Source organism: Scleropages formosus, chromosome 14, assembly GCF_900964775.1.
Source record: "Scleropages formosus chromosome 14, fSclFor1.1, whole genome shotgun sequence".
Taxonomy (NCBI): Eukaryota; Metazoa; Chordata; class Actinopteri; order Osteoglossiformes; family Osteoglossidae; genus Scleropages; species Scleropages formosus.
In genome coordinates, this window is record NC_041819.1 from 21475119 (window position 1) to 21601334 (window position 126216).

Below are 126216 nucleotides of genomic sequence, written 5' to 3' on the forward strand. Positions count from 1 at the left end.
GTTTTTGCTGCATGACCTGGAAATGTGTACAACATCTCAGCCGTGGAAAGCCTGCTAATCGCAAAGCTACCATCCAGCCTCATCTCCCTCACTCTCCAAAACACCATTTTAATCAGCCCTGCTGATGACATGATAATCAACATAATTTCCCACAACCGTGTTACCAAGTATAAGGTTTATAGTTTTGCTGATGAGTTTACTGCAAGTAGACTGTAAGCACTACATGTCTCCTCCACGCTAAACGTGCGTGTTGTTAAATATTTCAGCGACAGATGATAAAATGGTTAAAAAAAAAATCATACATTGAAAGGTTTAAGTTCTAGACAGGACGGCTGTTGATGATGATGTACTTACGCCAAACTACTTAAGTGAATGTACTAACTTTAGAATGCTTTCAGCCTGCTAATGCGCTTTAAGACGGTGGTTTGCCACTTAATATATGCTTAAAATATTTATTCATGAGGGAGCAGAATGCTTTTAAAGAATAATATTAGAACGTACTCAAAAGGAATAGTTTTGAAGAAAAAAAATGTGTACGAAATGCTCTGTATTTTTACGCCAAGTTTGTTAGAGGCGGACACTTCTGGAAGGTTCTGCGGCTAATCTGCCCGCCTATTGGCTGGATTTGAGTTCGTCAGAGGGAAGTGCAGAGCCAATGGGGGGGATGGCTCGCTGAAGTTTGTTCTTTGGCAAAATTTTTTGTCCATACTGGCTGAAAGTTAATAGGTTATGTGCCATTGCGTTAGTTTCTTCATATTTAGTTGCATTGACCTGAACATCAACGCACTACTGAAATGCCGACTTCACGCAAGCGTTACACTCGCGTTTGCATTTTAAAGGAACCGGTCTGGTTCCTTTCTAACAAGCCTCCTTTTGCAATTCATTGCGCGGAGGAAAAGAGGGAGGATCAAGTTTAGCGGAACAGACAAGGCCTGGCGTTGCCACAGTCACCTGAATTCAGGCAGGGTATAAATAGAAATGAAAGCACTTCCTCTCTCTTTGTCAACGTTTCCTTGGATCGCGCCCGCTCTACCCCAACACCCAGTGCCGGGACCCCACGGGACATCTCCTTGCCCCTTGTCTGATTCGACAGCACGGTACCTTTAACCCCCTAGAACCTCGGCAGAGGCAGCAGCCCGTTATATCTCTGCCACTTGCCGAAAGGTGTATTTGCTACACAAGGAAACATAAGTAAGTAAATAAATAAATAAATAAATTAAAGAAGGAAATCAGATTTCCTGGATCACAGCTTACACGCGGCGGTGGCATATGGTCGGCGAAATCAAATTTAACAGGCGGGTTTGACGCCGCGTCGCTTTTAATTGAGGGCTGCCACCTGATTTGTTTTGATCCGCCGCTGACAACAGTTCCGTTTTCTGACAGGCCGTCATGCCGGCTGTTCCTAATGTCGGTGCAATTTGATTAGGGGGGAAATTGTGGATAATGAGGACCACCCTGGGCTCTGCAGCCTGGCTGAATGGTGGAAGCAGCACCACGGTACCATGCGCCGCACGCCGCCGCTCTTGCACAACTCTTACATAACACACATCTGCTACCCTTCCCGTGTTTTGGGAGGTAAACCTGAAACATGACAAATTCCTTACTTTGCTGCCCATAGCTAAAATCAGAGAGTTAAGCTGCAGTTGGAAGGTTGCTGGTTGAAGAACAAGGAGAAACCCTGCTGTTGTACTTTTGAGATGAAATCCTTTGCTGCTCCAGTGAAACGTCTCTCAGTATGAAATAGGTAGGAAGGGATGAGGGTGGCTCGGTGGCACAGCGAGCAGCGTTGCTGTCTCACAGCGTCTGGGTGGTGTGAGAGGATGTAGGTTTGATCCCCACTCGGTCTGTGTGGAGTTTGCATGTTCGCCCCGTGTCTATGTGGGTTTCCTCCGGGTGCTCTGGTTTCCTCCCACATTCCAAAGACATGCTGTTCAGGTTTACCCATAGTGAGTGAGTGAGTGACAGAGAGAGTGTGTTCTACTGATGTATGGATGAGTGACCCAGTGTAAGCAGTGTATCTAGCAGTGTAAGTCATCATGGTGAATAAGGTGTGTGAGCTGATAATGCTACATAGAGTTCATTGGAAGTCTCTTTGAAGAAAAGCATTGGCTAAAAAAATAAAAATGTGAAAGCTGACAGTAGAGAAATAGACTCCATTCCATTGAGCTGTGGTGCAGGAGGAGATGTTTAAGGACACCATGGACAGACAGGAGAACAAAGAGATGGCACTGGGATCCAGTGAGGTTGAAATCTCATTGGAGGCACAAGTGATGGGAATAAGGTTACAGTCTGGATGTTTCATTAGTAGGTTGGATTCTCTCAAAGAAGATGATGATGCTTGGAAAGGATGAAGGGAAAAGAATATTATGAGACACCAGGTGGGTGGACTCAATCATGGTCACAATGGACACAATTCTTTTGACATTAAGTGCACAAGCTGAGGACAAAACCAGAAGATTCCAAATACATGGTTGCAAAGAATTGCCGTCAAGTCAACATCTCTTGACAATAACAATGAATAGGAAAGAGGTCCCTACTGCTTCATCATCAGTTTTATTTTAATCAAGGAAATCTGAAACAGCTTTGAGCAAAATGCTCTTTTGAGCTGTCTCTGCATTGCTGGCCCCAGCCTTGGTGGGGTTGAGGAGTGGACCAACTGAAAGGCTGTACAGCCCTATAGCAGGCCAGGGTACCCAACAACAAGAGAAGGTGGAAGTTCAGCATGACTTTGTTGGTTTCTTCTGATTTTATTTTCTTGCATAGTGCAGCGTCTAATCCACGGTCATCATATCGATCGATCACCTTCCCACACCATCAGATGTGTGTCTGATCTTTCTATTGGTGTGTTTCGCCTTTTCATGGTTTTTATTTTTGCTTCTTCCTCGCATGGAAATTACAGATTTTCTGCCCTGGGCAGGGTTACAATTCACGACCATTAAAAGTCGATTTTCTAAGAAGAACGATATGTTACGGTATAGAAGCCAACAATCTCCCCCCATTATGTGCTTTTCAGTTGTTATTTAGATGTGGCTCATGACAAAGCTGACACCGTAATGATCGTGTACATTCATGAATTTATTTACTTCCTGGAAACTGGACTAATATAACCGAGCTCTCCAAGTGCCATAACAGGAGAAAATTACCGTATTGATATGTCACTGCAGTACAATCAGTGTTATTTCTTGGTGCGCTAAACATTGCTGGGCATCTCTTACAAACAAATTAACCTGAAGGTGGCATATGGTACCCTGGGCAAAGTGGCAGTGAGGCGTCTCTCTGTAGGCGTGGGGTAATATCCTCCTGGTGGGTTTTTTCCATTTCGCCTGGGATCTTGTTAAAGGTTCTTAGACTGGCCTGGGAACCGGAGCCCCCAGTAACGACTGAGCTCTTCTCTCCTTTTAAATGTTAATTGCCTTCTCCCGTGCTATTTTATTGGGCCGCTCCATACCAACTCATCATAGGGTCCAGATGAAATGTTCCCATTTATTAAAAAAGGTGGAATTACATGCACAGTATTGTACTCATATATTCAGCATATATAACCCAGATATGCAAAATTACTGTATTATAATGTTTGCACTTGTTTGAAAGATGTTGCAGGTGGAATGGAAAAGTACAAGTATTTTCAATTTGGAAACCGTTTTTTTTTTTTTTTTTTTGTCTTTTAGAAATGTTGAAGGAGTCCATTTGTGTCCTCAATGACCTTATGCATAATTGAAGGTATAATCTCATTAGGCCGCTGTGAGGATGCCTGCTGTCAACGTAACTCTTCTTCCCACTACCGTGCTACGTGATATATGGGACCATATCAGCAGAGATCAGCATTTTTCACAGTGTGCTGAAATAAATAGGCTGTCCGGCAGTGGGCAGTGCATTTTATTGGAGTAAGTGCTGTGTGAAGTAGGGGCACTGGACGTGATGCTTCCACGTGACATCTTGCTTGACTATTCTGTGGCCTACAGTGATCCTGTGTCTCGTATAGTGCTTAGGAACACAGTAGCAGTTTCAGTTTTTGATTTTCCCAATCGCTTGTATGTTACATTCTGGTGTATTTGTATAGTATAGGTCACTCAGCTGGGTGGCTTGAGGGTACAGTGAGTAGTGCTGCTGTCTCACAGGGCCTGGGTGGTGCAAGAGGACATGGGTTCGATCCCCGCTCAGTCTGTGTGGAGTCTGCATGTTCGCCCCGTGTCTGTGTGGGTTTCCTCCAGGTGCTCTGGTTTCCTTCCACACTCAAAAGACATGCTGTTCAGGTTCACCCATAGTGAGTGAGTGACAGAGAGAGTGTGTTCTGCTGATGTATGGATGAGTGACCCATTGTAAGTAGCGTATCTAGCAGTGTAAGTCACCTTGGTGAATAAGGTGTGTGGGTTGATAACTACACAGAGTCCATTGGAAGTTGCTTTGGAGAAAAGCATCTGCTAAAGAAAATAAATGTAAATGATAGAGCATTGAGATTGGCACCCTGTATTCTAATCCCATGACTACGTCCCCTGTCTCTCCGGATGTCTTTTCATGTGGACAAACCCGTGACCGACTTCTCTACCATGTCCCCATCTGGGACCTTGGTGTCCGACTCTTTTCAGGGACAGGGCTTGAGGAAGCCAGTCAGCCTGTGCCCACAGCTGCACGCCACCCCCACCCTCGCAATCCCCCCTCATACCCTCTGGCTCCAAAACCCATAATGCCATCTGGCAGAAAGGTCGGAGCTGGGTGACCTGAAATCAGGACTTTGACTTGGACAGGAGAAAAACAACAACAGCAATGGTCGCAGCAAAAAAACTCAGATGTTATGTGTTTCCCTCCATCTCCAATGTCCCTCCCAGGATCTCTTGCAATCAACATGACGGCGGAGATGCTGTCTATGGATACGTATGGCTATGAGGTCAGCCCAAAAAATTGCTTTCCTTCTCTCTGCATTTTACCTGCTTAACGACAGGGCATGAGAACCCGGACCTGACTGATGTGGATATGAAAAGAAAATGTGATTGGAAGGATGCAATGTGTGTGGTAGAGGGGGTGAGGGGCTACGGATTCTGCCCGTGCCTTGACTATCTCTTTAAAAAACCCTCATATTTATTCAGACAGATAAAAGCCACTGACACGCTATTAGTCGTCCATCTCCTGTTGTGTTCGCCCTCTCCAGCTCACGGGCAACTCGCATCGTATCATCCCAGATAGACCCATTCATTCTCCAAGCGTGAGAATGATATCTTCTTCTCCAGTTTTCGCTCTGAAGGTCACGCTTTCACAGCTCGTGCCTCAACGTAATGTTGTCAACAGAGCCCCTGCTCTGGTTCTGGAGCAGCCCACACCCTGAATACCCTGAATACATTTATTCATTTCGCAAACACTTTTCTTCCAAATGAACCTCCAATGAACTCTATGTAGTGTTACCAGCCCACACACCTTATTCACCAAGGTGACTTGCACTGCTAGATACACTACTTACACTGGGTCACTCATCCATACATCAGCAGAACACACTCTTTCTCTTTGTCACTCACACACTATGGGTGAACCTGAACAGCATGTGTTTGGACTGTGGGAAGAAACCAGAGCACCCGGAGGAAACCCACACAGACACGGAGAGAACATTCAAACTCCACACAGACTGAGTGGAGATTGAACCCATATTCTCTCGCACCACCCAGATGCTGTGAGACAGCAGCGCTACTCACTGTGCCATCGCACTGCCCTATTAATAATAATAATAATAATAATAATAATAATTAATAGAAAATGTGGCACGGGAACAGAAAGGACACAAAGATGCCGCACATCATAATATTCTGTCATGCCATATTCCCCAGAGTTTCTCGGTTTGTTTATTGAGGAACTGTTATTTTAAAGTATGAAACATTCTTTCATGCATAATGTTGAATTTGGCGTGTGCGGGAATGCTTAATGAGCCTCATTTCATGAGTCGCTTCTTCGCTTATTATATGTCTTGACCCTAGCCATATAGCCTTTGTCCTGCTATTTCATAAGTAATTAACCTGGCTTATGTGTCAAAGCTGAAATTATCCAAGATGGAAAGGCTGCAGCATCTGACTTGATGCCAGTTTCCTTGGAAACCCAGAATTCTTAGCGGTGTGCATTGGCCAGACTTGACGTTCAAAAGACCATTAGTTCAAAGCAACTTAATTAGATTTGTAAATTCAGTCCTAACTGACCAGATGAAGAGTAACTAAGTGAATATATATTTCTCATGGAAAATATATCCCCCAAAGGAGCTCTATTACAATGAGTGAGGAACAATCGTCCTGGTGGGGTCAGGGGCTGGGAGCGGGGGGCGTCTGGTGGTAAGCTTTATCTGGAAGGGAACTGCGATGATGTTAAGACCCACTAAAAACACCCCAGCAAGAACTGAGGGCCAGCTTGCTCCGGCTGTCATGTTCATAATTCAAGAGGAGTGGCCTTTCGTTCATTTTGACATTTGTCTCTTTTTGAAATGTAGATTGCATCCATCCCGTGAATGACATCTTGTACATGTAAGGTCACAGGAATCCCCGCGTGTTTTATTATCGTATAACTGACGAGGCGTGCTTCGTTTGACGGGCTGGCGGCTTCCTATGTTCTTTGCAGTGCACTCCGGAATCTTCCAGAAGTTCCCGGCTATGATCAGGCTCCTGTAGTGTCCCATTTTATCGAGCACCTGAAAGCATTTAGTCACAGTAAAATAGTCCCCCCCCCCCAAGTAATCTCTTTTCACGCTTGCAGTTGGGTAAATTGGGTTACTGGAAGGAGGGAATTTAACTCCTTTTCCAACAAGAGAATCACACAACTTAAATTGCATAAAATATATCCAATTTGTCTGTTTTATAGCACATAAATATAGGCAATTACAAAATTGTGTTCTTATACTTTAGAGGTCAATGCGTCTCTCGCTTCAGTTATGATCCACATTTATTTAAATTGTACCTGTTGCTTATGCTGAAAGGCTTAGCTGCAGCAACTCTTCTGGAACGTTCCATCTTTCTGCTCATCCATCCATTTTCTCCCAAGACTCTGTTCTGCAAAATGCTTTACTATGCAATGTGCTAAGGCTTAGCAGGTAGATGTGGGACAGCGGACCTCTTCAGGTGAGGATCGCAGGAGCCGTGGCATTTGTTGGGGTTAAAGAACAGTACTTGCGTATTGTTGGGGTTGAAGGGCACTCCATGGCTGCTGTTGGGGTTAAAGGCCACTGCATACATGTTGTCCTGCTTAAAGGACATGGAACATCTGTCTTGAGGCCTTTCTCTTTCACCCGTGACCCTTGGATTAATTCAGATTCCAAGCCATTCGCTGCTTTCCTCACCCTTTCCTTGTTGCATGCTGTGATTCGGGGGTTGGGGGCAGGGTGCGAAAGGTATCTATAAGTTATGACGCGAGCTGCATTCCCTGACTCACATTGCCAGACCCTTGCGGTTCTCTGCATGTCACATGAGTATCTCCTGCCCTCCTCTGTTAGTTTCACTGGGGGATTGAACTGGTCATCCTTTCATGTTCTGGTACATCTCATCAAAACCTCAGCAGAGGAGGGATGTGCCAGGCAAGCCAACAAAGGTATGTATTACATTATCTATGAATAACCTGAGTGTTTCCTGCAGTCATTCATTGTAATGGATAATTCTGAATAATGGTGACCGCGCCCTGTCGTCCATTGAACACAGGGTGCCATGTTGGACCTTAGAGACGTCATATTACCGTGTACATTTGAGTGTTTTACATTGTCATGGAGAAGAGTCAGTTTCCATCTCTGTGATTTTTTTTATTCTCCAGCTGAATTCAGAACTCACCATTTATTTTTATTTTATACCCACTGGGCCAAAACATGCCGAATCAACAATTTCTTCAGCTTACATGTCAGTATGGATCATTGTTGTATAAACGCAGATTATTCCTAGGATTTGCAAATATGTCATGTCAACCCTGGCATTGAAGAGGTTCTCAGCCTGAAGCCATCACAGATTTCAGGGCTGAATCAATTGTTTTGTGAGCTTGATGTTCTTTGTACTGGATTATACTAATCTTGTCAGTCTTAAATCAACATTTTTCCCACAACAAGTATAAAATCGTAATTAACGCACACTGCTTTCTTGTGTTGTAGCTAGCCTGACATTTTTGCTTAAGATCCAGTGTGGATTTGAACCTGAAAGTTTCAGCAATAATAAAGACTAGAATATACAATTATCAATTTCCAGTTAGCTGATCATCTTGTCCAAGGCTACTTCCAACGTTTGTATTGTATTTGTATTTTAAGCTATTTACCTTTATTTGTCGATTCATGCAGCGGAGTCATTTACACCGGAGTATTTCAGTGTAAGTACCTTGATCAAGGGTGCTACAGCAGGAAGGGGATTTCAACCCAATACTTTTCAGCTGCAAAGCATCAGCTCTAATCGCTATGCTGCCTGAAAATGATAAATAGACAATTAAACATTTATCTGACACTTTTCTCCAAAGCAACTTACAATTATTTATCCATTTATACAAGGGGGTAATTTTTTTTTTACTGGAGCCATTTAGGGTAAGTACTTTGCTCAAGGGTAGTACAGCTGGAGGTGAGGCTCAGTCCTGCAACTTTGGGGTCCAAGCACCTCTAACTAGTACACTACCAACTGCCCCTAATTACCTGTAGGTATTCTTCCTTGAGCACTTTAGAGGTACTTAAGTACGAGTTGGTTTGAACCTGGGACCTTCAGATTGCAATGCTGGAGTTCCAGCCACTCTGTTACCCAATAACCCCCAATGAAATACAAAATGTAAGATAGGAACTACAGTGTTAAGTGCATTTAAGCTAGAGAGGGTTACAAGGTCCAAGCACTTATATACATGGTGAGAAGTACAAATAGCTTGAGGGACAATAACAGCTCCTCCTTTCTGACTTCGTATTTGCTTGCAAGTAAATGATGCTTGGTCACCATCTGTGGTTGATTCAAAGCTAGGTTTTGCTCAACTACAGTACTTGGTTGCTTTACCATTCTAATTATTTTAGCTGATCCAATTTTTGACATACAAATGAGATGTCAGATGAACGTTTGGAGTTCGTCTCCAGTTTGGAGTTGAGGTCTTCTGCTCTACTTCCTGTGAGATTCTGATTTTTAAGCCCTCTAATTGTAGCTCATTTAGCAAAAAATGTTTTTGGTAATGTATAGATCCTCATTAATTGAGGATTGCTCTGTCTGTGGATTAAATGCTGTGGCCCAAAAGGCAAGAGCCATGACATAATAATGAAAACAAAAAGCAATTAGTTCTGTACTGCTGTCACTTTCCTGAGGCAGGTACAAGTGCACAATGATGGGAAACAAGCGTGTCTATAAATTCCTTTTCATTGTTAAATCGAGCGCAAGGCCTCAGTGCGAAATCTTGGATTTTTTTTTTTTTTTTTTTTACATGGTGAAAATGACAGCTATATTAATTCAACAGTATGCTGAGCAGAACTGTTGAGTGAAGGAATGCAGATGAAACCCAGAGCTTACAGCATTTCCAGCTGAAACCAAGCGCAGTGGGCACAGTGACAGGATCTCACCATCAGGGACCATTTCCATAAACGCTGGGCTATCTACCACCCTGAATCAGCTGGTCCTAATGGTTGCAAGCATGCTTTGCGTCAGCCCTGCTGGGTTCAGTCGTTACTCATACTTTGGACCCCCATCTGAATACTATCGTGAGCATCTGGGGCATGACAGACCGTCTCTGGTCTGAGAAACATGGGCACTGGCCCTTGGCTGGGGTCCAGTGCAGTAATGTTCAGTATTCTGACCTCATTAGTATTCTTCCCTACTTGCCTTGGCTGTAAGCAGTTGAGCTGAAGGTTCGTGTGAAGCTGATAAGGCCAGAAAACACTCCCCGATTTTACTTCCCACCAATATTTCAGCGCCACAAAATTACATTATCTATATAATGGCAGAATGAAGACAATTATATGAATATTACAACAGCAGCCATAAATTAATGACTATGGAAAGTGTGTGTTTATTTGGGGGTTTGAAAAGATCACTTGAGTTGTTGCATTTTATGCGCATGCCGTTTGGTTCAAATGTGACCCCATCCTGCTTATTAGCATTGAGCGGGAACATCTGAGTGCAGCTGAAGACATTGTTCTCACTTTGCATGCTTCGCTTGAAATTCAATTGGCTCAGGAGAAGCAATTTGCCGTCCTTGTTGTGCTTATTAATTCTAACCCCTTTCATTGTCGTCGAAATGTAATCTTTCTGTTTGAAGGAAATGGCCCTTTTTTTTTTTTATTCTGAGTACAATGATCATTAGTTCAGAGCTGGTTGTTACAAATTCTATTTATTTGCCATTGGTCACTCAGATCATTCAACAGGAAGACCTGTTTGGAAGCTTATTTGATAAATCATTGAAACTCACAATTAGAGAATTTACCTTCCCCCTTAGTGGGTCCAAGTACTGAGTGTTGAGTGATATATCCGTTCTGGGACTGTGATAAAATTCATACTTATTGCAGTGGTATTTGATCAATTATTCCTTAGGTCTTTAACAAAATGTTTGATTATTTTCCCTACTCAATCTATCTTCTCACACACAGTGTAAAACCGCTTGTCTCGAAGCGAACCGGAGTCTAACCCAGCAACACAGGACGCAAGGCTGGAGGGGGAGGGGACACACCCAGAACGGGACGTCAGTCTGTCGCAAGGCACCCCAAGCAGGACTCAAACCCCAGACTCACCAGAGAGTAGGCCCCGGCCAAACCCGCTGTGCCACCATGCCCCCCACTGTACCTGTTTAGTCATCACTCAGATTTTGAGAGAATGAAAGCTGAGTAAGACATCTATTGAAAGTTTTGAGCCACTTACTCTGGTGTTTTATGGTTGCATTAAAATATATAAGATGAATTAATTCTAAAAGGGGCCATCTTTACATTGTTCATGGCCCAAGTATCTCCAGAGCCTTTCTTACCTAATGAGATGAAAAGCCCACAAATCTGTTTTGCCGTAAAGACCAGCAAAACCTGGAAGCCTGGATTTTAGTTGGCATCCCCTTCTGGGTGATGTGACCTTGGCAAACCTTCTCTCGGTCCGCGTCAGCTTCTTTTAGGCAAAAGGGACATCACTGGAGCACAGTCCGGCGCTTAAAGGTCAGCTCATGCCAAGGTTTCCGTTCAGAGAGCGAGGAGAAACAATCCAGCGCTTGTATAACCTGGTTGGTCGAGAGGAAATCTCACTACAGGATCGCAACTAGCTGGTGTTGATGCACCACTTGTGACAGAAAAATGAGAGCAGAAGTAATTTGGGGGATTACTGTGTAAGCACAGAATATGAGGTCAAGTTTGTTTGGGGTCTGATGATGTGGGCCGCTGTGTGACATTTAAAGACGCAACTAGAGAAACTTCTCAGCGCACAGCCTCCTCTGGACATGAGGTATATGGCTGTACTCCATTTCTCCCAGTGCTCTGTTCCTCTCTTCCACAGCACCGAAGGCTCTGTTCATGCCAGATTTTATCAGGAGAGTTTCCACGAAGCTTAAAAAACTTTTAAAGTTCACCGGTTTGTAAGTTTTCGTACAGTCTCATAACCCTGCAGTCGAAGAACAGATCTAGTCGTACCTGGAACTCATCCAGACTTGCTGAACTTCTGTGAGGCTACATTTAAAATCCAAGAACTCTCACACACTGCCTGTTCTGGGGAGAAAAAAAAAAAAAAAATGACTGAGCATTGAATATCGGTGTGGAAGTATATATCATGAAGTGGTATATCCTTGTCTGAAGGTCCTAGGATCAAATCCTACCTCCTGCTATAGTACGCTTGATTAAGGTGCTCTGAATTAATACAGAAAAAATTACCCTGATGTACAAACTGGTGAATCACTCTAAAAAGCTGAGTATGCAAACCAAACATCAAAACCTGCCTTGGGCAAAGGAGTCAATGAATGAATAGATTATTATTAAATAATAATCAGATGTACTGCTGTCTTGTCCAACTGTACATTGTACACGATTTTAAAACCTGTCCTTCTGTTATAGGTTCAGGCTCATCACCAACCTACATTAAACAAGCTATAATTCATCATGGCTGGATTGATAAATAATTTAATTCAAAATATTGTCTTTGGGCGCATATGCAAACGTAATGTGTAAATGGGTGGCTGCTAGCATAATAGTTAGAGCTACTGCCTTTGGATATAAGGACACAGATTCAAATAAAATCTTCAGCTGTTGTACCCTTGACCAAGGTGCTTAACCTAAACCGCTCCAGTAAATCACCCAGCTGCATAAATGGGTAAATTACAGGTACCTTAACACTATAAGGTGCTTTGGAAAAAAGCGTCAGCTAAATTAATAAATCTAATGTATAGAGAGCTGATTGGTGGAGCTTACTGTAGAATTGATAAAAACCAATTTAAACTAATTTTGTTAGTTTTTTAACCAAGTTTTTTGGTAAAATACTAAATAAAAACATTAGTAACAATTTTTTAAGCTTTTAAACTGTTATTGAGGTCATGTGTTGAAGTACTACATGCTGGGCTTGTAATGCACTGTTTTTTATTTTTATTAATCACTGTTTGAAATACCCAGCTGCTAGTTATGCTAGGGCAAAGGTTAAAGACACATCCACTGGTGATATTAAAAAGGAACGCGGACCCGGAAAAGACTAATCTAATCATCTTGTCATTTGAATGAGAACAGGCCTAGAAATTTGTGCATCACAGTGTTTATGGCTTTAACTGTTGTTTGTTTCTTTCATGATTCAACAGTTGTTTTAAGTGTCAAATCACTCACATCAGATCCTCCCTTTCAATCGTTTGTCTCCCGAGATCCATCAAGTTACATAAGGCCATCGGTGTCGTAACCCGGAGGGAGTTCAGTACTTCTTCGCCGCGCCAATACAGTTTTGAGACTCCATCTGTGTACGACGTGTGATAAACTTCAGTGCTGCTTGCCCTGCGGTGAAACAAGTGGGCGGAATACATTTCCCTTCCTTTTGAATGTCTTCATAAGTAACGTCTTTGCCGTAGGCTTGATGTGACAAGTTACTAGGAACCACATCAATCATGAAACAAAGGACAGCCATACACCTCCATGGACCAGCAAACCATGGACTAGCAGTAATAATAATAATAATAATAATAATAATAATAATAATGATGATAATGATGAGATTCCACACATGGTAATGAAAAAAAGACAAATCTTGACCGCTGTCTCTTTGTTAACAGGTTTGCAAATTGTAATTCTTGTTCTCCAACCAAAATTCTTCTTCAAACGTCAAGACAGGACAGGATCTGCTATGTCTCAGTGGAAGTTCATGCTGTGTCTACAAATCAGCCTGAGCAAGAGAGACTAGAACAGTACATTTTTTTAAATTACCATAGGAATGAGAAAATGAAGGTAGTATATTCTCAGCTCTAACGATGCAAGATATATGAATGTTAATTAGGTTCTGTCACTTATCTTGAACCACTGGGTAGTGTAGTGTTATAGCTGCTGCATTGCAATTAAAGCACCATGTTTGACTCGCACTCCAGTTGTACTCAAGGTATTTACCCTGAATTGATACATTAAAAATGCCCAGCTGTATAAATGGGTAAATCATGGTAAGCAGCTTAGTACACAGATCTAACATTGTATGTGTCCTTGGAGAAAAATGTCAGATAAATTGCGTTCAGCGAGACGACAATACTTGAACCTGGCTAGTCTGCATCTTCAAATCTGTACTTGAGAATCAAGGTTCCATTGCTGTGGAACAATGCAGAAGCACATCAGCGCTGTCATAAATGTGATATGACTCAGTCCTGCAGTCGTGTGTTCATTAGAAACGCTGCCAGGGACAGCCAGTGGTGACGGCTGAGCTGAGAATACAGACACGCGCTGGGTGAGTAATACCGAGAGGGGTCCGTCCAGTTGTTGGCTAATTTATCCGGGATGTTCCGTCAGACGTTTCAGTGATTTTAAAGATGGGAACAGTCCAGACATGAACTCCCACGCAGGAACAGAAGTGCAGTCTCTTAAATTGCATTGACCACTACCGAGTTCTCACTTGTGTCCATTCCGATCTTGGCCGTTGTTGACTTCCTATGGTCCCTCGTGACTCTTTTCATGTCGATTTGCGGAAGGCTGAGTCTTAATGTTAAGCAGGATAACATCACATTCGTATCATGTTTCTACTGGGTGGACCATTAATGTCAATTTGGGTGAGCGTTTGTGCAAATGTAAATGAATTCTTAGGACACCAAGACAGAGATGAATGTTTTAACAAATTCAGAGTCTAAGTAGACTTAAAACACAAGAGAATGCAGTGGCCAATATTTATCTGATAGCACTGTTGTACTATATGGACTGTAATGAAAGATCTGGAAGAGATCCTCAAATGTGCTGATGTGTCCACAAGAAAAGGGATTAGAATCGTTCAGTCAATTTTACTTCCAACAACATGGTACCGATGTAAACAGTGGGCAAAGCAGAAGCAGGACAGGAAAAACATGGAATATTTTTAATTGTGATGCCGGATGAGACTTTTAAGGACACCATGGGTGGCCAGAAAAACAAACGGATGTTGGATCAAATAAAACATAACTCTTACTGGGAACAAATTATGAGACTGAGGCTGCTGTACTTTGGATATGAGAAGGTTAGACGCTCTGGAAAAGAGACATCAACCAGCAACCTGTTGGATACACTCAATCACAGTGGACAAATGATGGACACATCCCTTTAAACACTAAGGACTCATGTAAATTACAGAACATTCTGGACGGACTCTATATATGTAGATTACATGTACAGGGAAATTTAGAGGAGATTTAAACTATTTGATGCGCCTCTAATTGCACTTAGATGATATGGAGAAGGGAAGTTATGAGGCATGAAGATTAATGAGAAAGTGCATTCCTGTACTAGCTATCAATAGGTATAATACGACATCCACAGCATGTTAATGTCTTATTTGTTACTAATACTGTATACAGCCCAGGATCTCTAGGTCTAAGCTAAGTGAAGTGAACAGCCACAAATATTTCACGAGCTTGAACCATAAAGATGTGAATACTGAAGTGATTATTGGACTAAAATTTTTCTTTTACATACAAAGGGAATAGTAGATGCAATTGGATGAGGCTCTTTCGTTGTCGTCCCTGTCATTACCTGGGCGGTCGAAGAACGATCGTCATTTTACCCACACATTTTACCAGGCATTAGTGCTAAGAAAATGTCCTCTGTTTGTGTATTAATTTTGATTAATTTTGATCTCAGATCACAGCTCGTGTCTTTCCATCAGCCGTCGCGTTCGCTTTCGCTCGATAGCTTCTCTACACCTTTATTTTTTTAGGTGGGGATGTGTCACAGATGGAGTATCTGTTGAATTCCTTCAACGTGTCCCAAGTGTTGTCGGGTTGAGTGTGACGGATTCGGTGGAACCTGTATGCGAGCAGTGCTGGGAATTACAGGAACACGGAACAGCTGCTGCGATCACCAGCCGGTGTGGCTGGTACCGTGTTCCACAAACCCTTCAGACAGCTGCACATAAATCACCTTTATTATTATTGCTGCATCGCTAAGCTTACGCTCCTACCCAAAGTGATTTACAGTTGTTCAGCGGGACATTTTAGTGGAGCGATTCAGGTTAAGTAAAGAAGCCGGGAGCTAGCACAGCTGTTGTTGAGGGCATTGTGGGGGAGCAGTTCCTCCACACATGTATGTATTAAACGTTGTCTTGCTTGAAAGAGTATATAGAAGTAAAAAGAGTATTAAGGGCTATTATGGGACAGAATATGTGTATTGTAACTGAGAACATGTCCAGAAATGTGTTGTTTTTTTTTTGTTTTTTTTTAACAACACATGCTTTACCTTCTTGGGTAAAATGGAAGCAGAGGCCAAGATGGCAAAGAGGGAATTCTGGGAGTTGGAGTCATTTAAGTACAGACGGGAAGAGTCCATTTGAACGTGGATGATAAAAACAAAAATGATGTTTTATTTTACCTGAATTAAGTTGAAAGGATGAAAAAAAAGCAGTTTGGTAACAAAACATTTTACAAGTATTTTTGTAAAATGTTATGTTATTGAAGTGTATCTTTTAAGCTGGTGTTTGTCAGTGTTAATTGGTCAATGGAATGGCTGTGGGCGGGGCTTGCTGTTTATCATTTCAGTTTAGAGAGAGAAGAAAAGTTGTTGTCACTGTTACCGCCACCAACCCGAGGTTGCTGGTTCAAAACCTGCCCTCTGCTGATATTGAACACCCATGCGCAAGATATGTACCCTGATTTACTCCAGTAAATGTTGTTGAGCTGGATAAATGGATCAGTTCAAATGAAGTTTGGATGAAAGTACCTGCTAAGCCAAAAGAAAAAGAAAAAGTTACATTTACCCAACACTTTTCTCCAAAGCAATTTGCAATTATTTACCCTTTTCTATAGGTAGGTGATTTTACTAATTTGTAGTCAGTTCCTTGTTCAAGGGTTCTACAGCAAAAGCTGGAATGTGAACCTACAACCTTTGTGTCTAAAGGTATGAGTTCTAACCACTACACTACCAGCTTCCATTGTGCAAACCTCCTTCTGGGACTCGAACAATCAACCTTCTGGTAAGTAGGCAGTGCTTTTATCACTGCCATCCAACTTAAATCCTCAAAGCCATTAAGACTCATGTTTGGCCAACGTCAAATGGAGTCCCGATGAGTCATGACCCTGCCATCCGCAGTAGTTTATTTAAGACAGTTAATATTTATTTCAGACTCCGCTGCTGCTTTTCGAACGGAGCAGTTTCATGTAGGTACGCAGTGAAAGTTTATTGCTGCCCATCAATCTGTGGCAACTTAAGAAAAGGTCCGGTTGCATAATGAGTTCCGCTGAATGGCATTTAAAGTTGCGGCGTGTGACGCATTTTATTAAAACACAACCACTTCTGCTGTTTTCTGCTTTGTGGAGCTTTGATTCATAACCGCTGCTGGCTGACTGCGAGCACTGCTTTCTGAAAATAGACGGCGGTGTAATAAATCCATCTTAAAGGCACAGTTTTCGTTCTGCCTCCCTGCATAGATGAACGCCACCCACGGCGCCCCTTTTCCGAGGGTCTGGATGCGGAGCCGAAGGGCCATCGCGTGGAATTGACGCTGGAGAGCCGTGTGATGCTCGGTGTTTAAAGGAAGCAGCTTTGCGATACCTCCCTGGACCTGGGTTCAAATCCTGTCACCCTGTTGATCTGCCCTGGAGCGTGCCAGTTAATTGTGCTGCCAAAATATTCAGACCTATTTAAATGGGATCGTTTGTTATATGCTGTGACTGGAGGTGTCCGAAAAGTAGCAGAACAGCCCATTCAAGCTAGGTGGGATCTGCAGTTGTGCGTTTGCCTTGAAATGAAAGGTTATTTTTAGGACAGTAGGGGGTACCTGGGAACGACAGCCCAACGTTAGGGGAAGTGTGGGTGCGAGAGAAGCCGCAAACGGTACCGCGATGGCTGAAACGCACACTGGGCTCATCTGATTACTGGCACCAGCTGTCAAACTGGTTCCCATTAATTCTCATTCATACTTTTTATTCCTTTCCATCCGGATGAAAGATTGCTCTCCGGTGAAGGCTAATTTTGAGGAAATCAGAAGCAGTTCCTGCAGGGGGGGCGTCCGCGCATTCCGCAGTAACAAACTTGTGCATCTAAAGGTGGCTTTAGGTTGAACCCATGCAGACGACACATGAAAATAAAAGTGAAAACTACACAGAAAGCATGTTTGTCACAGTTTTGACTTTTTTTTGTCTTCTGTCAAGAAATCAGGAGATACGATATGGACATTCACACCATTATGAGCATATGCATAGATTCCTGCAAAGAAAGAAACTAAATTTAGAAAGGAGACATTATCCTGTTATTACTTCTTAAAGGTTAGTCTTTAATACAGTGTCCACAGGGCAATATGGCACACTAACAGATACCCCTGTTGCCTCACACTCCTGGGCTGAAGGTTTGGACATGGGTTTTAATCCAGTCCAGACTCTGGAGTTTCCATATTAGCACTGTGTTCGTGTGGGCTTTCTTTTTTGCTGCTCTGGTTTCCTCTCACACTGCAAAGACATGTGTTTCAGATAGATTGATGACTCTGAATTGCCCCTAGTACGTGTGTGTGCGTGTGTGTGAGAGAGTGACTGACCTGTGATTCACTGGTGTCCCATCCAAGGTGTACCCTGCCTCACACCCCAGGGTTCCAGGAGAGGCTGTGGACCGCCAATGTCCTGTATAGGACAGGCTTTTACCGATGAAAGATAGATGGATGAATCTAATTCCAGTTTTTGTTAGATGTGCAACTGCTCACACAGAGCGAATCTGGACAACATTATAAGACAACATCAACCTGGCAGCGGAACGGCGGCGTCTGCAGCTCCCACTAAACTTCCAGTTTTATTGCACCTTAGTGCTCCGAGGTGTATGTGTTCTCAAGGAAAAAAGGAAAAGACAGGGGTGTGCTTTTATTAGAATCGGCATTTTTTTTTGAGATCGCAACATATTTCTTAAGGTGGGGGGGGGGAGACAATTTCTGTTTATGTGCAGAAACCTTGCAATGTGGTTGTGCAGTGGGGCAGCGCTCTGTTCCAGAGCTCAAATTGTGATTTTTATTGACGTGCGGAATGTCCCTCTGCGCGGGCCATTTTCCTCAATGATGATGAAAATGATGCATAGCCGCTGCAAGCGCCAGAATTATCCCTTGCCGTTCACAGTCCAGTGGCAGAGGTCCACACCGTCACATCATGATGATGGAACTGAAAATTTGGGCAAAGCGCGGTAAACGTTGAGAGAAATGATGGCGTCCGGCGGGCTGCGTTCTCTGCTCTCTGACTTGTGCTCACTCTTGGGCTGTGTTTGAGGCAGCTTTCTATTGCTGCTGTTCCCTTCCGGAAATGAGCAGCCGATTATAGTTGCATACAAAGTAATGATCTCCTAAATTTGCGTTACACCTATTGACCGGCTTCATTAACAGGTGCTTTCACAAGCTGTACACTTGTTTTTGGAATTTATATTATGGGTTATAAACCTCATCTACCTTGTGTGCGTGTGAGGTCTTGAGTCTTTTGATGTGAAGGATGATCCACCGTCCACTTTTTGAGGAAATGCAGAACTTGGTGCCACCTACTTAATGACACCGAGGGACATAACGCTGGAGAAAAATGGAAAAAATGATCAAAGTCCATGTGTTTAGCAGGCAGTGTAAATATAGCCCAAGATGAAGGAATGATCAGAATCTAAAGGGTAAGAACGAAGTGATCAGTTTACTGGGTTTTTACTACGTCGCATGATCAAGAGTAAAGTTGATTTGCATTGATCCGCATTCCATCAGACCACAAGTGTTCAGTCTCAAGAAAGAAGGAATATGTTCAGCAGCATAGCAGTCAAGATGTTGCACTTTGTACAGAAGTGTGTTGGTTCAATTTCCACGAGGTACCGGAATGTTGTGAAACCCTTATCCGGAACCGCTTAGATAAAATCCCACTGTATAAATAATAAAATATAGCCAAAAAAACTGGACTAAAAATTTACTGGTTCAAATCCCTGGAGGGGTCTTGTTGAAGTAGCCTAGAGCAAGGTAGTTAATGTGAATTCTTTACGAATACAAGTACTGCGGGTGGCACGGTGGCACAGCGAGTAGTGCTGCTGTCTCACAGCACCTGGGTGGTGTGAGAGGACATGAATTTGATCCCCTGCTCAGTCTGTGTGGAGTCTGCATGTTCTCCCCATGTTTGTGTGGGTTTCCTTCAGGTGCTCTGGTTCCCTCCCACACTCAAAAGACATGCTCTTCAGGTTGCCAATAGCGTGTGTGTGTGTGGGCCCATAACACTAGGTAGAGTTCACTGGAAGTTGCTTTGGAGAAAAGCACCTGCTAAATAAGTTAATGTAAATGTATTCTGATGGACAATCGAGTTTGTATACAGCTGAGGATACCGATGGGTGAAGATGATTAATTGTCAGAGTTACTTCATGATGGTTTGACCCTGACTTCTAGAGCTTTGCCATAACATCTTTACATGAAAAATTAACATCCATATTTCTTGTAATTAATTTGGGCAGTTCTTTCCTCTACGTTATCATATGTAAGGTTAATTGCATCTGGCAATCATTCATTTTACGTGCTCAAATGCCCGGCAAAGATGATGTTATAGAGCCTTATGGCGATCGGGTGAAAGACACTGCATTTACGGTAGAGAAAATTTGGGTCAAATTTGACAACGGTCCTTTTACTGTGATATTGACAGTCACTCATGATCAGTTTGTACATGGTGCTCTGTAAAAAAAAAAAAAAAAATAAAACAAAAACTATACATACATACAGGGGGTGCGGTGGCGCAGTGGGTTGGACCACAGTCCTGCTGTCCGGTGGGTCTGGGGTTCGAGTCCCGCTTGGGGTACCTTGCGATGGACTGGCGTCCCGTCCTGGGTGTGTCCCCTTCCCCCTCAGGCCTTACGCCCTGTGTTGCCGGGTAGGCTCCGGTTCCCCGTGACCCCGTACGGGACAAGCGGTTCTGAAAATGTGTGTGTGTGTGTGTATGTATACATACATACAATTTTGTTTAATCTCACGAGACCCAGCAACAAAAGGTTTTTCAATTCATTTCTAGGAAGTTATCCAAGCCCGACCCACCAACACGTGACTTCATTTAAAAACCTGGAATATCCTCTTTAAGGTGCACTTGGACCGAGCATTTCAGCATATACAGTTTGGAAGATATACTGAAAAAAAATTTGTCCTCCAGAGTGGACAAAAACGAATGCCTGGTTCTCAGGACATTAATATAATTAAATGAATCACTAAAGACAGTTTGAACAGTAGATGACTTATCTCCTGGGGCCACTTCCCCTGTTCTTTAATTAAAAATAAAAGCAGTGCTGACAGTCAAGACCGTTACAGTATTTTTACATTAATTACATTTCTCTCAAAATAAACATGGGCGATGGTGGAATTATCAATATAAAACATGATGATTCTCTAATTGGAATTGATCATTAGTTTTATACTGTTGCTCATCTTCACAGTTGATGTGATACAAAATTAGGGCAGAGTTGTTGGGGCAACCGAGTGAATTGATACAACCGCCTCCATCCGATCGCTTCATTACTGCGCCGCTGTTATCCGACCCTCACCCAGCGGGGTGCCCGTCATGTTCTTCTTGGGTTGCGGCACCGTGGCCTGGTGTCCGTGCCATCTACCTGCAACACTCTCTTAGCGCCCGATGCCCAAGCACTGGGACGGAGGAATCGATCAGCTGAGATCGATCTGCTCGGCGTGGCGATGCTCTCCGAAGGGGCCGCGGTACTCGGGCCGTGGAGCCTTTTGTCACGTTGCCTTGTCAGGACAGCGCCGACCCACAAAGCGCCCGCTCCGCTGCGAGGCTCACGCGGTGTGAAGTACCCAGTCCATGCGTCTCCCATCGCACCTTGCTGTTGGTGTCCTCTGCCCAGCACCACTAGTCATTGTTACAAAATGTTGGTGGTTTAATATTATTTCTAGAAGAAAAGGGTGCAACTTTTTCGTTGCTATGTCTGTGCACCTGCATTTTAACATATTTATGTGATTTGCTCGTGTTTTGTCATGTTGACCTCTTCTATGTTCTGCCTAAGAACAAAACTTTGAACCAATGTCCTGTAGATGGTTGCTTATCTAGTGCTTTTCTCCAAAGCAGTTTACAGTGATTTACCCTTTTATACACTTTTTAATTTTTACCTGAGGCTATTATAGCGGGGGGGCAGGGTGCGGTGGCGCAGTGTGTTTGGCCTGTGGTGGGTCTAGGATTCGAGTCCCGCTTGGGGTGCCTTGCAGCGGACTGGCACCCCGCCCTGGGTGTGTCCCCTCCCCCTCCAGCCCCGCACCCTGTGTTCCTGGGTTAGACTCTGGCTCACCGCGACCCCGCTTGGGACAACCAGTTTTGGTCAATGTGCGTGTGTATTATAGCAGGATGTGGGATTCGAACCTGCACCCTTCCGGTCCTAAGGGGACAGCGATATCAACTAAATTGGTGGCTGTCTCAAATTTTAATCACAGAACAGCCATTGTGGTGTGTGTGTGTGTGTGTGTGTGTGTGTGTGTGTGTGTGTGTGTAAGCATGTCTGTGTGTTTCTGCCTATGTATGGGCACTGTGAGTGTGTGTCAGTGTCAGTATTCTAAGTGTGTATCACTGTGTTTCTCCATGTACTCTGTGTGTGTGTGTGTGTGTGTGTGTGTGTGTGTGTGTGTGTGTGTGTGAGAGAGAGAGAGAGAGATGCCAGTGCTGAAATGATGAGTCGCCAAAGGTCTGCTTTGGCCCGGTGTTGATGTGAACACAGCTGGTAGCGGCACACACCCTTTTGTCCAGAGGAAACACAGGCTTTGTCAGAGCGAGCGAGCGAGTGAGAGAGCCAGAGAGATGGAGCTGCTGGAGAGACCAGGCAGAGGAGGGGGGGTGGGGGTGGGGACAGGTCTGCCCTCCCAGGCCTCTCTCGATGTCCCATCTGTCCTGTGCAGACAGCGCGTGCCCAGAATAACAAGCGCAAACGCGGCTCCTAATGAGTCGACCGCAGAGACGTCGGCCCCAAACAGGTGGGCGATCCGGCCGAGCGGGAGCCGGGGGGGGGGCCTCCGCTGCGTCGATGCATCGATACGGCCTCTTCAATCCACTTAATTACGCAGCCTTCCCTTACGTTGTAAGCAATAAACACGAGGCCGCCACTGGCGCAAAAGGGCAAATAACCCGAGGAAGTGACATTGCTCCTGGCTCGGCCCTATTAAACAATCCCTTAACGAGCAATTAATGGGGATTTGCCACCAAACTATTAATACAGTCTAATTCTTATCAGAAATACAGCTGAGCTTTCTGGCAATTTCTTTCCCCATCGTTTTTGGTCATTCCAGCCTCTCTCCTCGTGCCCCGGTGTTGTTATAGCTCTGTAATGGCCCTCCGGGAGAGGGGCAATAAGGGGGACGGGTAATTGGGCAGCGGCCGTGGTGACCTTCACACTGAGAGCGCTGTCGCTCCGGCTTACCGAGTCCGGCCGTCGCGCGAAAGCCCGGCGAAATCCTCCCTTCCTCGCACGCCGCTTTTTTCATTACTTACACGAAACGGCTCCTCGCGAGGAATCGTGCATGAGCGCTTTTGCCATAGAGAGATCTAGTCGTGACATTTAGATTTTGTTTTAGTTTTGCTTGGGAGGAAAGAAAGAAAGAAAGAAAGAAGGGGGGGAAAAAAAATCGCTCTGTTTTACACCGAAGGAGCCTTTCATGAAAAAGGACAACACAAATAAAGAAGAATAAATAAATTCTGACTCCAGGGAGACAGAAGGCGAAAGGTTCTCCCCACATCTTGCTTTATTCTTGCTTCTCCCTGCCGACTTGGGGTGGTATTAACCACCACACCTTATTGTTTCGCTAATCCCTAATACATCTACCAGCAGAGATTTACTCTGTTGATGCCCGAGAAGGCCGATAGGATCATATATTACTATTACAGAGTTACTTAATGTGACTGCTAATTTGTTCCAATTTACCGGGGTCTTTTTTTTTTTTTTTCTCGAGATGGAGAACCCACAGCTGCATAAATAAACAAATAAATAAATAAAGTTAATTTGCGCACAAATTTACAAGTTCACGAAGGACACATGCGATGCAACATATGCCCTCATTTATCATAAAAAACGTTCCGATACATTTGCGTAATACACACCGGAAGAAAACATAATGTAATAATTATACGACCCGCTTGTTCTTAAATTTAATTAGGTCCAATTCACTTTAAAGTTTATATTGCGTCCGCACTAATCTTGTTGCCCCAGAGCTTTTTAAAATGTTTGTAAAACCGCACAGGCTCACTGGTATTAAATTAGCGCTGTGTCGTGACATCGGTCGAATGCGCTGGTTCATATAGTCCCAGCTCAGAAATCATTATGGCTTTGCTGGGTCTGTCTTATAAACCGTACAGCTGTTGGAGTGAAATGGCATTAGTGGGTACCGTGGTGAGACGAAGCCGTTGCAAGCGCGTTGCTACGGATCACCGTCGCGCGTGTCCGCGGCCTCTTTTCCCACCAGTTCCTCACGTGCTCAGGTAAAGGGCTAAATGTCACGGCAGAGTGGCGGAGATTATGCACAGTAGGTGCTGCAGGCAAACCCCACCCCCTTCTGAACACAACAGGTCTCAAACTCATCTGCCATCAGCAGCTTCTCTTTCACTTTTTCCAAGGTTCACTTTGTCTCATCTTTCAGTGTTTTATACAGCTTGTTATTTTCATTTATTTACTTAGTGGACACTTTTCTCCAAAGCAACTTACACTGGATACTATGTAGTGTTATCAGCCCACACACCATATTCAAGGTGACTTACACTGCTAGATACACTACTTACACTGGGTCACTCATCCATACATCAGTGAAAAACACACACACACACACACACACACACACACACACACACACACACACACACACACACACACACACACACACACAATGGGGGAACCTGAATAGTGTGTCTTTGGAGTGTGGGAGGGAACCAGAGCACCCAGAGGAAACCCACACAAACATGGGGAGAACATGCAAACTCCACACAGACCAAGTGGGGATTGAACCCACATCCTCTTGCACCACCCAGGTGCTGTGAAACAGCAGCACTACTCACTGTGCCACCATGCCACTCACAGTCCTTATATTTGTAAAGAATTCATATTAACTACCTTGCTCTAAGCTACTTCAACAAGACCCCTCCAGGGATTTGAACTATTAAACTTTTAGTCCAGTTTTTTTTGCTATATTTTATTATTTTACCGAAGCAGTTCCAGATAAGGGTATCCCAACTCTTCAGTACCTCATGGGAATCAAACCAACACACTTCTGTATGAAGTGCAACATCTTAATTGCTATGCTGCTGAACATATTCCTTCTTTCCTCAGACTGAACACTTGTGCTCTGATGGAATGTGATGAAAGCAGAGGCCCAAATGGATTTTGGGTTAGATTTTTGGTCTGTGATGCAGGGCTCCATGTGCCAGTCACGTGGGGAGCGTGCCCCGCGTGCTCTTTGGCGGTTCCCCTCCGTGAGGCTCACCGAGAAATTGCTGGACCTCGAGTTTTTTGCTTCGCGAAGCAGACCGTGTCACAAGCGTGGCCTTCTGATCGAACCCGGCTCGCCTCCGTGCTTGCCCCCTGGCGAGGCACTCGTACAATCGGCGCAGAGCCATCTCCATATGTTCCTTGGGTAAACAACTAACCCTGGTAATAAATGTGTGTGTGAGATCAGTCAATGATCAGTGCTTTTAACGTTTATTTGGTTTAGTGCCACAAAGGCAGAATTTGCGCACCCCGGTGCTGAGCCGTGCATCTCAACTGGACCTGAACCGGCCGAGCCACCTAAGCAGGAGCTTGATGCGGAACGTTCGGCTCCGAAGGGCGACTTCAGCGTTTCTGCTCGATGGAAAATTCTAGAATGCATGAGAACCTAAGGGAGCAAAGCGGCGTCTTTTCATTCGGGAATGTTGCGTGAGGACGCCGGCGAAAAACGTCCACGCTGTAGCACAAATAAATTCAGCCGCTGTGGTCTCTGAGGGAAGTTCCTCGAGCTCCAGACGTCAGTTATCAGAAGAACAAAATGAAGCATTTTGCTCTGTGTGTGTCTCGCAAAATTTTTCCCGAGACCCGATTCCTTTGAGTCCCGAAAATGATTCATCGCAGCAATTAGAGCGCAGTGCGCATCACCTCCGCACCATGATATGAAAGCTCAGGTCGTCCTGACTGCTGTGCTGCAAAAAAAGACAGGTTATTGCTGGGGCCTTTTCTATAAATAGGGGACACTCCCTCCTTTGGACGGAACAGACTAGGACCTTCCAGGACCAAAGGTCAGAGGTCACGGTCACACTCATTCTGATTGTGTAAAGTCCCATAAACAGGCAGTCTGAGACTCTGGAGATCTGATTCTTATGCTTAAGGCTGGGCCAGCAGATGGCGCAGTGGTTAAAACTACAAGTGATTTTCGACTTACGACATGTGACTTCTGACCACCCGAATTTACGACAGCCGCCCCATCAACCTTATTAGGGTTATTTATATAGGGTTTTTATTTCTGAGTCCTGAGCTTTGGTCATTAACGTCTAACGACAACGCTCCATTTACTGTACGATGACATCAGCTGCCTTCGCTGCTGCAAGGCAACATTTTTCTTATTGTTTGGCTCTCACTAAGTGTTTGGGCTTTTTCTTTGCAAAACATTTTATCAGTGATTCCCTTTACTTTTACAGAGAAAGAAAACAGCTTTGGAAACAAAGGTGGGAATAATACTGCAGGTTGAAAGTATAATTATATAAACTATGTAATATATAAAGTAAACCAGTTGGTAGCTGAGGAAAGGAAAACAAAACACTCCCAACCAAAAGTCAAGGCAGAAAAATAAACCTCTGGGGGTTTGAACTAATTATTATTATTATTATTATTATTATTATTATGGGTGCAGCACTTTTTTCCATTTGCAGGCCACATGGAGACATTGCAAATACTTAAACTATGTTTGAAATCTCCACCCCAGGGTAGGTCCTGTACTCAGCTGACAAGTGTGAGGAAATAATTGCATTATGGTGCTTGATGGCAGTGTTAATGGTTAACAGATAACTAATAGACAAATGCTCTGGACAAAACAATTTTTTTTTTTGAGGTGTATTGCGATTCATGAACTGTGACTCGACAGTTGGGAATGGTCCGCAGTGAAATAGGAGAGAATGGGAGAGAACAGAGCTGCAATTTGTATTCCACGTCTTATCACCTCAACATCAGCGATTCATCCCGACATCGTACTCGAGAGCCCGTGTACAGCTGGGGAGCTTTTTGCTGTTTAATTCCTAATTAGGAAGAATACCAATTCATCGTCTTCTCTTCCGTTACCCCTGTCCTCCAGGAGCGCTCCCTCTATGCCGTTTGTCCCCTTTATGCAAATCTGACCTTTCACACTGACGGTCCCCGAAGTGTGTGGGACGGCTTCTTCCTTTGCTGCCGGTGTTATACCTGCCTCTCTGAGCCCAGTGTGGGATCGCATCCTTGCTTCCTGCTGAGGCGGAATTGCCATTCAGTAAAATGCTGGACTCCCAGGATGAGAAGGGCTTCCACAGTTTCCAAAACTGGTATCTACTGGGTTTTGGGACTAGACTAAATGTAAAAAGCTGCTCTCAAACACTGATGCATTTACTGCACTGAATGCAAATGAATTAACTTCTTTCTGCTGTTTTTAAATTATTTACACGTTATTATTTGTTGTGAGTTTGACCTAACTTGCTGATGGCAGTTGACAGCTGAGTACTTTACTCTAATAGCAAAGCTTTTTGAACTGTGTCTCCTAACAGAAGCCGTCGCACATATGAAACGCATTCTCAGGCTTCTCTTTACCTAATTGCGTTCAGCGGTGACACCGGAACCGCGCTTTTATACGGGGGAATCGACAGATCTCTGCTCAGCTTTGCCTAATAACCCTGAAGCAACAGGATTTCTGAGCGCAAATACAAATTCACTGTCATGTCAGTCCTAGAAATTGCCACCAAGATGGATCTACATAGTAACTGTCACTCTATCCAGGAGTATCGTAATGTTCACGTCCCATCGCCGAGGCGACGTTCACGTACTATTAAATTTTATATACTTGGGCATTACAAAATTGATATACTATAAAATAATGTTAAATGAGGTCAATTTCCCTGGGACAGCTGGTTGGGTAGTAGAGTGACTACCTCTGTTGTCAAAGGCTGCAGATTTGAATCTCACCTCCAGCTGTAGTACTGTTGAGCACTGTACTTATTTTAGATTGCTGCACTGAGATTACCCACCTGTATAAATGAGTAAATCAGTGTAAACAGCTGAACGCTGGCAGTTGCTTCTGGAGAAAACAGTAAGATAAATTTATGTTAAAAAAATTCATTCATTCATTCAGGGACAGCTGGTAGTGTAGTGATTAGAGCTGCTGTCTTAGGATCTAGAGGTTGCAGATTTGATCCCCACCTCCACCTGTAATACCCTTGAGCAAGGTACTTATCCTAAATTGCTGCAGTAAAACTACCCAGCTGTATAAATGGGTAAATATATCATTGTAAGTCACTTTGGAGAAAAGCATCAGCTAAATATAATGTAAATGAACAAATACAGTTCCAGGCAGGTATCATTTGGAGGTTAGAGGTCTACTGAATATTTTATACCCATTGTATGTCTATATGTGCAGGCCTGTCCATCTTGCTCTAAGCCAACTGGAATCGAGTATGACAACTTTTTACTGTGTCGTGTCTCAGTGAACGACTCTGTCGATCGACATGGAAACCAAATTTATCGACTGCAAAAAAATGTCACGTGGTCAGAAACCAAAAGTCTTGTCATAAACCCCAGTTGGTCTCTCTCCTGAACACACAGAGCGTTCTGAAGAAAAGTGCTAAACGGTATCAAATCGTCACACAGGTGGTGACGCATACGTAAAAATGCAAAAAATTTCACAATCAAAAAGATGTTCGAATTACAAAACAGTACAAGAAATAATCAATACTTAAAAAAAAAAAAAAAAAAAAGGGGGAGGATTTTACATGGAATTCACCCTTGGCTATAAAACCCGTTACAAATAGCAACAAATTCTTGAACAAAACGTAGAACTAAAATGGTTTGGTAATCGACAGCTATCACGCTGTAAAAATTTGCTCCCTGGGCTCACAAAGAAGGACAGCGGGTCTTGTTTTTTTTTTTTTTTTTCTTCTTCAAATAAAACCGACCTGGATGTGTCGGCTGCGGGAGTTTTGATTTTGCTTTTGTGGACCATCCTACTTGGGAAGTATCCGGGTTGCTTCATCACACTCTAAATTTAACTTGAGCCTTCTTCGTATGAATCGAAAACATGCAAATTTGGCCACACCCCCAAAAGAAAAGTAACAAAAGGAAAATCACACACACATTGCCTGAAACCGCTTGTCCCAAGAGGGCTTGCAGCGAACCGGAGCCTAACCCGGCAACACAGGGTGCAAGGCTGGAGGGGGAGGGGACACACCCTGGACGGGACGCCAGTCCATCGTAATGCACCCCAAGCAGAACTCGAACCCCGGACCCGACGAAACCCGCTGCACCACCGTGCCCCGCCAAATAGAAAATCATTCTCACTTTAATGTCTTTGCCAGCTGTTCAGATCAATAAGACTAAATCTTGGAGTGTTATTTTTTTTTTCCTCTGAATATCTTGCCCAATTATATTTATCGAGCTGGAATAATTTATGAATTTAGCAAGATCTTCTGTGACTCGGTTTAGAATTGCCGTGATAATTAGCAATTAACCTCAACACAAATAGCATTGTTTGATGGAATATGATATTTCCCTGTCTACAGAACAGCTGGTCTTTATTATGAAGGCAGCTCTTCCACCTGCAATAACCACAATATTTTTCGTGCTGACCACAAGAATGAGCACATTTTACACACTCAGGTTCGGTAAACGCTCTCATCTCATACACCATCTAGATATGGAAATAATGGACCCTTACAATTGTGGATACAGCGTTATCTTCATGCACTTTTCTAATCTTCCTGTTGGAATTCCGGTCGCCTGCTGTCGTCGCGATAAAAATGTCGGGGTGCTCTTTGCAAAACAAAGGAGCGCCACCGTTTTCGGCCTCGTGAAATGTAAGGTTACATTGCGCAGTCCAAGAAAAACAGCTGCCATTAGGAAGCGGCATTACCAGATGCTGCTGTTTTCTACATGAATAGGTGAAGAGATGAAATACTGCTTTTAATTTAGTCTAAATTTAATTTTAAAATGTTCATTTTATAGGGGAAGTCTTTAAAGGTTGCTGGAAAGCCAGACGGTGGCTTTTTAGTTACTGCTGCTACTGCAGAATGAGATTATTTGAATAAACACAAACATCTCAGTCTGTGGGAAGCCTCACAGACCAGATAAATATGTATTTCCATAAGAAAAATTTGTGGATTACTTTTTTTGGAGGGGCACTGTTCTCCCGTTTACGTTCCGTGGAATGATAGCGGTTCCTCGCCGGCTACGTCTCCTGTTGGTCCCTTTGTGCGTTTGCATGATGTGTGCTTAATGTTTATACCAAAGCAAAGGGAAGTCAGCGCGGAATAAAAATATAGACACCAATGTGACTTGACTGGCTGAAATAACACTTTGACGGATGAGCACGGCTACTGAAATGTCAGAGGAAGGAGGTGGCATGGTGATTAGTGGGCGGCCCTGGTGCCTCATAGCTTTTGGGCTGAGGGTTCGGACGAGGCTTCGGGTCTCCGTAGCCTGCGTGGAGTCGGCATGCCGTGCGTGTTCTCGTGCGGGCGTCCTCCTGGTGCTCTGGTTTCCCCCCACAGTCCAAAAATGCATTTCAGGTGAATTAGTAACTAAATGGCACTTATTGTGTGTGAGTGTGTCACGTTGCTCCACTGTGCTCGGGCACACACTCGTACACAATTTATTGCAGTGCATCTCCCGCTATAAGTCGCCATGGGCAGAGGTGTCAGCTAAAAACAAATTAATAAAAGTAATAAATTTGCCTTGCAGTCTGAATGTTCCTAGTTTCAATCCCCCTCCTGCTGCAGTACCCTTAATCAAGGCATTAACCGAGAATTGATATAGTAAGAATACCAGGCTGTATGCAAAAAATATTCAAAAATAAATATATTCAATAATTAAATACGCATGTATAGATAATCAGCTGTATAATAATCTACCAAAGGCATTAATTAAGTAACTTTTAATAATGTTGACTCATGATGGGGGGTACCAGTACTCTGCTCTCATAGGTAAACAGAGGCTGCTGATATGTAATGTTGACCGGAGAGAGGAAGGAGGCCTCTTGAAGTTGTCTTTGGACCTGAGGTTTTCTCGATGGTTGGAAGTCCCTAATCTGTCACATCCCGCGCACTGTGACGCAGCTAACTGTCAAAGACGGCTTTGAGTTGACGGGACGAGACAAGAGCCGTGAATTTTCTATGTTGATCACGTATGTTAACCGAAAAAAGTGTGGGTACATATCCTGAGGAGTCCCGGGTTACTGGAGCAGAGTGACATCTGTGTCTCTCGATGTTTAACAGGCTTTCATGGTATGAGTGGTGAGTCCAACCCTATCATTAGAGCAGGATGGAGTCTGCCGTTAAGAGATGCTCCAAAGCTGCATGTCCATCTTCGGGGGGGAGGCTGTGAAATCCTCGCTGTTCCTCATCATGCCGGCTTCCCGTTTCTGAAAAAAGAAAAACGTCCCGCTCGGTCGTGTCAAAAAAAAAAGAAAAAACGACTTAACTTCCTTGGTGGAGAGTCGAGGATTGAGCAAGCCTACTTTGCCGAGGCGCCGTTCCTTAATCGTCCTTAATGGTCTCCCTATTCCACTAATAAAGGAATAAATCAGTTTATTAGTGGAGCTACGCTGGGTTTTGGTGGCTCCCAAACCGCCCGGGTCATCCCGGTGGTCTCAGTTGTCAGGTGGCGATGGCAAAAAGTAACTTAAAATCAACATTAGAGAGAGAGACGTGTCAAAGGGTTTTCCACTTGGCTGGACGCGTCATATTGTTTGTGACCTTTTTTGCTTTCGGGGTCGTGCTTGGAGGGTGTGGAGAGCCAGGTTCATCTGCACCTGCGTCACTGGACCTGCCACGCTGTAGGACGGAGGACATGCTGCTTCATGCAGAGCCAGGCCACATGCACAGAACTTTTGTTTCATTTACTGTCTGTGCTGTTTTTAAAAATCCCATCTGAGCCATTCATGGAATATAATACACTGTACATATTTCAGTAAATGTATTACAATGACTGTTTCGGATCTTTGAATGCTGGGATGTATAATATACAGGGCCAGAGCGGTGGATGGAGGCTGAAAGGATCCAGGATGGAATACCTGCTCCATGTGTAGAATCTTTGATCAAGGTACTTACCGTGAATTGATGCATTAAATAAAATAAAAATAAATAAAATCAAAAATTACCCAGTTGCGTATAGCAAATGGGTAAATTATTATATTGTACTCGGATTTGGAGAAAACTGTGAAATAAATTAACACGAATTCACAAAAATAAATATATCGGTAACATTTTTCTTTAGATTTTAATATATAGCTATAGCTACCAACAGCAGTTTTGTGCGTTTGGACTCAACTCAACCTGCGTGTAACCTTTGGTCCAAACAGTTTAACGGATAGCGACCGGTTCTGGCGAATGTTCACATTTTGGGTCGAGGAGAAAGGGGGCGCTGTTGGGGGGACATGTGTTAGACTATATCTAATCCAGCTTCGCATCCCCCCCGGAGGACCGCGCCCCCAATGCGACGTGTCCCGCGCGATTCACCCCCTCCGAGGAACGGTCCTGCATTGCGATGCAGGCTTTGATGTCCCTCACATTTGCATAATTTTGTTTGGCAACGCAAGGAGAAGGCCATTAAGAGCAGGAAAGCACACTGTAAAAGAGAGGAATTGATACTTCGCTCCAGCGCCGCCCGACGTCTTCCCCGCCGCAAATCAGGGGGAGACGGCTCATTTAAATTCGCGCCGGAGTGCGGCAGCGCCGCTGTTAATTCCTCATAAGAAAGGGCCGTGGTGCCCCCGCCCTTAATCTTCGACAGATGCTACAGCCAGATCAATAGCCTCCCCCCCTTTTTATCCCTGAAAAGTAGATTGATCGCCCCTAGATGCCGGGCTCTCATTTCCACCTCCCTCGCTCCTCATTATTGTTCCAATTAGTCACTCACTGGGGACCTGGGACACGACGTTGGGGGGGCCAGGGCAGGTGACCCACGATGGATTACCGGCAATGGTCGGATTTTGGGTGTCGCGACCTTTGGCAACGGCGAATGGGAGGCGAGAGGGGCTGTCACAAGTGAAACGGGAGGTAGGAGTTTTTCGGGGTTGGGTGGCAAGGTGGGGAAGCGGTGTCTCCCTTCGCTGTGGCATGCCAGGTGGGGGGGGGGGTTCTAATCGCACAGTTTCTTTCTCATTAATTATTAAGCAGCCCCCCCCTCCCAAGTCACCTCTTCCAGCTCCTGCTCCAAAAGCTGCGTTCTCTTTGGTGGGTGTCAAGCTGAGAGAGAGGGTGGGTTTTTTTGACAGCTGTACAAGTGTTTATCAGCGCGGCTCCGTGTGCGGATCGAGTGTGGAGACAAGGATCGTGAGCGGCGGCGGCGGCAGTCACAGCGAGCGGCGAGCGGCAGCGGCAGCAGAACTCTTTCTCTCTCTCTTTCTCTCCCTCTCTCTCTCTCTGTATCTAGCTCTCCCTCTGTCCCCCCCTCTCTCTCTCTCTCTCTCTCACTCGCTCGCTCTCTCTCTCTTCTTTTCTCTTTCTGGAGTTGCTCTCTGCAAAGAGGACTGGGTGGAAAAAAAGAAAAGACAAGAAGAAGAAAAAAAGCGCCGGGTAAGAGAGAGGGCCGGCGGAAGCAGGGTTTGTGAGCTGTTAGAACCCGAGCGCAGACCTGGCTGCCCACATGCCGATCGAATTTGTTTGCAAAATCAAATTTGCAGAGGAGGATGAGAAACAGAAAGGCAAGCAGGAGGGTGACAAGGAGAGCCTGATCGAGGAGAGCTGCACTCCTCCGTCCAAGGACCTGGCCGGCTTTGCCAGCTCCTGCTCCCTGCACGGGATTAACCACATCTTCGTGTCCGGCCGCCTGGGCGTGCGCCAGACCCTCTGGGCGCTGGCCTTCCTCGCGTCCCTGGCCTTCTTCCTGTACCAGGCAGCCAAGTGCGCCATCTCTTACCTGGAGCACCCGCACGTGACGGCGCTGAGCGAGGAGGCCAGCCGCGAGATGGTCTTCCCCGCCGTCACCATCTGCAACATCAACCGTTTCCGCTTCTCGGCGCTCACCGACGCCGACATCTATCACCTGGCCAACCTCACGGGGTTGCCGCCCAAGAACAAGGATGGCCACAAGCCTACCGATCTGGAGTACCCTGCCCCCGACATGCAGGACATCTTCAACCGCACGGGACACCAGCTGGAGGAGATGCTCAAGAGCTGCAACTTCAGCGGGCAGAACTGCTCGGCCGACGACTTTGCCGTGGTGAGTTGAGCGGGCGCTCGGAAGCGGCTCTGCTGCTTCTCCACTCGGGCTCGCTCCTGACGCACCTGCGTGCCGCGCGACGGCTGAGCGATATGGCGGGAAGCGCAGCGCGGCTCTCGCTCCCTCGTGCAACCGCGAGTCAGGGCTGCAGCTCCGTTCTGTAGGACACAGAAGGGAATTGGCTGTACTTCCTGTTCAGGGCATAAAGAGATCTTATGGAGGAGCACATATCTAACTTTGGCACCGCTGCTACTTGCAGACATACTGCTGCTTCCGGAAACCCCGTGATTGACTCAGTGGTGTTCTGGAGGGAAATTACCTTTTGTTTACTGTGCTTTTTCCAGGAGGTATAGTGTGAGGTGATTTTGTCATGCGGCTGCAAATGGGGTCTGTAGTTCTACTCCTGCTGAGATTTGTTGTATATGAGGGAATATAATGGAACATATATACATATATAAGGTGGGGGGAGGGGGGGGTGAGCTATAGCTGTTAGGTCCTGTCACTGTGTTTGACAATGTAACTGAACGGAACCACGGCTCTACCCTCCGTGGGGTGCAGGCATGTAAGAGCGACATCCCAGCATTTAGTTTTTCCAACAGGAACCGTGGTTTTCTGACACCTCCCACACCAGCCACCACCACCCCCCCCCCCCCCCCCAAACACACAGACTTCCAGAGGTGGGGGGGGGGGGGTGAGATGCAGCCGCTTCCCCAGAAATAGCGCTCTCTCCCCGGCAGCCGGTGGCAGCCTCCCAGCCCCGATCCAGCCGCTCTTTATGATGAAATATTCAGAGACGCACATACATGATTATTGCATTAGCCAAATTGACCGAGAGGAATAAAACAATTTCCGTTACCCCCCGCCCAACCCCACATCCCGGCAAAGTCCGGGCTGCTTATTTATTTATTTACGGCACAGCCTGGATGGGAATGCAGGTTTTTTTTTTTTTTTTTTTTTTTCCTCTCGCCCTTTATAAGATAAATGAACGTTCAGCTTTGGGCAATGATGGAGCATCACTGTCAAGTCCCGGTTAATAACTTTTTGTTGTTCACAACTCTGGTGTGCAGTTCTTATTGCGGTGATTATCCGGTGTGTGACTTTCATTTGCCAAGAGCTGCAAAAGGATGAAAGTTAAAGGACTTGTCCTTGTGTCTCGAACCCGGGTTAAGCAGACTCTCTCGGCTTCCCTCTCTCCCTCCACGGTGTGCCTTTGATCCTCAGAGGAGTCGGAGACAGGGAATAGAGTCATAAAGTTGGCAATTAGCTTACACCAATATGGCCTTTTATTTTCCCGCGGCAACCTAGCGTGGAACTCCTCCAGGGGTGAGAAGAAGCAGAGTGGCGGGGGGTGAGGAAGGTGAGCTAAAGAGCAGATCACACAGTTCTTTGTTTTCAGGGAGCAGAGCGGTCGGCGTCTCGCTCCGCCGCTTCCTCCTGACAGTCGCGTCTCTGCAAACACGTGAGGACGGTTCTGCAGATCGCCGGAATTGATCGTACCGCGCCGGACGCTAAGCAAGCTGTCCCAGCATCCCGGGGATCAAGGGGGACTTCATCGGGGATTAAGTGACTCGGAAAGTTTCTGGAGTCCCTTCTCCGAATCTGCCCCCCTTCAAACCTCAAGGCCCCAACCCCTCCATCCCCCACATCCACGGGGCCCGTCAGTTAGATTTTCCACAGAAGGCGAACTCCCTCCACGCATGACGACTCATCGGGTCTTTACCCACAGGCAGCGGCGCAGGGGGAACCGCGAGACAAGCTGAGATCAGGGGAGGGAGGTGGTCGAAGTGAGGTGGGTGGGGGGGGGGCAGGAAGCAGAGGTTGCAGACGGGTGACTCAGCCCTACGTGACAGCGCAAGACGCCCCCCATCGACACGGATGGAGTGTGAACATGGTGTCTCTTAGGGAGCAGCGGACAGTGGGACTGCGTGCAGTATAATAAGAAATAATAATAATAATAATAATGCACCCACAACCTCTACGATAATTGGCAAGCAGCATGATTATTATTATTATTAACTATTGAAAATATCAGTAGAAATATATTATGATTATGAGCACATTACGAGTGTAGTGAATTTTGACAGTATAGTTATGATGGATCCAGAGTTTGAGTTCAGACTCAACTGCTGATTGAGTGAAATGTCTGTACTGTGCCGCTATCACACATTTTGTTTTATTTTTTGTAAGGATTTAGGGATTTTCTCAAAACTTTGACCGTATATCTAATTGTGCTGTGATTAGAGGAAATTCTTTTTTCTGATTAAGGATTGTTAAATCAAGAGACTGCGAATGTGAATGGATGAAAGTTTATTCATCTCAGAGGGAAAGTCCAATCAGTTGCAGCAGCATACAGTGTACAAAGTAGATACACATGTACATTTATTTTTTTTAGCAGACACTTTTCTCCAAAACAACTGCCAATGAACTCTACGTAGTGTTATGAGCCCACACACCTTATTAACCATGGTGACTTACACTACTAGATACGTTACTTACATGGGTCACTCATCCATACATGAGTGGAACACACACACACACACACACACAAAATGGGTGAACCTGAACAACATGTCTTTGGACTGTGAGAGGAAACCAGAGCACCCAGAGGAAACCCCCACAGACGCTGGGAGAACATGCAAACTTCGCACAGATTGAGCAGAGATCGAACCCATGCCCTCTCGCACCACCCAGGCATTGTGAGACAGCAACATTACTATGCTGTGCCGCCACATAGGTTCGGTGACACAGTGGATCAACAACAAGTGCGCGCGCACACACACACACACACACACACACACACACACACACACACACACACACACACACACACACACTTTCTGAACCGCTTGTCCCATACGGGGTTGTGGGAGCCTAACCTGGCAACACAGGGCAAAAGGCTGGAGGGGGCGGGGACACACCCAGGACAGGATGCCAGTCTGTTGCAAGGCACCCCAAGCAGGACTCAAACCGCAGACCCACTGGAGAGCAGGACCCGGTCCAACCCACTGCGCCACTGCACCCCCCCCCATAAGAAGTAGATGTGTGTGTGTGTGTGTGTGTGTGTGTGTATAAATTAGTAGGTAAGCAAGCAAGGTCACAGACAGGAGAGGTCAGGGTCACGTGAGGTCGCGGGAGGTGCACTACAGGTTGCAATGCGTTATAAATTATGACTTGTTAAAAGTATAGTACAGGCAGTGGTACTTTTTTTTTGCTTTTCCTTTGGAGTATTGACATTTGCTATTATTTCAGCGCATTCTGAGATGAATTATTTTTACACTGGAGATATTGCAATTAAAAAAAAAAGTTTTATCCCTGCGGCTTGAAACATTTATAACCTGATTAATGCTTTTTTAAGCCCTTTGTTATATAACCACTTTTATTGTGGCATCTCGTCGTGTCCTTCAGTTGGAAAGCTACATGTGTCTGCGAAGACAGCTTCCAGGGACGGCGGCGCTTGTCAACATGTGGTCACTTTGGTCAGCGGTCTAGTCCGGGGTCACACAAGGAGATCCGCGGCTTTGCCGAGCTCCCCGTCCAGCTCATGTCCATCCATGCGCAGCTGTCATCCTCCGTCCATTATTTTTATTTTCTCAGTGACACCATCCTGGAGCACTGTCTTATCTAGCTGCACTACTGTGAGGGAACACAGTTTCTGAACGTTATCTAAAAACACACACACACCCACATACACACACACACACACACGTTTGTATACTATTCTTTCTTAGATTTACATTTTCTAATTCAACTGACACTTTCCTCCCAAGCATCTTACAACGGCTTATCCATTTAAACAGCTGAGTCATTTTTACCGTATCGATTCAGGGTAAGTGTCTTGACCTACAACAGCAGGTGGATTCTTAAGCTGGATCCTTTGAGTGCAGATCTAACCACTACGCCACCTGCTGCCCCCCCCTTTTAAAACCGTTTCAGGGAGGAAAGAGTTTGTTGCGGCTGCCTTAATTCTGGACCAGATGTCTGTGTTTCGCCATGTTTTCCTACCAACTCATCGGTGTTTATGATGTTTGAAGGAGCTGCTGTGGAATGGGATCCTGTTGGGATGCGGGGTATTTTTAGTCCTATTTGCTCCACGCCACGCTGCATTTGCTGACGGTCCGTCAGACTTTTGCTCCCAGCAAGGACACATTCCTCTTGCACACAGTGGCAGGGCTTGCTGACTGGTAGGGAAACGCCGTAAATCCTCACTGAGCGCAGAAGGGCTCCGATCCCCCGCTCGTCTTGTCGGCACGCGGGGCCTCCGCTACACGGCAGACGTATTGCATAAGATAATTGAATTTTTAATGACAACACGGGACAGGGACGAGTCCATGGAAAGGGCTTTTCTTCTTCCGTGTCAATGGAACAATTCGGATGACGGGCAAAGGGATGCTGAGCGCGAGGCGGTCCGCGCTATCAGGTGTAGTCCATCGGAAGTGTCGCAGGGCTGCAGGTCGGCGGTAACAGACACTGAGGTCCACAGGTTGTGTCCTCTTTACTCTGGGGTAGTAAGACAACCGGAGGCTGGACCCTAGAGTTGCGTCCCGCACCGAGGACGGTGTTTAATGCTGAGGTTAGGGTTCAGCGCTGAGCCGAAGAAGGGGTTCCGTTGCTGAGCTGAGGACAGTGTCCAGAGGAGTGGTCATTTCCACTGCTAAATACAATGCTTTATGTTGGGGACAGTGTCCAGTGCTAAGGGCAGGGGTCAGAACAAGGAGTGTCCGGTGCAGAGGACAGTGTTCAGTGCAGAGGACAGTGTCCAGTGCTGGGCTGTTGTTCTCAGCCATACAGATTAAACACACCTTGGCAAATACACGGCTCACACTTACAAGCCCCGTCAGCTCGTCCATCTCCTTGACAGAGACAGTCTGCGGTGGGGGGCCGTGAAAGTGACCGCCCCCAAGAGCACCCCCCCACCCCACCCCACCCCCAAATGCTCTGTCAGTCAGCCGTGTGCCGCTGCCCCTGCGGACTCCGGCAGCCTGATGAACTTGTGAACCTCGGGCCCGTTTCCATTCCCGTTTCGCTGCTCCTGTTCCAGCGGCGCACGTGTCTGCGTGTGCCTCATTGCATGCGACTGCGGGCGTGTCTGTGTGCGCGTGCAGTTCCACCGTGTCGTGCCATTATTTTGCAGCCATCCCGCGGTGGCGGGAGCCAAGTGCCGAAATGTCAACGGCGTTTCAGAGCAGAGGGTGGGTCACTGGCGACATGCGAGCAACGGGTGTGTGTGGTCCACTCCTGTATTCTATCTCGCCTCTCCCCAAATGACCCCATCCCCCGCCCCACCGCCACCTCACCCACGCTGTAGCACTCCGGTGATGTGGCGATGCAAGTCCAATTAGTAGCACTGCGTGACTGAGACTGCAGCCCACCAGCGGAGGTCCGCTCAGACTGAGAACCCATCAGGCCACCACCGTGTGCCTGGGTTTTTTTAAGAGGCTCATTGGCAGAGATCACTTTGAACCACCGACCCTCTGTGAAGGAAACCAGGGCTGCGGAGAAGGAGCAGCTCTTAACTAATAACCTTACCTTAACCTCGAGGAGTCTCTTATTTAGAAAACAGTGCTCTCATTTAGACAAGGGGCGTGATCCGTGTGGGGGCCGGGGGTTGCAGGTCGGGCTTTCATGTTGGTTATTTTGGTTTCATGTTGCATGATAGGTTTCCTTGTTGAGTGTTGAGTTTTTCTGTTGGGTTTTCCAGTAGAGTGTTGTTTTTTTTCTTTTTTTTTTTTGGTTTTAATGTTTGGTTTAGGTTGTTTGTGTTGAGTCTGGAGTCGGATTTTCTTGTTGTGTGTCGAGTTTTTGTGTTTTGTATTGCGTTTCAATGTCGAGTGTTGACTTTTCGTGTTGGGCGATGGGTTTTTGTTTTTGGTGTTGCATTTTAAAGTTGGGCTTGGTGTATTCATGTTAGATGTTGGGTTTTTGTTTGATGATGTATGGATGAGTGACCCGTTGTAAATAGTGTATCTAGCAGTGTAAGTCACCTTGGTGAATAAGGTGTGTGGGCTGATAACACTACATAGAGGTCATTGGAAGCTGTTTTGAAGAGAAGTGTCTGCAAAATAAATAAATGTAAATGTTGGATTTGTTTTGGACTTTAAATTTCATTTTGGGTCTTGGGGTTGGATTTCTGGGTGTTGGTTGTTGGGTTTTTATTTTTGGGTGTTGGGTCTTCATGATAGGTTTATAAATCAAGTGTTTTTTGGGTTTTGTGTTAGTTGGATGTTTTCATGTAAGTCGTTCATGCTTCGTGTCTCGTGTTGAGTACTGTATATTGGGAATCTCAAGTAGATGTTGCTCTTTGGGCTTTACTCTCTCCCTTGTCTGGGTGGCTGGGCTCAGCAGGTTAGATTGATAATTACTCACAACATGTCTTTAGCTTGCTGCGCTGGGATCGATCAGCCCTTCAGTCAAATTGTTTCACAGCCCTTAAGCCTTGTGTGACTAATTATGTTATGTCTGTGTTTCGGTTGACGTCGGAGTCGAGGCTCAGGGTGCGTCAGCCCCGGTGCCATCAGCTTCCCCTTTGGGTAGCTGAAAGCCAGTGTCCCCAGGTACATCCACCTGAATGTGACTAATGCCTCCGCAGCCATTATTTCAGGTAATGATGTGTTCTTCAAAGTGAAGCACAGTGCAGATGCTTTTCTAAACATATAAACCCACAGTAATAATCAACACACTGAAAATGATTTTTTTTTTTTTTTTTGATAATAACTCCACTGGCAAATGCCATTATTACTTGTCTGGGGAAATGGTTAAAAGACATTTTCTTTTAGTCCTAGAGCTCCAGATATAAATAGTAAAAATTAAAATATATGAGACCTGCTTTTAAAGCACGTTAGATAGTGAATGTGGTATCTGTGTTTCCCCCTCTATGCCCCTCTGTTAATCATTTTCAAATGTAAAAAGGAAAAAAATCAATTTACCACAATTTGCATCAAAATGTCAGTCCCGTGGAGAAGGAAGGGATAATGAGGAGCGTAAATGTCACTGTGCCTTTTCACCCCAGCTGTCGGGGTGGGGGGCACCCCAGCTTCCTTTTGGCTGGACACGGGACTCGTGTTTGGAATGAGGCCGAGCGCCCCACCGCTCGTGTTGTGGGGGCTACCGCTGTGCATCTCTTTTTAGTTGTTCCTAATGTTTCATTTGCACACGGCCTGCAATTTTTAAATATTTCTTTGCATTTTGTGCAGCACAGTTTGATGTGAATCAACAGTCTGAAAAGCCCAGTTAAATTACCGAAAATTAAATTTTACTATGAGACTTACAGTGGACAGTACTCTGCTGTTCTTGGATTCAATCTCGTACACACACGTTTGGAAACATTATGAATTTAATATTTACATCTATTTCATGACAGATCTATAGATGGTTTTGGAGGACCTTCAGTTAATTTGTGGCTTTAACACAGTCAAGTTCATGCTCAGTTCATGCAGATCAGAGAGGTTGTGCGTGCGGGAATGACAGAACTGGTGAAGTGCCGCTAGAAGGTGTGCAGCCAAGATCTAAATGCTCTGCAGTCGGTTGCAGGAGACACGGCGGAAAAGGCATCCCTTCCAGCTGACCGAGGATCGACCTCGTTGAGTCTGAGACTAAATTTTTCACGAGTTTGTGGGCAGAGAAAAATATCGACAGGGATTCCACTGCAGGTTCGTCCAATGGTTTTGTATCTGTGTCCCGATGAAGCGACCAAAAGAGAACGTGTCCTCTATTAGACTGCACACAAAAGCCAAGAAGTGGCCCCTCTATCTCCTCTTTGAAACCAAAACGTCCCACAGAGAACAGCTGAGATAAATCCGTTCCAGTGCAGCTTCCATGGTGATAGAATTCAAGCAGTAGCCCATTGGTACTGCTATACCACAAATTTTGCAGTATTATAAGTACTGAATTTACAATATGGTGAATATTTCTTCATTTAGCAGAGGCCTTTGCTCAAAGTGACTTATAATGCTAGATGTTTAGTTTTACACTGTTTGCCCATTTATAGAGAAGGGTATTCTTCTAATATCGGTTCAGGGTAATTACCTTGGTCGAGGGAAGTAAAGGAGGAAGGGGGTTCGAACCCAGGAACCTTCAGGTTGCAAAGCAGGGACTCTACATCACCTGTTGCTTTATATTGTTACACGATATCTGAAATACTGTTCATGCTGGTATAGAAGTATTCTCACTCATCAGTGGCGTGTGTGTGTGTGTGTGTGTGTGTGTGTGTGTGTGTGTGTGTGTGTGTGTGTGTGTGTGTGTGTGTGTGTGTGTGGGAGTCACAGGACAGAAGTGACTCCCATTATTTACTGTGGATCTCATGCCAAAGGATGATGTGTGAGTGCAGCCAAATGACTGTTTAATTTTAGACGGAATGTATTGCTGCAATATTTCCAAAACTGTGGTGTAAGCCTTTGTTTATATTTGTCTGTCCTAGTGGATGTGTGTGCTGAAGCAAAGTGAAGGCGTGACTGAGCTGTCTGAGGACACTGAGACGTCTTCAATGTGCGTAAATGACATAATGAACACATTACATCTACACTGATTGCACCTTCGGAAAAAATAATGAACATATTCCTTTAAATTATGTGGGTTAAGGTATGCATGTATGTTTGGTGAATCACCCTGGTTCGTGTTTGAGCTGCTGCAGTGCGAGCTTGTGGTTTCGTTGGGCCTTCTGCCAGCTGGTTGCAGGTTCACATCCTTGGCAAGGAGCTGCTGTTGTAAATTTGAGCTGGAAACACTGTGTTACAAATAGACTAATGTCACTGTCAGCAGTTCAAATCACTCTGCATAAAGGCCTATCAATAACCAACTGGAGCAGTAGGTGGTGTAGTGGTTAGGACTATCACCTTTGAATCAAAGGTTATGGGTTTTAATCCCACTCCTGCTGCTGTATCCATGATCAAAGTACTTTTGCTGAATCGAGATGGTAAAAATTACCCAGTTATATAAATGTAACTTCATGTACAAACCTCATGTTTTAAGTTGCATTGGAGAAACATGTCAGTTAAATAAGGACAGCTGATAGCATAGTGGTTAGAACTGCTTCCTGTAGCTCTGAAGATTGTAGGTTCAAGTTCCACCTCTAGCTATAGTACCCACAAGCAAGGTACTTACCCTGAGCTGCTCCACTAATTACATAGCTGCATAAAGGGGTAAGTAATTGTAAATAGATTAACATTATATGTTGCTTTGGAGGAAAGTGTCAGGTAAATATATTTAATAATACTTATACAATGAGTGTGATACTTAATAGCTTTTGTATTATTGAACTGTAGCAGGCTGCCTGTTATGTGCTGTCTATTAAGCAATTATTCACTCTCAAGGTTCAGGCAATGTTGACGAACCACTCGACCTTTAGCTGCGAAGAAGTGTCATCTAAATCACAGCACAATGCTTGATTTTCCACCAGTCATTACACTCCGCGAGTGCGCCATCATTCAGTCACGAAGATAACTGCCTGACTGAATACATTACTGTACGATGGAGCAACAAAGAATGAGCAAACCATCTACATATTATATTCCCATTTCAGTGTAATGTCGGCTGGATTCACATCAACCGGGGATGCATTCGTATTATGTCATTTACAGGCTGTTTTTTCCCCCAGTTATGTCATATTAAAAATAAATGAAAGTATGTTGAATCTTGGGGAAATTACCTTTTGTTTGGGAGGTTTCTGATTGTCTAGAGCAATTCAATTAAATGAAGCAGCTGGGGCAACTTAGTGCAGACGATTTGTGGTGATACATGGTCTCCCCGTCCTGATTTTGTGAATGGCGCTGCAATAAACAAGAGGACCCGCTGCGCTCGTTACTCCAGTAACACTGATTTAGTGGAAATGGGCCCTTAATGTGTCATCTGCCGATGCCTAAGCGTAGGCCTGCTGTCTCCCCACGGCATAAAATACTGGCATAAAGACAGAGTTCTTAATGAGCTGGATTTCTGATGGAGGGGTGGCAGGTTTGAGTCACCGAAGGGTTCTTGTGGTTGTACTGTTGTATGGATCGCACATTGCTTTGATAAACATGCTGCTGTCAGTGTGGCTGTTTTTGCAATATATGACTTTTCTACTAAACATCTTAAGAAATTTTAACAGAACCCTCAAATATTACTTTATTGGCTGAGTAGATCAAAAGCTTATAATTAGACTTTGGTCCAGTGGTCTAACTTAGCCAGAAGTCAGTACGAAAAGGGTATTACACCATGTTCTTGGTGCCCTCTCATAGTCAAATAGACGATCATAGAGGCCTGTCAAAAAGCGGTGCTGTGGTGGAACGAGTCCATCAAACCACATCATAACCTGTCTACCTGTGTGAATGTAGCTCTAGGGCCCCTATCAATAATCTGTCACACAAGTGTGAACCTTCTCAGTTCAGGATATGCCTTTCAGAACAAGCATATTAAAAACAGATCTCGCCTACTGAGTAAAAAACGTGTCCAGAACTAATGGCAAGTTAATTGCCAGTGCTGTTCTCAATTACATGTAATTACAGGACTTTTGGTTTATGTTACCCTTAAAAATAACATCTTAAATTATTCCTCGATGTGAGTAGAGGTGCAACCAAAAATTGGGTATAAAAGAATTTAATATTTTAGCTGGAGCGGAAAAAGTACCTTGATTGGGAAAAGGAACTTGAACTTTGGTCCACTTGTAATGGATGTCCACCCGGATCTAGGGCACCAGAGCTGGAACGCAACACATCGAGGTGCCCGGTGCTCACCTGGCAGCACCACAGCAGTCTAACAGAGTGCTCAGAAAAGTCAAGACCATGGGCGGTCTTCTTCGGCTGGCCGGATGCCAGTGGTGTGGTCACAAGGGCACTATGGCCGTACAGGGGTCACAGACCTTGGCCTAAGAAATAGGCAAGATGAGATCAACGCATCATCAGATGCTGGATAAGAGCAAATGAGCACAACCACAGAGGTCGACAGATGAGCAAGAGAGGGACAACCGTTAGAAAAAATTCTGCTCTTTATCATTTGCCCACCACGCAGTGGAGAACCGTAACGTTTGTTTCCACGTACGCTATTGTTTTACATCTTGCTCCCGATAGCTGGCGCTTGTTCTTTCTATGCATTACATCCATTTTTTAGTTTAGTATCCATAGCATCCACACCATTAGGAAATCCAAAATATCATAAAAATGCATGAGATGCATTACCATTCAAGGTATCCTATACCATTCTCAACATCAGATTATTTACATAAACATATGGTAATAAAATCGCTCTATAGCTTACTGTATTAATTCTGGGGGGAACTTTGAATAGTAATATGTTAAAGCACAACACTGAAACCTTTCATCATATATAAACAAAGGCTGTGAAACGAATAACGAAAAAGAGTTTTAGATAACCAGAAGTTGGATTATTGGTCACTTTAAACTGGATCCGTATTCCGCTACATTTGACGCAACGGACAAGGGCAGCAAATCGCTGGATCACATCTGTTCATGCTTTAACTGTAAACTTAACAGGACTTGGTTCGGGTGATGCCCCCTGACTACTGGTGTCCATGAAGCATGAGAACCTTATAGAAAAATGTCAAAATGCATTTGATAAAGATACTAATAACTTTGTCATTGTGGTTGTTAGGTAATTTTGCGGCATTGTGTGATAGACAACGGTGATTCAGCTCATCGGTAGGGTTTCTGCTTGAGCACTCGATGACAGAAGAGTGTCTTTGCACAGGTCGTGCTGTCCTGCTAGAGATTCAAACCGTGTTTGTACAGCTGAATGTCTTGGTTACGTGTTTTAACCATTAGGGTGCAAAATCGGCTTCATGCCAGCGGCCTCCGTTGGCAAACATGGCTGTTTCGCAGAGCGCTCACACGGCAAGCGCTGGGAACCCGGGGTCGGCGCTTGCCTCTGTGTGCTCAGCTGGTCTCGCCGGCAACTTCAAGACTGTTTTGAACTTTTTTAAAATCTAAACTGGGACCTCTGGAGGCACCGGGGACCTTGCAATTTCTGTGTGATCCGTGTCTTTCCCCGGGAAGTGTCCTGCCATCTCACGTGTGCGCGTATGGATGTCGAGCTGACACTGGCACAGATGTCTAAGCAGAAGTCCAAGGGCAGGGTACGAGTTGATGGTTCAGGGCATCAGCGACAGCTGGGTAGCTCTCTGAACCCCTGTGGCATAGGGACCATATCCAGAACAGATGAAAGAAAAAAAATCCAGACACAGACAGACAGAAGTCACATTTATTTGCCTTTGCCTGAGGACAGTGCTCTCTTCCTCTGACTTGGCCCACGGTTTGATTTATTTCTCTGCATATTTGCTTTAGCAGTCGGAAGACACCGTCGCCGTTTCTGCTCCCATTTCACAGACATAAGAGCTACAATCAATCACCTTCTTTATTGATGTACATTTTCATTTCAGAAAGCTGTATATATTTTTTTTTTCTCCCAAGGTTTCACAAGTTTTTGCCGAGCTCCGTTCGCTCACAGACCTTTGTCAAATGGAGTGGCTTACCTGTTCCGCATAAGTTAGCGACATGCTAAGTTAGCGATGTGCTAACTAGCGCATCGTGCATGATGAAATAATAAAATATTAAGTACATTTTAAAATGAAAAAAAATCTTTTTCAAATAAAGGCAAAATAAAATGGGTGAGACAAACAAGCAAACAGAGAAAGTACAGCAATCAAGCATTTATTTTACTTCAGAAAGGAAAAAAGAAAAAGATACCACCATTGGTCCAGCTAATCGGTTGAAGACGTCCCAGTGGACAGTGACCCCCAAGTCAGCATTGTGTTCCTTTAGAGCGAGGTTGCCAAAGGCTCTGTATTGACATGCTTTTCCTCAGTCGCAATTGTGCGTGCCCCCTCAGCCCACCCCGGAACAATCCATCGGCGACTCTACCCTGTCAGCGTGCCAGAGACTCACGCCGAGGGTCATAATGTATGATAATGAGAAGGTTATGTGAATTTGATCGTCGATGGCTTGAAGGACGGCCCCGTTCCTCTAATGGCCCCCACCCCCACCCCCTCGCCGCCACCACTCGATAACCTATTAATGTTGAATCACAGATAACTTGGCACACGTCAGGGGAGGCAATCTGAAATTTGCCCTGACATTGATCCTCCAGGAGGAGAGAGCGACGCCGCACCGTGTTTACCGCTCTCGGCCCGAGCGCTTTCGTGTGCCGCGCAGTTTCGTCCTGAGTACATAAACCCAAGCCGTTATTTATGAGGCTCATAACCGCTGGAGGAGAGAAGGGCACTAAAAGGGCCCAGTCGCGGAGCAATGTCAAGCGCAGTCGCCATCACTACGAATCCCTCAGTACGTAACAATAGGGTTTATGTGCTGCTGTCGCAACTCGACTAAGAGCACTTAGCTGGCCCTTTTTATTAGGCTGAGCTGCGGACGCTGGGGAAGTGCAAGGTAGGCCGTTCCCACATGCGCCGTGAATGTGCTTTCATCAAGCTGTACAAAAAGTGCACGAGCCATCTTGTATCGTGTGCAGCATCGGAGCTGAAAGGTACTTCTGATACGAAAAGAGTTGGGAAGTATTTCTGCAAGGAATTGCCCATTTTAGGTGAGCATCTAACATGCTGGTACATAAAGCAAACTTGCAGTTCGTGTATCATTGTTGTGATTATTTATGATTATTGTGATGAGGATCCCTTCCTTCAATTTCAGTAACAGCTTATCCTGCGCAGGGTCACGGTGATCTGGAGCCTATGCTGGAAACATTCGGTGCAAAGCTGAGGGGGGTAAACCCCCCGCAAATCTAAGAACGATAATGATTATTATTAACCATTTATTGGCTGAAGCCGTTGTCCAACACCACTAACAATGCTAGGTTTGTATATGAATGTAATTATGATTATTTTCCCATTCATACACCCATTTTTTTACACACTATACATTTTTACTGTATTAGCTCAAAGTACGTACGTTAATCAAAGGTACTGCAAATAGTGCAGGTATGTTTTTGAACCCTGAATCTTAAATATTAAAAACTTAAATTTGTCCACTGATGCCATTGCATTTTACAGTGGAGCCTGGCACTACGATGAGCAGTGATAACATCGTACACCAGTCTGAAGTAATGTGAAACACAGTGACCATAGCCCAAACACTGAGCACCATTAGACTTAACAAAAGTCCAGTGACGGTCCCTGCGTTCAGACTAATACGCTACTACAGTAAATGTCCTACTGAGGATCATCTCTGGCTCAGGTGACACTTCGGCTGGCATGAGCTATGCAAATATATGCAAATCACCTTTCGAAGTACTTAATAGAATGTGAAGCCAGGAGAACGAGAAACAATGCTCGAATCTGTCACGGTCCGCCTCCGTTTGCAAACATCTGATTAACATTTTATATGAAGCAGGCGCTAAACTGGATTCTTCAACCCCAAAGCGAGCGAAATGGTGACTTTTTTATTTTCTATTCACAAAGTGCATAATGCCTCCAGTACTAATTTGATCTCTGGTGCTGTTGACCTGGGTTTAATGCAAATGTCACACATTTAAAGCCTCTCATCTGAAACCACTTTTCAAAATGTATTGCCTGTCTGGGAGATGGAAATAGTCCCCTTTTTTAATCCCCGGGGGACAGAAAACAAAAGCGATCCCTTTCGAACTCACAGCTTCAACGGTTTCATTACGTTCGGCCCCCGTAACCGCGGCACTCGGAACAAATAGGGGTGTTAATTAGGCATGTCATCTCGGTCGCGTTTTTGTCCGTCCTTGACATTCACGTTGTGCACGACGGAGGGCTGATGATGCTCTTTGAGCAGATTTCTGGGGGACCCCGGAAAGAGGAAATGTCATCTGCTATTCCATGGCCCCATGCTCCTTTTGATCAGGAGACCGTTGACCTACCAGCACCCTGGAAGCCTCAGAAAAAAAAAATATTCAGTAGCAGTTGCTATTTTCAGATGACAAGACTGGATGGGAAATGTTGTAATTTTTAAACATTTCCCAACAGTAGGTCTGTTACCGCTTGTCAGTCCTGAAAATTAGATGCTAAATTGAGATTCATGAGACTTCATTTTGGACGATCGTGTAGTAGCACTGCTCTATGGCTATGAAAGACGTGGGCCTCGGTCACATGCTTGGCCGTCTCTCTCAGCGCAGGAGCTTTCTGGTCCAAATGACTGCACACATCTCTGCTGCCGCCCGGTCCAGAGCAGAGTTAAATTGGACCTATCTTGGGCCCTGACCCTCCTTATAGTCCTTCAGTGCTCCAGACGCAGTGTGTTGTCTGGTCCATTTACCGCCACTCTGACTGAACCGGTAATGAAGTCAGGCAGCTTTCACTTGCTTTCACACATTTCGGTGAAACACCAGGCGCTGCTCCTCGTACGGCTTCCTTGCCGCCCACAAAACGCGGAAAATCAAAGACTCTTAGAGGGCGCCCCTCCTACAGCACCATGGTCCATCAGATCTGGCACTATATAGACATTTTGGTGGAACGGCACTGTAATTCTTGGAAGGAAATCAGTGCGGCAACAAAAAATAAGGTTGATTTATTTTTTGGGGGCAGGGAAAAAATCAACTAGATTTGACATCTGGCTTCTGACCCTTATACAGAGAGAGGGATTAAGGTTCCACAGGCGTGCTCTCAGAAGCGACCATGTCAGCAGGTGTTTATTCCGCCTGAGCGGTTTCCCTCCTCTTCTGACCAATTATTGCAGGATTTAACCTGTCTCACTTCCACCGGTCTCCCAGATGGGCCGCATTATGCTACAGAAGAACTTCTGAGATTACGGTGCCAAAGAAGCATTTGTGAACAATTGGTGTTAAACCGTCATCTTTATTTATTCTCTCAGCAGGTGCCTTCATCCGTGGTCACTTCCATCAGTTGCCGATTTACTCTTTTCTCCGTCTTTAATAGTTGGATATTTGCTGCACTCATTCAGGCTGAAGGCCTCACTCCAGAGCACAACAGCAGTCCCTTTCATGGGCTTTGAACTCACAAAAAGTGTGTGTGTGTGTGTGTGTGTGTGTGTGTGAGTGTGTGCGCGCAACTTAAATATTTGTGCATTTATATCTATATTTGTACACCTGGGGTAGCAAATGGTGTAGTGGTAAGAGCTGCTATCTCAAGAGTTGCAGGTTCAAATCCCACCTCCTGTTGCAATACCCTTGGCACTGACAAATCAAGGTACTTACCCTGATTTACTCTAGTACTGTATATTCTGTAAAAGGTAAATTACTGTACTGGTAATATAGGTAACTGTATATATAGTGTGCAAATCTACAGTTTCTTGCATTAATGCACAGATTTCATCTGTTGATGACAGTATGTGAAGAGATTCGGTCCATGAGCTCTCCTATGAATGGAAGTAAGTAAGCTCTCCTATGAATGCAGACCACATGACCAACGGGTCAAAACCTCTTAGTGGGGCTTTCAGGACTGGTACGCTACCCCCTCCTTTGCAACGCCTACACACAGTCCTGCACGAGTCTTCTGTCGAAACTTCAACTGCCTTATCAAAGGGTACATTCAGCAAGTTGGTCTTACAGACCTTCCTTAGGATTGCCAGGCATGGGGTTCAACAACAACATAACACTTCTGCTGGGGACAGTCTGTGGAAGGACCGAACCCCAATTACCGACAATGATGGTGCTGACCTTAACTACACTACCAACAGGCTAAGGCCTCTTCGATCGCTTCTAGAAAAAACAAGACAAGTTGGCTCAAATCAAAGTGTAGGAAGAAGAACTGAATCAAAATCAGATGTGGAGAATACAGATCTCATCCAAAGAGGGCATAGGAGCAGAAATAATGAAGCTCATAAGAGGTAACCTTTCACTTTTGCTCTTCCTAATGGGTGAATGTGGGAATAGGGCCATATCGCAGCACGTTCTGTATGTACACAGATACTGAATACATAAAAACCTTTCTGTACCACAAACAGTGGACTGGGGATTGCGGTCTTTGTGCTTTCATACAATGACTGCACTTGATGTGGTCAGCTGGGGGTCTGAGAGGGGCAGTTCATGGTGGTAGGGGGTGAAAACATGGTTTCCCCATCCTCCCTTTTGACTCCTTCAGAGGAACAGAGTAATGAGCTTCTGTGGGAGCTGCGAATTAAGCCTACGTGTTTGAACAAGCAAATGTTGGGAAGTTTCTCATTTCCCCCAGCAGGATGGTCAGTTTAATCTGGAACTGTTGCTATACCATGTTGTGAAAGTTTAAAGTCCTCGCAGACATCCATGTGCAAGATTTCCTATAGCAGTAGAAGCTAAACATCGTGAGCTTCCATACAAGGCCCGAACCCCAGGAAGAGAGGGGGGGTGAAAACCAAAATTGTGTGGACTTTCATAACAGGGAAAATGGAAAAGACGGGGTGGGAGGCAGAGGGAATGTCTGATTGGATACCCAAGAGAGGGGTTCAGAGGTGGTCCCTCTCCAAACGAAAACGGGCGAAAAATCCACTGTCATCACGAATGCCATCATGTCCCTGTCCCACAGAGCCGAGGATAAATGGAGCTCAGAGCTCTGAAGAGTCTGTGTCCCATTTACTATGGACATTAAGCCCTTAATATACCACTTACAGAATGTCAGACACTTTTAATATTCATATAAGGCTCAAGACCTCAACCTCTCCATTTTTGGCCATGTTGACCATGGCTTTTGGGTAGATGACCCCATTGACCTGCTGCCTGGACAAAAATTAATGCTGTTTTCATCTATATGAATTTCAGCTTAATTGAAGTCTTGACCCCCTTTACATCTCTTCTTTCCAACATCTCACTCATTTTAAGCGCTGGGAATTTATCCAGAGTGACATTTAGACAAAACACTTGCGCTCATTCAGTTTGGCTGTAATGGATGTATTACAAGTATTAAACTTTTCAAGAAGCTCTTCCTTTTATGCGTTCTTTGAGTTGGAAGTGCGGTTCTTGAGGGTTTGTGGGAAATCTTTAGAGAGAGCACTGTTGGAGAAGCACCGAGGCTACATGTTCAGCTGGCCTTGTTGGTAGACAGAGTGCCCCTGGTGGCTCTAGCTAGCAGTGAAGTTCCCATAATGCCTCATTTGATTGAGATGAACCACCTTCCAGTGTCTCCCTGCGACTTCCTCGCCGCTGTTGACATTGTGCCAGCGTGTTTAAATTTTCATGGGGATTATGATAATTCCCTAATCCCTCCTACGTCCAGGTGGATTGTGGGAGAGAACCTCTTACGTATGTCTTGTTCGACCTTCAAAGCACTCATGGATCACAACCCTGAAAAGGCCTGTAGGTATCTGTCCTCCTCTAAGGCCTCCAAAGAAGCGGTTCACATGCTGAATTTTGAAATATAACGTTAAGGATAAGTTCATTGGTGAGACCGAAACACCACCCCGCCACGCTGATAGGAGATGAGGAAGATTGAGCTGATGAAGTGCTGGGTTTTGAGGTTGGAAAGGTGCCCGAGGGAGACTCTGTCGGAGTGTGATCGCCAGCGCGATATTCGCCAGCAGGAGCCATTGCGAAATGAACCGATCACGTGTGTCTGCAGTCATTCTGAGGAGCAGATAAGAGACATCGGCAACACCTTGAATGAATAAATAAATAAATAAATAAATAAATAAATAAATAACACCAAGGGATTTTAAGGGAGCATTTCTCAAATTCACTGCACATTCCCATCTTAAGCTTCTTTTTTTTTTTGATCGCCTACCTGCTATGAGAAACAAGCTTGGTGCAGCCCTCCCCCCACACCTTCTATCTGTGCAATCATTTATCTTGTGGGAACATATGGAATGGAATCCTGATGCCTCCCATTTATTTCATCTTCCTGATTATGGGAGGTTCGGGAGCTGTCTGTCCTGCTCAAGTCAGCAAAACATCTGGGCGCCCCTCCCAACCCTAAAACAACAGCATATGTAAAGGGAGGGTGGGGAGGGGTGCTGGTATGGTGGGGTTATTGGGGGGGTGAGGCAATTAATCTTCGCTCGGTGAGAAATTAAGCCCTGCCACCCCCACTCCTGCTTCCAGCACTTTGATCAAGCCCTTCCGTAATTAGGGGGTGACCCGAACATGACAGGCTCCGGCGAACTTGTGGAGTGGAGTACCGCACCGCCGTCACATCTGCCTTAGTGAAGTGAGAAAAGGAAGGTGTCCGAAAGGATCCCGCCCCGATACCGCAGCCTTGTGGGTAATAAAGATTTCATGTATTCGTTTTACTTTGGGGGGGCAAAAAAAAAAAAAAAAAACACAATCTATAATGACTTGACATTTCTTTTTTTAAAAACTGTCCAGAAGTCTGATGATCTGAATATCAAGCTGAGGGCCAAAGTACAGATCCGCGGCAGAAGGATGCAAGTTTGCTGCGTTCTGTATCAGCTCCTGGAGGCTAAGTTGCATATTCATACAATATACAACACGGGAAACTATGCCTGTTTCTAGTCTGCGCTGCACTGTACCATATGGGTTATGTATTCATTAATGTTTATGGCATCAGCCTTTATCCTTTATTACAGCTTGCAGGATTCGTAGGGCTTCACACATGGCGACCGAATGAGTGATTCCTTAATAAGCGAAGGCTCTCACAAGTGCCAATATGTAATTAACAGTAACGGGAAGCTCTTATTTTTTGATGCAGGAGGTATAGTATAGTACCATATAAATAACACATCTCTTCATCATAATCTGTTTTTTGCAGTATATTTCCAGAGAGAGTCCCTTTATTTTGCATCTAACTGTTTTTATGGAGGTTGATCACAACTTTGAGACATAGCATATCGATTCGCTCAAGACATATGATATAATCCGCATATAGAAAAAAAATAGAGACTCATGAATGCAATATGTACTTTACTGTTTATTGAGACTGGTAAAAAATGCATGAGGTTATTTAGATAGTAGGTATGAAGTAATTTAATGTATCATGCAGAATATGATAATACATTGATTTTCCTGTCAGTGAGTGAGCTACTGTGATAATCTGTTGGACCTTCTCCAATATCAGATAAAAGCTGGAATAAATGTTTAAATATAAATAAGTTTTTTGAAGGGCCTTGTAGTTGAATGGCAGAGGCTGGGGACCGCTTTAGTGGTCACTACAGCGGCTCAACTCAGCGTGAGTGCCAAAGACCCCAAAGAGGGACTGCTGATCCCTGGGCAATAGTTATCTTGGACATTTTTCTGCGGTTGAGACAAGATGAGCCGGATGTTTTTGGACGCAATGGGGGAGCCAAGCATTTCTCCAGCCACTCAAAAACTCTCCATTTTAGTGTGCTCTGTTCTTCCCCACTGTTTTTTTTTTTTTTTTTTTTTTTTTTTGAAAGAAGAGGCACTCTCCTACTTTCAGTGACATTGATCGGCCAGCGTGAGACCGGGCCGAGGACATTAGAGAGAAAACGATCAGTTAGAGCTTGGAAAAACGGATGGCTGAGGAGGGGCTGTGATTGGGTGCCCGCCTGCCGGGTGTTTGTGGGGACAGTCACCGCATCAGGCTTCTCGCGGGATTGGTCGGAGCAGATATGGACCGGTTTGCGACGTTGCCATGGCGAGGAATGAGAAGAGGTACGGAGATTGCCGGAGACGAGGGCACCTCTGGAACTCTGGCACTCCATTGCAATTCAACCCGGGTGGCAACTTGGGATTCGCAGTAGTCAGCAAGGAGGGGTCAAAGGTAACTGAAAATATTTGCATAATTTACGTTGGAAATGCGGTTGGAGGTGTTTTATTCATTAGATGAAGTAGCTCATCCATTTTTTGCAGGCATTAGTTATTTGTTGCAGACATTATGTTATGGATTTACATCAGAGTTCATGGCTTGTGCTCTGATGGGGGGGCGCAGTGGTGCAGCGGGTTTGGCCGGAGCCTGCTCTGTGGTGGATCTGGGGTTCGAGTCCTGTTGGGGGTGCCTTGCGGCGGACTGGCATTCCGTCGGGGGTGTGTCCCCTTCCCCTTCAGCTTCACACCCTACGTTGCCGTGACCCTGCTCGGGACAAGCGGTTGTAAGCATTGTGTGTGTGTGTGTGTGTGTGTGAGAATAAAAAAGCATTAAGTTGATTTTCTGAACGCTTCAGTGAAGCATTACAAAAGAAACTGATTTGCATTTTTGGGTAACGTGATTCATTTCAACCAACACTTTTAACTGAGATGTTTAAAAAGCAGGACGAATGAAACTGAAATGTAACAAATAAAAATGAGAACTATTGGAATTTGTCCCCCTTAGCGAAGATAAATTTATACCCACCCACCTTCGCCCAGCGCACTTTGATCAGGTTAAGTAGCATGTAGGCGGGCTTCTTGACAGGACACCGTTTTCCCACATTTGAAACGCGCACTTGGGGGCTGATTGTTTCGTTGTTTAGCTGACACTGTTTTTCCAGGACAAATATTAACTTTACTTTCATCTGATGTTCTTCAGCAAGAACAGCTTGAGAACCCCGTCCTGGGATTCGAACCAGCAACCATCATATCATGCCGCAGTGCCACAACTCACAGACATCAGCTGAGAGGTTTGCGGCAACACAACCACAAACCTCAAGTGTGTCCAAAGCAGGTTCTTGACCTTTTTTAGGCCATGGACCCCTTTGGCAGTCTGGTGAATCCTGAGGACCCCTTCTCAGAATAATGTATTTAAATGCATAAAATAAAAAATGTACAGCATTACAAAAGAAACCAGTTATACTCAAATACAGTTATGAAAATATGAATATTTCTTAAATTCATAGTTGAAGGAAACACTAAATTTCAGTTAGAGGTTAGTAAGAATAAAGATTTTTTTTTTTTCACCATCCACATTCACAGAAAAAATATCTGGGCCCCCGGTCAGAAGATTTTTGCATTCATGTTTTTATAGGACAACCTTTGACAAGTAATTTTACTCTTTGTTTATAGAAACTCCCAACAACGCAAAACCAACACGACGATTACCAATAAATCCTGCTTAGCACTGTAAAGCTCCGCTAAGTGGTAATCAGACTTAAAGACCACTTTTCGCAGCCTCTCGACTCGATTGGCCGGTTGAACTGTCTTCCTAATAACGCTACGTTAAATCTTGCTCAGCAACTTGCTAATTATGGCTCCTCTTGCATAAACCGAACCTGTGAGTGAAATGCTAACATATTTTGACTCATTTTCAGTGGAGAGTAGCTAATTTAAAAAAAAAAAAAAAAAAAAAAAAATGCAAGGGTGGGATTTTTGTTTTTAAACTATACGTACAAATCATTAAATGTCCACATTCTGGAGCTGCAGCCCTATCTAATGAGTGACATAATCGACTGCTTCGGACCCCACTGTTTTAATTTATTGCAGTATTTTAAATTATATTTTTACTGTTATAAATTTGTATTAATACTATTGTCCTCGTCAGCATGGCAATATTGTTATTGCTCTCTTTCCGGTGTCAAAATTCAGCTGATACATTTCCCTGTTTCTGTAATTTTGCATTTTGCTGAAATTGAAATAATTGCTTCAGTGGAAAAAAAAAAAATGTTTCGTCCCCATCTCATATTGCTGAATCCAACAAACTTAACAGGTCAAAAAGGAAGTTTTTATTTACCAATATTCAAATATACACTAAGAACCTGTGTGTTGCAATTATGTGAAGTTAATTTTAAAAAGATATTGGAGTACTGATTACACTGGTGAGGGCAGGGGGGCGCAAATTAAAATTCTGCTTAGGGCTGCCATAAAGCTAAGCCTGGATCATAACCCTAAATTAAGAAATGATTTAAATGACATATATTAATGTTTGGATTTTTTATGCTGCTTTTCATTTGCTTTTACTTCAAATCCCGGTGAAAGGCAGGTAATATGTTTGAAAGCCTGAATATACTTTCTGAGTCCTGCTGAATCCGTTAAGAGATGTGCAGTCAAATTCCCTCAACCAATACAGTGAACCAGAGCCATATGACTGGTGAAAGTTCTAGAACTCTATTGAAAAATTTAAATAATGTGCTTATTTTTATGGGCACTTTGTAGCCTTGTGGTTTCTTGTCGTTGCATTCAAGTATGAGAGTGTTGGGGTTGAATCCCTGCTCCTTCTGTGTAGTACCACTTACCATGTTACTTTCCATGAATCCAAACAGTGAAAAAAAAAAAAAAAAAATTAAAATAAAAGAGGTGTATAAATAGGTAAAAAAAAAAAACAGCAGGCTATTATAAGCTATTAATTAAGGAGAATCCCATTCCTTCACTTTGACATGGGCCTGTGAGAGTATGGTATTCCATGCTACTTCCACCATTTATAAGGACAATAGGATGGACCTGTTGTGTTCATCTATATAGAGTGTACTTGTACCTCAATGACTCTGGGTTCCAGAGTGATGCATTTCATGTTCCAGCTTGCAGCCCGGCGGGCTTCCCTGCTCTTGCTGTGATGTCATCCACTGTACAGCACATATTTACACCTTGTTTGTCTGCTCTTGGCTGTAATTATGCAAATCATCCGCTAATCCCCCCGAATCCGGAGGATCCTCTTCCCGTGCCCGGTTTGCGGAGGTTAATGACGGTCTGGAGGGTGGACAGCTCGCTGAGACCTTTGAGAGAGTGGCCATGGTGTAATCTTCCATTAGTTATGGTTCACAACCCGGAGGACGATTAGTAATTCGCAACGGGCCGTACCTGGTTCCTGACCACGGGTTGTTTTTGAGCTTTGCGTCTGGCCGCTGTCTTTCTGGCAGCAGGTGGCGCCGTGGTTCGAGAACTACAAAAAATACATGGTCACGTGTCCCAGTCAAATTGAGGGCAACTGCTGTTGTAAAAGCAGTACCCTGCTTTACTGTAATAGCATCCAGCTATGAAACAGCATGAATATGAAATTTTAGCCCAGCAAGGTGTTGCTTAAAGACACAAGGTTTAAATGAAGTGGCTGCGCCATGTGTACGATAATCTTCCAAATGAGATATTTCATCCTATTAAATATGTTAAAGAAAAAAGAAAACCATTGACCTCAGACTTTTTTATTCCCTTTGAGTGATTTATTATTGAGTTCTTGGAGCAAGGCCTTGGTCTAAATGGTGCTGTGATTATATTTTATCCTTACATTGTTATTTTTTTCTATCCAGTTTATGGTCCCCTCCGGTTCACTCTGGACTTTGTGTGGTCAATTTCTGTACTGGATGTACTGTTAAAATGCTTTTTGTGTGGTTGCATGCTTTTAAGACACTGGTTTGCCGTTGTGTGTCGCATCTGATTAATGAACAGCAAAGTGCTTTTTTAAACTGATAATATTAGTACATATTGAGATCAAAAAAATAGTGCTACTTCCCTATGCACTTCCTGTCACATCTTTTTTTTTTTTAAATGTGTTTCTTGGAAATGGGTTTTAAATGGATTCATGAGGGGTCATGTATAGTTTTGGGGACATTGAGAATAAACAACAGCAGCTGTACAAATATATACAGCATGTTGCCTGTTAAATAATTTGTGCTGGATTTGTATTTGCAGGACATTAGCGGGAACAATACCGAGGGTCTGAAACATTGTGTTGGGTGTCATGTCTCCTTGGTTACCCCCGTTCTTTATTCCCAAAGCTATCACCTTTGTTTTTGGACTGGCATAATTCTCAGAAAGTTTTAAAAGTTTTTTTTTTTTGCAATTTCGCTTTTGCACGTGTGCCATACGCTAGAAAAAGTGAGACCCTGAGCCACAGTATTTTTTTTTATTTTTTTTTTTTTATGAGAGTTGATAACTACTTATATGGCTCCTGCCACGTTCCCTGTCTCCGAGGGACCACCGCTGTGTCACCATGGCAAAGGAAATGCTGGGCGTCAAAAACAACAGTGAGGGAAATGACTTAGGGAAGGATGCAGGAAATGAACTCCGCTGGCAATGCATTCAGACAATATACCCTGCAAAGATGAAATCGTGTATCGAAAAAAATCACTTCTACAGAAGAACAGATTATAGACGTAATAAATTTGTTTGACATATATACAAATATATATATATATATATATATATATATATACACACAAACACATACACACACTCACATACATCTGCGTTCAACTCTTAAAGCTTAATCTCACAACAGAAATTACATTAGAATTAGAGCTGGGTGTACAGACGCTTTGAATGGCATTTACAGTTCAGTGTATCACATGAGATATGATATTTCAGAAACTGTTTACGAATTCATTTTGATCATCTTTGGCTTGTACCCCAATGAGAAGACAGTAGCTGACCGTGTGAACAGAGGTTGCTGACCCAGTGCTGACCTCTGGCCTATGGCTGCCCACGCAGTATGAGTCCTGCAAGCCAATGATCTAGAATGATCTATGGAAAGGAGATGAGCGCTGGAACGTCTCTTTCGGCATTATGATTAATCCCCTCATGTCCGTTTGATGCAGTTACTCAGTCATAAATATGAAGACAGGTGCCAGATAACAGAACCCTCCCAAAATTTTCACTTCTCCCTGCCGCCGCTTGTGTACGAGAGTCCACATTACTGCCGTGGTCATCAGCTTCCACACTTCTTCGCGGCCTGTGCTGACAGTTATGTCCAACGAGAACAGCGAATGTCTGTAGAGACCTGTCTGCAATTTAGTGACACCGCCTGTGTGTGTGTCTTCCTTGGTTTCTGGATGAGGAGACACTTGAGGAAATAATGAAGTCACTGGCAAGGGGACATACAGCGCTTCAGTACGGTTTCATAAAACGAACGTTAACCGCTGATATGCCTTAATTGGACGTCTGCATGACTGGCTGTGAGACCGTCATCCTGCAATTCATCTCTGGCTTTCAGTTCTATCTCGAGCACGTTGTGGCCGCGTTGATAAGAGGTGTTAGCAACACTGACGCTAACTAGTCATGCACCGCTCCTAGCGCCCGTCAAGATAAGGGGATCAGCAATGCAGTCTTCGGAGGCTTGTTTTGCCATATGGTAGAACAGATGATGAAGAATATGACCATCCAGTGACCTCGGGTCAGCCACTGATGCCGTGTGTTCTTCTTTAATGCCTTGGGGATTTGTTCCAACATCCACTTAGCATGCAGCGGAGTTCATTAGACCTAAGCGTCCACAGGTCAACATTACTGGACATAACAGCATCTACAGTACAACATTACTGGCGATACTGCACCCAACATCTGTAGTGTATGATTATTGAATATACCATTTTTATTATCTAGGGTACAACATGGTTGAAGGACCCAGGTTTGATCACTGCGCTGGCTGTTCTACTTTTGTACTGTTTTGTACTTTTGAGAAAGTTACCGCCAATTGCGCCAAAGGAAATTGCCCACCTGTATAAACTGATAAATCACTGCAAGTGCCTTAGTGTGCAGAACACTTTGAATAAAGATGCTCTGAAAGAAAGAGTCATCTTAATAATAATAATAATAATAATAATAATGATAATGATAATAACACTTACATTTATTCATTTCGCAGACACTTTCTCGAAAGTGACATACATCTCATAGAAAATATGATGTGTGCATTACATTAGCTACATTACAAGAGAGACTTGGATGCAGATGCGAGATTCTTAAGTACAGTTAGTTTGTTTCTTTTCTCCACATGAATCGATGTTCATCATACCAGTAGCTGTATAAAACTTTATCCAAATACCGATGATTCCTTCCTGGTAATTTTTAAAAAATATATATATTTTTATGTACACATTTTCTGTCATTTACATTACAATAATAATAATAATAATAATAATAATAATAATAATAATAAGAAGAAGAAGAAGAAGAAGAAGAAGAAGAAGAAGAAATGGACTTCACCATGTACAGTATAAGATTATTGAACTTGCTGTTTCTCTTCTATGGTTCTAGATGTCTAGGATCCATCTTACTGAAGACACAATATTTAGTGTCTAAGGCAGAACAGTGTACGTGCAACAGTCCACATGCAGTCTACGGTACATCGTTGTTGGAGATACCCTGTTTACTCTTCTAGGGTGTTTGGAAAGTAAATGCCTTTGGGGTGATTCATATAATACCATCTTTGGGTTCTGTATTGGATCTAGAGGACAAAACTGAATGCTTTTAAGACCTGGTGGAGAACTGAATTTACCCTTTTCAGAACCTATCAGTCCTGTAGCATTTATGAGTGAATACGCTTATTTCCCACTGGGCAATTTTTTTAGGGTCAATTTGTGGCGAAGAAGTTGAAATTTCCACGGAAATGGGTTTCCGGTGTGCAACGGATGGGGTTTCTGACTCAGGGGACCCCCCTCTTTGTAGGATATTTGTTTGCAGATTGGCGATTGTGTGGCAGCCAAAAGCGGGTAGAGTGTGGAAAAACTGAACGCATAAGTCAGTGATTGCAGCTCTTGTTCTTGCGACTGCGAAGTGATTAAAATGGGCAATGAAAACCACTGTGAGACTATCAGAAGCTGGAGAGGTGAGCCTGTTGATTCAGGGGGGAAATTGCAGCACGGACTCCAGGCTGTTCGCTCGGAGCGGAGGGCGTGCCTGACTATTTCCTGGAGGACGGGGACAGAGATTGTGTAGGTAATGGAACGTTAGGGCAATTCTCCTCTGAGAGGACAGTCTGAAACAGTTCTGAGTGCGAGCCGATGTGCCGAAACCCTGGGGAGATCAGAGAGCTCAGATACTAGCACAAAAACACTCGGAGGCTCTCAGGTCGCAGTGGGTGTGCGCATCCTGAACTTCACCATGGCGACCACAGCTGTGGGGTAAACTGCAGGTACTAAGCTGGAAGTAGGTTGGAAATCAATCATGGAGTGCAGGTGGGATGTGCTCTGCAGCGCAGCACAAATGGAGCAGGAAGCCACCTTCCGCCTCAGCAGAAGGCACTGGGGAGGTCAACGTCCAGGTTCAGGTGGTAGAGACACCTGTTGAATCCAGCATCTTACGAGAGGTATGGAAACCCTATAAGTCAGCTGAAAATATTAGGGGCAGTTTGCAGCCAGTCCGCTGGATTCTCTGTCTACAAACGCAGTTGGGGGCCAGAAGTGTGCAATTTCTGAATGAATTCAGTCACTTTAACCTCACAATCAGTAAATTCCAAATAACACAGATGTCTCAAAATTTTTTCTGGGTTAGGTTCTGTCAAAATTTTAGATATAACTATAATAAGTAAAAAAAAATCATAATCAATGAGCATAAGACTTTTCAGTTTAATATTTTTTTTTAACCTCGGTACAGCAAAATTGATATAAAAACACTGAAAATACCAGGACGTTGTTTCTATAAGCTCCTATTCAATGCAGAGTGTTCATCGATTCATCCCAAGAATCTGTACAGCATTCTTCTCATTGTCATTGATCACCAACCCTCATGAACACCAGACAAGAGTTGTAAACACTCTTTCAGTGCAATACACTGACATCTATAGGCTGGACTCGCAAACATAGCTTGTGTTTCCTCCTCATGCAAATATTTCCATAACCAGGGATGATATGTAGTCAATACATAAACAAAATGGAAAACGCTTGTGAAAAAATCATATGTGGAGGAGCCAGTGTACAACACAGTGGTAGAATGCTGCTCACGTTCTAGAGTGTTTGATAACCTGACTGTGGAGAGCAGTAAGTCTGAGAAAGATACCCAGTTTACAGCCAGGGCTCTAAGGTGAGTGAAGGGGGCTCAAAAGATTTAAGAACATTATTTGATTTTAAAGGTCAAGTGAAGGTCAGTCAGGGGAAGCAAGAGGATTTGAAAGTCCCTTTTTCCAACTCTTATATACTTATATACTCTTATATACCTTCAAAACAGATTTCATATTTAGAATCATATCCCTGTTAAATTTATTCAAATAGATAAAACAAAAGTTCAGATACTTAACTGGAAACCCTCCCCCATGACAGCTACTTTGGTTTTCTCAAAAAATTGGAGGAATTGGAATTGGAGGAATACTCTTTTCGTGTATTTTCATCCTGCTAAAATTCCATGGTCTTTACAGAGGAGAGGAGGGCAAAGTTTTTCTTTTTTTTTTTTTTTTTTGTCCACCACATGAAAGAACAGGATTTTATTATATATATCTAAAGTACACTTATATTTTTATATACTTTAAAGATAGACCCAGGGGCATAGTTCTCATATCAGAATTCAGAGGACGGCACACTAATCTGTGCAGAATGGTAGGACAGCGAGCATAAATTACATCTTAGTTGAGGGCTGTTGGGCTTGGGCCTTGTGGTTAATGCCCATGTGAAGACCTCGAGGTTTTGACAAAAGTAACTTGTGCACAGTTTCACTTGAGTGAACCTGTAAATTGCTGTTAACTTGAAAACTTACCATGGTACTCAATCTCAGCACACTGCTTAAAGAGGTCAGCAGGTGAAGTAGTGGTTACAGATGCCTCCCTGCAATCAGAAAGCCCCGGGTTTGAATCCTCTCTCATTGGTGTATCCTGGATCAGTGTACTTACTCTGACTTGACAGTGGCTGAGTGCACAAACCTAAGTAAGTTTTGACAGGGAAATTGACCAAACCCATAAAATGCAGTGATTTTTGATGTTTGTAGACCCTAGGCCGTTTTACTCTGAAATATGCAAACGGAACAGTAAATACCAATTGAATTGCCCTTATTGACATGATGCACTTTGAACTGTTTTAATACTAAACCATGTGATTGTTGGAGAAATGGAAGAAAATTTCTTAGGAAATGCCAAAAAAGTTCAGAGGTATGTGAAATTCCTGGAGTAGCTTGGTGGTTATAGCTGCTTTCTTTCAAGCTGAAGGTGACTGGTTTGAATCTCATCTCCAGCTGTAGTAACCTTGAGCACAGCATTGACCCTATGTCACTTCAGCAGAGCTACCCAGCTGTACAAAAGTAATTGTTGAAAATGTAGATTAACATTGTAAGTTGCTTTGGAAGAAAGCACTAGGTGAATGTAGTACCTTCAAAATGTAACTTTGAAACTGTAGTAGCACAAAATTTCTGCCTCACGGTCTTTTTTCCTTCTTTTTTTCCTGCTTTTTACATTTTTCGCATACTTCACAGACCCTAAAAATTTCATAAGCCCTAGACACTGTGCCTACAGTGCCTAATGGGAAATCTGGCAGTGGTGATAAAGAGGTAAACTGTAACACAAACAAAATGCACTTTGCATGACGAATCACTGCTTGTATGATAGATATAGCAACGCTGAAGATTAAGCAGTCAGTAGGTCTGGCCAGTGGACTGAAAATGTGCTTGGCTGTGAAAACAGGTTATGTGACCTACGACCCCTATTTGCTTTGGCCGACCTGTTATTAGACTCCTTGGGCGATTGTAATCGGTGTGGCGTTGGCCAGGGCGCTCGTGGTTCCGCTTGCCGCTGTCAACAGATTCATGCACCCTTGTCCTCACCCACACTTAGAACAGTAATGCACAACAAAAACAAACCTGTCAACAGAAATCGGACGTGCCGCACAGTTGGACTTCAGCTACTCTCTCGCTAAAAGTGTTTTTAACCAGCAATGGGAGATCGAAGGTCCAAATGTTGGGGCTAGAGCCGTGTCAAACCTGCAGGGAACTGGTTCTGACAAACGCAATGCTCAGATGACCTGTCGTCACCCCTTGGGACTGCCGGCGTTCCCGTCTAACCCCAGAAAACCAATGTATTTCCCACAATTCCTTGGGCAACATTTTCCTCTGATCGAGAGGCCATCAGCTCGCGGTGTCCAGTTCTGTGGGATTTTACAAAAAGCGTTGCTGCTTCCCAGCTAACAATCTCTGCCTCTGGCACTCAGATGACATTAAAAATCTGTCATGAGAATCCAAAGCTCGAAGGGAGAAGATTATGTATTTGCTCTCCTGTAGTTAGATTCATATCTTCTTGTTAGCAGATTATATAGTGACTGCTCTTCTCTGGCCTTGACATTGGTGCCCAGGAGATACATTTATGTAATGTAATTTACAGCTGACACTTTAACTGTACATGGGTAAAGAGTTCCATCCATCCATCCATCCATCCATCCATCCATCCATCCATCCATCTGTATATCTGTCTGGTATCAATAATCACTTGTCCAGAAAAGGGTTGCAGTGGTCTGGAGTCTATCCCAGAAACAGAGGGCAAAAAGCAAGGTACATTTACTTAACAGAAACTTTTCTCCAAAGTGACTTCCAATGGATGCTATGCAGTGTTTTCAGTTCACACACCTTATTCACCATGGTGACTTACACTGCTAGATACACTACTTACACTGGGTCACTCATCCATGCATCAGTGGAACACACTCTCTCTCTGTCACTCACACACCATGGGAACCTGAACAGCATGTCTCTGGACTGTGGGAGGAAACCCACACAGACACAGGGAGAACATGCAAACTCCACACAGACTGAGTGGGGACCAAACCCATGTCCTCTCGCACCACCCAGGCACTGTGACACAGCAGCGCTATTGTCTGTGCCACTGCGCCACCCTTGGTACACCCTGGATGAGATATCAGTCCATTCCAGATTTATATAGCTAAATATTTTAACTAAATCATATGATGTTAAACTCACCCCCCAACCCCGCTCCCACCCCCATCATAAAGGCAGTGCTGGAGGTTATAGTATGATAGTACTATGCATGACAATACATTTCTGTAAATTTGTTCATATAATTTAGAGCATGTGCAAATAAGCAGTCAGACAATAACACACCTTTTGACTGGGCGTCTTAATATATTATTCATGTATCGACAGTATGATGACTATTTAATGTATGGTAAGCTTATGTGTACCTGAATTCTGTTGTTACTGGTTTACACATTGAATATTAAGTTTGTTCATATAACTCATGAGCCAGAACAAACATTGCTTAAGACTGCTTGTTTGCTGAATCAAGTTCAAACACTTCACTGATGTCAGGGAGGAGAAGTTTAATTACTTCACAGAATAAATTGCAAATATTTAGTTTGTATTGTGCTAGTTTATTACCGCAGATTGCCATACAAGTGTTTGTATTTAAAAACTGAAAAAAAAAAAAAAAAAACTATATTAGGCATTATAGTTTCACAAGTTTATATTTTAAATAAATATTAATTAGCTTTCTGTTGACTTTTCAAATTGATATCAATGAAAACACTGAGTGTCCATGAATTATATTCATAATTTCTTACCCTTTTATAATTTTTAAAAAAAAAAAATCTTTTTTTTTTTCAGAAAATTTGTGTTGTTGTACATTTCATTTTAGATATTTTCATGCTGTTTTCATTTTGTTTTTGTAACATGAAGTTGCACTGATTACTTCATTACCATTGATGATAAATAATTTTGCCTATGAATATTAAGCAGGAGTGCAATTTGAAAGTGTTAATTTGAGGTTTATTTTGTGTTTTCAGAAATATACTTTGCATGTAACATGGCAAAAAGGTACATGTTATCCACAGCTGAATGAACTTCTCATGTTAGTAAAACATTATAAACAATAACTTTTTCCAGCCATACTAAATTATGACTCAGTTTAAAAATCACAGTTAAAGAATTTACGGACGAATCTCATTTTCGATCATACTGCCTAGATTATTTCTGCGTGAAAATCATTTCAAAGGAAATTTTTTTATTAAATGTGTAATTAATTCATGCAAACAAGCAGCTAATTAAGTGCAGGTTAAACTAAATTGTTCTAAGTCTTAGACTAAGAACAATCAAAAAAGAAGAGTAAATAAAATAATTATGCATAAATCGTAAATTATATTCGTAGTTTAGTGTTTTCTGTGTAACGTTGTGAGCGAGATCAAAAGTTCCAGTCTTTGATGCATTAAGGTTCTTATCTCCAAAATCGGTGTAAACTGTGATGCCGTTGGTCCGCGTTGGTGAGGCAAACACCAGGTAGCTGTAATATTTACATAATGTATAAAAAAAAAAATACAAAAAAGAACAACGATACAACAGTTTTTTTTTTTTATTTGTTTTTTTTTTTTTTAACGTCGGCGCGTCCATTCTAAGTGTCCAATTATTTCAGATTGATTGTTGGTCATCAGCGCGAAAAAACAGCAATTTACTGTAGCGAGCAATGTGATAGGATGACAAATGTGCCTTTGAAGAGCGCGTTTTATTCAATGATTCCCAAGCAAACCCTTAATGGAAGAGGTGCGTGAAGCTCTGCGGATTACAAAGTCGTTTATCCTTTAAAAATGCGTTGCAAAGCGCGAGGCGTCCGCGAGCGACCGTCCCGTGAAGGACGGCGCGGCGCGGCGATCCCAAAAGGCGGGAAGAGGGCGGAGAGCGCAGCTCGCGCCTATGTTTCGCCGCCCTTGGCACTGTGATGGACGGGCGGCATTTTGGCGGGAACGGCACGCACCGCGCGCACCGCGCGCCCCAGTTTCCGATCGCTAAGCCACCCGACCTTCGTCTCATTTTCACAGATGATATCGTAATAAAAACACGGAGCAGATGAAGCGGATAATCCATGCCTGTCCAGGCGCGGCGAATGCTGGCTTGATAAAAGATTAAGAAACTAATTCTTTATTATTCCCGCCGAATCTGTTCTGTAGAGCGGAAGAGGAAACGTTGTGTTCTCTGGAGGGACTGGAAAACACCGGTACTGAGGGCACCGTGCAGCTGCGTGTCAGTGGATGATTTAGTGGTCAATTCAGTATTGCAATACAACCTTGTGTTGTTTTAATAACAGGTTTTCTGAGCACTCTGAGGAACAAGTTGAATTCAGTTGTTTACACAGATCACTCACGTGGACATGTGTGTTTCAGTGATGCAGTTCAGTCTTAAGAGCTTTTATCAAGGGGTACATGAGCAGAGTCGGAGTCAAACAGGTTACTGCTAAAAGCGAGGAGCTGATTCACTTGTTCATGTTGGCTGAGTTCAAGTGTTTCCTTTTTCCAAAGGTCAGGTGAGTACCCTTTGATATGGTTTAAGAGTCAGCGTTGTTTGGAGAAACCTGAAACGGTGAAGCTGTTTCCCGGTATGTGATGGACGGTTAACTTAGTCCAACTGTAGAAACCCAGTACCGGTCAACTTGAGAGATTTCCTAAATAATACAATACAGTGGACATGTGTGACGGGCAAACTGGTCAACGCTTGTGTGGAGGGACTGGAGAGAAGAGTGAAAGCAAAGCAATCCGCAAGCGTCCTACATCTCTGGGAATTTCTGCAGAAGAGCTGTGAAGACATTGAAGCTCATTTTATGATTTGAAGTGTTGACCTAGATCTTTGGGAGAAAAACGAGTTTCCAGCAAGTTGACTCGTACTTACCGCTGGTACTGCACACGTGCGCATTGATTTGCTCAATCTATAATTCAGTGGGTTTCCATCAATGAGATCTGGATTGCAGATAGTGGCTATAAGGACTCTAGTCTCATGCGCCAGATGACCTACCTCCAAGGACCACACTGGCTACTGATGACCGCAGGGACTGATTGGCTCTTAGGTGGTCATTAACACGCTGCTGCAGTTTTGACACGGTCAAATTCTTGCCAAATGGCAGTAAGCATAATATTGGCTGGTTTTCTAATGAACCTGGGTTCAACTACCTTTCGCATTGGAGCTTAACAATGTGAGACTCTGGTGTTGTGTTGGGGAGTTAGTAGTGATCCAGCTGTGGTTTTTCCCGAGTGAAGCAAGCACTGTAGAAGTCCTGCGAAGCAAAGTGAACGCAATCGGTTGACCCGTTCAGATAAAACCCCTGCACTCCGCTCCCTTTACATAACACAAACACCTGACCAACTGCTCATACATATAATAAAATCACTGTTCTCCAATTTAACCCCTTTGCACAGTATACATAGAAACTTAATCCACTTTACTGTGAATATCACAATTTAACAAGAAGATTGAAACAATCTACCCAGTTATTAAAATGTCATGAAATGATATGACATTTTACTTGCCTTATTATTTCAGTCAATCTTCTTGTTCTTTATTATTTTGTGTCATTAGTATCTTTGAATTCTAATAACTATATACTGCTGCACAGTGTTTGTCGGCGATATCTATTTTGATTCATCTGTATTTTTATCCACTGTAATGTTATGTGTTGTATTTCTGGTTAAATTAATCATCATATACTTCATATAGACAGGGAGCACGGTGGTGCAATGGGTTGGACCGGGTCCTGCTCTCTGGTGGGTCTAGGGTTCGATTCCCGCTTGGGGTGCCTTGCAACGGACTGGCATCCCATCCTGGGTGTGTCCCCTCCCCCTCCAGCCTTGCGCCCTGAGTTGCCAGGTTAGGCTCCGGTCCCCCATGACCCCATATGGGACAAGCGGTTCAGAAAATGTGTGTGTGTGTGTGTGTGTGTGTGTGTGTGTGTGTGTACACACTTTATATAGCTGCAGTTTTTATGTCTTAATGTCTTTCTGTAAAATCCTATTAGGGTCCACTTTAGTGTACTGTACATAAAATTTGTAAATGGAGGATAACAAAATTTTCCCCAAAAATATATGATGACAACAGACAACTTGGCAAACGCCAATTTCCATCATTTTTTTTTTTTTTTAAATTTCACACTCATGCAAATGGTGCCAGCAGACGAGTGCACTTACACAGGACAGCACCCAAAAAAAAAAAAAAAATTGACACATTAAAACATGCAATGAAACACAACCATGTTAATAGCTATGGTGAGACACAAATATTACAAATGAAGTATACAGAATAACTGCCCTCAGGAACACAACAATCCAAACAGTAAATCATTAAACATTCAATGATTTACTGTTGAGGGGTGCGGTGGCGCAGTGGGTTGGACCACAGTCCTCCTCTCCAGTGGGTCTGGGGTTCGAGTCCCGCTTGGGGTGCCTTGTGACAGACTGGTGTCCTGTCCTGGGTGTGTCCCCTCCAGCCTTACGCCCTATGTTACTGGGTAGGCTCTGGTTCCCCGTATGGGATGAGCGGTTCTGAAAGTGTGTGTGATTTACTGTTTGGATGATTTACTGCTTTTACTCACCTCTTCCAGACTCTCTTCACCAATGACCTCTTAAGTTCATGTAAGATGTAAATGTTCATGCACCATAACTTTAAGATCATGCCCGGATAAACCTTTGCGCAGCTAGTACTGTAATGTAACATAAATGTTTATATAGAAAAATGTATATATTACTAGGAATGCGATTAGGAATCGTGGATATTCGGATGGTTTTATGTAGCTACTCGTGTGATGAACATTGGTTCATATGGTGGAAAGAAACTAACTGTACTTAAGAAGCGCGCGCCTGCATCAAAGGCTCTCTTTCTGCTAATGTAATGCACACATTGTATCGTTTATGAGATGTACTCCGCTTTGGAGAAATGTGTCTGTTAAATGAATACATGTAAATACAACTGAGTAATTTTAGCGGCGTAACTGAGGGCAAATACCTTGGTTAAGGGTACTTTAGCAATAGATGAAATTTGAACCAGCAACCCTTGGCCACATCGAAAGGCATCAGCTCTTACCACTACACCATCAGTTGCTCCGTTCTTAAGACAATTCTCTTTATATAACAATGAAAAGAAAATATTATTATATTGCAGCACCTTGTCGGAGGTGGTTCCACTTTTCTCTGTCTGCCATTATTCATGTTTAGATTAATAATGACTTAGTGGCCATTGTCATTCTGCTTTCATTCCTAATGTTTTCATATTTAAGATGTTTCTGGGGGGGCGGTGTGGTGGCATGGTGGGTCCAGCCTGTGTCTGCTGTGTGGCGGGTCTGGGGCTTGAGCCCTGCTTGGGGTGCTTTGCGATGGACTGGTGTCCCGCCCTCGGTGTGTCCCCTCCCCCTTCAGCCCTGCACCCTGCGTTGTGTGCTAGGTTCTGGCCTGCTGTGACCCCCCCTTGGGACAAGTGGTTGTTGACAATGGTATGGAAGATGTTTCTGATGTATAGTGATTTAGCTACAAGACAGGAAAGCCAGTAAATGGGCATATTTTTGAGCTGTTGGCAAATAGTTTTGTTCTCAATAACATGCATTTCTCTAAAGCAGCTTTCAACATTAAGCTACTTACAATTATTGACCCATTTATACAGCTGGGTAATTTTTAATAGAACAATTTTAGGGTGAGTACTTTGCTCATAGGTACTACCACCAGAGGTGGAGATCAAACCTGCCACTTTTAGGTTCGAAGACAGCAGTGCTAACCACTATACTGCCAGCTCTCCCTACAGAAGAAGTTTCTCCCTGACAAGTTTCAGGTTTGGTGCGGACCCTTGAGCGCACTGTATCATATCGCTCATATTCCATGGCCAAGCCAGGACACACCATATGAGGTGAAGGCATCTATCTGGAGTTTGGCTTTGACATGTCCATATTTTTGTAGAATCTAGTCCAATGCCATGGTAAGAAAAGGAAATTAAGCGCTCTATTTGAAATAAGTCTCTGTACCACACTTTGATTTGATTGAATTTAGGCTTATGCTATAGAGTTTCCACTCACTGGTTTACTAACGCTACCCTTGGGCTCAGACTCAGCTGCTTCAAAACCATCCCAAGGGGACAGTGTCTCCGATTATAAATCCGATTTGTGCTAGTATCTAAGACTGATCTCGATGTAATCTAGTGTTTCTGCTGTGTTTTACTTCATTTTTCTTACTTTTATATATTTTTTTTGTGCATGTTTGTGTGCTTGAACACCCGATTTTATCTTCATGGCCTTGGTGCTCAGAGATTATCAATAGCAGCAGAGATTATTTTTCAAATCTATAATCATCAGCTACAAGAGATAGTGATTAAATGTACAATTAAACTCAATACAGTTTCTCTTGTTTGTCAGAAAATGGTATTTATATTAACTCCAGATATTTTGTTTTGTAGGTGTTAACTTAGCAGAAAATAGTTCGACATGTAATGTAAATATTGCAGCATTTAAACTTTCCATAACTGATATTGCTACAGTCATATGCCCATGAACAATATTTCACATACGAAAATAAAGTTCAAATTTAGTAGGCAGTAGAGCACGCAGTGATCTGTTATTCAGAAAATTATGATCCATGGGGTGATTCCCTGAAGAAAGTCAATTTTCTTGTAGATCAGTGATATATCTGCTGCCATGGAAACTGCCCCACCAGGACCATATCTCTATCGTCCATCGCTGAGGGAGGACTTTGTCTTTACTGCGTTAATCACCCAATCTGATGGCCGCGGCGGATCATTAGTCTGCAAGTTCGATAAGGCAGTTGCTTCTTTCTGCCTTGTATCCTAATGGCTGTGGCTGCATTGTGCTCTTGGCGCGGGTGGTGGAAACACCTCCCACGGCATCGTGGGCATTAGCACCAGAAGACTGGAGAGTAAGCAGGGGGAAATGTCTGGGAGCTGTGGCAGGATCTGTCAGAGACTCAAACCATGGACATCCAAGGCAAAAACCTAAATACGGTTAATGTTTTCTCAGCCTAATCCTTTTTTTCTTAAAAAAATCAGTCTTTGTCCCCATTTATGAAGTGTAAAAAGGAACCTCTATGGCCTCCGAGAGTGAAAAAGACAGACCCGTCTGCTTGGGCCACTATGAGGAAAATCACTGCAGAACAATGGTTGACAACTATTAAAAACATTTTTTTTTCAGAATTGACAAGTACAGTGCATCAGTTAAGGGCAAAATTTAGCAACACCAAAAAGTTGCCTAGCAAAGATGGAAGAGAGTGGTAAAAGCAAATAGAACAACACTAAAGAAAGAAGTGCTTAAAGGAGCTCTTTTTTAGTAGGAAATGTCCTGTTATTGTGCTGCAGTGGAGCCAGAAGGACCAGTGCACACATCGTGATGGGATGTATGATGTTGTTCATAAAGTGACCTGGTAAACTCATAAACCAGCGGAACAAACTCCAGAACAGCTTGTGAGGGAGTTTACAGAGCTCTCTGGGCCCTGAGTTGCCACCAGATGCTGTCCTCCCAACTGTGTGGGTGAGCATCGTGCACAGAATGTCAATGTTCTTGCCTTTGTTGAGGGTGCCTAGGTTTTGCCCTCAGGGTCTCCTCCAAGGGGTGTGACCCCAGGAGGCCGAGCAGGCGGCTGCAAGGCGTGACAGGAAGCCGAGGGGGTCAATGCAAATCAGTGACCGCCACCCAGCGAGCAACTCGGCAGGTGAGCAAAGTCTCTGCACCGTGGGGGTGTACGTTTGATCCGTGCGCTCAGTTTGAAGAGCGCCATCTAGAGCCGGTGGAGTGGTGGGAATGGGGTTGCGTCCTTAGAGGGGAATAAGCTGAAGGAAGTAGATGTCTTCTCTTCTTACTAACATCACCTCTGTTAGCTATGTACCTTTTTTTTTTTATCTCCCTCTGAATAAATTTTATTTCTCAGACAATTCTCCAAGAAATCCACTTGTAGAAATAACTCAAGTGTACAATTGATAGATAATGCACAACATACCACTATAATTCTATAGACTATAATACACTATACTTCTACACTATAATACTGTAATATAATATAGAAATAGGTGAAGCACAGAGGTCCTCGGTTCTGGCTCCATCGTGGTGGAACGACCTCCCCCTCTCACTCAGAACTACTCAGTCTTTGTCCACATTTTTAAAGGGTCTTAAAACTCATCTCTTCCGGACTCACTTCACACATGATCTTTTAAGTTCATGTAAGGTATAAATGTTCATGATCATGTTCGGATCAATCCTTTACACAACTAGTCCTGCAATGTAACGTAAATGTTTATATGTATCTCAAAAAAAAAGAGAAAAAAAGCTACTAGAAGGTGATTAGGAATCGTCGATATTCTGGTTAAATTTTATGCAGCTCCTTGTGCGATGAACGTCGGTACTTATGCTGAAGGAAACTAACTGTACTTAAGAGTCACACATCTGCAGTTATGTCTCTTTCTCCTAAGCTAATGCACAAAATGTATTTTCTATGAGATGTACGTTGCTTTGGAGAAAAGCCTCTGCTAAATGAATAAATGTAAATGTAATTCGGGATCCTCCCAAGAAACCACACAGCGCAAGCCACTCCATTTACATGTAAGGTATCTGATGGAAAATATTTGGCTAAAACATCAACACTAGAAATTTTTATCAGTAATTTTATTCCCTCCTATTCAGTTAGCTCTATTTATGCCCTTGCAGACGACCATCAGATCCTTTGTCGATTGTGTTTTCATTTCCATCAGCACCGCTGAATGTCAGCCGAGGCCCGGAGCGGATACATCCCCCAGTGTACGAGTTCCTGGGAATGTATTCCTCTTCACGCCGCCCCCCGGATCAGCGTGAGCTCAATCTGTGGGGATAACAATTCCTTCCACCAAACTTTTTCCCCCCCCTGCCCCATGCCTGCAATGTCGTACATTTTATATATCTCAGGCTCATTTATTTATTATTTTTTCTTTTCATTTATTTATTTTACCAGAATGCATTTCAAAGTCGCATAAATCTCTGCGTTTGGGAGCTGAGAAAACTGAAGACAAGTTAATAAAAAGTATATTATTACCTCAGGGAAGAGATATCTCCCCAGAAATGCAAGGAAAACCGTGCCCGTCGTGCGTTTTAGACGTATAATAAAGGGCTATAATAAGTAACAGTTATCAGCTTGTGAACACTGGAGGTAGGATTTAAACGGCACAAAATCAGTCATCTATACAGTCTCAGTGAGGTTGATGAAAGTTAATTTTCTGTTATCTGGGCTAGTTTCACTGGGTTGGCAGAGCTATGTGTTCACATACAGCAAATATCAACTACCATTCAACTTCACACGAGAGTCCTTTTCAGTTTTTTTGTTTACCATGTAATGACGCTCATGATCTCTCCCGTCTCATGCTTGGTCCTTTTCAGTATCGGTACATGATTGTCCGTGAGGCCCGTGGTAATGTTCATTTATGTACATGCCTTGTAGGATGCAATATGGCAGGGTGTTCTGGGAGTGATCAGGCTTGAGGTTCTAACACAAAATTAAGGCTTCAACTTGAAAGTCTTTTTCTGTTTTGGAATATTTTTGTGAAATAGTTGTAATAGTTTGGCCTGACCAACATTATAATAATCGTTATTCAAAAATACCCAATAACAGAAAAGCAAAAGACTTTTAAGCTTGAGCTATAAAGGACAGTGTCAGAAGCCTTTTAGGAGATGGTAATATCTAAAAAGCTGCACTACTTAAAAACTGTGAAATATCAACTCTGTCAATTCCCCGTTTGCCACAAAATTGCCTCTGTTGAAAAGAGTCTCAGTCAGTGATGAATGACTGCATTTGGGCTTATTTCAACAAGCTCTCACCCAGGGGCAGCCTTCAGTCTAGGTGATGGGGGCGTGGCTTAGGATGCCTCCTGCCAACACAGTACTCCTTAGTTAATTGTATAACATAAGAAAACTGTGTGTCCAGAAATATTTATCGCTTACCCCATCTCACATTGGATTTCCACTGATTCCAAGTGAAAAATCTTGCTGAGATACCCGCTCTTCCATCTTTAATTTGTTTACAAACACAAATTAGTAGATTTATCACACCACTACAGTATAAAGTTGTCGATCCCAGTATCTAATAGTGCTTGGAACTTCCTAATACAAACTCCAAGATGGAATGGCTTGAGACAATAAATTAGGCAATATCTAAATCATGCCGTTTATTATTATTATTATTATTATTATATTGTCATCATCATCATCATCTGCCCATAGGTTATCTCGTGGGATACCAAGAGCAAGAGTTGTTTCTGACAGCGTGTACCAGCACCTTCTTCGTGTCTGAGATAATAATTCACTGAAACTCTACAAGCGCTTTGCACCATTACCTGTTTGCCCTGCATTATCTGTGTTAATGGCTCGAACCGCAGGCCAAGCTGGTAAAACAATTGTAAGAAAACTGCCAGGCATCTTCGCTAAGCTCGATTCTAATATTAGATTGTCAATGAATCTCTCTTAATGGAATATGAGGCTGGGGCAGACTGCTGCAAGCAAAACAACGATCACTGGCTGCGTTGTTGTGCTTTAGAGTTTTAGCAGTTGGCTTTGTGTTCAATAGACCTCAACGTGCTCAGGCCTTGACGAATCAATGGAACGTGGAATAAAACAGACTCATTAAGGAACGGGTGGCTCTGCTGATATAAATATCCTGATAATTGTTTTCCTGGCTGGAGGCTATAGATGAGCAGTTGTGTCACCATGTTGAAGAAAACATTTATTCTGGGAATATCTAAGTGAACAGTGGCCTGTTGTAGATAAAGGTTGGCCTGAATGAAAAGACTTCTCATGTGACATCTTGGAAACTGAAGTCCATGGTTCTTCCTATTCAAATAGCTCACTCAAGCCTCAAGCCTCATTGACACTAACCAGAACTGGAGTTCATGTGAATTCCTACACGTGGAATCATCTCTAGCCACCTAAGAAACAGCAGTGCCTGGAATTGCAAGCACTTCGACTATGCCGTGGAATTTTCAGGATTGAAGGAAAGGGACGCCAAACACAATGGTGTAACAGGTATAGAGGCACATGGTTGTAGAGCAAGATGTCACCCTTTGCAGTTCTGGAGGGGATTTCTGTGGTGGATGTCAGAAAAAGGAGAAACCCTGTTGTGTTCCAGCAAGATCTGCAATGATGGTTGTAGATTGCTTTGTTCATTCACACATCATTTAATTTTTCCTTAACTGTATAATTTTCCAAGGGGGGCGCAGTGGTGTGGTGGTGCAGTGGGTTGGACCGGGTCCTGCTCTCCAGTGGATCTGGGGTTTGAGTACTGCTTGGGGTGCCTTGTGATGGACTGGCGTCCCATCCTGGGTGTGTCCCCTCCCCCTCTAGCCTTTTGCCCTGTGTTGCTGGGTTAGGCTCCAGCTTCCCGCGACCCTGTATGGGACAAGCGGTTTCAGATGGTGGAGGTGTGTGTGTGTGTGTGTGTGTGTGTAATTTTCCACTTTTATCAGGGCCCTGGTGGTCCAGAGTCTATCCTGGAAGCACTGGAGGTGAGGCAGGATACACTGAGGAAAGGATACCAGTTTATTTGTAGGGCAATCGTGCTTCACTCACACCCTATGGGTAATTTAAATACAACTCATATGTTTCGACTGTGGGAGGGACCCCATGCAAATATGGGGAGGACATGCAAACCAATCAACTGAGTTGGATTCAAACCCACACTTGATACCCCAGGCCAAGGAGCTGTGAGTTACCAGCACCACCAGCTGTGCCACTGTGCTGCTTTAATGGTAATGATTATTATTATGTCTTGATGATTTTTGCTGTTGTTTTGTTTTTATTGTTCTTGGCCACCTGGCTTTAAGTGCCCTTTGAGACCAAAGTGCTTGTGTGTGCATGTCTGTGCCTGTGTGTGCCTGAACAAGTGACTCAAACACTCCCTGTCAGTCACATGGTGCCCTGCTCAATCCCGTGACAAGTTCTAGAATCAGCCAGGGATTAGAGGTGGAGGGGCTTAGGCTGGCCCTGCCGGCACAGGGGGGATAACACTGTTTCATTCAGCAATTTCAGCTAATTTCAAGGCTGGCTCTGCAGCAATTTTCTGGATCAATGGAATGTCATGGCGTGTCCAGTGGTTGGCCCCCTTATCGGAGCTACCTACCGCAAAGGGAACCTATGTTAATACAACCAATGAAGGGGAGGGGTGTTTGAGGGGTCTGGGGGAGTCTTGCAGGGGTTGGGGTGGGGGGTACATTTCCTTAAAGAAGGAACCTACGGTGCCATTTCCCGAACGTGATAATGCCAGGCAATTTCATGTTCTGCGTATCAAACAGAAGGTATTAACCTTCGACAGAATACACGCATGCCCAAAAAATTGCCATTCATCAAGTGGGAAAAAGATAAAGGAACATATTTTCGGTGTATATAAAGTATACTGTAGGCATAATTTAAATACTAATGGACTCCTGCTAAATTATTAATGAGAAAATTTTCCAGTTATTAATGATATAATTTGCCAAACCTTTACCTTTCTGTTAAATTATGGTAAAATGAAAAAAAGTAATTAGCAAAAATGGAAAAGTAATTTCAAAAAATGTTTTTTAATTTAAATCTTTAGTGCGCAGTGTGGAATATAGGCGTATTTTCCAGAGAAAAATTATTAAACAGAGAAAAACTAAAAAAAAAGTTAGAATATTATGATGTCTGCAACAAACATTAATGACAACATATTTACCTTGAAGTCATGGAACACAAATTGATCTGTAATAAAACAATGAAATTCGCAAACTAGGATGGGTGTTATTCAGTGCGTTCTGTGCTTAGTTGTACTTAATGTACGTCCGACATTTAGACATATAGTACCAGTCATTTTTTTGAAAGCAATTGCTTGATAAAATTGACAAAATGGACATTTCAGGAGTGGAACTCTTGTCAATCAATGAGTAAACATATGAAAGAGTTTGCTCCACTTGTCAAGTGTTTGTAAGACACAGAGTGTGAGTGTTTGAACCTAGCTTGAGTGGCTCCCACTGTCTGTCATGGAGGTGGTAGTGTCATGTTGTGGGGCTGCTTCGGTGGTCACAAAACTCTTGAGCTATGTCAAGTCCATGGCAATCTCAATCACCACGGCTATCACAGAATACTTCAGGGGTGTGCCGCTCCATCAGGGTTATGGCTAGTGAGGCAGTCCTCCATTCTTCAACGTGGCAATGACCCAAAATACACTTTAAAGTTGTGGAAGAATTATGTTGCGAAAAAGGGAAATGAAGAACAGCTCAGACTCATGACCTAGTCTTGGAATGTTGTCAATTATGAAAAAATAGTTTTCAGAAAGTGTAATCAGTTTTTTTACTTATACTGCATTCAGACCACAGGCTTGGATGTTGAGGCTGAGAATCTGACTGAATATCCCTTTTGTTTATCATTAATTGCTCATTGTTTATTCAAACTGTCACGCCCACGACCTCGGACCGGACGAGCGCACCTGCGCCGTGCTTCTCATCTCCCTGTTCCCCGGTTGCTCAGTTTCCCATCGCCCTGTTCCTCCCCTGTACTCTTCGGATCTGCTCTTCTGGCTTTTTTGACCTTCGGATTGTTTCTTGAACCCTGACTCTGGTTTTCCCCGATGAGATTTCCAAAGTCTGCGCATTGGTGACCTCTGCCTGTTTCTGACTTCGTCTCTGCCTTCCTCTTTTGGTTTCAGTGCCTCACTAAACACCAGCAACCGGGTTTGACGACTCTGTTCCCTGCGTTCGACGTGACACCAACAGCTTATCAGTTCAATAATTCTCGGTAGTTGTTATTTTGCAAAGGCTGCTGTAATTTGCATTTTATGCAGTTTTATGCATTTTTCTCCCATTTCATAGTATTGCTATCTGTTTTCCATCCTAGTGTATTTCCTAAGTCTTTTTGTCTGCATCGGCACATCGGTAGAACATCAACAGTCTAGGGAGCTGGACTTTCAGTTGGCCCACAGCTGCTTCGGTAAACATGCAGCTGCTAAGATGCATTCATTGTAACACATGAGATATGGAAATCTGTAATATACATAAGTTAAATTATGAATTTTTTGTATGGCTGACCTGATCCAAACACCTCTAGCATACCGCAGTCCCAAAGACATGAAACTTTTGCACACATGCAAGGACATGATGGAAGCCGGCCTAGGCGGGCGATCCGGCATGACGCAACTGCGGCCGCAATCCTCCGAGTATAAAATAAATATATAATGAAGCGCAAATCATTTCTGCTGTGTAGCTTGAAGATATTACAGCTGAGGACAGCATTATCACAGCCGCAATTTATTGATGCTGCCGGCGCCCTTTTTCCTTTGAACACGAAATATGCAACAGAAACAAAGTTATTAGCGGTGGGATTACAAGAGTGAAAATAAATGTCATTTTATTGTAATCTGTGCCTTTTTCCGTCACCTCTTCAATCTTCTCCTTCCCTATTGAGCCCTGCTTGAGATTTCTTTCAGCTGAAATAAAATACACAAGCAGGTTTAAAAAAAACCAAATGCAGTCCCATCAAGCACTGGCGAAGTGGGGGCAGAAGATACAGTAAGTACGAATATATCTGTCAAATAAAAAATGTGTCTGCATTTGCTCAAGGCCAGCTGTTTTTGTTTTCTGCTTTATTTTATTTATTTTATTTTTTTTTTGCATTCTACTGCACACACAATAAAAAAAAAAAAAATCCTTTACAAAAGCAAGGGAAAAAAGGCAGGGTTAAAAAGCAATTTCGCCAGCATGACATTTGTACAAATGTACGGTGGCAAATATGGGCGAGAAAAGTGTGCGTGTGGGGTGGGGGGGGGGGGGGTGGGTCAGGGAGATATTGGGTGGGGGAAGAAAAGGTGGCTGCAGAGCGGGGAGTTTAATCCAGCGGTTTAATCTGCGAAGGCCTGGGGTATTCCTTATCGCACCTCCCTGCTGGTGCTGCACACTTACGCAGCGTCCACGTGGCTGCCTCCGCTCAGGCACAAAACGGGAAGGAGGGAGGGCGGGCGGGTAGGGCTGCGCCGGGGGGGGGGGCGGTAGTCCGTGACATCCCTGCCGCTCGGGTCCGAGGGGACAGCCCGGAGGCGAGCTTCAGATGCGATCTCCCCGTCTCACCTGTCTCAATCTTTGGGTGAAAGGCCGAGGCCTCGGGTGCATACCGCCGTCCCAAACCTAAAGGCTTACGTGTCCTTTTTGGGGACGTGAACCGGGATTGTAAATCTGCACAGAAGCGTCATTAAAGTGCCAAGTCTTTCTAGCATACGTTGGCTTCTTAGTCAGAGGTCAGAATTGCTATAAATCCGTCTTCCTCTAATAATATTTATGGACATTTTGTGGCTTTCTCTGTACGCCAGTTTAGCTTAGACAAGCTAAATCAGCTAGCGACCCAGCTTAGCTCTTATACAGAAGAGTAAAAGTCTCGAGCTCAGCTGCATTTGAAGATTTATATTAACGCGAACAATATATCGCACACCGCCGGTGCCATTGCGGCCTGGTAAAAAAAAAGCTTTGGGCTTTGCGGTGTTCGTCAGCTAGCTATCATAACAGAGCAGATAGAAATGTCACATTGAGTTGCGGGGCGGAGAGCCGCGTGCGGCGCCGCTACGACAGCACCAGCTAAATGATTTTAAAGCCTTTTTCAAGTGGCGTTACAATGGGCGCTTTGTTCCGCCTTTGTTTCGGCGCTCCGCTGGAGACCTGTTGCACTTTGTTTCTGACAGACCGCCGTCTGTAAAGCCTCTCAGTGGCGCCGAGTGGGACGCGCCGCGTACAATGGAACCGGTTCCCTGGCAGCAGGGGGGCTCCGGTCGATTAATGCAACTCGGGAAAGACAGTTCATGAGACAATTAGGTTTTAATAGTCTTCTTTTCGCCCCTCTAGTACTTAGAAATATTAACAGTGAAGTGACATTGAAGGGAGGCCTGGAGGGTGGTGGGGGGTGCTGAAAGAAAATGTGTGTGTATTTCAGCTCAAAATGTATTCCTTATCAGTTGTTAATGCAAAGAAATTATACATCCCTTCCAAATTATTCATCCATTGTCAATAACCGCTTGTCCGGTGCACATCAATACGGGTCCAGAGCCTATCCCAGACAGAAGCACGGGACATGAGGCAGGGTACACCCTGGCTGGGACACCTGGCAATCTCACACACATGCACACACACTACCAACCAACCAGTGCCTACAACCGCTTGTCCTGAGCGGGGTCGCGGCAAGCCAGAGCCTAACCCGGTAACATAGGGTGCAAGGCCCAAAGCGGAGGGGATACACCCTGGACAGGACACCAGTCTGCCACAAAGTGCCCCAAGTGGCAGTCAAACCCCAGACCTGCTACACAGCACCCACTGGCAAAACCACACATGCGCACGCACGGGTAATTTTCAGAGTCATCAATTCACTTAACTCACTTTCCTTTTGTCAGAAACCCAAGCGAACAGGCAAACTTCACACAGACTAAGCGGAATTCGAACCCGGAGCCAACCCCAAAGCCCAGGAGCTATAGGGCACCAGCAGTACTCGCTGTGCCGCTCACTCCGTAATGATTCCGGAATATAAAATATCCCTCCAGCTTCCACAGTAATGTAGGGTCACGGCTGATTTAATTTTAAATAACAGATGACAAATTTAATACCCCGAGGGCTCAGTCAAAAGTCTATCAAAAAGAATGACATGTATAACATTAATTGACATGAGAAGGAATGTCTGCATAAATTCCCGAGCCAGTCTAGATGTTTGCCTGCTTACCCGTTTGACAAAACAAAACCACCAGTGTTTTTTTTTTCTTCTTTTGTGCAATATGGTCTCAAAGGGCCAAGAAATAGCAGAAGGCAGAATTTGGAGAATGACAAGCTGACATATCCAGGCAACGTGCTGTCAAAGACGTTTGCTGTAATTTGCAGTGAAGATCTACAGTATTAGCTGCTAACTGGGGGGCGGGAGCCTCTGAGTATCGCTGGGTGGGAGTCAGTGCTGCGACGCTGCCAACGTGCAGCTCGGCGAGATTATCGATGCATCTGTGCCTTTTCGGGAACATCGTCTGTCTCGCACCACAGCGAGCAAATTACTTTAGTGTATCGGTCGAAAACACGCATCCACAGCCGATAAAAACATACAGGGTCAACATCAGAAAAACTAATTCTTATTCAAACAAATCCAGCGTTGGGGGTCCGGGGGGGGTCCGTGAAGTGTAGAATCGTGTCGAAAATGAAACCGTCTTACTGAATAAAAACTAAAAATATGACGACGCTGACATAAATGTATGCGAAGTTAATTTTCTGTGCAATAAACTGGGAACATTATTTTCTCCATATTTCTCCTAAGCTTTCTTCATATTCTTCAAGAGGTCTAAGGCCTAGAAAAGGTTAAGAACCTCTAATCTTTCATTAACTGACACTTTGCCCGAATGCATCCTGCAACTTTAAACTGCTTACAATCATTTATACAGCTGGGTAATTTTACTGGAGTAATTCTAGGGTAAGCACATCGCTCGAAGGAACTGCAGCTTGAGATGGGACTCGAACCTGCGACCTGCGGGTGACCATCACGCTACCAGCTGCCCCCATCATCCTGAGGTTCTGTGCCCGAGAAACACGTGTACCTATGAATCAAACTTTGTTATGGCACACACTGCTATCTGGAACACTGTCACCTCAAATTAGTCCCTCCACTCCTTTCCAGTGTCCCTCGATCTGCACATAATCCACTGTGTGTTGGTTTAGTGATGAGGCAGATCAATAGACACGGTAAGGACATGGTAATCCCTCCCTATCCAATAGGGCTTTCCCTCATTCTTCTGGGTCTTTCCACTATACGCTCCACATCTTCTCTGGGGATGCATGTGGGGATGCAGGGTGATGGTTTGTCTGTGTCTGTGTGTGTGTGTGTGTGTGTGTGTGTGTGTGTGTGAGAGGCTTCAGCTCCTGTCATCATAAAGGGAGATGACTCATGAGGCTCAAGACTTTTCCCCATGAGCTTTTCTTTACCCTGAGGAAACAGAAATCTTGTGTATCTTTTACCCGCAAAAGACAAAATGGGTTTCATATTGGGAATCTGGAAACACTTCTCCAGAACCCACCTTAAATAAAAGGAGATAAAATGTGGGTGGGGGGGGGGGGCCGTGTAAAAAATGTCCCATCAAACCGGCTGACAAGGTGCCATCTGTTACCCTTTATCGCCGGCATTTTTCAACATCGGTGGTAAAAAGGTACAACTGCCCCCTTCGCACCAGAGGCTGCCTCCTGCATCTTAATACGAGTAAATGTGTTCCGAAAAAAGCAGCGCGGGGGGAGGGGGGGGGTATATAAATAAATAAATGGAGGGAAACATCTGCCTTTTGTTTGTGGAGATCAGTGGAGGGAGCGGCTCCGCCGTCTCCGGGGCCAGGATTTTATCTCCAGCATTTACACAGCGTGTAGCCGCTGCCGTAATTCTGCTCTCGACTCTAATCCTGGAGGAGCGCAGAGTAAAGTTTTCTCCCTTTTCAGAAGTGTTGGACGGAAGCGGTTACACCCTTCGGTTGGCCATTGGCTCCGCCGTGGGTTTAGCGACGGCGATTACGCGTGCAGACTGCACTACGGCTCATATGCGGTCCTGCCCCAGTAAAGAAGCATTGATTCATCTGATCATTATCAGTAGTTGCTTGTCCAAAGCAGGGTCGCGGTGGTCCGGAGCCTATCCTGGAAATATAAGGTGTGAGGTTGCGTACACCCTGAGCTTAACTGTTGGATCTGATCTTTTTCAAAGAGGTTGTGGTTCTTTAGAGTCTCGGTCATGAGACACAACAGTCTAGTCTTAAAACGGTTTATTACTGTTTGTGATGTACATAAACACACAGCGCATACGTTCCCACACTGATGTTCACACATCCGTGTGTTTCGTGGGTCCAGCGCATCTGTACATGGCTCAGTTCCATCTCTTGATACAGCCTGAAACTTATTCATGTACTTTCACCGAAACACAAACCATCCAAGGTCTTTTACCCTCCAGTAACTCCTTGTGGAATTTTATCATTACAGAGGAGCTTCCCTTCTAGCACTTTCTACAGCATGGAGTTCATGATGATGTCCTGAATGAGTACAAATAAAGTATTATATAAGATATAATGGGATGATATGATAAAAGACATAATCCACCAGAATCCACAATAAACGGGAGTAAATATTGTGGATAATAAAGTAAAATAATAAAAAGTAAGTACACGCCATCATTAAGAAAGTTCAGCAGGCAATAAACCGAGCAGCTTTCTAATGTACCATGTAGTGAGAGTCACTTTCTCCAAGGTAAAAACAATAATGGTATAATTTACCTTTTTCTACAAAGCAACTGACAGTGATTTACCCATTTGGTTAGTATTTACTGGAACAATTCAGAGTAAATCACTTAGTAGGTGGGAGGTGAACCTAGAACCTTAGAGTGAAGAAGCAGCACCTTTAGCCACTGTCCTTCTAACCACTGTACATCATGCATTATTTTTTTTTTTAAAATATAGGATTTTATAATCTTATTTTTACTCCTGTCGAATTTATAAATCTTAAACAGTAAACTGACACTGAATGGGGGGTGTGAGAAAAATACAGACACAGACACTTTCTGAGCCGCTTGTCCCATACGGGGTCGCGGGGAGCTGGAGCCTAACCCGACAACACAGGGCGTAAGGCTGAAGGGGAAGGGGACACACCCAGGACAGGACGCCAGTCTGCCGCAAGGTACCCGAAGCGGGACTCGAACCCCAGACCCACTGGAGAGCAGGACCCGGTCCAACCCACCGTGCCCCCCACGCAAGAAAAAGACGTTCTTTATAATTTTTATGTTCATATTTTCCACTGATTGTTCATAACCTCTTGCCCATAATATGTTTTTCACATAAATGTCACTGTATATATGATTTATAGGGGGTGCGGTGGCGCAGTGGGTTGGACCGGGTCCTGCTCTCCAGTGGGTCTGGGGTTCGAGTCCCACTTGGGGTGCCTTGCGACAGACTGGCGTCCCGTCCTGGGTGTGTCCCCTCCCCCCCCAGCCCTACGCCCTGAGTTGCCGGGTTGGGCTCTGGTTCCCTGCGACCCCGTATGGGACGAGCTTTTCAGAAACTGTGTGTATATGATTTATACAGAGTAAACAGGAAGACTTTAAACTGGGAAAGTTGTGTTGAGGTTATTTTGGGAATTTACATCATGTGCAGTTGACCTGCAGTGGACACCTATAGCTTTATACCTGTCCAACAGTGATTTAAAATTTTATATAAAATACTGAATGACCCTTTTGTGGAACTCCTTCGTACATCTCACAGCGAATCATTGCGAAAAACTTTTCTCGTGGGGCCTCGACTCAGTCACACCAACCTGTCCGCGTGTGAATAATCATGACAAAGCACATCTCGCGAGGAAATTTTGAAGTTTTGGGGGCAAATTATAGGAGCGGCGAGTCGAGGCCGGGCCCCGTGTCACCGAACGGCGAGTGATAGAGAGCGCAATCGCCTTTCCATTACGGCGGGAAGGAGGCGATTGATTTTCATTTTATCCATCTGGGGGAGTAGCGGAGGAGAGCGACGAGCGTGAAGTGGGAGCTGGTTCTCGAGGAGCCCTTTAAGGAGTTCCATTGGCGGTGGTCGGGCCAGGAGCTCCGCCCTTCCGGGGTGGGCGGGACCCGTCCGGGCCCTCGGCGGATCTCCGTACGAAGCCCTAAAGACGTGTCAAATGGTTCCGCTTTACACGCTCGCGCGCTAAGTTAGTCTGTCCGCTCCGGCCTCCGCCTTCATTAATATTCCCCACCCTTAAACGCCCCCCTCCCTCACCCACCCTTCCCACTGGAGTGGCGGGACTGCCGGAGATCAGGTCTCCAGCAGAGATCCCCGCGTGGCGGCCTCGATCAAAGTCTCCGATTTGCATTCCGCTCACTGCACCGTCGCATGATTGTTTTTCTCATAAAAGTCATTTTTTGAAAACTGATTTGCCCCCCCCCACCCTGCTGCCAAAGTGACTCCTTTCCCACCCGCAGATGAATTTTAACAGACGCATTTCGTTTCGGGACCCGCTTCGCTCAAAGCAGCGGTCTGGCCTTTCTTTTGTCGGCGCACAAAAGTAAATGTGCGAGAGCATTAGTGACGCACGTCGCCCGCTGCGTCAGGGAAGTATCAGCGGCACGCCGCGTGCGTAAAATCCGCCGCCGTTGTTGTCGTCGTCACCATGGTGACAAGACGAGTGCGGCGAGAGATTGGCAGACGCATCCGTGTCACTCTCCGGCTGGAGTCGCGTACACCTGTGAACGCGGCGGGTGGGAAGGGGGATGATCACGTGGGGGGGTCTCGGTGACGTGCGGGGAGCGAGACCCAGCGTGGCACCGGCGCCGATGGCTCTGCGGAAGAACAGAGAGAGCGAAGACTAACAAGGCACGTTAGGAGTACTGTGTGACATGCGGCTTGTTTGTTTGTTTGTTTGTTTGTTTATTTGCAAAGCCCTGACAGGCGGTGTGTGTTTTGCGTGTGAACAGCGACTTGTGCGCACCCAGTTAGAGGAAGTTGTGGCAAAACAAAAAGCACAGAGGCCAGGGCAACACAGCAAGTAAGAACCAGTTGGAGCGAACGAGATGCCCTCGATTGGGCCGTGGACTGACCCTTCATGATATAGACAGTTAAGGTGCTAATTTTCAAAGTTGTGAACGTTTTCAGAGGGATGCAGGGACGCGGGGGCGCAGCGGGTTTGGCCGGGGCCTCCTCTGTAGTGGGTCCGGGGTTCGAGTCCTGCTTGGGGTGCCTTGCGACGGCCTGGTGTCCCGTCCAGGGTGTGTCCCCACTCCCTTCAGCCCTATGCCCTGTGTTGCCAGGTTAGGCTCAGGTTCGCCGCGACCCCGTTCGGGGCAAGCAGTTATAGGCATTGTGTGTGTGTGTGTGTGAACATTTCCAACAGTCTTTGCTTTCTGTTTTTTAAAACTGCTTTTAGAGAAGCAAACATAAATGGTGTTTCCCTTCTAGGCCAATAGATGGCAGTAAAATGCACCCAGACATGGGACCTTCTTAATTCAACTCGTTTCCACGGTGTCCATAGTTTGTGTTTGGTGTTTTTTTGTCTGAGTTTTGAGTGTTCATCAGTCAAGAGATGTTTATATTTATTCATTGAACAGTTTCCTCTGAAGCGAAGTAAAACTCAGTGTGAACAGAAATGCTTTTCACCGGCAAGCGATGCAGCCACACAACCGAGGTTTATTAGTCTAATACCACTGGCATATAGTACACAAGTAGCTGCATACACAATTAGTTGTAGACATTTTTAATTTTTAATATATTTAACAGTTAATATAAATATAATGTAAAAGGTCATAATGCGGAAAGTGACTTTAACCCTCTCAGGGTGAAATTAATACTGGCAGTTATAATTAATAAAAAAATATTACCAGCTGACGCTAATTTGCAACGTCTGCCTGGAAAGGGTTAAATGTTAACGGTTTCAACATTTCTGCATCCCGAACTGCACGATGCATCTCAGTTTAAGGGCATAAATAAAAGGCAAATGCTTGATTCAGAAATTGCTGAGGGGCCTGGGGAATTTTACTATAAAATAAATACTGTTACAGTCATTTTAGAGCGACTGTATTGATCAGTAATATTTAATATTAAGCCCTATATTTACTTGGTAGCTCTTTATTAATTTATTCCTCTAAATGAGCTATCTGTGGCTCTCTAACAAACTTGCTGATGTGCACTTTTAAACCTGCTGGTCAGCAAACAGCTTGAGCAGCTGAAGTGCCCAAAAGTTACGAGCCATTGATAAGAGTGAGATGTGATATGAACCAACGAAATCAAAACCTCTGCATGCAGAAGAAGGCTGGAAGTGTGCAAAATATATCCAGGCAGCCAAGAGTGTTTTAAGTCACTGGGGGATGATGCCTGAATTTATTATCGATGATTAAAAGGGTTCTTCTGTGCTCTTCTACATCATTCACTGGTTCCTTGCTCACCAACTGTATGTTCTGGTCAGGGTCACGGAGCTCCAGAGCCTATCCTGGGATATCCTGGGTGCAAGGCCTCCCAGATACACCCTGGATGGGTGCCAGTCCATCCCAGAGTATTTTTTTCAGCAGCAAATTTTGGGGCAACAGGTGGTGCAGTGGTTACAATCAGTGGGGTTCAGATCCCTGCTCCTTGGATGTACCTTTGAACAGGGTACTTGCCTTGAATAAATATAGTAAAAAAAAATCACCCAGCCCTCTATATGGTTGGAGTAAATTATAAGCAGCTTGGTGGGTAAACCTGATATTGTAAGTTGCTTTTGCATTTACATTTATTTGTTTAGCAGATACTTTTCTCCAAAGCAACTTTTAATGAACTCTATGTAGTGTTATGAGCCCACGCACCTTATTCACCGCGGTGACTTACACTGCTAGATACACTACTTACACTGGGTCACTCATCCATACATCAGTGGAACACACAAACACACACACTCTCTGTCAATCACACACTATGGGGGAACCTGAACAGCATGTATTTCATCTATGGGAGGAAACCAGAGCCCTCAAAGACTTACACTGCTAGATTCACTACTCACACTGGGTCACTCATCCATACATCAGTGGAACACACTCTCTCTCTCTCACTTACACACTTTGGGTGAACCTGACCAGCACGTCTTTGGACTGTGAGAGGAAACCGCTCCTTTCCATAGGAGGCATATATGAACCTGACCTATCGTTTAAATTTTGATATTTTATGCATGTGGAGCTGGGATCTCTTTCACTCCAAAGATGCAGCTCACAACACGTCATACCGTCTTGTGATCCCAACTCAGCCGTGCCCCTGGTCTCCACGTCCGCTGCACCGTATAGCAGCTATTATTCCTGTCCTGTATTATTGCGGTCCTCAGTGGGCACTTTTTAATTCCAAGGTTACTTGCAAAGTTTGCACGTTGCCTGTTTAACAAAGCCAGACGCGCAGGAAATAATTTGGGTCGGGAGCCTTGCTCAAGGCCGGAACAGCAGGGTCCCCCTTGGGAGCGGAGGCTGCAGAGGGGCTGCAGCGGGGTGCGGAGAGACCCGCAGAGCCCCGCAGAGCTTAGGCCACGGGTGCGTCCCGGTCCTGGTCTCCTGCCCTCCGTCCCACCGCCTCCCAGCATTAAGCAGGCGGTTCTCCGGCCCCTGGGGAAATTAAAAACATATTGTATACAATTTCACTTTGTAGATTTTGGAGCCCCAGAGGAGGTGGCCTTTTTTTAAAAAATAAATGAGACTCGGCCAGCTTTAATTAAACTGGCTTTTGGACGGAGTCTTTATTCTTTTGCATTTTGTGCTTGCATATGTAAATTTGGGTTTGGAGATAGGGGTTGGAGTGGATTGGGAAACATTAAAAAAATGCCAATCGATGGCAAATTATACATATATACGTTATATGTACGTACGGGGGCGTTGCGGTGGCGCAGCGGGCTTGGTTGGGTCCTGCACGCAGGTGGGTCTGGGGTTCAAGTCCTGCTTGGGGTACCTTGCAACAGACTGGTGTTCCGTCCTGGGTGCGTCCCCAGCCCCTCCAACTTTGTGCCCTGTGTTGCCGAGTTAGGGTTAGGCGGTTTCGGGCTGTGTGTATGTCTGTAATATGTATGGAGCAATCCATAAATTTACTGAATTGATTTATTCCTAAAAATTGTTGAGATACCAAAATTTTGGATACCAAAAGCCGATTTTCTAATATTTCAAATGAGAAGAATAACAATATGTTTCCAGTCCATCCACAAACCCCAGCTGATTTTCTGAACACCCACTAAAACACTGTAAAACACTCATAAAACAAACAGCCCGTGATTTCAGCATGGTATAATCCTCTTAGATTTACCTTTATTCATTTAGGAGATGCTTTTCTCCAAAGCGACGTACATCTCAGAAAACAACACAACAGTGGGATCGAAGGGTCCATGTTAAGAACCCTCCCTCCTGCTACAAGTACTTCCCCAAAACTGGTACAGTAAAAATTACCCTGCTCTCTCGATAGGTAGGTCACTGTAAGAAGCTTTTTGTTGTAAGTTGCTCCGGAGGGAAGTGTCCGATAACTGAGCAAATCAAATGCAGTTTTATTCACGCGCACGTTTTCTGAACCGCTTGTCCCATACGGGGTCGCAGGGAACCGGATCCCAACCCGGCAACTCAGGGTGTAAGGCCAGAGGGGGAGGAGACGCACCCGGGACGGGACGCCAGTCCGTCGCAAGGCACCCCAAGGGGGACTCGAACCCCAGACCCACTGGAGAGCAGGACCCGGTCCAACCCGGTCCAACCCGGTCCAACCCACTGCACCAGCACAGCCCCTCCGGTTTTATTGATTTATTGTATTTATCCTTTGCTTACGCATGATAGATTTTTTCAGCTAATTATTTTTGGCAGTGTTCTCTAAGACCTGCAGGGCTTCAGCCCCCTAGCAGAGGAAGTAGACCCCTTCCCCCGACTCTGAGCTTCACGGAGCAGAAGTGTGTATGTGGGGAGGGGGGACAGTGTGTGTAGGGTTCTGGTTTACCTGAGGCCTAAAGCACTTGACTGAAGTCATCATTTGCTTAACTGTCCTAATGAGGTCTTCCCTCTCAGTGCTGAGTTCACTGATTCTTTAAAGAGCTGGAATGTCTCTATCTTTGTCCCACACACACACACACACACACACACACACACACACACGTTGAGATGATTTTATTCCTTGGTATGGTGTAGAGAGGCCACTGGAACCTGAATATCTTTGGATGGGCAGACTCTGTTTGCATCTTCAAATCACAATTTATGTTATTATTATTATTATTATTTTTTTTTTATTATTATTTTTCTTTCTCCTCATCTGTAGCCCTGACTGATGGACCCTTTCCTACTGTGGGGTTGTGTCTCTAAGCTGTATTGGAGGTGATTTCGGAAAACGGCGTCATCCGAACACGGTCGTGTTTAGACATCCTAGCGGACCAGGACCGTGTGCTGCTGCAGTTCACAGCTCCAGAGCTCCATTTGGTCCAGACCCGAGTGGATTACAGCTCACTCTGCATGGTGTCCCTGTGTTTGCTGGGCTCTCCTGTAGTACTCTGACTACCCTGCACTGTCAAATCACTGCTGTGAGTGTAAGTGTGTGTGTGTGTGTGTGTAGGGAACTTTTCCTCACCTCATGTGTTATTATTATTCATTTATCCGGAGAACTCTTAACTTCTCCAAAGCAATCTGCAACATTTTTTCACTAAGATACTTACAGTGATTTACCCATTTATCTTCCTGAGACGAAGCCATTCATTTTTGTCCACGCTAGAGGACATCTGGTTTTCGGTGTATCGTCCAAACTGCACCTGCTACAATGCTGAGTCCTGAAGACACTCTGCGCTTTTAAATGAGTCCATGTTTGGCATCCTGGAAATATATCCAAACCTTGCCTGTTTACACGAGGTTAAACGGAATATTTCGTCAAGTGGGATCGGACCCCGACCCTTTCAACGGCGAGATGTGGGCGCAAACCCCTGTGGCGCCTGCCTCGTGCGCCCTGGGCTGAGCTCCGTGTCACTGTGACCCTTCATCACGGTATTTACCCCGAATTGCTCCAGTAAAAATTCTGCAAACGGGTCAATCAGTGTAAGTGCCTTAATGTTGTAAGTCATTTTGGACAAACAGGTGAAGGTGATGTAAATTTAGTGTTTCCAAATGCAGGAAAGGTAATAAGAAATGTAAATGTGCTCAAGCTGGATGGACAGAGGGAGGGTGGCTTTGAGGAGCTTCTCCTAAGGCTGCGGAAGGATGTAAGGACGTGGGGGAAAAAAACGAAAGCAGATATGAATTATTCATGGGTTCCTGGTTTAATAACAGTGTTGTACGCGCGGAGGCAGGGACAGTTCAGGGTAAAATAACTGCTCACGTCGTCCGTCCGCGGCTGTTCTGGCCTTTTCTCATAATGTGACGGGAAGTGTCTGACTCCTCTTCTCAGGTGACCTTTTATTTTCGAACTTCATTTGGAGCAGAACTGTTGGAAAAGGTGTAGACGATCCGCCGTTCGGCCTCTCGGTCCGCACGTAACTGTAATGGCGGTGTAACCGATGCAATTTAAATTCGTGAAGAGGACATATAATAAAATCGGGGCGGCATGGTGGCGCCTGGGTGGTGCAAGAGGACATGGGTTCGATTCCTGCTCGGTCCGTGTGGAGTCTGCATGTTGTCTGCAGGGGTTTCCTCGGGGTGCTCTGGTTTCCTCCCACACTCCAAAGACATGCTGTTCAGGTTCACCCATAGTGTGCGAGTGCCAGAGAGAGAGAGTGTGTTCCACTGATGTATGGATGAGTGACTCAGTGTAAGTGGTGTATCTAGCAGTGTAAGTCACCATGATGAATAAGGTGTGTGGGCTCATAACACTACATAGAGTTTGTTGGAAGTTGCTTTGGAGAAAACCGTCTGCTAAGTAATTAAATGTAAATAGAATGTGGAACATTGCTTTCAGAGGTACCGCGTTCGAAACAGCAGCTGCTGCTCCGACTTGCTTCGCATACATTACACACAAAGGCGATGGGTGCAAATGAGGCTGGTTGACCTTTAATCTGAAGCTTTTCCTGTATGTCTTTCTGGGCATTAAATACATGGGTGTCGGTGTTAATCAATGGAGAGCGAGCCTGTTTGCTGGAAATTATATTTAGTATATGATAAAAATAGAAAAATAAAGAACTCGGAGTAAAAGCTTTGGGCACCGTGCATGTCGGACCATGTTTTTACCCTTATTGACCCTTGTTAATTTACATGTTAATTGATGTCTCTCGGTTGTTGCCTAAAGCCAACCCGGTACTCCTCTGCGATGACAATATTCACCACGCTGCTGTTTCCTGATGTAATTTATAATAATTATGCATTTTTTCCTGACGTGCTAAGGGCCCGTGTCTGCGCTCTTACGCATTTCATGCGACGCGACTCCGATCTATTTCTGTATTTTAGACAATGTTCCAACGCGCCCTCAAGGAATTGCGCCACCCCGATTCATGCAAGGCGAACTGACCTTTTAAGACATTTGCCTTCGAGTGCAGAATGTTCCAGAAGGTCCACGTCTGATCTAAATGTTGTCCTGGACGGGCTGTTTATGCATTAAATTAATGACGTACTGTAGATTCTGGTCGATCTGACTCTCCTCGCTCTGAACGTGACCTTGTGTCTGAACCTGATGTGTGTTTCTTTTGAACTTTTCACGCCAGGGATCTTCTGGGCTCCGAGGGCTTTTTGCGAGTCCGTTTCATTATTTGGCTTTTTAAAGGGGAAGGGGGTTCAATTAATGAGCGGGACGGGGCCGCGCGCACAGAGATGCTCGCTGCTGGTCGCGGCCGTGGACCGTGCTGCGATTAAACGCTCAGTCAAAGGATGCTCTGCACCCGGTCGTATGTGTATTGGGTCTTCACTGGCCAAAATGACTCATGACTGTGTGTGGCATGAAATATTAGATAGAGTTATGTGCCTGGGAGTTGACCCTGGTACTTGAGGACAGCTGGTAGTGTAGTGGTTAGAGCTACTGCCTTTGGACCCAAAAGTCACAGGTTTAATTCCTACTTCCAGCTGTAGTACCCTTGAGCAAGGTTCTTACCTTAAATTGCTCCGGTAAAATTACACACGCACTCTGAAACCGCTTGTCCCAAGCGGGGTCACGGCAAACCGGGGCCTAACCCAACAACACATGGTGGAAGGATGGAGGGGGAGGGGAAACACCCAGGACGGGATGCCAGTCCAGTGCAAGGCACCCCAAGTGAGATTCAAACCCCAGACCCACCGGAGAGCAGGCGCAGGCCAAACCCACTGTGGCACTGCACCCCCCATCCAGTAAAATTATCCAGCTGTGTAAATGAGTAAAAAAACCGTAAAGTACCTTAACATTGCAAGTCACTTCCGAGGAAAGCGTCACCTAAATGAATAAATGTAGTGTCGTTCCTCTTTTGTACCAAATACCAGCTGAGAGGCTTCTGGAGAAGAAAGAAACGTCACGGCGGAGCTACAGGACGTGAACTTTTTCAAATCACTGCAACTACAGCGGTGCTTCAATGTTTGCGAACCCTTCACAGTTTTCACTATTTCTGCATAAATATGACCAAAAACGCAATCAGATTTTCAAACAAGTCCTAAAGCTAGGTAAAGAGAACCCTATTAAGCAAATGAGACAAAAACATTATGCTTGTTCATTTATTTGTTGAGGAAAATGATCCAGTGTTACACATCTGTGTGTGGCCAAAGTAAGTGAACCTCTGGAATTATCAGTTCATTTGAAAGGGGAAATGAAAAGGGGTTTGGGTGTTTCAATCAATGGACCGACAATCACACAGTGAGATTTTAAATGAATACGAATGTTTTAAAAATTAATATAATTTTATTAATAACGTGAATTTTAAAAACCCTAAAGCAGGAAAACTGAATATATCCGAGTTCACGCTCTTTGATTCATTACTGTGACGTTAAAATCTATAACAGACACATACTGTCAAATCCCCTGTCCATACTGTTCAGGGATATATGAAGATTAAAAGTTTATTTTATATTATTTTAGGAGTATAGTTTTTAGAGCCATTGCCTTACAATAGGGAAGTGCTGAGTTTCGATCCCACCACCTACTGCAGTGCCCTTGATCGGGGCAATTACCCTGAACTCACACAGTAAAAGTTCCCCAGCTCTGTAAATGGGTAAATCACAGTAAATAGCTTAGTATTCAACCCAGGGAGCATATGCTAAAAGCATCGCCTGCACCTGTTATATTTAATCATGAATATCTGCTCACAATTATATTTTGTCTTGAGACAATAAAGTCAGACTGTTTATATTAATTCCCCTGTTGCTTGGCTGAGGCTTTTCTCACAGTAACATTTCCTTTCCATTTTAAAGCCGGATATTTCAAGTAGGACAATTCAGGACGAGTATTAAGCTGAAACACTACAGCAGGGCCACCCTAGGTCTCCTAGGTCTCGATCTAGCAACCTTCTGGTTAGCCTTGCGCCATTGACCTGTGCGGTCCCAGCCGGCGCACTGTGGATTCGTAAGGTGTTCCGAAACCATCGCGGTTAAGAAAAAAAGAGTTCAGTCTGACAGGCAGAGACAGCCGTAATGGCCCTTGTCATGGACTATAACCCGCGCCGGCGGGGCTGTGTGTAGGAAGCCGTGAGTAAAAGTGAACTCTGAGCGGCGGCGGCGCGTTTCCAGCGGTAGGTAGCAATCAGGTCGTGCGACGTCTCGCCGGGGAGAGCCAGTCGACAGCTCCCTCTGTCACGAACTCACTCGCCGGGGCTGATAAAAAGCAGAACGGGGGGGGCGATGGGGCAGCCCCCTCTCTGACGGATAGGCCCACGAACCCCCATGGGTGTTTGTTCGCCGTTGCCGCTCTCAGGCGCGATCCGTCAAGCAGGAGTCGGGTGGGGAGGGGGGAGTGCGATGCAGAGAAAAATCCCAGACCCTGGAAAAAAACATGTTTGGGGGGGGTGGTGGGGGTTCTTTCCCAGGCAAACCCATCAGATGTCAATATCAGATGTCTGGCCTCCCCCCAGGGGGGATCCCGGCCAACACCTTCCCAGGCCTCCATGAGGAGTTTCTGGCAGAAAGCAAAGTGTTCGGGGAGTCCTGAGACACTGACTTCTTAATCCTGCCCCCCGCTGCACACAAACACACACACACAAACACACACACACGCACGCAGACACACACTTGTTATCAACGGCGGCTCTCGAGCACTGATTGAAACCCCGTTACAGCAACCGGAGAATCAATTAACTGATTGAACACATAATTCCCTCCCTGCTGACACGTACTCCGGCTCCGTCGCATCCGAGCCCTGCGAAAATGACTGCGGCTATTGATTTTTAAGCGCACAAAAGAGGCTGGTAATTGCTCGGATCCGCGCACAAAACCAAGGAGGACAACATTTTCCCCCGACGGTGCGAAGGCGAGAACGCCTGAAAGCTGCGAGAAGTGCATCGCTTTCCATGTTAATATGAGGCAAACGCCGCGTTCGCTTCTCTAGTAGCAATAGGGTAAGAATCAGCCCGGGTGGCTACCAGAGTATGAAAAATGTTGCTCTGCTACGGAGCATTGGAGTCCGGGGTCTGCCAGAGTGCATCTGCTTTGCTGTCACTCAAGCGCAGCTACTAGTGCAGGAAGAGCTTCCAACGATCGGAGGGACATGCACTTGTGTCTCGGAGAACTCTAAATGGACCCATCAGTTTTTGTCTGCTGATCACAGCCTGTTTTTAAACTCCACCGGCTTGGCCTGACTTGGCTTGGCCTCTAGACATAGGTCTCTGTTGTCGGGGGTCTTTGTTGTCGTGGGTCTTTGTTGTCGGGGGTCTTTGTTCCTGTGGTTCTATACATGCTCCCGTTTGCCACGAAGAGCTTTGACTTTCAGATAAACAATTTAAGAGCTGCGGCATAAATATGTTAAATCTACTCCTCCGGGGCTGCTGGTTCGAATCGAGCCCCAGCCCTGTTTCTGTGCTCTTTTATTTCTGTGTTTGTCTGGACGCCATCCGGGCCTCAGGTGTCCTCAAAACTCAGGTGATCTGTTCGCTCTGAAGTGCCTGATATCTGCATGCGAGTCCGAGAAAACGCATGCATAATAGACCGATATTCTCACCACGGTGTATTCCACCTTAACCCTTGTTCTTCCGGAAATAATTACCAAAAAAATTACATTAACATTTATTCATTTAGCAGACGCTTTTCTCCAAAGCGACGTACATCTCATAGAAGATACAATGTGTTCATTACATTAGCAGAAAGAGAGACACTTAGATGCAGATGCATGATTCTTAAGTACAGTTAGTTTACTTCTTTTCACCATATGAACCAATGTTCATCACATGAGTAGCTGCATAAAACTTTATCCAAATATCAACAATTCCTAATCACATTCTTAATATTTTTTTTATTAAACATTTACATTACCCCAGTAGCTGCATGAAGGTTTATCCATTTTTCAACGGTTATGATCTCAAAGTTATAGAGCATGAACATTTACACGTTACATGTACTTCGGAAATCATGGGAGAAGTGAGTTCGAAAGAGTTGAGTTTTGAGACCCTTTTTAAATGTAGACAGAGATTCAGCAGTTCTGAGCGAGAGGGGGAGGTCGTTCCACCACATCGGAGCCAGAACCAAGAACCTTGTGCTTTTGCTTTTGAGCCTTTTGTGCGTGGGACCACCAAGCGGGTTTCGACCAGTACCCATGTATTTTTTTTTTTATACATTTTCTTATTTTTATTCTATAGCTGCAACATTTTCCACAATATAAAATACATATTCTTTCAGTTTCATCCTTCATAACTGGTAGAAGTTGCTGAACCAACTGTCTCTGGCTTCCAGATTTACACTTATAAACACTGGACCACCTGCTGCCTACTTAACACTTATTTAATTCTCATGTTTCTCCAGTGTGACTTGCAGTATCAGGTTTGCAAACTAAGTTACTTATTACGATTTACCAATTTATACAGCAGGGTTATTTTTTCTCTATGATTTTGGGATAAGTATCTTGCTTAAGGGCACTGAAGGAAGGGTGTGCATTCAATGTTTATTTCTTGGATTGTCAAGGCATGGCTCTAGCCGCTATGCCACCTGTTGGTCACAATGTAAAATGAAATGCTCTGCATCATGGTGCTGCTCTTGGGGCTTTTTCTTCCATCTCCCTCAAGATCAGGTTGGAAAGGTCTATAACCACTGGGGCATTGTTTACAGGGAGGGGGCGATTCCCTGGAGAAGAGCCCATCTACGTCCACTGACCTTGTCAGAAGCAGGAGAAATATCAGGACAAGCTGTGGAAATTAAAAAAAATAACTGGCGAACCCTCTGACATTTTTCCTTCAAACTTCCCGCAGATGAAACATGATGCCCGGCTAGCTCGCCCGCCCAAATTTTCCTGAGAAATCATCTGCCGACTAATTGGAAACTATAAATAAAGTACACAATGGCGGGGATGGGGGGGGGGGGGGGACAAGGTGAGCCAGGACTTTGTCCGTCTATGAATTTAAATATCTTTCACTTTATTCAATTTCCACCCTTTGGTACACTTTCATTTCAAAGGGTGTGCGTTGAGTGTTTTTTGAACTCTTAATGTCACAGGGCTAAGGGTTAACCCTCAGGAAATTAATTTGAGATTGGAAGGCAGAAATCATTAAGCGGGTTTATGGAAGCGGAATCTTAAATCATGTTTGCAGCAGAGTTTTTTTTTTTTTTTTATGCCTTTCAAATTGTATATCACTTGGAGAATGAAACAACAGGTCCCGAGTTTTTTCTTTTTTTTCTTTTCTTTTCAGGGTACGCTTTCAATTATTTATGGATGTGTGCTTTATGTGTGTAATTAGGGCAGTGGCTGGCAGGGGTTGTGACCTTGGAATCTGATGGTTCTTGGTTCAAATCCCACTGCTGCTGTATTATCCTTGACTAAAGTGCATACCCTGAATTGAAAATATTATTAACTAGTATTTACATGATGCCTTTATCCAAAGTGGCTTATAGTGCTGGATACACTGCTTTGAACTCACCTACTATCATTCGCCCACTTCTACACCAGAGCAATTTAACACACGCTTTACTCACACACACACACTGCGGACACTTTAGAGGCACCAATCCATGTCTTATGGAACACGCGAACAACGTGCAAACGCCACGTCGACTGATACTGTGAGGCACCAGCACTACCTGCTGAGCCAGTGTGCCACACCCCTGAAAACAAGCGATAGAGTCAAAATTAGCCTGCCGTATAAATTCATTGTAAAGTTGATTAAACATTGTAAATCACCTTGGGAAAGGTGTCAGATAAATAAAGATTAATAATAATAATCAAAGTGGGATCACACACTTCAGATTTGACTCATGTTATAAACATCGCTGTAAATGAGGGCAAATAAATCAAAGAGAAATGAACCTGCCTTTAGAAAGTCCAGTCTCTTTTTCATACTCTTTATTTTATTAATTCCTCTGTCAAACAGCACTGAAGGTTTTTTTTTTTCTTTTTTTTTCTTTCGTTTTGCATCAGGAAAGTTACGATGAAATGCGAATATGAAATATAATACATTTGAACCTAACTGCTGTGCCCATACAGAAAGAAAAAAAAAAAAAATCAACACAGGACAACAAAAAAAAAATAAAATAAAATCACGACACATAATAGTGATCACATTTTGTGTCCCGTATCTATAATCATCCTGTCAACGGAAGTCAAAGTGCCTGGAGTTTAATAGATGCCCTCCGGGTTGTGGTATCCAGGTCACCTCGTCGCGGTTGTTACGGAAACGGACCACTCTGACACACAGTTCACGCAACCCCCCCCCCAGACCAATCCCAGCAGGATAAACACGGCGCGCGGTGTATCGATTGCACTTTGTCCAATATAGTTGTGAGTCTAAACAGCCATGGGTCAATGGACAAGGGGAGTCGTGACATTGGAAGCTGGACCGTCCCGGAGGGAGGGTACTTTCGACGACGAACGTGCCCTTGGCGTTGGAGAACTTCGCCGGGAACTTGGACCGTATCCCGCGGTCCCGCAGGCATCGAGTCCATCCGTGACCGGCGAGTACACGCGCCAAACATCTGCCAGCGTGGCCTTGCTCCACACTGTCAATATCCACGCACTTCACTAGTCTAGACAGGACCCCCGGCGAAGGGCCAGTCGGTGTGATACGTACTTGTCTGAGCTGAGCTTCAAGGGGCTCTTCCAGTCAGTGATTTACATGGTTTAGGATTTCATATGCATTTATATGCACTAAGGCCTCCCAGGAAACAAAATATCTTCATGCTCCAAAAGCGATGGGCAGCAGCCACAGCTCTGGGCTACTGTTTACCGGTAATCTATCGCCCCGAAACATGCATCCCGTACCCCCCGTGACACGTTCCCGTTGGGTTTTACACTTTTAGTGGTTCTGCTCCGAATTTTTCTCTCCGTTACAAACATGGCTTCCAGTTGGATCGTGATTTTTCTCTGGGCTTATTGCACCACCTGGTGAAGAGAGCAGGGTGTTACACGGTGATGCGGCGGTGGACGGTGAACGCCGTTCGATCTCGATGGCGCGCCCGCGGTGCGGGACTGTGTTTACCACGGGGAGAGTCGCCAGTTTCCGAGTTCAAGGCCCAGGAGCCGGTTGAGCGAGACACTGGGTATTCGCTGGCGGGGCATTTGGGATCGGCGGGATTGCGGGGCTCCGCTCCAGCGCTGCTCTCGCAGCGGACAAACCGCGGTGCTTATTTATGCGCTTCTGTTCATTTCCGCTCATCCGTACCCCGGTCTTCGCCTTCGAGAGCTTCACCTCGAAGATAATCGGACACGTGCTCCCGAGCTCGGTTTGCGGTGCGCTTCGCGTATCAGCTCCTTTCTTATCGGAGCTGCTGTCGTCGCGTTGGCGAACACGGCCGATATCTCAGAGAGCGGCGCCATTATTTCAGGAGGCTTCAGATATAGTTGTACATCGGGTATTATTTTTGCTCTGGGAGAAAAGCAAACGATGCAAAGAAGAAAACATCAAGGGTTCTGCACGGAATGCATGTCAAGTGAGGGGTTTACCATGGTCCGACTCAAAGGATGTGGTGGAGGTGTGGAGGGAGAGTGTGCGGGAAGCAGTGCAACTGGAGATGGAAGAGGGGAGTGGCGGAAACCTGCAGTAATGAACAGAGCGGTGAAAAAGAGGGATGAAACCCGAGGGAACCGGAAAGACAAAGTCAGCGGGTCGACGGGTGCCCCGGGCTGAACTGTTCGGGGCCCCTTTCGGTCCCATCAGTCATGACCGAACCTAGAAAACAGTGTGAAGAGAAGAGAGAAGCAGAAATTGACCCAGAAATCGACACGGTCGCATCTGGGAGTTTGAGGAGCACATCTCTCCTCTGCGGCGGGAAGGAATGGAGAGCAGCGGGGTTGGGCTATCGGGTTCAAAGAAGGGAGCTGGTTTGCCACGGGCAACAAAATAAAAGCGCACGAGCGTGATGTGAGAAGATGTTTACGAGCCCCACAGCCATGCAAGTCGGTCATGAAATATAGATGCGGACAGATGTATTAATGAATTGAAAGAAGACCTGCTTAAAATGAATGCTTTCGCGCTACATACTGGTCTGCGTCTAGAACGAGCCTCCGTTCATACATTATTAACAAGCTCTTGTCCAGTGTGTATGCGTAGCTGTGGTCCAGAGGCCGACCACGCCCTGGAAGAGGCGCCAGTCCGCTGCAGGGCAGTCGCACACGTTTGTACGCTCGCACATACACACACGCCCGCTAAGAAAAATTTTGAATGACCGATTCATCTGAAACATATCTTTGTGCTGTGGGAGGAAACCAGAGCAACGGGGGGAAATCTGTGCAAACATGAGGGACACTTACAAATTCCACACCAAGGGAGCCGGATCCCATCCACATCCAAACCCACAGTGCAGGAGCCATGAGGCACCAGCACTACCCGCTGATCCGCTGCGTTACCCACGAACGATGTAGTTTTATGCTCACGAGACGAACGTTGACAGAAGGAATGTGTGCAAAACACAGCGACACGACGGATGTTAGGAGTATTCAGTGTCCAGTGTGTCACCTATAAACTTCATCAAAGAAGAGGTGTGTGTGTCAGTGTGCTGTTCGATAATTTTCTGACTACTCACTCCTTACAGCCATTTATTCCTTGGAACTACTGGGTACTGGTGTAATTCAGGGTGAAAACATCGATGAAAGGTATCACTGCAGGATTCGTACCTGGATTGCAACGTGACAGTTCTAATCGCTGCCCCACTCAATATCTAATCAATATTGCAGCTTTGGTGAATATAAGCGAGTTTATTATGGCTAAAGAACCGCAAGAGGCCTTGCTGTCGCACCCTCGACGAGGGTCCTCGCTGCGAATATCTTCCGTAAAATATCCAACTGAATAAATAAATGTTTTGATTTCCTTTGCATGAAAGCATCATGTGAGCCTCGTACCCCCAGCGAAGACGATTCTGCCTTTAAGGCTCAAGGTCTGCCATGATGCGGAGCTGTTTTCCTCCATATTTCTCCAGGATGACAAACTTTGCGTATCACACGCAAGCATAATGAGCGACTTTAAAAGACCCGGTGAGTCAGCCAGCGGGTCTCACGGCCCGAGAAGGCGGCACACCGCTAATGTGGGGTATTTGATGATGCGCCGAGAGGCAGTCTGTCTGAGAGACAGAGACGGAGCCTCGCGGCCACCCACAGCGGGGGGGAACGAATGAATCGGAACGGTCCGCATCGCTCCTTCTCCTCCGGCGCCGCTCGGAAAACTGTTCCGTCAAATCGGGCGGGTCTGCTCAGAGGAACCGGACACCGTGTGTTCCGGTATTTTCCGCGTCCTCTCATCAAGGCCTCGGAAGGCGTCAAGACAGGCCCAGCGAAGTCGCTTCCGTTCGGATGTGTCAACGCTCCTGCCGACGACCTGCCGTGGAAATTCGGACTTTACGGGATCTCCAAGAAAGTCCCTATTCAGCCAGTCTGTGCTAATGAAGTAAAACCCTCTTCTTTTTAATACACTCAGTCTTTTATTACAGTTCATTCCGCTGCTAATGCCTGCTAAGGCACCGTTCTTGTCCACACCCAAGGACGTTTAATACGTGTTTAAAATAAGTTTCCCTTTCACTAGAAACCTCCGTCACATCCGTGAAATCTGTTTTACAAACGTGCTATCGTGTCCCTGTCACCGTTAGAAGTGCGGCACGCTGTCATCCCGCGGACCAGCGCCGAATGCGATAATTACGAATGTTTACGCATAAACACGTGTGACGGAATATTGTCCCAGTTACGACTTGCATATATTTCTGTTTTCATAGAGATTTTGGTCTGTCACAGCAAGGCGTGAAATGTGCCTTCGCGGTGTTTTTGCGACGCTCGGGGATGACCTCCCCGCCGTCGCCGCGAAATCCGAACGCTACAGTCAGCTGCTGCAGCCGTCGCTAATGGACGCGGTGTTTATGCGTTTCCTTGCTTTCCCACCGTCGCTAATGGGTTTTAATCCTCGCTCAGGGCCGGTAAACCGATGTTGATCGCCCGGCTCTCGAGTCTCCTCCGGTGGATTATTTAGAGGAGCGTGCCGAAAGTTGGAAGAGTCAGCTTTCCATCGCTAGGCGGATGTTTGACGGTTTTGCTGGTGCGAGCAGCTTGTTCGTTGCCTCGAAGCCAACGCAAACATGCTAAAGCAGAGAAGCTAATACAAGGCAATTTGGGAAGGGAAAAAAATGCTAAAACACTGTTAATGGCGAAACATTAAGCCCAATTAAACGGGGTTGCTGGAAGGGGAATGATTTATGCATATGTGTAGTCGGAATCCTTCCGGAACATACTTATCGTACCGCAGCGAATGTGCTTTGCATGCTAATATGGCCGGTGGCACGGCCGAGGAGGCTTTCAGCGCAATGGCGGGGCAAGTCAAAAGCCTGCGCCTCCACCGAATCTGACAGGTCTTCGAGAGGCTGTCTCTGAGCGGGGCACTGAATTCTGCCCACCCCCCCCCATCCTGGCTCCCGCGCCAGAACAACACCGACCACGGAGGAATGTCCCGTCGCTCTTGGGATGGACGCCCTTCCCCTCGCAGCCACGGGGGACAAATCGTGGCAGGAACGCTCTCAAGAATTTCAACATGCCTCATGTCTCAACCTTTTGGCTAAGATCAAAGTGTAACATCTCCCAGCTTCTTCAGTCTTCTTGCTTTTTCTGGTTACAAGAAAGACCCAAGATGTCTGACAAAAAGTCTGCACCGATTTCAGCGTCAGGGTTTTGACCCCCTTGTTCCCAGCTTGAAGAAAGGTGTTTGGGTGCAGCGACAGAGGAGAGCAGCGGTAAGGTTGTGTAGACACTTATCAAAAGTAAGAGCAAAGAGTCATTGTAAGAGCCAGCAGCAGGTTGAGATACGCGAGGAGACCTCGGCAAAGGGTTGATGAGTGTCGTGGAACAGGGAGGATGACAGCTAACACCAGACAGGCAGCGGTGCCCATGAATGTCTAGTCTGATGGCCTAGGCACATAGAGTGGGCAGATGAAGGTCATCGTACGGGGAGGAGGATCTCTCCCTGGCTCGGCAGTACAGTCTAATTGGTGGTCAGGTGGGCTGGGGGTCTCTCAGATGTCACAGAGAAGGCAGCAGCGGGTGCAGACCAGTGCCTCTAAATGACTGGACTTGAAGAACCAGGAGTCCTGAGGGCTCATAAAAGAAAGTTTTTTGGTTCTTTTCACCACCCGCCAACTTAGTGAGACAAATGTCACCGCGTATTTTTTTTTTTTTTTCCCCTCCTCCACCCCCTCCCCCTTTCTTGTTCAGAAACAATTCACTGCACTTTAGAGGAACCGATAGAAACCGAGAGTCTGTTTTTTTTTTTTTTTTTTTTCCTCTGCTTGGCAGGCCTAATGAGAGAAATCAGGTCCATCAATCATACAGTCTGAAGGAAGCTGCAGAGATGACAAGTTGGCCGGTGAACTTCCTAACAACAAGTTCCAGGAAGAGATAATGGAAAAACTCACTGAACGGAGATGATACTGGAGGCAAAGGCTTTTTTGTCTCTGTGTGTATGTGTGTGTGTGTGTGAAAGAGAGAGAGAGGAGAAAGATGCAGTGGGGTTTGTTGTTGCCAGTGGCTGATTTGATGACTAATGTATTGCTGAGGTGGAACGTATTTAATACTTCCTGGTCGTTATCAAGATTGTGTCAGGTAAATAGGATTAAGAAAGCTTATTAAGCGCAGTAACACTCCTGCATCCGGTCTGCAGTAATCCCGAGGTTGCCTTGTCAAAGTTTGGAGAAATACAAAGTGATCAGAGCGTCCAGTAAAGCTGAAATTCTCTAGCTTCTTTTTGCTTCTTTGGTTTTGTATAAGGAGCATCGTGCTGAAGGTGGTGGCCCTCGAACAGTAGGAATAGCAGGAATACCGTGCTTTCCATCCCAGCCTTGTTCAACCACTCAAACAGTAATATCACTAACTCCTGTGATATTATCCCTAAAATGCCATGGAACACTTGTACATGTTTTGCAGGACCCTTGGAATAAACTCGGCAGGTAACTGGTCATGCTGGTGCCTCACAACTCCTGGGCTGGGGATTCAAGAATGCGTTTGAATCAGACTCGGCTTGCACGTTCTCTTCGTGTTCATATGGGTTCCCTCCGGGTGCTCTGGTTTCCTCCCGCAGTCCAAAGATGTGTTTCGGCTGATTTGGTGACTCTAAATTGGTCGTAGTGTGTCAGTGCGTGAGTAACTGAGTGTGTGTCGTTGTCCTTTCGTGGATGGGCATCCTCTCCAGGGAGTCCCCTGCAACCAGAAAAGGCTCTGGATCACCAGAGCCATGCAGTGGAAAAGCAGTTATTGCTAATGGATGGATGGATGGATGGATGGATGGATGGATGGATGGACATGAAATCCTGTATTATAATATACTTTTCTCATGAGTAAGTCTTTAGGATATCAAAACAGCAGCAGCCTGGGCTTTGGTTTGGTGACAGTGGTATCTGCCCTCCGGAGTAACTGTCCTCTCTAGTGTGTGTTGTAAAACCAGAACATGGGCTTGCATTGTGTTTTGCTGGGCTGGGCCAGTGACTGAATTTATCATAAGAACATAAAATCCCCATGAAGCCAGTACCCTTGAGCAAGGTATTTACCCTAAATTGTTCCAGTAAAACTACCTAGCTGTATAAATGGGTAAATAATTGTAAGTAAGGCCTGTGTTCCCGGGTAGGCTCCGGTTCCCCGTGACCCCGTATGGGACAAGCGGTTCTGAAAATGTGTGTGTGTGTGTGTGTAATTGTAAGTATCTTAACACTGTAAATTGCTTTGGAGGAAAGCATTGGCTAAATAAATAAGCTGAAATGAAAACTAAAGAAAAAACAAAAGAAATAAACCAGCATCTCTAGCAGGCAGGAGTCACACCTGAAACTTTTGGGCCCAACAGCAGCAGCTCTAACATCTACATTACCTGCTGCTCATAATGTCCCTGAATGAACGGTTTAATCATGTATAGGTATTACATTATACAAGTAAACAGGTATTATATTTTAAAACTGGAGATAATGTTAAGGGAATGTGTTTGTGAGTCTGTGTGTGCGCGAGCGCGCGAGTGTGTGATTTGCTTTTTGCGTCACTTGCCCGCCTTCCTTCCCATAATTACAGTTGTGGATTGTGTAAAACGGGCTCCAGTAGAAGGCAATTACAGAGTGCAGATCTGCTGCGACTCCGTGACTTTGATGCATTGCGTTGTGCATCCGTGAGTGATCAGAGAGCAGGAGCCGCGTCCAAATGAGCGCTTGTTCCTGGTTCCTCCCGCTTTCGTACATTACACTTACTCAGCCAGCCTGTGGGGAGTCTGTGCTGAAATCACACGATGCGGGCGTGGACCCCCTCCTTGTGTTACGAGCAGCTGAGTTGGGAATTGCAAACATTTCCAAATGTACTTATTTTCAAAGTTCTTTTTCTTTACTATCTGCACTAGAAAATTCCTCTCTGCGGCAGAGCAAACAGGTGGGCTGTGAACTCCCAGCCAGCAGGTGGCAGTAAAGTGCACCCAGACAGAAGAGCGATCTGGGGCCGCTTTAATTCACATCACTTCTACAGTGTTTACAGATTGTTTCTAAGTGTCAGTGTTCAAACATGAGCGACACCGCACCTGTTTATGAGGAGAATCAGCGAAGTCGGTTGTTTTTCAAGGCTTAATTTTCAGAGTCTTTTTAAATTAGTCTGTTTCAATTAAATTCAAATACGGGACAGCAGGTAACGTAGAAGTTAGCGCAGCTGCCTTTGGACCTGAAGGTCACAGGTTCGAATCCCACCTCCACCTCTGGTACACTGGAGTGAGGTACTTTCCCTAAGTTACTTCAGTAAATTACCTAGCTGTATAAATGGGTAAATGATAGCAAGTATCTTAACATTATAAGTTGCTTTGGAGAAAAGAGTCAGTTAAGTGAACAAATGTAAATTAAAATACTAAATAAATAAGCAATTAAGTAAATAGGTCTTACAACACATTTGTATTTTTTTAAAGAAAGTCACTGTATAAATCAGGTCATGTATTATTGCAGAGGGGTGCGGGGGCGCAGTGGGTTGGACCGGGTCCTGCTCTCCAGTGGGTCTGGGGTTCGAGTCCCGCTTGGGGTGCCTTGTGACGGACTGGCGTCCCGTCCTGGGTGTGTCCCTTCCGCCCTGTGTTGCCGGGTAGGCTCTGGTTCCCTGCGACCCCGTATGGGACAAGTGGCTCAGGAAATGTGGGTGTGTGTATTATTGCATCTGTATCATTAACCTTTACTGTGACTTTGTGGCAACAGTTATTTTAGAGCTACAAACAAAAACAACTTATGAACAGGCCTTTGGGCCAGTAGTGTTTGTAAGTTGAGGAGCCAGTGTTTGTGGTTCTTGAAAATAAATGTTACAGAGACTCCAAGAAAATCTTTGATAGTTACTTTGTATAATCCCATATAATGCATGTGGATGTATGACAAAGCAGAATATATGTGTTATGTTTTCTAAAAGTTGGCACAAACTACAGGCAATAATGAAGATCAACAGCTGTATAACTGTTCCGAAGGTCCGGATGTGAGAGAATATTACCTCAAAGCCGATGTAAAATCAGGTGATATGCAGGGGAACATCTTTCCACTTTTTAGCTCTCATACTTTGTGTCTTACTTTCCGACCTCCACCAGAGTCCCCACCTTGTACCGAGTTCCAAGTTTAAGGAGTCAGAATATTTAAATTGCCAGTATTTCTGTGGCATACTTATCCAGCATAATGGTCTTTACATATTCATGAGGTTTTTTATTGATCAGTGATAATAAAAAAATGGGAAGGATATATTCTGGGATGACAGGTTTAATTACTCTAGGATTATTCCTAATTTTAAATGTTAATTATATTTATGTTTTTATATTATATTGTCGGGGGGTGTGGTGGTGCAGTGGGTTGGACCCCAGTCCTGTTCTCCCGTGGGTCTGGGGTTCGAGTCCTGCTTGGGGTGCCTTGTGACAGACTGGTGTCCCGTCCTGGGTGTGTCCCCTCCCCCTCCGGCCTTACGCCCTGTGTTACCGGGTTGGCTCCGGTTCCCCGTGACCCTGTATGGGACAAGCGGTTCTAAAAGTGTGTGTGTTCTTGAGGCCTTTATTTATCAAATATAATGAAACAGACTGATATGATAGGTTTAAATGCACTGCATTTACATTTATTCGCTTAGCAGACACTTTTCTCCAAAGTGCTTGGTAGAATTATATACGATATAAAACACCGGCTTTATTTTTTTAAGATATAAATCACATGCATAACCAACCCAGGTAAATTTTCATTTAGCTGATGCTTTTCTCCAAAGCAACTTCAAACATTAATCCCTATTACAGTTATTTACCCCTTTATGCAGCTAGGTCATTTCTTGGAGTAATTTAGCATAAGTACCTTGCTCAAGGGTACTACAGTCAGAGGTGAAATTCAAATCTGTGACCTTTGGGTCCAAAGGCAAGAGCTCCAACCACTACACTACCAGCCGTCTATTTCTTCCACGTTGGCAGAATGTCATATTGATTTTGAGGCTGCGATGTGTGCCACGTGCATTTCTCCTCTCCCCCTCCGTTTCCTTGTGGAGGTTTCCAAACAGTCGCCCCAGGACCCGAGCTCCTCGCTGACAAATGCTACTCCCACCCAAAAATGAGCCGAGTCCCACCAAGCCGTGATTACAGCAAAGCCGAAATGTAGATAGCAGGAGCGCTTCTCTCAGGTAGCTGCCTCCCCCGCGCTCTTTTTTGCTATAAAAGCTCTTTTTTCCCCAGTAATCCCCGTACGTTTATGATTCTCAAAGAACCGCGACACAGGACGCGTTTCACCGAGTAACGGTACATAGTGTTTATTTCAGGATTAAATCCCCATTGTCTAACAAAATACAACCCAGGCTATGTTTTCCCCTTTTTTCACATTTACTTCCACTTCCACATCTCTCCTCCTAACATTGTGCTTTCCTTGGCTTATTCTTAAAGCTGACTATGTCAAGTCTTTGAGGTACAGTTAAGATGACCAGCAATAAACGCCAGTTTTTCAGAGACTCGTCCACATCGAGCAAAAGTGTACAAGGATAAAATGTGCAAATTAAGTTATAGCGGTTTATTTTAGATCTCAAGCAATTTTGTATTCTGTCAATAAGAGGAGCGCAGAGAGCCGAGGTGCGGTTTAAAATCTCGGAGGTGCGCGCTCATTCCGAGAAACGTCGCCAGTTCTTCAGCGTAGAGTGATCCTGCTCCTGAGATCCTGCATTCTGGGGAGGAGCTCCTACCTCGCACTCGTCTGCAACTTCATGTTCACACCCCTTGATGGAGAACCAGTTCAAGGTTGTATTCAGGGTCCTGTGGCTGCAGCCTCCTGTTAGATCGCGACCCCTTTCCATCCACAGCCCATCTGAAGCACACAGGCATATGAGGGAAAAATGTACAGAAGGACTGTCCACACTGAATAATTATATGATATTAATAATATAATTATATAATATTCTCTGAAGTCTTGATGCATTCAAAGAAGATTTCAATGTGGAATTTCAGGTAAAATCACTGTAAATGTGATGTAAATGCTGGTTAAAGCTGTTACCTTCAGATGCAAAGGCTGCAGGTTTGAGTCTCACCCACTGCTGTAGTACCCTTGAGTAAAGTACTTACCCTGAATTGCTCTGGTAAACTTACCTTACCCAGCTGTGTGAATGGGTGAATAATTGCAGGTAGCTTAATATCGCAAGTCGCTTTTGAGAAAAGCATTGCTAAATGGATAAATGTAACTGGAAATGTCTTTCCCTGTTCTTCAGGTCTACACCAGATACGGGAAATGTTACACTTTCAATGGGAACAAGACCATGTTAAGGAAAACAAAGCAAGGTGGGATGGGAAACGGCCTGGAGATCATGCTGGACATCCAGCAGGATGAGTATCTTCCCATCTGGAAGGAGACAAGTAAGTCAGGATGAGAGGATGTTGTGCGCTGTGGAAAAGTGGCGTCTCTAAGGAAGAAGTGGTTGGTTCCATACTCTTCAAAAAATAAAAAGTTGAAACTTATTTTATGGATTTTATAGCTTTTTCATGAGATGTCAATGAAATTCAGCCATTTCAATTAGTTCAGTGACCACCACTATTAAGGTTTGGAGACCCTTTGTTTTCACTTTGTACTCTGCACAAACGTCATTTCTAAACCGTAAGTGGGACTTGAAACCGAGAACATGCTTATTTGACTAGAAGCGCATAGTTCCAATGAGAGTAGAATAAAGATATTAGTTTATTATGGCACAATATGGAAGTGATAATCCCATGGGTGTACAGATTGTTTCGACTTGTTGACTTAATAGATAGATAGATAGATAGATAGATAGATAGATAGATAGATAGATAGATAGATAGATAGATAGAAAGATACCTGAGTAATTATCAAGGTGCATATGAGTATCAGAGTGCCAGTAAAACTGCATGCAGATAAATAAATATATACAGAATAGAAATAGTATATACAGCTCTGTACCCTTGATCAAGGTACTTAGGCTGCGGTAAAAAAAACTCAACTAGATAGAAAGATGTTGTGTGGCAGCAGTCTTGTGTGGTGACAGAAGAGTTGCTCTAGCACTCTGGGATGAACTTCATCACTTTGTCAAACCTGCGGATCATGTATAGGTTCCGTCTCTGGTTCCGCTCACACGTCTCCCCGTCTCCTGCGGCAGATGAGACGTCTCTGGAGGCGGGGATCCGAGTGCAGATCCACAGCCAGGACGAGCCCCCGTACATCCACGAGCTGGGCTTTGGTATCTCGCCCGGCTTCCAGACATTCGTCTCTTGCCAGGAGCAGAGGGTAGGCACCGGCCCGTCCCCTTGCCACCTCTACCTCTTGTCTGCCTGTATACCCCTCGCCCCCGCAGTGACCCTCTGCTGCCCTCTCTGTCTGAAGCTGACCTACCTGCCTCAGCCGTGGGGAAACTGCCAGGCGAACTCGGAGAAGCTCATCCGGGGATACGACACCTACAGCATCAGCGCCTGCCGGCTGCAATGCGAGACCAGCGAAGTGGTGAAGCACTGCAACTGCAGGATGGTCCACATGCCAGGTGTACATCTGAGTCCTTCACCCATCCGTGTCCCGGTTTCTGCGTCCGTCTCATTCACCCTTGTCTGTAACTCATTCCTTCGTTCCTGTCACTCAGTCATCAGCAGAGACATGTATATATATATATATATATATATATTATCGGCCCATTAGCTTGATATGTAACTGTCCTACCGTTCCCCGAACAGTTATTACACACTCAGGCAAGACTGGGAGAAATACCGAGATACTCCTTCAATTACTCATCCCGCGGTTTAATGAACACCCACTTCCTCTGCGGTGATTATAGATAAATCTTCTTGATTTCAAAAGAAAAATAAACCATTATAAAACCATTAGCTCAAAGAATATTGTCTCCTTTGCATTCATATACTCCCCAATTAATTACGCAGCTGATGAATTCCTGTCTACCGATCATTGTGGTGAGTCCCACAATATGCTGGAGAAGGAATCACTGATTGTTTTTTAAAGACTTCCTAAATATGCTCGAGAGGCAGTGATGTGGCACTTTATTCCAAACTGTAACCAGAGCCAGTGTGACAAGGAGAAGGCATTGTTGGTATTCCCTTTGCCTTCTGTGGGACGAGGGATTTCAAGCAGGTTATGAAAAATCGATGTCTTCTGATTGGCTGATCTAAATTTGTTTTCCAGACCCAGGAAACACGACCATCTGTCCCCCGAACAAAATCAAGTGTGTGGACGACGCTCTGGGTAAGAGGTGGAGTCAGCGTCACGACACCATTGTGGTGAATCACATAAGAGATCAGTGGGGGTCTGGGGGGTGGTAGTGAGGGCCTGGGCTGCGGTGGGGCATGGGTTCGAAGGTTCCTGTCATTCGAACTACACCAGCCTGTTGTGTCTGACTGCTGAAACTGGTCAGCTCGCTGTAAATTTACGTGCTAATTTATCTGCACATACCCCGCGCTACTCCCTCCCCGAGAAGTTCATGACACCAATAAAAAACAGTTCACCACAAATGTGAGCTACGGCTCCAATAAGCCTAGAAATGTAATTTTTTTTTTTTCCCAAAAGTCGAGTGTCCCCATTTATCGGGTGGATGAGCAGATATAGGCCAACCTTACATCATCGAAAGTATATTCTATTTACATAATTGGAATAAATGTGCCGTATTTGCGATACAGAACCTCGCAGGATCGTGCTGTTAGAAGAAGTGGTCCTTTTTTTCAATCCGTCAGGTGATGAACTGGCCCCCGCATACAGAGGATCTCATTACAGCTGCGCGGAAACAAGGAATCGCTGCTTTTGTACTCATGATATCGCAGACCAACATCTACCTCTTGCTTTTGCTCCTTGAAATTGAAATTTGCCATAAACAGAGGAAGAAGTGACAAGGGCATCCTTGGATGTGGCCGTGAAAGAGACGGAGATACTGTATGTGCGTAAAAGTATGTGTTTTCCTAACCTTGTGGGGCCGTTTTGGAGGAAGCTGATAAGAGCAAACCCTGAAAAATAGATCTTGTGGAGGTTTGCTGGGGTGAGGTTACGAATCATATGTTGCAGTCAAGTGAGAGACAGTCCCAAGAACCTGAGCTTATCAAAACTGTGTGGAAGTAGGTGTTCCTTAAAAGTAATAATAATAATGGAATGGGCACATGTGGGATGTCTTGTGGAATCAGGGCCATGTGACTTTGTCCCACTGTAGGTGTCGATCCGCTCCGTAACCCTAAAGACCACCTTCTCCACTCGAACCTCTTATTCACGGCTCTAAAGGGGCTGCTAATAGTGTAGCAGTTGAAGCTGCTGCCTTTGGACCCGAAGGTTGCCACCGCAAACCTCACCTACTGCTATAATACCCTTACGTTGGGTACTTACCCTGAATTGCTGCGGTAGATCCACCCAGCTGTGTAAATGGGTGAATAGCTAGGTAGCTCAACATCATAAATTGCTTTGGAGAGAAGTGTCTGCTCTGAAAAGGGGGGCACGGTGGTGCAGTAGGTTTGGCCAGGTTCCACTCTATGGCAGGTCTGGGATTCAAGTCCTGCTTGGGGTGCCTTGCAATGAACTGGTGTCCTGTCCTGGGTGTGTCCCCTCCCCCTCCAGCCTTACCCCCTGTGTTACCAAGATAGGCTCCGGTTTGCCGCAAATCTGCATGGGACAAGTGGTGCGTGCGTGTGTGTGTGTGTGTGTGTGTGTGTGTCTGTCTGTCTGCCTGCCTGCTCAATGTAATATTTAGCACAAATCCTTCGCTTGGGTACAAAGGCAGACGAATCCAAGCAGACACCTGGCACCTGTTCTGAATGCGCTCCTTGCCTCTGCTTCCAGTCATGCTGCAGAAAAAGTCCAGCAGCTTCTGTCCGTGCCAGACTCCCTGCAGCCTGACCCGCTACGGCAAGGAGCTCTCCATGGTGAAGATACCCAGCCGAGGCTCGGCAAGATACCTCGCCAAGAGGTACAACAAGTCCGAGGAGTACATCAGGTAACCCGCTCGGAGCAGGGCCGGACCACACCCGTCTTTCTCACTGGGATTCGCCACCGGGGCCGACAGGTCGCCCTAACACACTTGGAAATACCCCGAAATACTCTGGGCGTTGTGAAGTTTAGAGAACGGCCGTTAGCAGTTCGCACGCACGCTACATTAGCGTCACGTTCGTCAAACATCGTACTAATTGCCACCTGCTATTTTCCGAAAATGAACGGAAATACATTCATGGAATACTAATAAATTATACCTCCTCTGTAACTAATGAACAGCTGTAGCTGTAGCTGTAGCTCACCGTGGCTCCAATAACACACTGATTTTCCGTCTGCGCTGCGACTGTAAAACCGGTAGCTTTCGATGCCACCCTCAACCTAGTGACAAGATGGATGCTGCCTGGATACCTGTCACAGTCTGATAGTTTTAAATAGATATTTTAATTGTTATAGTTTTGAAGTGAGTTTGGCACCTGCATTATAACAAGGTGAAAAAACTATTTGTGTAAATTGGCTGTTCTATCCAGAATGACGGCAGATGGCAGACAGCGGGAGGCGATGTAGCATGGAGAGTTATTAATTGTTTTCTACAGGGAAGAAATGTACAGAGATGTGCTGTCGGTAGCTGCTTAGAACGTAGCGCAGGAGCACAGTCGGGGTTCGAATCCTGCAGTGACTAAACCCAAATTTATTGCTTTTACTTTCAAAGCCGCAGCCAAAATAAGACTGTGCTTTTTGGGTTTTCCTTTTTTCGAGCGCCCTTTTACACTATGGCTACTGCAAGCAAAGTTAAAAAAATAATGTAGGGTAGCTTTACTGCATTTTACCTTTAATCATGTCTGTGGGACTGGAAAAAAGTATTAATCTGTTGGCAGTGTACAGTGAAGCACATTGTGGAGGATGTAGTAAAGTGCCTAAGATCATGTGGTCCTGTGTGTTATGGTTGTATTTGATTTTTTTTTCAGAGACAACTTTCTTGTTCTGGATATTTTCTTTGAAGCTCTAAATTATGAAACCATTGAACAGAAGAAGGCATATGATGTGGCATCCTTACTGGGTGGGTATTTGCACTTAATATTTCTCCACATTGTATGCAATACTAGTCAGAATTTTTAGTTCACATGCTGGAAACGTGGAACAAGTCCCCCCCCCCCCCCATAAGGCATTTGGTTTACAAGTTTGATTATAAAATGAGCCCCCATGTTTTCCCAGCTCTTCTGCAGCATTTCGCAGCGATATAGGACACCCGTGTGTTGCCTTGCTTTTACTCTGTCCAGTTCCTCCCAGAAATGTATTAACCAGGCTGCCCTGGTGTACTCAAACTTTTGACCGATCCTGTATATCTTTTTCTATGACATTCATCACCGTGAAATGACTGTTTTCTGAGCAGGCGACATTGGCGGACAGATGGGATTGTTCATCGGTGCCAGTGTTCTGACGATCTTGGAAATCTTTGACTACATCTACGAGGTAATTGGTAATTCCATGCGTTTATCTTGGACTGATCAAACTTGGGGTTTGCAGGATGGAACATTCAAGAGTCACATCAGCTTTCAGAATAAATGTTTGTTCAGTTGGAGCTGAGACATTGTTCACAAGGGATGAATGTCCACTCCATCCAAACAGATTGAGATGCTCCTCAGCAGAACCCTTGTGGAAGAACAGCATGTAGAACTCAGGAGTGCTAGGCGTGTGACAAGGGGCATCCGACGTCTTCAGTTCTGATGTATTTAGCTGCTTTTCAGTCTGCTGTCTCTTCAGCTAAAACCTCCTTCTCCCACAACAAAATACAGTCTGCATCCAAAAAACCACACAGTCTCTTTGCCACCTCCTCCTCCCTCTTCTCTCACTGCTGAAGACTTTGCTTTGTTTTTCAGAGACAAAGTCAAAGCGATCACTGATCTCGCCATCAACCTGCCCGGTTCGCGCTCGACCTCCCTGCAAAGCTATCCTCTCCAACTTCAAGCCACTCTCCGAATCTGAAGTTGCTGACCTCCTGATACTGCGCGGAGCCACCACCTGCTCGCTTGATCCGATCCCGTCATCACTCCTTAAGAACATTTCCCCGCAACTCTCATCCTTCATCTCTTCTATCATCAACTCCTCACTTTCTTCTGGCTGTTTCCCAGCTGCCTTCAAAACTGCTCTAATTTCACCTCTGTTAAAAAAATCCTCCCTGGACCCCAGTCTGGTTGAAAATTACAGACCGGTCTCTCTCCTCTCCTTCCTGTCCAAAACTCTTGAGCGGGCAGTCTGTGATCAACTGTCCGATTTCCTCACCTGGAACCATCTCCTTGATGGTTATAAGTCTGGTTTCAAAGTTGGTCACTCCACTGAGACCGCCCTTCTGGCGGTATCTGATGCTCTCCAAGCTGCTAGAGCTGCCTCCCTTTCCTCGATCCTCATCCTCCTCGATCTGTCTGCAGCATTCGACATTTTAAATCACTGGATTCTACTCTCCTTTCTTATCCCGCTTGGGATCAAAGGTGCGGCACTCAGATGGTTTGAGTCCTACCTCTCTGACAGATCCTATCAAGTGGTCTGGCGGAGCTCTCGTTCTTCTCCTCTGCCTCTCTCAACCAGTGTTCCGCAGGGCTCGGTATTGGGTCCTCTTCTTTTCTCCATCTATACTTCCTCCCTTGGTCCGGTCATAGTCTCCCATGGTTTCAAATACTACTGCTATGCTGATGATACCCAGCTCTTCCTCTCCTTTCCACCTGGTGCGTCGGACATCTCTTCACGAACGTATGATCACCACCTCCAACTCAACCTCTCCAAAACAGAGATTCTTTACCTCCCAGCTGGCCTGTCCTCCTGTCACAACCTCTCGATCAAACTGACTCATTTCGCCTAGCTCCTTTGCTAAGAGTCTGGGAGTTACGACTGATGCGAGTCTGTCATTCTCTCAACATATTGAAGCCACAACCCGGTCCTGCAGATACATCCTGCATAATATTCATAGGATCCGTCCCTACCTCGCTACTGACTCCGCCCAACTACTTGTCCAGGCCACGATGACTTCCCGTCTGGACTACTGCAACTCTCTTCTGTGTGGCCTTCCGGCTAATGCTATCAAACCTCTGCAGCTTCTACAGAATGCTGCTGCATGAGTTGGGTTTGATTTGCCAAAGCGCTCCCATGTATCTCCTCTACTCATCTCTCGGCACTGGCTTCTTATAGCTGCCCGTATCAAATTCAAAACCCTGGTTACTGTATACAAATGCATCAATAGAACTGCTCCCGGCTATTCACAGGACTTGATCAACCAGTACACCCCAGCCAGGCCCCTTCGCTCATCTACTTCTGCTCGCTTGGTGGTCCCGCGAACGAGGTTCTTGGTTCTGGGTCCGTTGTGGTGGAATGACCTTCCCCTGTCACTCAGAACTGCAGAAACTCTGTCTGTTTTCAAGAAAGGTCTGAAAACCCACCTTTTCCAGATCCACTTTGCCCAAGATCTCTTCAGATCATCTATAGAGTAACCGTTCACACATCATAACTCCAGCAGCATCCCCAGATACAACCTTTATTCAGACATTACTCTGGTATTGTACAGCTCGTCTGTGTATCTTACAATATTTACTAAAAAAATAAATTAAAAAAAATTGGTGTGGGTATCGGGATTTGTCTATCCTGTGTCTTATGCACCTACTCGAACAATGACCCTCGGTGCAGCAAGTGGTAGGGAACAAACTAGGTTTGCTTGAGACTTTCATGTAGGCAGCTATGTCTCCTTCTCTCAATGTAATGCATAAATTGTACTTTTGCTGAGATGTATGTCGCTTTGGACCAAAGCCTCTGCTAAATGAATAAGTGTAAATGTAAATTTAACAGTGGCATTTCTCTTCCCCGTCTACAGGTGGTCAAGGCCAGACTGCTGCGTTTGGTGAAACCACAGAAGAAGGAAGAGAAGAAGGATGAGAAAGGTGATCAGAAGAACGCAGTCGCCACCATCAGACTGGACGACATCAAATCTAAGGTGAGATGCAGACTGTAATTGGAACTGGGGGCTGCAGGAGAAGAGCTCAGCAATGAGCCTCAAATAGACTCAGGCGCGATAGTATCCAAGACTACGTCCTCAGTACAACCAGAAGGCACCGGCGTATGGCAGTCGGTGGAGGTGAAATCAGACAAAAAGCTGCCCTGTGTGATCTGCAGCTTCTAAAGGTTTGAACTATGAACTAGTAACATATTTTGGCAAAGATTAAAATGTTGCCATGCCCTCAGAATTTAACATTTATTCACATTATAGTTTTAATTCACTACAGTGTATAAAATATCACACGTAAATACTCTAATTGGCAATGGAGTTATGTTATATACACTTCCTTATCTTCTGCAGCTCAAGCATTTAATGTGTAATGGATCGCATCCACTTAGAACCCTGTTCTTGACTTGGGTTTCGCATTCCCGTTTGCGAAAATGTGAAACGGGTCTTTTCAAACAGAACAGAACAAAATGTCTGGCGTTATGCCGCTTTGCACCGTGGGTAATGTAGTCTTTATTATTCTGCTTTATCTGCGGCCTTTAGGAGTCCAGCGGACCAACGAGGAGTCACGCGGAGGGGGCGTCCTACCCCACAGGGATGCTCCCAAACCACCACCACCATGCACATCGCGGGCTTTTTGAGGATTTCGCCTGCTAGGACTCCACCCCCAGCACCCACCCTGGACCCTGTGGCCTTGGCGGCCATTTTGAAGAAGAATTAGATAGAAGAAAAGTTCTTTCAGTGCTGGATCTGAGCTCAGTGACAGGCCGCAGAGCGTGGGAGCTCAGCACACACTTCTGCCACCAGTGAAAGCTACAGCCAAAGTGGAGCGCTGCATTCGGACGGCGCCGATGGAGCACCGTGGCTCCTCCCTGCCGGCCGCCGACTGCCGGACACTCGCATCCTCATCCTCCTCTCCAAGGATGCTGTTCCCGTGGCTGCAATTTCTATACCAATGATTTTGCTACTGGCCCTGCCAGAGGTGCGCGAAATAACTGCATGTCACCTTGACCCCGTCTATTCTGGAAAAAAAAAAAAAAACAAAAACAAAAACCTTTCTCATACTCTTAATTTGATACGCATCGATGAATCGAAATTCACGCAGTATTTTTTATGTTGGTCGGTATTTTAATTAATTATTCCATCATATTAACACATATGTTTAGTGCCCCTTGTAGCCCATATGTCTTCCATCTCCCAAGATGCCATTTTGAGCCTGGATTACGTTAATTATGGGAGCCACACTTTACAGTTAACATTATCATTTTTGTTTGTTTCATTTTAAAAGTACAGCAGTACATAGTATAAAAATATAAATATTAACAATTGTATTACAGAGGAACTTTTGTAATTTTACGTTAGGGCAGGATTTTAAAAATATTCTAAAAATCTTTTAAAAAAATCTAAATTCTAGGAGATGTTATGGCAGTGACACTGAACTCCGTTTGTTTTTAGAGATGTTTATCGGCATCGCAAGGTCGGTTTCGTTCAAGTTTTGTATAACGCAAACACGGAAAACATGCTTATTGTGAGTAACACCATGTGTAGGACAGTTGATCATTTTTACCCCTATCTTGCCCTGCACATTAACATCAGTGGTCCGTGTGCGTATGTCCTCGAACGTGCACACACACACACCAATGCAGTCGCTGGACGGTTTAATCACGCTCCCACCTCACCGGAGAGAGAGAAACGATGCTGCTGACGTGTGCCGTTTACTCTATCGGTGCCTCATCAGCAGGTACATTTCTACAAAATGCTAATGTGTTCCCACAGTGCGCAGCTGGGGGGCTCTTTGGTGCAAATTTGGGAGCAAAACACAGGCATCCCACTGGGATGAGGTTTTTTTTTGTTTTTTATTTAACCCCACTGGGATGTAACACATGATCCAGAGGTGGAGGCTGGGTGGAGCTGGAGGAGATGAGGCGCGCTCTTAACCGCTTCCTCGGGGTCATTGAGGTTTGTGGGCTTTTTCATCTAACGAAGCTGCTTTAGTCGGCCTGGTCTATCGCGCAGAGATTGTGCGACATCTTCGTCCCCAGTCTGCTAGGCCCAGGGCTGCTATGCGCGACACCAATTTCGGAGCCATCGCAGTTTCCCGCTGCATGTAACACTTCCTTCCGGTTAGCGGATTATGCTGTCTGCGGAACCACCGCCGGTTCCCCTCGGCGGACCGCAATGTAGCTCACAACGTTTACGCACCAAAGATGTACAGCGGAGAAGCAGATATTCGGCTGCCGTACGCGGCCCCCGATTGGCTGGCATTCGGTACGGGTCGCAGGTAAGGACACACAGAACGGAGCCCTACGGAAAGGCCCATCACTTTACCATCACTGTTCTCACACCATTTAACTTTAATACTACATCAGGTGACTCCCTAAGAGTGACTCATTTTATAATTATACAATCCCAATAATATAAATATATAACCAAGGGAGGGTCATATATTCTCTCCTATTACTCTCTTTTCATTTCAGCTGTTCTATTATCCTATCATATTCATATATAATTTTCAAACATATTCAATAAAGTAATACACATACAAGTAAAACAACTTATTTTGTATGCAAATGCTTATGGCACATTAATGCTTCATGTTAACCCGCCTCGGGCATTGCACGATCGCATTATTTTATGATTTATCATAATACTATTAAGAGTCTATAAATAAGCTTCTCATTATGACATGCCGCACTGCATACGCATACGCGCACCAATTTCATCTCCTATTATAAAGGAGACTCAACACCCGCACACACCCACCCCCCAACACACCCACACACACTATAACGACAGCTTGGGAACACATAACATGTAGCAGTCAATTTTCCCACCACCTCGCTCTTATTTTAGGTTTGATTTTGACCAGCGTTTCTCGCGACGCCCTTCCCGTGAGGACGACGCTCGTGTAACAGCGTTTGCTTTTTTCGAAAATTGTTTGCTGCGCGCCCCGGCAAGCACACGGCACCAGCTCTTGTATCAAACGTACCAAATGCGAGCAAAACCCGGAGTCTGGAGTGACTATTGTGGCTATTTCCTTCGAGTCTCTGTTGCGGTAGCACTTCCGTCGTTGGCAAAGAGTGTTGTTTTCCACTCGAATACACATCGCTGTTTAGAATTTGCACGCTCGATGGTTTAACTGTACCGTTATCATCAATACTATTTACCCATTGGCACACTTGTTGGGTTTCTATTCCTGAGCACAGATTGTATATCTAGCTTTTGATTTTTTCTTTTTTTTTAAAATTATTATTACTTTGGGCCTGACTGTTACCAGGTGTGGCAACGGGAAACAGTAAGCAGTATGGGAAAATGCAGAAGAGAGCGCTCATCATCTCGCAGAGGTTCGATTTCCACACGGAAAGACTTGGAGAGATGACGTCATACGTGTAAACGACAAGCAAACATTCATTGCAGCTACCAGACAGCACTGCATACATTTTGTACAGAGGTCCGTTGTGGCTCGATTTTTCTGAACACATTTTATAACTGTAACGGTAAAACACAACTCCATTAAATATTAAGATTGGTAAATGAAATGTTTCTGGTATGGATGTTATCAGCCTCTCGTGGAGATCCCCTACGGTAAATTTGCCTCTTAATTTGTGACGGCGAGGTCCGGCGAGACTGATGGAAAGATGGACATTCGCGGGCAGCGCGGAGGCACGGCGGGTAGCACTGGTGCCTCACAGCCTCTGGGCTGCGTAACTGGACATGGGTTTAATCCCTGTTCAGCCTGTGTGAAATTTACATGTTTTCCCTCTTTCCTCAAGGCACTCTGGTTTCCTCCCACACTCCAAAGACATGCTTCAGGTGAGCTGGTGACTGTGAACTGCCCTCAGTGTGTGTGTGTGTGTGTTTGTGAGATCACCTTGAGAAGGACTGCCATCCTTTCAAGCGGGTTTGCTGCTTCATGACTTGTGTTTCCAGGATAGGCTCTGGACCACGAAAACCCTGCATTACACAAGTGGTTATTAATGACGAATAAAAATATATTTCAAATAATTTCCATACACCTGGTTTTGCTACGGTGTTCTTGAAGCACAGAGCCAATTCTGATCCAAAAAAAAAATTTCCACCCGTTGCAACTGACGTCACGAGGGCAAATCTCGAAAGGGAAGCAAAGACCTGCAGACGGAGACTATTAAAGACATGCGGTTCACTAAATATAATGGCAATGTTTCATTATTCACTACTGTTACACTTGCTGCCCAAAGATGATGCATGGAAACACTTAATACAACCATAATCATAACTTCACGTCTTAGAAAGTGAGACAAATGGGAATTGCGTTAAGCTCTCGACATGCGACGCGAGACCCAAGATTAGTGCGCGTATATATTTACCAAAACCACGGCGCATGTGTGTGGCTCTGTGTATATGTGACACGTAATGATATGTACGGCTGAAACAACGTGCCCTGTGATTATGCGGCCGGCCAGCTCCGACCGTACGCGTGTCTAAAGCGAGCCGCCCTCGGTGCGCCCTCTATAAATAGGCACGGCAGAAACTTCGGCTCCGTGAAGCGCAGAGCAGAAATACCTGCTTCAACAGGTGCCTTTCGGACGCGAGGGTCCCGGTGCCCAGCGGGGGATGGGGGGGTCACGGCTCCGGGATGGACCCTGCGTTCCTGAGCTGGAAATCCACAGCCGGCATAAACGTCACATAACTCCACGAACTGCACCATTCGACACGAGCCAATTTTTTGCTCCCGAGACGTGAACTCATGACCGAGTGACCATCGAAGGCTGGAACCATCTAGCGTCTAGGTGAGCGGTCAGTCTGGGAAGTAAAGTGGCACCAAAGGCTGCTGGTGGAGACCTCTGGGGTCCTTCGTGGACCCTCAAGAGATGGGACACCTCCAGTCTTCAAGAGTGACATCCCTGCCAATGATCCTTCCCACGATCCATGCCACACCTCTCACACACTTCTCACACACTTCCCCCAGTCCCTCGTACGTCCCACACACCCACTCCTCCCATGATGCATCAGACAGCCCCTCCCCTCCCCTCCTCTCACACCTCTCCTATGGTCCCTCCCACAGCCTTACCACATTCTCTTCCCTGCACACCACCATGACCCTCCCACAACTCCTCCTACTTATGACCCCCCCCCCATGCTCCTCCCCCAGTCCATGCTATGCTCCGCCCACACCCCTCCAAGAATCCCTCCCAAAACCTTTACCACTCTCCAGTACACCACTGCAATGGTCCATCTTACGGTAATCCTCACCCTACGGTCCCTCGCACACTCCAACCCCCCCCACACACATCCACCGGATGACCAGCGGAAACACACCACGTGGCCTTTAGGTAATACTGTATGAAGAACAGACCAAAAAGTTGGTTCTTATAATGGTTAAGCACCTTGTAATTTAATGACCTAAACGCACAAGTAATTCCTGAAAAGAATAAATAATATGTTCCCATTGTCCAGATAAATCAGATTCTCTTGCCTAAAGCGCCAGGATTAATAACAATAAAACGGAGAATCGCTGTCATTCACCATTAAGGAATTCAGAAAAGATAAATATTAAGACAAAAATGAATAAATTTAAGAAATTTTTTAAAAATCGTGAAAGCAATGTAAAAAACGTAAAAGCATTAATCATAAAAGCCATTTTTACGTCAAAGCATCCCAGTTAAAATCTTCATATGTCTGTTTGTTAAGGTGAAAACATTTCCCCGAGACGTGCCCTTTAAATAATATATTTCTAGTGGAGAAATACAGCAGTACTTAATATTCACCAACATCGGGGGTCCTTTCTCGATAACAAAAACAATTTCACATTCCAGTCATAATTCAGAGATATGACTTGTCCCTGCGTGGAGAAAAGCAGGATCCCCATTTCCTATCACTGCGTTTCCGCCCTTTCCTCCACTGACAGAATTTCCATCCATGCTCTCTGACAGCTGCCACACTTGACTCACGCATCTTCCATCCCACATACCGTCAGTTGCTTGACCTTATTTAGTCGACTTGCGATGTTTTATTCATAACCTTTAAAAAATGTGCAGGGAGGGGGGAAAAAAAAAAAAAATGAAGAAATACAGCGCAGAATGTCATGGACGGTGAACGCGGACGGACGGCCGGCGACATCCCCCGTTTCCCCGACACCCCGTCCTGAAAACGCTGCTAGGAATGTGACAGGGAGAAGAAAACTGCACCACGTTGCAACAAATGAAAATTGTTGTACAAATGGGAATATAATGTACTTTTTCCATTTTACCACACCCCCATCTTTCTGCATATAGCAAAACGTGTGTTACCTGTTATCCCGGTGTTGTGCAGCCTGCTCAGGTTTACCTTCAACACATTTAAAATACTGTATTAATTACTGCACTCCCAGCAGAGTCAAACCATGTACGTTCTGCACCCTAACAAAGATGCGGGTTCAAATCCCACCCCTCTTGTCCACTACTACCTTTGATCAAAGTGCTTACAGTGAAAACTACCCACCTGTATACATGGGTAAATGCTTAAAAATAGTAGGAGAAAAACATGAGCAATAATAAGAGTAATAATAATAATAATGTGTAGCCAAGTGTGTTGGAGTATCGATAACAACTGGATAAATGTCTCCCATTAGTTCATTCAGTTTAACATGAGCTGCAGTGTGTGTGTGAGAGAGAAGTGCCCACATTGTGTGTGTGTGTGTGTGTGTGTTGTTCACACACACATTTTCTGAACCGCTTGTCCCATACGGGGTCACAGGGAGCCAGAGCCTACCCGGCAACACAGGGCGTAAGGCCGGAGGGGGAGGGGGGACACACCCAGGACGGGACGCCAGTCCGCCGCAAGGCACCCCAAGCGGGACTCGAACCCCAGACCCACTGGAGAGTAGGACCCGGTCCAACCCACTGCACCACGGCGCCCCCTCTCACACATACTCACTAAACACCTATTATGGGGCCAGTAGGTGGCGCAGTGGTTAGTGCCTTGCAATCTGAAGGTCCCTGGTTTGAACCTCACTCCTGCTGATGGAACCTTGATCAAGGTACACATCCCGAATTGGGGTAAGAACACCCTGCGGTATAAATAGGTAAATCAGTGTCAAGTCGATGATCTAACACTCTAAGCCACAATGATAGTCGTGAGTCATGTCATTCATACCACGTCCGAGGGCTTTTCAACCCTTATCGCTGCCGTGTTACTAGATCTCTACGTTAACTGCCACTACCACCGTGATTCTGAATTATCAACTGTTACATAATAATCCATTAAAAAATTACCATGTCCATCATAACCAACCATCATTTTGTCTCACCATATAGGAGTACCTTGCAATATCAAAATATGTGTTAACACTAATAATAGTCAAAAGTGTTACAAGGCCATTAAAATTATGAATAAAAATTATATAAATAGCTTCACTCAATCTAAAGAATACACCTAGTTTAGAAAGAGTAACTAACATGTCAGTTTTTGTCCATGTGTTTCACAGCAAAGCAGCAGACTGCTCCTCTCCTGCCACCTGCTGGTGCACTATGGTCATTACATCCCTACACAAGTCACACAGAACTGGCATCTGTTTCAAATCTGTTTATTTCATAACTACAAAATTCACAGTTGTATAAAGCTTTAGATACAACCCTTATGTGGGATTTGTGAAAATCAGCCAGGGGAATCACAACATTTTCACCTTGCCCATATGAACATTCTTGCATCTTGGAAGTCGCCGTTACAATATTACTCCGTTGCTTAAGAGGAATTTTTTTCTCCCCAGGTCTCCATCTCCTTCTATAGCTTTGTCCCATGAGGACAGAAATAAACAGAATTTTGTGTTATCCTACAGAAGGAAAGCTGATCACGCGATGGTTTCAGTGCAGCTTTGTGAAGGTACCCCATAATGTGGGGTCTAAACCACATACACCCGTGGTTCCACCGCTGCTGCTTTAACCATAGCTGCAGGGGCTGCAGGCTACGCTGATATGAAACAAACATTAATTTACCATCAGGGTTATTTTATAATATTTTTATACAATTTGGCAGAATTTCATGTATTTAGATGTATTCACACTGTGACCTTGCACTGGACTAACAGTTAATAATGGATGAATTGGATATATATATATATATATATATATATATATATATATAAAATAAACTCTCCTTGAAGGAACAACCCTGTACATTGCTGGGAAAAAGTGTAACAGCAATATTCCCAAAAAAAAAAAAAAAAAAAAAAAGTGCCAACTTTGACCCCGCACAGCAAAGGGAGAACAGCACCCCAAACAAAGTGGGTTCAAGCTGAGGACCTTCAGCCCCAACCAGGATGTCACATAGCAGAATAAGTACCACCATCCTCCACATAAGGACCAGTCCCAGCAGCAGGAGGCGTAGTGGTTAAGGACAAAGCGCCGGAACCTGAAGGCTGTTGGTTCAGACCCCAGGCGGGACCAGGATATTGAACTTCTGCGCAAGGGATAAATGTCTAAATATCCAGCTGTATATAAAAGGTGAAGCTAGTTGGGCATCGAACTAAAAACAGTAAAAATGACAAGAAGCGTGTCTCACACTAGACAACCGAAAAAGCACAACATGCACATTTTTCCGCATCGTCTCCCTTTGGTTTGTTTTCAACACAAATAATCTGTCAAGTCGGCGCTCCTTCGATACTCTGGACATAATTATCGAGAGGACAATTTCCAGAGCGAACGCTGACGATGAAGTACGAAACGCATGTGGTCCGGCGAGCGCCAGACGGAGGTTGAAGGCACACCCCTTGTTGGCTACAGGTGTAAACAAAACTAACGGCAAAAATAAAAAACACACCGCAGTGTCTTTGCATCAAGCCCAAAGTACAACTCATAATACCAT

At 44.8% G+C, this 126216-nt stretch overlaps 1 protein-coding gene across 1 annotated transcript; it reads left to right on the forward strand.

Moving 5' to 3' along the window:
* Positions 1-33352: 33352 nt before the first annotated feature.
* On the forward strand, positions 33353-118758 carry LOC108928891 (acid-sensing ion channel 4-A-like). Its single transcript, XM_018743089.1, has 10 exons — positions 33353-33928; positions 109702-109846; positions 110602-110729; positions 110826-110979; positions 111636-111689; positions 113262-113415; positions 114377-114468; positions 114802-114881; positions 117268-117387; positions 117940-118758. Exons 1-10 carry the CDS (start codon positions 33353-33355, stop codon positions 118051-118053), a joined length of 1617 nt encoding a protein of 538 aa, XP_018598605.1. The 3' UTR covers positions 118054-118758.
* Positions 118759-126216: the final 7458 nt, after the last annotated feature.

Excerpts from the sequence above, each read along its gene's own strand:
- LOC108928891 (XM_018743089.1), top strand. The coding sequence starts at position 33,353 with ATGCCGATCGAATTTGTTTGCAAAATCAAATTTGCAGAGGAGGATGAG. Across the intron at positions 114,882-117,267 it reads TCTTTGACTACATCTACGAG|GTGGTCAAGGCCAGACTGCT; the intron begins GTAATTGGTAAT and ends CCCCGTCTACAG. Across the intron at positions 117,388-117,939 it reads TGGACGACATCAAATCTAAG|GAGTCCAGCGGACCAACGAG; the intron begins GTGAGATGCAGA and ends TGCGGCCTTTAG.